The 144,179-nt window shown below is 39.4% G+C and overlaps 1 protein-coding gene across 1 annotated transcript; it reads left to right on the forward strand.

The window, feature by feature from the left end:
• Positions 1–26,919: 26,919 nt before the first annotated feature.
• brinp1 (bone morphogenetic protein/retinoic acid inducible neural-specific 1) lies at positions 26,920–106,794 on the forward strand (the record flags this gene model as incomplete). The annotated part of the gene is made up of 7 exons (XM_080047236.1): positions 26,920–27,137; positions 51,539–51,729; positions 60,326–60,495; positions 79,433–79,538; positions 93,285–93,521; positions 100,692–100,914; positions 105,654–106,794. 7 exons carry the CDS (start codon positions 26,920–26,922, stop codon positions 106,792–106,794), a joined length of 2,286 nt encoding a protein of 761 aa, XP_079903362.1.
• Between the last annotated feature and the right edge of the window lie 37,385 nt (positions 106,795–144,179).

Here is a 144,179-nt window from a genome sequence, read left to right on the forward strand (position 1 = left end):
TCTATACGCGCCCAATGCCCGAGACCACGCCGAAACAAAGGATTTTCTCCCCTTGAGCATGAAAAGGATCGCCAAATCGTCCGCAATCCAACATCGCCGACTGAGCCGCCACCAGCAGCATGAGCACTGGATACATACGCTCCTCCAGCAGCAGAAGTTGTTGGCTAGAGAACTAACACATCTCGGACCACACATACAGCTAAGAGGGGAGAGTCAGTTTTAGGTAAGTCCCGGCGTAGTCCGGCTAAGACCTCTCTAAACATAATATGATGGTATCTTATTTCTTTTTATTTTCTGTCTGTCCATCACTGACCACGAGGTAGCGGTCCGGTAGGCAGGGCTATAATGTGGCACAATTATGGCGATGCTGCGTGCATGGTCAGCATGTTACTGTGGGGGGCCGGTGGTGGTGGTGGTGTCCTTTTTTTCAGGATGTAGGCAATTTTGTTCTTCTCACTGATGTGACGTGGAGATACATTTAAAATAATCTGCTCCGAATGTCGAAGGGGCGCGTTGATAAGAGCACTACTACAAAAAACACCTCGAGTCTTCTAACCTTATAGACCCGTCATCCTCAAACAGCGTGCAAATGAGTTAATCTCCCGATTATGTGCACCCGACTGCATTCTCTCTTCACGTTGTGAGACAGCATCTTTCCCCGAGGTGATGCTGCAGAAGTGCGGATATGAAAGATCATAAAACATTGGGGGCAAAATTGTTATCTCAGATATTTAGGGTTCGCATATTACGCATATCTGTCGCTGCTTCCGCAATACCGGTCAGAATGAAGGGTGTTTTTTTGTGTGCAGGCCTACGGATCACTCTGCAGTCGTCAACAATATTTGTATTCGGGCTAATTCCGTTTGCAGTCCAGTCGTTGCTGCTTTTTCCACGTTGATCAATTCCTTTCGGACTCGGCATTATGTCCATTAACTAAAAGTGAGGGTCATCCCAGCTTGGATGTTGGATGTTTGGAATGAGTTGCGGTCATGCTTCCTGTACTAATATTTATTTTCTCTCTATTCGATTCCATGTTATGGATTTATAACTGCCTGTAATGAATTCTGTGAAAGCAGATAGTCCACTGGATCCTTGTGCGTGTGGACGTGCTACTCTGTGCTGTACGTGGCTCCGAGTGCATGATAGGGCGCGTGCATGAAAGCAAGCACGTAACTGCTTGTTTTGTTGTGTGTGTGTGTGTGTGTGTGTGTGTGTGTGTGTGTGTGTGTGTGTGTGTGTGTGTGTGTGTGTGTGTGTGTGTGTGTGTGTGTGTGTGAGAGAGAGTGTGAGTGTGAGTGAGTGAGTGTGTGTCATGTCTCCAGTGAGGCAAAGTTGCCGTTCCGTGCTCCCCTCAAGTTGCTTTGATTGCTGTTCCACTGACTAACTGTGAGGGGAGCTCATGCTCTTTTACACTAGGTGTCATTATGTGGCTAAAGGCGAGATAACTGTGTATGATACTGATACCACCTCTATGAAATTAGAGAAGTGGCTTCAGTTTGAAATTGGTCCGGATGCATTTATCTGCACTTCCATGGCTGCCACTGTAATCCCTGTTTTGTGTGTCCTTGTGTGTTCTTTGGAAATTGGGCCTAATCAGTTACGTTCATGTAGAATTGACACATGTAGCTAGACAATAAAGCACATTATGCATTAACGATTGCCATTTTTCAAAGCACAAGTCAGGAGCCTCTTTCCAATAAAATATGAATTTGCCACAGTGAACTCCAAGATCTAAATCTTAACTGAAACACTGTACACTGCATGGCTTATCCTTTAAAAGGAGCAAGTTGAAACACTATCTGTTTAGCACCTGGCTGTGAACACTCCTGCATATTGACTGTGCACTTTTAAGTTAAGCTTTAATGCATGCAATTAAGGTTATAATGACAGCAAGTCAATACACCCTGCGATATATTGTTCTGTCTGTCTTCCCTTCCAAATGTTCAGTGCAGAAAATTGCACAGGCAGCGGAAATTGCAGGGAAAAAAAGAAATTGGGGCCGCCTCATTCAGTATGCCTCATTCAATCTGGTGGCCTTTTCAATGGCAAAACGCTGGCAACATGTAATCATTTTCAGACGGGAAAGCATTCCACGTCACGTTGCCAAAATGAAAATGTCAGCAGTGGCTCAAAGCTATATTTGTGTCATGGCTTAAGATGACCTAATGTTGATGATGTTTGGCCAAGGACTGGGAAAGAGAACATTGAGCAGCAGAGGTCTTTTGACTATAGAGCTTGGCTGTGCAACTTACGGGTGAATAGTCTGCAAAAGCCTGTGGCTGTGATTCTTAAAAAGGCAAGGAGATAAACGCCCATGCACATACTGAGAAGGAACGGGTGATAGCATTCATGCATTCACCTTTAGCACACAGAGCCCCGCTCTACATGTGGCATCTTGGGTACAGATAAGGGGTGTTATTTGCAAACTGTCTTTGGTGGTGGACAGAGAACAGTACTTGTCTTGTACTGGCAGATCCCACCATCTCTCTCTCTCTCTCCCTCTTCTCTGTCTCTCGCCTTTTGTTCTTTCATTGGCACGGCATTGTTTTTTATGTTGGTTGCTGGCTGCAGCTGTAGTGGCCAGAAGGCAGCCTCCCAAGAGGTCTGAAAAACAATCTGTTTTTTTTATTTCATCGCAAACAAACAACAACAGGGGTCACATAATGACATGTGACAAAAAAAACTCTCACATAAATCCAGCTGAGCTCAGGGTATTTGGAAGAGGCAGATGAATCATTTGACCTCTTCCACTTGGGGCTGTCTGACCTTTTGCACGGCTGCGATTGGTCCCTCAACACCACATAAGTCTACCCATGCTTGCACATGTTCAACGAGAGTTCTAATAATTAAAGGGTTGGTAGCCTTTCACAAGTTACTTGTTACACCAGACAATCGTTAAGCCTTGATTATGGCCAGACATTTAGTTTTAGTTGTCTACAATGGCCTTTATAAAAAGCCCTTAATCTGAATATTCGTGCAGTGACAACAAGAACTATAGAAATACATTGGCTCATTGTCTGGGAAGGCCACCACAGTTTTTGTGCGTGGGAGCATTTTGAAATTCACAGTCCATCTTTTTTTTTTTTTGTTAGTTGTTGGAGCCACAAAACTTGGACTCAGTGTGTGAGGCCTCATGGGAGCTGAAAGCACGCTCTGACAATCCTCACAGCAGAGACCATTTTATTGTTAAAGAACTATTTAGGCATGCAATCCACACAGTTCTTCATCTGAATGTGGCGGCCCGCTATCCATTCTCTCTCTGTGTGTCCCCTCTTTTCTCTTCCTCTCTCCCCCTGCACAGTGGGAGACCACAGGCTGAATGCTGGCGAGTGAAAATAAGCACCGTTTTTATGACACAATCAAGAAATAAATTGCACATCAAAAGTTAACAAGCAAACAGAAACATTTATTATTTATCAGACAACTGTATTGGCACTTTCAGATCCCCAAAGCAAGGCCTGTCTTGGCTTGCCTTCTGACCGCTGATGAACCCGAATATAACATAACGTATTAATCATTACATTTGACGTTTATTTGTCAGAGCCGTAGTTATGGAGTTGAATAAAGGAATTGACTTTTTTGAAAATAAAGGAAAGAAAACAGTAGTACGATTAGCATGATTTAAATTTTGGAATATTTGTGAATTAAATCCTTTTTGTATTCTTCTCAAATATGCAAATGCAAATCTTGCACATTTGGTTAGCACACGCTGTGCAAACTCATGCATGTTGACCTAGCATTTGGTTGCTACCCGGTAGGACACAGTGGATAGAAAGATGCTAAATTTAGCCTCTCCTAACCCTGACCCCTGAGTCATTAAGCACTGCCAGGGAGTTCAGTTATTCCACCTTTAAAACTACGATAACTCTGACAACACATTAATAACTAAAGCCATTTATCTTGCCTGCCACAGACTTCTTTGCTGTTTTTTTTCCATTTTTTTATGAATGTTCTGCCCCATGTTACTGTGAGTAGAAGAATGAGAGAGAGAGAGATGTTTTGATTTGCTGTGGTCGTTCACATAGCTGAACAATGGCGCTCTGCACTGGCTGGCGATAACAACAAGAACCTTTAACTTCATTTGCTTCACTGTTGCCTCCCATGTTCCCTCCAGCGATATAATTTGATCCGCTCCCGTCTAGAAGTTGTGTCTGAGGGTATTTTAAACAAAATACAATCTTCTCAGTGGTAAAATATCTCAGGGCCCCAATTTGTATGGAGATGAAATGCAGCTGTGGTCGGGATTTGGGCGTTTGGCAATTTTGTTGTAGAGATATACACCTTTCCCACCTCCATCTATTTGTAAATTTCCGGGGGAAATGTGATGCTGTGCGAATTATATTCTATACATGATGTTTCATATTGATATGTCATACATGTTTTACAGTATGTTGGAAATATCTTCAATCATTGCCAATTTATGATTCTATACTACTGTTCACATTTTTCAATGTTTTTCAGTATTATCCACTAATGGCAAGTTAAGCACTATTAATGTATTGTTGAACTTGATTTCATACATATTTCTGTACTAACAATGGATCAGATGTATAATGTGGAAGGGGTTGCTAGGAGCACGCACACATAATTACCACCAACTCTATAGTCCCCTCCGCACCACAAGGCTCATTGTTTTGGTTTTCGTGTCCCAAACTTTTACTGTTTACGCCTTCACTTTTATGCCTCGCAGATTCATCGTCACAGCAGGTTGTTTGCAGAAAGACAAAAACATAACCCTTTGTATGGGAACCTGCCCAGCACTTAACCGCAGACAGACAAAGTGTGTGACTAACTGGTAAACACAGTGAAGCATTAACTGTTAATTAACTACTGGACTTCTTGCAGGATTTGTTGTAGACCAAAACAGAGCCATGTGAATGAATATATATATATATATATATATATATATATATATATATATATATATTAGAGGTGGGCATAGATTAATTTTTTTAATCTAGATTAATCTAGATTAATTTTGGAATTAATCTAGATTAATCTAGATTAAAATGGCTCATTTGAATTCATTCATAATATGTGTGTGCTCCCTAAATAATGACTCAAAGTAAGTCTTTGAGAACGTGTTTCTCAAGCCAGGTGGCGCATCAGACCAGGGGCTCATCTCCTGTTTCCAACATGCATCACAAACTGCTTGAGGAAGCTGTTCTACTATGATAATTGGTGATGAAAATAAATAATGTTCAACAAGATGTTACTTAGTAACGAGTAACCGGCATCGGACCTCTTTTTTCAGTAACAAGTAATCTAACGCGTTACTATCTCCAAACCAGTAATCAGATTAAAATTACTCATCAAAGTCACTGTGCGTTACTTTTTCTGTAATTTTCCTTAGTGAAACATTTTACATAACTGCACAAATGACTGCGATTGCGATTTTATGTAAATAAATGTGCACGCATGTGTCTCTAAACGCTCCAACTGCTCCAACCGCTCCTCTCGTCTTTTTGGTAGCGCCCCTCGTCTCTGTCATGCAGCGTGTGTGTGTGCGCCTGTGTCTGTGTGTGTGTGTATGTGTGCAGCAGCATTACGGCCGAACTGTGGCGCAAAACAAAGTTTCCCCCCCGATGAAATATAGCGTCTGCTATGGGGATATTTAGGATTCGGGTACGGTGACGTTGACGTTGAAGAGATAGAAGTGTTTAAAACTTGGAAACTTATAGTCACGTGGCGACCGGTGGCCACACACACCCACCCTGCGTTCCAATACCCGATTGTGTCGTGGGCAAGTGATGGAGAGAGAGAGCGGCGGGTGTGTGAGAGAATAAAGGCTCCTCAAGTGTCAACAACGGCCCCCGGCTATTATTATCTCCCCTGAGCCGAACAGGAGGTGGAATAAGAGATTAACGGCGATATTTTTTTTATCGCCGATAAGAGTCTTGCATTAACGCAGCACGTTAACGCCGATAACGGCCCACCACTAATATATATATATATATATATATATATATATATATATATATATATATATATATATATATATATATATATATATATATATTCTTCAGGTTGATACAAACACAACTCCAAATAAAGTGGTGCAAAAAAAAGGAATTACTTTTTTTAGGCTTAGGGATAGGCCACTGATGTGTCTTTGGTTTGATTCGAATAACGATGGTATCAATGGTTAGATTGGACCAAATATCAACTAGTTAACCCAATTCCTTGGTGAGGTGTGTTAGACTTCAACTTATATAACTTTATTGTCATTCAACTATACACCCACTGTGCACATTTGAACAAAATGTTGTGCCACGGTAGCCTGACTCCGCCCGCCTACCTACATACTTCCGCCCAAATTTCATTTTCCCTTCAGTAGTCAGTCTGGGGCTGCGGTGAATTCAGGTGTTTGAGCTCAGGAAAATTTCCGGCCGTCCAATCAGCGAACAGAGTGTGTGGCTGAGAACGATGACGTCGAAGTCGTGCTCCAGTTTCAGTTGAATGCAGCGACCAAACGTTATGCGATTGGTTGGCTGATCCAATAGTTTTAAACTTCAACAGACACCCGCCTCCAAGTGAGTGAACGTTTGCCAAATAGAGCAGTTCCAGACCTTCTGTACAAATGAAATGAAGTACAATGGTCTGGTAGCACCAGGCTAGTGCCACGGTTCACAATTTATAAATACTGCTCCTATCTAAAACAAGTACTACTGTACAACATAAATATAAAATAAATACAAATTCTACAAATATGTTGAAAATGATGATAACGGTGTAAAATTCACATAAAGAAATCAAGAATTATTGTGCTGAAAGGAATTCACAGCATTATATAAACTATTGCATCTCTGTTGGCATGCATACACACTATGTATAATCATTTACCCACTGAGTGCAGACTTTGAAGCATAATGTGGAAAAACAAACTCAAGGCGAGCAAGAAATTACTGCCAACGCTTTAAGTGTACAGTGTGAATCTTTATCCTTCATAATTGGTTTGGGTCATTATGGAGAGACGAGACTGTGATGGGGATTTAACATTTTAAGAAGATTGAGCCCATCTTAGAGAAGAACTGGGTTGGCACTTTTCTGTACAATTGTCAGTGTGCTGCAGCAGGGAGGATACATCTGAGCTATTAAGGGGAATGAGAGGCAAAAACATTGCTAAGAATGTGATCTTTTTGCTGGTCATGTTGGAATCACAATCTTGCCCCATAATGTGCAAGTTTATAAAACATGCAAATTTGAAACTAGGTGTCAAAAAGACTATCTTCACAAGACACAAACAGAACATTTGATTATTCTTTAATATATCGAATTGTCAATGCAAATTATTGAACCAAACAAATGCATAAAACAAAATAAAATAATTGAATATGATAAAATAAAAATGATGCTAATTTTGCGGTGACATGAATCCACAGTTCAAGCTTTTCATAGAAATGTAATCAAATATGTATCTGATCCTTATAAACAAATCAAAAGTATTAAGTATTTATATGACTCAGCTCTGTGTCTGCCAGTCTAAAAAAAGCCTCATTCTGAGATGTGAACAATCACGGGACGATAATCTTTCAGACAATTTTTAATTAGGCTTCTCACAGAGAAGGTGTTCATCTTTTCCAATCCTCTTTGTGCTGACAAGCAAACGGGAAGCCCTCCCCACTGGAGCATTTTAGGTACCACCAATTATTGCCTTAGAAAAGAGAAAACATTTGCTGAAACCTTTTTTTATATAGTCTGAGATTTATAATATGAAGCCTGGATGGAGATGAGGAGCTTTTGATTTTCAATGCATACAGCATGTGTCAGTTTAGAAGAATGTAACAGTGTAACAGCTGTTTGGGAGAGAAGGTAGATACATAGACTGACCCATGGCCGACACAATGCTGATGAGTCAATGTGCTGTTGACTCATGCCAGTGGCTCTCGGCATCAGTGACCTATATTGCTTAAGGCAGCAGAAAATGACTGAATATTCAAATGGGAGTGGAACACTATTGTGAGGTGTGGTACTGTACAAGCTTTCTCGTCGAGCTAAACTGCTAGGGATGGATGCATTAATGCAACACCCGTACCTTTCTTATGTAATCTTATTGCCAATAAATCGCTATTGGATCAGCATACATCTACTGATCTTTGTATATCAGTGGCAATTTGTGTCCTCCCTGGCTATCTAATTGGGAAATGAGGATGTGACACTCTGATTACAAGCTGTTGCCTTAAGTTATGTAAATTTCCTTTCCTTTATCACAAACTAGATTTTGTGACTACTATGAATACTGTTATTTAAATGACGTTGTGAAGCCCCTTTCAGGCATCCACCTTTTGTGTCAGCTTGATGGCAGTTTTATGTAACATCTGAATAAGGAGGCTGTCCTCCAAAAGGAACAACAGCATCCGTCATTATGAGTGTTTACCCGAAAGTGACAAAGCCCTCTAGAGACCTTAATAAGCACGACAGGAGCAAAGGTAAAAAGAGTATGACATGATCTTTCCCTAGTCTTAACCACTTTTTAATTGATTATCCATAAATAGAAAGGTCCCCCAACCTTAAGTCATTTTAACCCAAACCCTGATGTCCCTAATTAAGAAGTTTTTCCGCCTAAACCGCAGATCATAAAACTAATGACTAACATTATTGTTAAAGTCACCATCACCTCACATTTGGATGGCCAAAAGCCATAACTGTATAGAAAGACAGATAAAGACTGAAGAACATATTATATATCTGAAAAGGGATCAAGTCTCTTGCAAGGTTTAAGATTTTTAAAGGCTGATTTCCATGTATTTACATTGTCTTGCTCTGATAAACAGCACGTCTTGCATTTCAAAATGTGCTTATTTCACAAAATAAGGCGACCTAGCTCATAGCAGTAGTCAACATTAAAAACACAACGTTTGAATATCATCGCTGTCTTTTTATAACATGTTTGAAATGGTATGGAGTTCAGCATACATTGTACCTTAACCTTACATCAGATACTGAATGTATTTTGTGGGATCTATGTTGTAAAGTCCCTGGCAGTGAATGTCTTTTGTCAATGTACAATACGGAATTTAACATAGTCTGGTATATGTGAAGGACATTATAATCCCCTGCAGTGATGTGTTAACTTTCAAATGGAACCGCTAAAGCATCATTTGCAGGAGACAAGCTTGATTAGCGCTGCATTCTCTGTCGGCAGCCACTTCAGTGCTGCAAAAGGCCTTGTGTGCTTCAGAAGTAGCACATGGATGACCTGACGCAGCACTTTCACAGAAGGACCAACCTATAGATTTTTTTATGTACCTGACCTTGCCTGTGTCTGTGTATGTTTGACTGTGTGTGTGTGTGTGTGTGTGTGTGTGGGGGGTTGGGTGTCTCTTGTACTACGAGCATCTTTCTAGTGACAGAGACTGAAAATCTGCCATGACAGCAGACATGATTATTCATTAGAATTCTAAACATAGATACCTCACGTTCACTAAATGTCATTCCAACAATTCCTGATGAGTAAAACATTTGTACATTTGCATTCCCGGTGTGTGTGTGTGTGTGTGTGTGTGTGTGTGTGTGTGTGTGTGTGTGTGTGTGTGTGTGTGTGTGTGTGTGTGTTGTTTTACTGGCTAAGCACTGCCTCCTGTCACAGTAAGCCTGGAGAACATTGATTGACTGTAGATCCATGCATATTTGTGATTTGACGTCACCTTCAGGGCTGTAACGCTGTGGCAACTCTCATAACATTGTGTTCCGTCAACTGGTGTTTTTTTTATGTGGCCAGTTTTTTTTCTACTTGTCATTCATGTCATTATTGTTTTAAATTGTCTTTATTAATGAACAATTATTACGTTTTCATAATGACTCTTTGCAACTGATGCAGCCGTGCAAGGCTATAGTTAGATTTTTAGATGGCTACTTGCATTTTAATGGACAATTCACACCTGAGGGCTTTAATATTCTCCTGGACATTATTGTATATGAATTAGATTTGCCCCAGGATAAAGTACATGATTAAAAAAAGAATAAATAAAATATTACAGCACTTCAATAGCTGCACGTGTTGCTCTTATTGCTTGGCCTCTGAGTAAGCTTTAAGGTTTGATAAATGTTTGAAATTCGGGCTTTATTATTGTAGTACTGTGTGTGCATGCATGGCATGTAACGATTGGCTTAAATATTCCCCTGTTTGATGGCAACAATCAAAGTCTGATGTTTTAAATTCTTATTTTGGAATGTGTAAAAAGGGGACCACCTTGAGGGCCTCCACCTGCCTTGAAGTTATTAGAGCTGTTTGTGCTTTGAAAAAAATATGGAGTAATTATGAGACTGAAACTGTAATTAAGGTTGAGATATAGCCTATAGTTTCTAACACATGTTCCCTGATCACGTATGCTCAAAGACTGCAGCATTTCTTAGTTGAAAGGCAGTGAACTGTGGTTTAGCATCTCAAAAGAGCTAGAACTAAAACTGAACCCCTGCCAAATCCCAAGTGAAATGACCACTGAAGTTGAAACAAGCAGGCAGATGCTGACTGAGAGCCACTGTTGCAGAATGGCACCGTGCATCTTAGAAATCTACTGAAAAGCTACAGTCTACAATATTGATGACCGCGATGTAAAATACATAGCTGTAACCATTTATTTAATTCCCCATCAAAATGGGACACTTCACAGAAGCTCCTCTTTGAAAAATACCAAGCCTCATTCAAGGGCACTTAACAGCAAAGATACCAGCTGTGTTATTAAAAGTATTTTATTTTTTATTTTTAGTCCAGGACAAAAAAGGTCAATCTACAATTGGCTCATCATTTGCATGTTGGAGGGTTAGGTCATCTGTCAGCATGGTTCCTGAAAAGAGGATCAAGTATTGCATATGAAAGGGAACTGTGGCCAGAGACACTTGGTTGGACAAATGTATTGGACAGTTTGGGAATTGAAAAATGTGTGCAGGAATTTTATTAAGTCTTATTCATGTTGCTTAAGGATTACATTTTTGTTTTCCCTTGAAAACCCTGACTTTGTAGCCCTGCAACACCATTTACTTTTTATCACGGTAGTTTCCCTTCCACAGAGATACCCTAAATTATATCTGCATTCCAAAATTATTTGGATCTCCAAAAAGCACACAGCATGTGCCTGCTATCAGACCTTTGTCCGGTTTCATAACTAGAAATTGGCTTACATGAACATGGTGTCAGGCTGAAAGAATGAAGTGAAATTACAGTACATGCACTTGGCCCAGTTTTTTGGTCCTGGTTTAGCTCATCTAAACCCTCCGGATGAAGCTTTCTGACACATGTATATACATTATGTAATACGGTAACCTCATTATTTCATAGTAAACTGCTTGTGATGGTAATGCCTCATTCTCCACTGGTTGCTACCGACTCACCTAAACATTACAATTCTTCTATAGGCTATTACATGAGACTGCTTTGTTGCATCCTTGTAGCAGAGGCCTTTTATGCAATGCATTGTTGGACTCCTTTCACCTCTGCTTTCTGGTAAGGCTTTTGGATTTACCAATAAACAATGGTGGTGGATTGCCACCTGGCAACCTAGTGCGATTCCCTGGTGGAGGGTTGAGACCAGAAGTGGGATCTTTGCCTTTGTCATGCATCACTCTCTGTATCTTCTAACCCAATCAGAGCCTGGAGGCAAGACTTGTGCTGTCTGTTTATAATGGCAGCTTACCTGTTGGTTAGAGCTTGTAGTATAGTATAGTAAATTGGTGCCATTGTGCTCTGTCTGCAGCCGCCTTATGCGCGTTTACTGTGTGAGCCCCATTTCAAAGAGGACATGATTCGGGGGGCTGAATAAAAAGCTAAAAGTCAGTCAATTGGCCCTGAATTGCTCGAAACTTAACTGCAATATCAGCAGTACGGAAAAAGTGGCTGGCGTGGTCAACCTTTTTTTTCCTCGGCTTAGCTCAGCCCTTCGCATTGACATCAGGGCCAGGTGGATAGGGAGGAAGTGGAAAGAGAGAGGAAGGCAGTGTGCTCGATTTATCAGTAATTATGGGGGGCTTTTTTTCTCTGTCTCCTATCTATGTCTGCCCTGGGTAGCAGTAGCCATTCTTTAATCCTGACACCCAGAATCATGTAACACAAGGAAGGGCCTATTTGAAGTGGAGGGAAATTGGGGAGGGGGGGGGGGGGGGCGGGCTCTCTCCCCATCCTCATTTAGGGGAGTCAGGGGGTGACAGAGATGGGGAGCGAGGGAATACACCAGGGAGGAGAGAGGGGGAAAGGGGTTGACAAGACATGGAGTTTGAGGAAGTGTGAACAATTAGGAACTGTTTTTTTCAAAACTCAAGAGGTTTCTTTAGGGAGTGGAGTTAAGGGGGAACATCCAGGGAATTTTCAGTAGGCTTGTACATAGTATATAACAGTATATAGAAAAAGAAATACTTGCCAAAGGACATTTGTACTAATTTGGTTTCTGAGATGAACTACAACAACTGTAATGATGTGAAATTCAGTTGTAAAGAAGGTCTTTATGCTGTTGCTCCCCCTCTGGGCTTGCTTTGCACCGAGTCAAACACAATCAAGAAAATGTTGGGGTAATCATATTGTGCTTTGGGAGGACTGTGTATCAGTTAACATAAATCAGCTGATGGAGATGCAAGCAACGACAAAATGTTTTGTATCCTCACCTCCTTTGATTAGAGTTCAAGACTATTCCTGGAAGCCATAACAGAGTAAACACATCCAACATAAAAACTAAATAAAATGTCCAGACACAAGAATCTAGAACAATTAACAGTTCATTCCTTCTGTGTTCATTCAATCTTAATTGGGTGAAAACTGGATTCCCCTTCTGTGTCAATTCAAATGCACAAAATAATACATTCAATATTCTTTCCCCCTGAATTTGATTAATTCTGAAACACTTCAGCGGGTGACACACTTGTTGCCTTCTATCAAAATGGCAGAGGCCTTGGAAAACACACGTTGATTGAGTCTCTGAACATGAATAATTTGTCTTCTCAACCGTGTCCAGAGACGCCTGTGCTGTGCCAACCTGGCACCACATTCCATTATTAGCCTTTCTCCTAATTTGTGGAATAATATGAAAATCTGTGTAGTGCCGTGAGTATTTTGGATCAGTCTTATATGTTGTTCTTTTACACAGAGAAAAGAGACAGACACAGACGGATCGTAAGTGTTTGAACTATGAATAAAGAATCACAAATCAGCTCACATTGAGGCCTATTTGTTCCGCCGAAATGCCATTTTAGCACGGAAACCCCTAGAAAATCCGACAAGCATGAGCCTGAGCCAGACGGGGAGAAGATTTGTGTTCCAGTCAGATTTGTGTTTGAATCAAACTGCTGACAGTGTGCTGCTGACTGGGGGGAAGATGCACAGTTTTGCATTGTAAATTTAGATGCATCTCATATATGATTTAATCAACCCACTATATACTGGGATTTACTATGAACATTTTCTGTGCTATTTAATTCCCAACAAATGAATTATGTATGTAATGCTACAATAATGCGGTTGTTTCTGCACACTCTGATGATATAGTTACACCATTGCTTTGTTTGATTCTTGCCAGAGATTTGCTGGCTGCTAAATAATACGTTTTGCTGCATGGCTTCCTTGTGGTAAGCACTGTTGCCAGTAAAAGCTCTTTAATTTACCCTTAACCCAGAACTGCCTCTAAACTTCAAAAGACTATTGTTTATCTATTCTAAATACCTAAGTGCCCTTCGTGACCTATTTGGTTATCAGAATATGTTTTGGCTACTCTGAAATATGACACATTACCAACATGTTTGCCATTGATCTTGTTCATTGATCCTGTATTGCAGCTCACTCGACCACAAAAATACAGGTTGTGCTGTGTTTTGCCAATAGAACAGCATTGATCGAATCTTAGGGGACAAGGACCAGTACATATTTACATAAGCACATGTCCACACATGTCCACACACGCACGCACGCACACACACGCACACACACACGCACACACAAATGTACTCCCCAAAGACTTTTGTGCTGCCTTGCTGATGGAGCTGGCGTTGTTAGTTTTAATGATGGAGAGGCCAGTCCAGGTGAAGCTAGCCGGAGCAGTATCCTCGCTTGTTGTTTTTGCAGACTCAGCACACCAACATGACACCAATGTAGGGCAGGGAACAAGCAACGCGGCATAATCAAGTCACAGTGGTTAGCAGAAAATAAAATAGTGCAATGGTAGTAGCCTTTGACTGGATAACCGTCTGGCTACATTCAAAGAACATTGGGCCTCAAAACAGATCCCATTTGAAATAGACACGGATCGTGACATGAGATTATATTCTGCCAACATATATTACTGAGCTCAGGAGAGATTCCACAGAAAATGCTTGTACTTTGATGCTCTGATCCAATGTCCCTTTGTTCCAATGGTTCATCAGACAAGCCTTTTATCATTGTAATTGAGCTTAGCGAAAGTTTTAATCAAAAAGACTACTTCATTTTTAATTCCTCCACCTCTAGGCTACTCTTTCATTTATTACTCCTTCCAAGCCACACCCCTCGGCTGCATTCCTTTCATTCCCACCTCCCTCCATTTTTATATGAGTTTAAAATACAACAGGCAACCTCCTCTCAGTTCATCATCCAATCGAGTTAGCCTCATATTTACTCCCACTCTCTTACCCATATGGGAGCTAATCATGCATCAGTGTGCTCTTCATCAACCCATTCAAGTGCTTCTGAGGCCAACTGCTTCACAGTGCCTTAAGTGGCCTTTTAAGTACTTTAACAAAAAACAATAACAATCTAAAGTTGTTACAGATCCACATACACATCCCATAGAAACAATGATTTCACCAAGCACAAGCCTTGTCATGATAGATAAGGGATTACCAAAGTATGTGTGCTGTGGTGAAACAAAATCATGAATGTAAAGACAAAATATTTCACTGTTCTATCTAGATGACACGTACTCCAGGATGTGAACATTCATACCAATAGATGCACAGCTAAAAGACGAACATGGTTTTCTTTTGGTTTATGCGTTTGTTCACCTCCCTCAACCCTTTTTCTATCAAATCGTCTCTTCTGCTATCCTTAATTTTTCATGTTTTTTTAAGAACGTTGTTGAGTTTTGATCTGATAAATGGACAGCTATAACGATTGATCTATGCAGTTTGTGCAAACCAATCTCTTTTCACACTACCACCAGGGGCGCTAAAGTCTGGTAATTACAAATTCTGTATTTTACCAATTAACGTTTGATGTGTACGGTTCGTTTTTTATACCCCAGGAAGAAAGAGAGGATTCCTTATGCATATAATCTTATTGATGATTTGAATTAAACAAGGCATTTGCTTTCTTAATTGGTCCAGACACATTTAAAGACCTTAACCCCAGGTCTTCAGTGGCTCACACCACATGTTTATAATAATAATAATAATAATAATAATAATAATAATTGCTTGGATTTATATAGCGCCTTTCATGATACTCAAAGCGCTTTACAGGGTTCCAGACAATTTGTTCACACACAGTCATACCGGTGGTGGTAAACTACCATAGTAGCCACAGCTGCCCTGGGGCAGACTGACAGAAGCGAGGCTGCCATTCAGCGCCATCGGCCCCTCCGACCACCACCTCAAACATACAGCAGTCATACACATTCACACGAGGCAAGGTGGGTGAAGTGTCTTGCCCAGGGACACAACGACCATGACACAAGTGGCCGGGCTGGGATCGAACCGCCAACCCTAGGATCATTGGCCAACCAGCTTAACCACCTGAGCCACAGTCGCCCAATGTTTGTATAGTTTAAATGATTTTGTCAATTATTTAGCACTCATAGGCATGTTGTTATTGGCTATCATGCATTTTGTATTTACCCTGTGCTTATAGCTGCAGAAAACTTGAATCTCTGTATATAAGCACATCCATTCAACATCGCTTATGACTCTTTGAAAGAAAACAGGCCAAGGAAATGCTGGAGTATGGGAAATAAAAAATGCTTGCCTTGTGGCAAAAGCCCTTGAGCTGTGGCACACACAGAGGACAGCTAAGGGGAGGGATACAGCGACATTGGAAGACATTCAAAGACAAGAGGTCAAGAGCACTCTATTTTCAATCTGAACATGGGGAATGGGTGCAAGTTGGCTGTTATAAACCATATCAAGGGCACGTTTCTTTGCAAACGATAACCTCCCAAAAAGAGGAAACGAAATATGGTGCGGAAAAAAGAAAGAGCTTTTCTCAGCATAAATTCACAATCCTTTTAGTCATATCAGGCATGAAAATGTCTGCTCAGGATGCCTTTTCCGCATGTGGATCTACGTACTTTATGACTTATGTGAGTGCACTTGTGTATATGACCGAGCATCTCCCCAAGCAGTACCCTTTTAACTATGTATCTCCCCTAGGATACAATGAAGCCCTTTTTACTCAAAGGACTTATTAAACATCACTGAAAGTTATGACATGACAACATTCAACTTCAATGTTGTTGTTAACAAAAACAAATGATGAAAGCTTTGACATGTACTTTTTCCTTTTAGTTGCACTGAGATTCATCTCTCAGATTGATTGGTTCATCACATTTGCATCTGCACAGTCAAACGGTAACACACTCTCTCCAATGCATCCCTATGTGACTTACTTGTATTGTCCTTGGCACTGCAGGGTTATAGCTAAAATGCTCCCAGGGCTAAAAGACAGAAGCATCCAATTCATCTGGAGACTACGAGCAAATAAACCAAGCCATCCTTTAAGATTGACACTATATTGCTTCTGACACTGAGTGAGTTCATTCTAACTGTGACGGAGATCGAGCTTGGCACCGAACAAAACACCCGTAGAATATTGATATTCATGCACAAGCACTGACACGAGGCATACGCAATTCGGAGCACTTTTGCTGTGCAATGCTTAGTCTGCAAGGAATCGAGATGGGAGCTCCTTTTTTTATTTCCACCATCTGCTCTGCGCCTCTGCAGATTTAGCTGATTTATGGAACCCACCGAGTCTGCGCTTGCTCCTCTGTTTTTCTTCCATTTCCCAAATTTATGGCTTTGAATTAGGAACAATAGGAGCAGTGACCGTCGCCTTAACACCCCTATTCCTGGTGTGGCTGGAGAGCGAGGCGGTTGGTGGTCAGACACACACAGGGGGGAACTCTTGCCAATGTCTTGCGATTAGCAATTCGTCAAAGTGGGAATTGGAAAGTAAACATCAAATTGGGAAGAAAATTAGGTCAGTAAATTCAGGGATGGCATTGCATCAGAGGTGCACGGAGCAAACGTGGGGGGGAGAGAGGCAAAAGCGAACATAAATAACCCACTGCAGCTGGACTAAACCTCCATCTATGTAATGCCAACCGTCCAGTCTCTCGAGAGGGCAGCAGCTGTTGTGTATTTCTGTCAGAGAATAATCCCCCCCTCCCTAAAACATTTTATTTTTTTGCAAAAGTGGAAGGTTGCTGTGAAAAGGTTAGGTGAAGCAGCATTAACACTCAGAAAATGTGCTGGCGAAACATTTTCCTTTATCTTTCCCTTTTTTTGTACGTGTGATATGAAAACATCTGGCAGTAGAATTTGCTCAAGGATGACGGTCGTTAGGAGCGAAAGTGGGGAGGGAGGGAGTTTGAGACACAGTGTTCTGTTCCAGCATCATCCTGTGCGTATACGCTGATACAATCCAAGATGAGGAAACAAGAAACATTGCTTTTCCCCCTACCAGCGTTCTGCACTCCAGATACTGAAATGGGATGAGCAAACCGTGCCCTCACCTTGATCAGATGATACTTTCCCTACGCATATGTCTCAGAAATAAAATGCAGCTTTTTCACGATTCCAATTGCCGTCTCGCAGTTGCCTCGCAACAACACTTCATTACACCCTACCCCTGTGGCACCGATAGTGCGATTTGAATAAAATGTTACAGACACAAGCAATTATGACAGATCAGTCACAGAAGGGAGCAACGAGGAAGGTGGATCTGCTGTTTAATTCTGCTGGTAATTAGAGTATGGAAAAAAATCACACACAATTATTAATGGGGCCTGAGGTGAGCCTCACCACAGCTTAAGTGCCTGCTACAGTTCCTTTTTTTTCTTCTTTTTTTTTTTTACTGAATACACAGATTGTAGATGCAAGATAGAAAAACAAGTGTGTACATGCATGCAAACACTTCGGAGAAAAACAGGTATTTAAATGTAATACTTCTCTTACAATGTGCTCTCTAGGAGATAAACACGTTTAGTCTTTCCCTCCGAGACATCATTTTTCTCCCTGTCCATTCCGTCTTTGGTCTCAACCTTTTTGGGTCTTTTCAGTGGAAACTATATAGGTGATAACATCACTTGACATTTACATGCATGAGCAAAGAAAGAGCCGCAGTGTGAACAGTGTCATTTACATCCTCCCAGCAACCTCCCATTCAGGCTCTTATCCATGTCGGGGGATCCTCTGGGTGCATTTTAAGTGTGGGCAGCTAGGGGACTGAAATTCGCTCTGGCATTTTTGCCTTTAATCCCACATTTTTTTCAGTGGGAATTTTAAAAGTGGTAGCACACAAAATCTGTTAAGGTTGGAGCATTTACGCCCCCTTTTTTTATTTGCAAGCCTAATGACTTTTGGAGAGGGAGGTGAGAGACTACGTCTTCAAAACAAACACTGTGGCCCGGCGAGGTAAATCGAAAGGAATGCAGTCAGTGGTTTCTCATCAATAAAACCACAGAGTAATTAGAGAAAGCACTTGAAAGCCAATTTGCGAGTTGACAAATGCTCAATCTTCATCTGTAACGCAGCCACAGTGGCATAAAGCAGCAGTGGTGGATGGGGTGACAAACGGCTTGGCTGTGCTAGCTAGCATCTCATTCTCTTTGGTGAAAGACTCTGATGCTGGCTGAAGAGGTAGAATCTATCTTTCTTCATTCCCTTATCTATCAGCTTAAAAACACCTTCTCCTGGAATGACACAAACAACAGGAGCAAATCGCTAGCCTGCTGTGCTCTTTTTCACGTAATGTCTTTAAGAGACGTATGTTAATATACAGATAATCAATTTGGCTTTCACAATGTTAATATAAAGGTGAGCTCTGACGGTTGAAATAACAGATTGAAGGTAAAAATTGGCCTGGGGAAATATAAAAAGTAATAATTCAAGTGACACAATGTTTTATTTCCCTTGCTTCGGAAGGCCTCATGAAGCAAATACATTGTTTTTTTAAATATCGTGCTAAATTGAATCGGCCTTGTGTTAGCCAAAGTGCTTAATTTATCTAAATAACTTGCCCCAACAAGCTTATATCTTTACCATCCACAGTAGTGTTTGTTCTCAGGCTGTTACTATGAAAAGCTTATTAATTAGTTTGCTTTATGACTAAGACAGTCTCTCTTTAGGACCATCTCGTAAACCGCCTCCAACTTACTGCCTTTTCAACTGGGGGCAGCTATCAAACAAACCTTTGCAACACACACACACACACTCCTTTGCACTGCTTAACGCCACTGCTGCAACCAGCTCCCCTGTAGCGCTCCTTTAGTCTCCCCGGCTCGCATTGATCCTTCCCCCCTCCCAGAATAGATTTGGACACAATAATTCAGCGGCCAGGTAAATTGGAATAACTCTGACCATTAGGGAATTAGTTTGCTCTTTAAAATCAGCCATTGATCCCCCCGAGCTGAGCTGATTGGTTGCTGACCAACCAGATAATCTAATTATCAAACAGAGTGTGTTGCTTGCTCAGCCATGTTTTCTGAAGGTCACGGTGCCAATGCAGACCTTTTTAGAGAAACGGCAGGAACAAGGCGAGAGATTGTGTGTGTGTGTGTGTGTGTGTGTGTGTGTGTGTGTGTGTGTGTGTGTGTGTGTGTGTGTGTGTGTGTGTGTGTGTGTGTGTGTGTGTGTGTGTGTGTGTGTGTGTGGGGGGTGATCCAGTACAAACCAAGTTATAGCCATGGCCGGCCATCCAATCCCTCGGTCGCTTCCCAGCAATTGCAAGTGGCAGACCATTACCACACCTTTTTCCAGACACAGATGTGAGCTGTGCCATAATAGTACTCATTCAGGCGTCTCTGGTTTAGCATATTTAAATGCAACTCTGCTCTCTCTCTTTCTCTCTCTCTCTCTCTCTCTCCTCATTCTATCATTCCCTGGCATCAGTCCCACACACAACCTCTTGGTCCCATCGAGGTCACATTAATATGAACTGTGAAGTTAAACTATCCCAGAGGAGTATAACAATTCATGTTTAGGCTACCAGCCATCCATTACCTTAAGTCAAAGGTCTTACTCCCTCTATGCACTATATGGGAAATGATTGGGCTCTGAAACAGTCCCAACTATTCAGGGTTCAGTTCAGAGCTCCATCTGCTTATAGATACGGATGGATATATCTCTGAAGGGACATTGTATACATTTAATCCATACCATCTTATACAGTTCCATTGTCAAATCATGTAGGGAAATAAATATTACATACACTGGTGACCATGTGTCATGCACTAGCTATGGATAGTTATATAAAAATACAGTTAATCTGCTCTCATTCCCCCGAGTCTACCTGTCCCCCTGCAAAAGCCTCAACACTACAGTGATCTCTTGCCTCTGGGTTTTAGAATACATATAATGAGAACAAGCCTTCCCATTCTTATGAACTTCATAGAATAAAGAGGGACACTTAGGGCCACACACAGGGGAGAGAGAGAGAGAGAGAGGAATGGATTGGCAAAAGCTAGTGACGGGACCAGAATGGAGATTGAATCTCCTTGAATGAACCAGAATGGAGGAGGAGTTGCAGTATGAATAAGGCTGTTTAAAAAAGAGGATGGAGACAACAAGCCTCCCCTTGTCCTGTCTTGTGATTTCCTGAAGCAGACATCCTCCGCCCCCCCCCCCTTTTTTACCCTGCTTATTCAAGGGTAACATTATCCACTCTCTGTCTCTTCCTCTATCTGTTTCACTAATCCACCCTGAAAGTAACAGTAATCTGCAAAAAAAAAAAAAAAAAGCAGAAGATAAAGAATATTTTTGACATGCCACCGAACACATTTGTGGAATGCGTGTAAGATTTGTGATCTGTGTGTTTTATCTACTAGTGCAGGACACAAATCTCTGAGGATGGAAAAAGAGATGAAACATAAAATATATGTTGCCATAAGTCGAGTCCACAATGTTGGGTGCATTTTTTTTATGTTGAGTAATTAAACACAATTAGTTTTTTGTTTTTGGCAGTAAAAGTGATCGATTGGACCAGGCCTGCAAATATATAACCTTGATATCAAGCTGGTGCTGTCAATACATTTAACTAGTGAATAAAGTTCTGGTAATGGTGACTTTGTTTTAAATGAGATGTGCAATTATTATTACGAGAAATAATATTATGAAATTGACTTGGCATGTATTGGTGGGATACATCCCCTGGGAGAAGGTGGTTGTTTGCTCTGCTGCCTTTGCCATTTCATAATTTGTTTCACGGCAGCATACTCCGCATTGAGGTTGGCCAGTAAAGCCTAAATTAATTTAGTCGTCTCTCTAGGTAGTCAAACAAATAAAAGTAAAACATTACATTTCTGTTCATGGTTTTCTATTATTAAAAAGAAAAAAAAGTCTTCTCTGGGACTTGTATGTGTTTGATTGACTGCAGGTATTACACTGTAGACAACGGGTAAACAAAGTAAGATAAAAGTTGCACTAAAGCCTACATGTCATGGGCATACTATTTGTTTTGAGTGGTATTGAAGAGTGATGACCACACCAGCGTCTATCCAGACAGATGTGACATTTGCAGCTGCGTTTACATGCTGTCTAATGTGCTGCAGCAGAGCAGCTAATTAGCTATCCAGGCTGGAAACAGACGTTAGCAGTGCACTATTCCCCGGTGTATGTTTGTTTGGTCGCTCCTTCAACAAGCTAAGGTGCAGGACTAGGCATCTGTTAATGTTTGTATTGGATTTCAAGGAGACTTAAGCAGGAAACTAGCGTGGTGGTCGTTTTAGGACTGTGGCTCTTTTAGCAGGCCAACGTTACTGTTCCCGCAAGATTTTACCAGCTGCATCAAAATAATACCTGACTATCTTACTGAAATTTCTCTCTTTTGGTTTTTGCTTATTTATTTTTTAGAGGGGTACACAAATCAAGTTATTTTTCAGAGCAGAATAAGTATGCTGTAGCAGACGGCGAAATACAATTTAATTTCAGATGCACTTCAAGCATCCCTCTCAAGGAAGCCATTTCCTTTTTGACGACTTTATATCCACTTCAGTATAGATCAGAGAGGAGCAGGGCACCATGACTTCTTTCAATGCAGCACTGCTCTTCTTTCTCCAACCTTCTCTGACCTTGATGTAGGGGTGACACTGGCTACTAGCTCTTTATGTGTAACATAGGGACTCCTTGTCAAAACATACAGAACCTATAGTTCATTAGTGTAGTTTTTTGGAACGTGCATATAACATTGAATTCTTTTTGTGATTTTATTTTCAAAATGAACAGGGGACAAGTCTTTGCATTTGTAGTATATTTGCTGAACGTCAGAAGAAAGTGTCACCAAATCCACAAAAAAACATTTATGCCCGTTTGCTCAACTGAAATATAAAATTGCTGATTTTCTTAAAAGGGCACCCTGAATCCGAACATATCTTCCCAGAACATCAGCATAAAGGCTAGTTAGAGATTTGGTGGACAGTTTACACTTTGAGCTGCGTTTGCAGATGCAGTCACCAGCCGCAGCACCAGTAAGGGACTGGCTACAGTCGATGGCCCACTTCCAGTTTTTTTAAAACTGTCCCTGTGGTTCTCAGCCAAATAGTTTCGGCTCTCCTTGTGATGGCATTGAACCATTTCCTACATCGGACAACAGTTCTCATAGGATCAGAGCAACAATTAACAACCAAATGGTGTTATCTCTTCCCTATAGCTAATTTAACAGCAGCCCCCCTCAGTGGCTTATTTACAGTGCTGCATATTCTCTCTTGATGAGTCAGCACTTCTTGCATGTGAACATCAATTTATTCTCGGGATAAACTTTTATCTCTGGCGAATGCTCCCGCTTGTTCTCTGTAGCGTTCTATATTTAAACTGAAGAGTGCATGGGGTAGAGTCTGGTTCTTTTAAACAGAAAGCTATATTGTATCTGATTTCCAATTGCAGCCTATTTCCTGCTGGGCAGCTGGTGAACTACGCCACACGGCTCCAACCCTTAAAATACCATAAGTCCATCATCTCACCAAGTGTGCTTTGATTCGGTAAAGTGGGGCCCCTCAGATTGTGATGCGGGCATGCGGTATATTCATTTTGATCAATCTATCAGCCTTTCCTCCAATAATGACATGTTTTCTACAAAAACTCTTTCCTCACACTTTCACCATTTTCTTTATTTAAATATATATTTTTATGGCATTTTTATGCTTTATTGATAGTGTAGAGACAGAGTTGAAATGGGGCAGAGAGGGGAGTGACATGCAGAGAACGACCACGGGCTGGAATGGAACCCGGGTCCGCTGCTGGCCGAGGCCCATGGGGGGGACGCCCTACCAACTGAGAATTTTTTTTCTTTACTAGAAGATGTTTTCTTGATGTTTTTTTTAATTATCAAGACAAATGAGATTGTTGAAGGCTGCTATTAAAAACACATAACGAGAAGATGACACAACATACAGTACATGTCATTGTGAGAGGTAATTGGCCATGATGACTCACATTTGTCCAGTATTCTTCTTAATGGGCTATGTGTTGGATCAGAGTGGCTTTTATCTAGCAATAGATTTCGCAAAGCAAACAAGCAGAAAATAAGGCAATACATAAATACAATTCCATGGCAGTAGAAGACAATCGTGCCTTGATATAAGAATATAAACTCATAGAAAGAAGCACTGAAAATATATTCCTGTTATGTGGCCATTTTAATGTTAATGTACTCACACAGAGGGAGGTTTACGAGTTTCAGACAGTAATGATGCCTTAGGGGTTGGAAATGACTAAGCCTCTTGCAAAACTGATTTTCACAGTAGTGGAGCAATCAAGAGCTCACACAAACTAAGTTTAAGCTTAAGTTTCTGTTTGTATTTGTATAAGGGAAGATAAGACTTACGGGTCTCAGTAATGAATGTTATGTACACAAGATATTTTGAAGGGCATGTTAAGGTTGTATTTTTTATATTGTGACCACTTGCTTGGTACTGCTTCAAAGTACAAAACAATACTGTTAATTCTTCTACAAAGCCCTTACTGTATGTGAGGGGATATAGTCCTCTATCAATTACCTTTCCTTACCAAATTGTTAAGCAACGGTCTATCGCCATAACATGTTTTGACCATGTGCAACAGGTTAATCTGGGTATGCCAAAAACACATAATGCCATTTTTTTTTAAAAGAAACTGTTTTGTGGCACCACTGTAAACAAATGTACCATATTTGCTGCTACAGTATCAACATATCTGACATGGGCCAAGAGATCATTTATCCTTCTGAAAAAAATGTCTTCTTCTTTTAAAATATGCCACCAGTTGTGTTCGTGTGATTACCAAGCAAATTTAAAGTTCAGTTGTCCTGTCCTGCATATCTTGGTTGGTGGTTCACCCTAAAACCCTCCATAAAGTTACCTTTAATGGACTTGAAATAAAGTATTATGGACTGTATCAAGCTTAAGGGCCATTTCAAATTATTACATGAAAATAAAAATCTAAATGTACATCACATTAAACCAACGTGAAACAAAATCTTCAGAAGAACATGGCATGAAGTAAAAGGAATATGTGCAATGTGCAAGCTGGAAATCCAACATTCATTATCAAATAACAATAACTTGTATATTACAACATATTACATGCACACACAAATATGTGGTAACATACATACTGTATATCAATGAGAAACATTCACTTAACTGACAACAGACATCGCTAATCTGCTAAGGTTTATGTATGCTTTGAAAAAGAAGAATTGTTCTCTTGCTGTTTTCCTACCCATGATCATCACCATACATTGGGATATTGTTTTTGAACCCATTAAATTGGAGCCTGCGGCTAATTTGATTTTTCCAATTAATAATTTTTTGTTTCTATTTTAGACATCATTGACTGTGGCATAATAATTCAGCAAATTAAACAATCTGAACCAATTCTTATCATCTTTCATTCACTGACATGACTGTCATTTTCTAAATTTTCTTGTGAAAATTAAAAAAACTCACACCCCATCTTTGCACAAAGGCAAGTCATTATCAGTCCCTTCTCCGCCCTGCTGTGCATTGTTTTGTTTCTGACAGCCAAACTTAAATTGGTTTGAGGTAATTAGCCTAAAACAGGCCTGTTAAGTAAACTGTCGTATCCTGACATTGTCACCAAGTATCTGGATGATAGGGGGGGACTTGTTTTCCTCATGTCAAATATGTAATTATAGCTGAAATGCATTTTCTCAGCTGATAGATTATACTGCAAATATGGAGTATAATTATAATTGGTTACACAAGAAGAGATATTTCTCATTATTCCAGATTGTTTCTGGCCTTTGGGGCCAGTATAGGTGAAACATTGCTTAAATAATAGAATACAAAATTAATTTAAGACATCATAAGAAGCTGACAAACACAATTTTAACTGTGATGTGACAAGAGAACACTCCCTTTTTAAGTATGCCACAGTGCTTTCTTTAACTTTTGCAATCAAGTGGTTCATCATCTATTTAACAGGAACAGATTAGGCCCATTAAATTCTCCCTGCTCTTTTATGATTTGTTATTGTCTAATAAACCATGAAAGGGGGAAGAATTTTTGCATACAGTAGCACTTGAAAGCACGCTGTTGGGCGCTCCACGGCCAGGGGCCAAAGTTCTTAAATGCAATTACTGATGAAAATCGTTTCCTTATCAGTAAGTAAGAGACATAATTTCACTGCCAAGTGGATAATAATGTTCACAGTCAATGAACAATCAGGAAATGTATCATTTTAAAGTCCTGAAATGGTCAAACTGTTTAAGATTTCTTTTTCAGTCACTTCCATGAAGCCGGTGTGATTATGTTAAATGTTGTGCTTTTATGCAGCATAATGGAGTTGTGGCTTCTTATTGCATTAGGAAATAACTGGGAGATTATGCTGTATTGCATATTATATATTTGTATCAGCCATACTACTATATATCCTTAGCATGAGTTACTGTACATGTGCTGTATGTTGCCCATTAGGTGAATATTATCTGCTGCCTCCAGAGACAAAGAAACACCAGAAGTCTGGCTTTGTTTAGATGTTTTTATTTTTGGATGATCTGTTATAGAACACAGGGTCACGGTAAGCACTATAGTGCCAACTTTTTAATAGTAAGGGCAATAATACAATCGTATTTACCACCATTTGCAGCTTTAGTGGAACCAAATTGCCTGCCTATTTTGTGTTTGATGAAATGGCAACATTTTGTACCACATTACTTTTAACAATTCATGAAGTCGCGAGTCAATAGTTGAACGTTTCCTGCACCAGTAATTGACACCTCTGGGTAAAAGGGAGATGGTGTTCTTCCACATTAGTGGCTGGGTGTCATAACATATCACAGAGCAGTCTTCTAACCTTGTCAGAACTTATCATGACACCAATTAGCTTTAAAAAATAGGGGAAAAAAATGAAAACAGCCATGCACACAGCTGAGGATGTACTTCATGCTCATCTGCAAAAGGGTAACAGTCCTTGTATGAAGAGGCACAATCTGCGTGGCTAACTAAAAAAAAAAGAATTAAAGAAACTCCAGGGACGCATAAATGGTGAACAATATGAAAACGAGCAGACAATAAATACACATCATGTCGCAGTAAAGTGACAGTGACAAGGGCACTGTCTTATTTGTCCGGGACACCACAATTAACCTTGCACTATGACATATTCTTGTGCCGCTGAAATAGACTTTGTCATGTAACAGCTCTCCTTTTCTGTGTCTCCCTCCCCCCTCCCCCCTTTTCCCTGTTCTCTTCTCTCCCATCAGGTCTCCACATAATGGAGCGAGAATGAACAGAGAGCGGCTTAAAAAAAAGCATGAACTGGAGGTTTATTGAGGTCATCTGCTTCCTGTTTATATGGGACCATATAACAGTTCAGTCTTCCCGCCAGGACCCATTGGCCAGTGAGCAACATGTCACCAAGCAATATGACTGGCTCATCTCTGACCGTGGACCTTTCCACCACTCTCGGAGCTATCTGTCCTTTGTGGAAAGATTCCGCCAAGGATTTACGACCAGATATAAAATTTATAGGTGAGTTTTTTTTTTCGCTTTAGGGCCGGTTGTGTATTGATGTCACACAGGCTTTTCTAAGAGTCTATCTGTTTTATTTATTTTTCTATTAGGAGATTTAAGTTGCAAAAAGCAATTTTAACCTATCAAGTGTGCATTCTAGTTTTAATATTTACTCGTGGCCACTCTCAGCATGGTGGACTGTTTTTCTTATATTGAGAGACTTTCCTTGACCTTTGCTAATACTCAAGTTTAAAGTATTTTTTCTGGAACATGTTTACTTTCTAATCACCCACACAGGCTAACTTGCAGAATAAAATAATATATCATATAATGATAATATAGCTTAACTTTTCCACACTTATATTCATTCTCTCTCTCTCTCTCTCTCTCTCTCTCTCTCTCTCTCTCTCTCTCTCTCTCTCTCTCTCTCTCTCTCTCTCTCTTTAAGAGAAAAAAACACAGAACAAACTCAACAAACTAGAAAGTAAAAAAAGGATCATAACATGGAGAAAAAAAAGCCTACACATTTATGCACTGGTATTAGCTTGTTGACAATGGCTACTGTGTCTGCAGCTAATTCTATTATTGACTGATAGTAGTGGCAGGTGAAGTGTTGCTGATCGACTGGTAAACAAATGACAACAGTTTGATATCTTTACTAATTCAACCAATAACAGCTGTTCTCCATTCCATTTAATGTTGCGCTTACATGAAGCTGGGAGACATCATCTACTCGTTCAACATAACTTTATGCACCAAGCCTAGACACCTAGGTAACCCTCATGACTCATCGTAATGTGTAACATTGGTGGAGTGCCCATTCAACGGTAGGGACATGATACCATTAGGCGGCTGTGTAAAACACATTTACATTAGCTTTTATAAGTCAAAGAACCAGTTTCCTCTTGCCAAATTGGACACCCCTTACCACTTGACTGGCTATTGATTAACCAAAAAAATAATGTTGTGTATTTTTTTTTGGCTCATAGTATGACACATTAAAAGGTGTATAGATGATTTGCGACAAAATAAATAAATAAATACATAAAAGGGTTTAGGGCACAATGTAGTAAGTCACACTGAGCTACAAGGCCTTTCATTTAAGGCAATGGAAATAGTTATCAATCTTTTATGCTTACCCTAGCCCGAAACTGTGTCAGGATCATTTCAAACCTGAACCTTGTCTTCTGTTCTTGCAACCAAATTACATTACATTGACATTCTCACCCTTATAGTTTTCTTCTCAGTTTTGCATCACACATTTCCTCATACATGACATGGCTACACACTCTTCTTTCTCCGAATGATGTGCTTTGATTTGCTTGCAGTCTGCTTAGAAGTACAGAAAGACTGAGACCACAGAGTAAGACAGTCAACTTCCACGTTCCTTTTGACTGCTCTACCACGGCATTTGTTCTCTCTTCCTCTCCTACGTCTCTCTTGCGTCTCAACTTACCACACAGCCCACACAGGTCCCCACTGGCTTTGGTGCCTTTTTTTGTCATACATACAGTAAACAAGACATTTGCATAATGTGTAAGTTGACAGAGGCGGATGTTGCACAGAGGCAGAAACTTCTGAAGCCATTTTTTTTCCCCCACAGACGTCGTTGAGCCATAGAGTGCTTTCTGTGATGCTGCAGTGATTTATTAAAACAGAGAGTGTGTGTTTGCATGCCGGTTGGCTGCTTGGAAATGTTGCTGTGCCCAGGTGGCTCCTGTTGTTGTTTCTCCCTTCTTAACAAAGTATTATTGGCCTCAAATTCAGCCTTCAGCAGGAGATATCCCTTTCCTTATGATGAGACAGTTTAATCTTGCGTTTAGAGGTTGAAATGTATTTCTCGTTAAAAATTGAAATAACAGCAACAATCCGCATTCACAACCGTCACTTCTCTCACTGCGTTTGCCTTAAAACACATCCTGTGCTATATAGTGTACGGTAGACACTGTGCTATACAGCACTGTTAAATGTAGGACTGTGTACGTCGAGTACATTAAAGCTATAGTGTGTAACTTTTTTAGTATTAATTAATGTCGGTTTCATTCAAGCCATCGCCAAACAAGTTGATGCAAAGTTGATTGTGCCTATGAGCTGCACAAAATTAATGCACCCAATAAATGTGTCTGCTGTTGATTCTACTGCTAAGGAAAAAACAGGCTTACCTCATGTAGATACGTCGTCAGTATTGTTGTTATAACGCATCATTCATCGTGAGGGCAAGATAAGTTACGCTCTAGCTTTAACATTATGCTTTTGAGCATGGAATACATATTTTGTAAGAAAATCATAGACTTTATTTGAGGCAAGGGTGTGAAAAACTCCCCCCCCCCAGAGATCCAAGCGTTTCCCAAGGATTCTCCCACCGACCCTGGGTCCATGGTTAATTCCAATGCTTAGCACATCTTCAGCTAGAGAGGCTGAGAGAAAATCAGTGACATCAGCTGTGCAGAGATGGTGTTTGGTTGGAATGAAATCATACACAGGCCCCGGTGCTTCTTGGCACATGATTGCCCAGACGTGCTCTACTCCTAACCAGCAATGAGAACTGAATCGCTTTGTAAATTTCCCCGGGGACTTTTCTCTGCCTCGGCGATTTAGTGCTGGAAAGTGGTTGAATCAGATTTTGCAGAGAGACAAAAGCATCCATTCCTTTCGAGTTCTCTCTCTCTGTGTGTCTCTTATCGAGATAGATTACCTCGGAGGCACGCAGTGGGGACAATGCCAACCTGATCAGCCACAAACAAATCCGCCCCATCTTTAATAACATGGGCACCGCGCCTAATTCGAAGGATACACACAAATTTAGGAAGTGCCGGCCTCTTGTCTAGTATACTCTGGAAAAGGTCACAGTCGCTTGGAAGGGAAAGAGACATACCACAAGGCACCAATTATCCTCTTACTCTTGAAATGTGACTCTTATAGAAATGATTGGAGGATGCTATGTATAAATTATCATCAGCACTGAGCCACTTCTGACTGCAATCTTCAAACTGAATTCCTTTTATTCCCCCCTTGCTGTTAGCATATGCATAACCGTTCATTTTCTGTATGGTATTCATCAGTCACAAGAAAGCCACTTTTCTTTGCCGGCTGCGTTCTGCTCTTGTGTCGGTCCTGCAAGCTGAATAATGTTGCCTTGGTTAGTCGCGAAAATTCGATGGCCTGTTTTGCTCAAACTAGCATCACCGTTCGGTTGCTTGTACTCTATTATGGGGGTCGAATGTGTTTCAGATGATGCGTGTTCTCTCTTTGGTCTTTGTTCGTGGGCGCTCTATCTCAGGTTTTTCCGTGAGCCTGAGCGAAGAAAAAAGCAATATAAATGCAAATCTGGTCGCCATTAATGCATTTTAAAGGCCTTAAAAATCGGCATTGCACTGTAATCAAAGAAGCACAATGGGGCCTGTTATTTAGAATGAAAAAAATATTTATGAAAATGAATAGAATAGCCCCTGATTGATCAAGATTATCAAAGCCATGCTAAAGTGAATGCATGGAGAGGGTTCATAGAGCATGCTCTTGTATCAGGGCTCATCCAGGTTTCAAAACATATGGACAAAAGCCTACAATGACTAGTGTAAAAAAGAACACTTGGAAATACAATTCAAATGGAAAATGTTATCCATGGCAATAATAAAAACTCAACCATTTTTGTTCTTTAATTAAAAGGGTAAACACAATAATTGTTGTTGGGTCGATTTCATGCCTGAAAAGCTGGCAGAATAGGCTTAAATGTGTACAACCTTTAGGATGATAACATAATGTATAAACTAATTGGCAGTCACAGACTCATTTCAAAAGGGTAGTTTAACATAATTGCAAAAAACATTTCAATATATGTCACCATTCAATAGCACAGGCTCATTAAAAACGTTGGCTATTGCATGCAAATACATATATTAACAAAACAGGTACAGGACAGAGGTAACTCTCTCCTGTTACACATAAAGAATTTAATATTAGCTTCAATACCTCAGTTTATCTCCACTGGCCTAATAATCAGATGAGGTGATAGAAAGAGTAGATGCTTGATTTTTTATAAATATGTATCTTCTGACTTTAGAGCTATTTAAGTATGAATTTAAGTGAAAATTCAAGAGTTTACTTTACATTTTTATTCCATTTCATATTGTTTTTATATATGCTCAGCTTAAAAAAAAAAGAAGTGGGGTCGAAATTGTAAAGAGCTAAAGAGAACAGTTGGTCATTTTAGGTGGTACATTCACCTTCTTAGATACAAAGATGGATACAAATAGTATGTGCAGTGAATATAAAGCTACTGCTTATCCATGCATACAGTACATATTGAAAATAGGGGACATACTGTTGGTCTCACAAAATTAGACGGTATATCCTAATGTTTTTTTTTCTGTAAAATACCCCGTAAAATAATCATTGGAAAGCAAGTGACTGACTTTGTTCACTATATGCAAATGAGGTCAATGATTGCTTGGAAGTATTTATATCTTACGCGAATGAAGGCTCTAAATGAAATTCACACAGTGATTAGCGGACAGAGGCATTTCATGATTGTCTTTCAGTTTGTTTCCACTGTAAAGCACGTTTCCCTGTCATCTGTGTCTTTTGAGTTTTAAAATACGCAGTGTTTTCAACTATGATACCACAAAACATGACTCTCCATTGAATCTTTGATTACTGTCATAATTTGATATTTATCTGGATATTTAAAATGTACCGTATGTCCTCCAACTCGCTTCATAACCAAAAAGGTTTGACAGGCTTGATATGGTTATATTTAATGCAAGAACATCATGCATATCTGTAACGGAACATTTCCTTCATGATGCTAATTATTCCATGCTATAATCAGTAGTACACAGGCAACCACTTGGTTAGCACAAAACCTTCAATGAATAATCTGCACCTCTAATTTTCATGTGCAAACAACTTCTTTTATCCGGCGGCCACTAATTTAATCAAACAGATAGCCTTGTATTTTCAGACTCACTTCACCTTATCTGCCAAGCATAGCATTGCCTTTCACATTCATGCCATTTCTTAACATTATTAAATGAACAACATAAACAAAAAAAACATAAACATTTTGTTTAGCTCATGTGTTCAGTGTGTGTGTGTGTGTGTGTGTGTGTGTGTGTGTGTGTGTGACTGTCAGTGCTGATCTGGCCCCGTCTGTTTTAAAACAGGAACAAGGTGTAACATTTGTCCGACTCAGGTCTTGAATTAGTTTGGATGAGCCATCTGTAATTGGATAGAGGGAGGGAAGGCGGATTTGATGCAGTCGGCAGATTTGCAGAGAAGAGGCTGCAGCAATGTTTTATTCAGCAGGTTATAGCCAAAGGAAGAGGAGGAGGAGAGAGACAGACAGGCAGGAAGTCAGGGGGATGAAACAGACTGTAGGAAGAGGACAGACACATGCAGAGGTCTGATATGCCATTGGGCAGTGAGACAGGTGGTGCTAAAAATGTGTGATCAAGACAAAATGTATCTTAGTGCTAGAGACATGGATGAGGGTGAGTTCAGTATCTAAACAGGGAACCGGGAATCAGACAGGTAGGTTGGCAGTGAGGTCATCGTCAAGGTGAGAAAAGTGCACTTCTCTGCCGCAAACAACAAATGCCATTTATTATTAAAGTCGTCTCTGCACCTCAGCATAGCCGTGCTTAGAAAAAAATCAGGCTTATGATGTGTCAAAGTGTTTTCACTACGACCCGGAACTCAGACAAAGGTTCTGGGCACCACTAGAAAATTGCATTCTGTTTAAAAGTAATTTTTTAATCAAATGATGTCCTTATCTACTAACAGTTAGTGGGTGTCACAAACTTTTTTTAGCAGTGAGAGGGTGACATATTCTCCCACGTTGTGTTGGAGCTAGAATAGATGTCGAATAACAAAAAATCTTGATACTATGATATCCTGTATCAATCTGCAAAATAAACTAACTTTATTGCGCCGATTTAAAATTGACATTATCTGACTCACGCTAAACTTTGGCAGTTATTTACACCAAAGCAGTGACTTCACCAAAAGAAAATGTTGCTTTCTAATGTATGCAATGATTTTTTTTTCTGTTTAGTCTAGAATATTAGCTTTTTCCCAACAGCCCTTGAACACAGCACATGCAATCACACAAGTATTACCTGACCTGCTGACATGCATTCCTGTATTCTATGTTAATATGACATTTGCAATATATAAATTTGCTGTCAAATTCATATAGTTTCTATGCAGCAGTGTTGGAAATTTGGATTAGATGACTCATGAACATGCTGTCACCAAAGAGGATGTTGGCTGTCACGTCGCTCTCTGGCAGCAGACGCGAACCCCATATTAGCTGACTGCAGCAGTAACCACTTCCAACACTTGGATTTCGCCTCGGCCAATCAGGCGAGCTGAAATTCCAGCACAGCTTGTGACTGCTGTGCACCAATTACGTATTTTCTTTCTTTAAAAATTTTTTTTTTTATCACACCAGAGACCTGCACTGCGAGAGTGTTGTTTACCGCGGGGCACATGACAATATCACATATACGATGACTTGTACACAAGATCAAACGGCAGCGTTCGCACAAGCTGAAACATCTCACATTGGATTTACATTTTTATCTCTGCATCTAGCTCTCTTTCACACATGGGAACATAGACATAGACACAAATGAAGCAAACACAACGTTTAACCCGGAGCTACAGCGCTATTACAATCAATGGAGCGCTGCTGATACTTGCTGTTGATCTTGATCTGCATTTTTCCAGCTGCATAAGTTTGGGAGAATCAGGGGCTAATCTTGAGAGGGGAGGGAGTCCATGTCACTTCCCCTTTCCCTACCTTGTGGTAAAAAGCCCCCGCTGTGGGACGACAAAATTACTGGCAAGGAAGGGGACGGTAATTAGAGGAGAAACACAAGGCTAGAAGAAACTGTCAGGGTTAAGTACTGACTAATTCAATGCGTTGGATGCCTGTGCCACTCTCCCGTGAGAATGGCAATACAATATCACCACAAGCAGCAAGCTCTTTAGAGAGCGGACGCTGGGGCAGCCATGTTGCATAATTCCATTACTGTGATGTGTTGATCCAAGCTGCGAAATCATAGCCTACCAAATATTCCACTAAAGGGAGTCTTGCATTTAAAAGAAAAAAATATATATAAATCTGAAAGGGGCAATATAAATAATCATTATTAAAACTCTATCACATTGTACTGCAGACTGCTGGCCATGTATTATGCCATTCAGTGACTGCGATTAGCCAGTTTTTGAATTTCAATCCACCAAAGGAAATGTCAAGGATTCAAGAAAGTGATAACAATACTACTATTCTCTAGTTTATATTCTATCTTTTAAAGACTGTCAACCCATGCAGATGTTTTCATTTAAAAGGTTTTGAGGTTAAGGTGAAGTGGAGCTGAGGTTCGCAGACTCCATGTATTGAACAGAATCAAAGCTGTTGGTTGTGTCGCACTAACAAGTAAAACACAACCAACAGACGAGGATCAGGGACATGGCAATCAAGCATATAATTTACCAGCACCTTAACGTTCTGAGAAAAAGTTAAATCAAGCAAACTTTCTGAAAGCACCTTTTGTGGGCATACTGTGCAGAGGCTTTCAGATATAAAGTAAAATATTGTGTCATAAAAAAACCTAAATAATAACAATTATATGTCATGTAATATGTCATTTTATGAATAATTTGGTTTCAGTCAGACACTCTTGTGTCAAATAATTGACCATCAACAGAACACTTTGATATGGTTATATTTTTTTGGGGGGGGGGGGCTCTGATGTTTGAGGGAGCTCTGGGAAATCTGCTGAGAGAGCCAATCCCTCTAAATAAACACATACTGTACCAAAACATTCAATCTTTATTTAGGTCAATATTCTACCAACATGCCACAGAGGAGGTTTGGGGTGGTGGAGGGAGCTGCTGCAGCAAACAGCCCTGACATGAGTGTGATCATCAGAGTAAACAAAGATAGTGTTGGGTTTTAATATCCGGGCTGCATAGCTCCATGACTAGCCACATAGCTGTGAACGAGCCAGTCACTGTGAAGCATATCGCAAACAGTATGTGTGCGACTTCAGTGCGCTGCCTGAAGCAATTCAATGTTTATGTACTTGCATGATTCTTGCGATTATTATCCATATGTTGTAATGCAGGTTAAATTGCTTTTGATAAAATAATCCGCTAAATGAATGTTTTGTTATGTAACTTTAGCTAGTTGATGCATTTTAGATGCATACAAACTTAAATCATTATATATAAAAAGATGATAAGTCAATTTTCTCCCATAAACAAAAAGAGAGAAAACAATGCATGCACTCTGTGGGTTGAGATATTTACAAATTCCCAACTATTCTTTGAAGGCCTAAATATATATCGTCTCAGTGCATGTACCCAAAGTCAGCGCGGAGCAGCAGTCAGCTGAACACCTCGGCAGAGGTGTCCTTACTCTCTTGCTTCCCTGTTCTGCAGTCAGTGCACAGCTTTGATGCTTGGTGTAACCTACACAAACACAAAGAGGTTTATTCTCGGCCTCCCGCCGAACACCTGAGTCAGTTCACTTCCAGCAAAATGCTGAAAATCTTGGACATGTCAGTCTGTGACAGAGTCTACCGTACTGTAGGTATTCAGAAACATATTGAAGTAACTTGGCCAACATTACTTTCAATAGGGTGATGTTCTAACATTCTGGGAGCAGCAAACACTCTTGTTCCAACTTCTTTATTAAGATTACAACAGAATAAAAACTGTTGTGTCTGTTAACATTGCAGCTATTCAAACTCAGGTCGTAATTGAGCACAAGCAGTCAATTTGAATACAGGGTGGGAATAGAAAGGAATAACACATTGTAAACAGAAGGCTTGAAGACATGTTCTTCACAAATAATAATTCAATGTCATGGTGTCTCAGGTTGGAAAAACAATGCATTGTATAACATTTGTTTCAGTGTGCATACAGGGAGTTTCAGAAAGAGGTCACCGAGCTATAGCCAGCATGATATCCTCAGGACGGTTGTTCTGATCTCTATGGGATCTCACAGCAAAGGCCCGATAAGTGGGTTTAACAAGTAATGACATGTTTCTCATTTTCAGACTTGAAGCCGTGAAGCAGTAATCATTATATAGATGACTCCTGACTTGCCCATGCTTGTGTCCACTCTCACACCTCGGAAATTATATCTTAACAGCTAATGAATGAATTATAAAAGCACAGGAAAATACCCAGGAAATGTGCAAAACAAGACACTATACAGATGCCTCTTATTTACTTTTTCTTGAATACAATTTGTCCTTTAATCAAATTTAAATCCATTTGTAAATGTGTTACCTTGACATAACTAGCTATCAAAACCTTTCTCTCACGATCACACACTAAAGTTTGTCAGCGTAAACTGATTAAGTATTTGGTAATAGGTGTTGAAATGTCATGCTAGGCCTTGGGAGCAGCAGTGGACAAAACAATCTGAACTCTAAGTCTACTACTCTTTTCATCTTTAGCAACATGGCTTTATTGAATAATTATATTGTAATCTCAAGTAAGATAGTAATAAATACAAATAGAGACACACATGTCCTCTTTGGTTTTCTGCATACATTTTAATTGTGACTTAAGATTTTAATGAAAAGACCCCCAATTAACTGATACATGCATGCATCACATTGGTCTTTACGGCATTTGTGATATTAGGCAAACAGCCAACCACACACTGGAAAACGGCACCCTTTTTGTTTGGGATAGATAGATAGATAGATAGATAGATAGACAGATAGATAGATAGATAGATAGATAGATAGATAGATAGATAGATAGATAGATAGATAGATAGATAGATAGATAGATAGATAGATAGATAGATAGATAGATAGATAGATAGATAGATAGATAGATAGATAGATAGATAGATAGATAGATAGATAGATAGATGGATGGATAGATATGGATGGATGAATATCAATCGATAGATAGGTGGATGGATGGATGGATTGATGGAGAGATATATTTTTTTGGAGAGATATATTTATTCCGTCTCAAGGTTTCGTTCTGAGGGAACTGTCACTGTCCAAGGTGCGGAACTTTTCCCTCTGCACTCTTCACAGTGTGTGGTGCGATTGTTTACAAGTGAGAACAACAATTGTTTTGTTTTCATCTGATTTGATCTCTCAATGACATCAGTATCATGACTGTGCAGACGTCACATACTGTTGAATTACAGAGAGTGAATTAAATTGTCCGAAGCTTTTTTACTGATGAATATAAAGGATACAGGGATCATAATATTGATGGAGCTTTGGGATTTCATTTTACTCATTACACCAACAGCAAATCCAGTGCACAGAAGTCATCAACATAATGTGCTTTTATTTGGGGGTGTGACTGACAGTTATTATGGGGCAGATAGAGTTCAGAAGTAAATGGATGGGATACAATGAGCTGCATCTAGGGCACTGACAATAGCAGTCGTTTTTGTATTACTGCATGAATGCGTTGACCTTGGTCGGGGTTTATTTCATAATATGTACGTAGGGAGAACATTGTTAGTGTTTTCATTACAGGACTCAGAAGGTGATGGGGCGTTTCATCAACTGCGAACAATACAAAACACAGTATACAGGAGGGCTTTACACGCGAGATGGGGGAGCATATGGAAAGAAGATTAAATAATCCTGTAAATTGCGCTGGCTTTTTTCCACGAATGCAACATAAGCAGTATTTTCAAGGTGATCATTCAGCCATATGTTATTTTCCCGCGTAAAAAAATGTGTCCAATTATTTGTTGTGGAGGCTCATAATGATTTACATGAGATCTCTGCCCACACAGTCAGACTAGTTCATCAGCAGCAACTTCTCACATTACACAGTTAATTAGATTCAGACACATGCTCGTGTCACTCACCCGTGCATTGGCTTCCAGGCACCATGTCCCATCAAATTCTCGAGATTAAAGTGAATTAAGAGATTGTTTTTGATTAGATCCCATTTTCATTCCATTGCCTCATACAATTACAGCGTGCGCTAACAAAGCGATTGTGCCAGCAATCGCATCCCATTTAGTCAATCACGTTCCATTTGCTGATATGCTCCAATTAATGGTTTATAACTAAAATGCTTAATATGGAGTTAGATGGATAATCTTACATTTTTGCAGTAAAATAATCCCTTGAAGACTTGAGGAAAATTAAATTATTTTTGCTTAACACTTTCACTGGTTAAAAACTAATTTCTAACAAATAGCAAAATTAGTCAGTATACAAATGCTGTTTACTTCTGCTTTAACTTGACTTGATTTCTTCTGATGTCAGTCCATTTTCCGTAGACACTAAATTGAAGGATGATGCGGCCAAAAAGTATTTCAAATAATACTTACCAACAGCAGGACACAGTTACTGGAAAAGTAAATTCATTCACAGATTAATTTCTAAATTCTGGCAAGCATCTCCATTTCATTATCTCCACCTCTCCCTACCTCTGTTAAGACCGTACAACCGGCTTTTCTGAGCAAAGCAGAGGAGAAAATTAAATTAAATTTTGCCAGCTCACAAGAAAAGTCGGCAGACACAATCAAAAGTCTATCCAAACAGGGCCGCCATGCACAGAATAAGATTAAAGGCATATTTTTTTTTATATTTATGCGTGTTGATCTTGTAAATCACAATGACCTGTATCTAGCCTTGTCTACTCCAGATTCTCTCTCCTTTTGCCTATCCATTCCTCCCTTTCAATTGTACCAAAAGTGGTCATTATTGGCCAAATACCACCATTTCACACGGATGGACTCTGCAGGCATTAGTCATGTTGTGGGTCACAACAACTGAGGTTTTTGAAATATTTTAAAGGTTTTCTAGCAAAATAAGCAGCAATAGTCAAACGATCCAGCCCATGATAATGTTTTTGACTTTCACTTATACGATCTCGTATATAAGTACATGTTTAGATTGTAATCTACCTCTCTGATGGCTTTCTATTATTGGATATAGATAAACTATAATATATGAAACTATTTATATGCTAGAGTAGACAATGTTCACAGTATTATCATTTACTAGACAGACATGTGGGATTATTGATGGTAAATCTACGGGAATTTACTGTTAACACGTGCCTTAATTGATCTAAAACCCATTAGCTTGGGACGTTCACTTGGATATTTTTACATGGCCTCTCAGATGATGCTTTCTAGTTTTTATTTTTAACATTGTTTTAAAATAGCCCCTGCATCCCTGCATATTGTACACTGCTCTGTATATGAAAGCTAGCCCCTTCCAGTATTAAAGTGAAAATAAATAAAACAAGCACAAGCAAACAGTTCAGGCCGACCACAATAACATCCCACCTCTTTCTGTGCACTGGAGCATAGGATTAAGATTCATTTTATAGTATTTTGAATGGTTCTCGGTGGTTGGAATTCACACAGGATTTCAATTGTATCTCTGTCAGTTTGATTTATTACTGCCTCCTTATTACCATGAAAGGCCTGGATTTTTTTCTTTTATTTCATTCCGTTAAGATGCTGCATAATACTGTGGCAAGCAACACAGTAGAATAAGGATTCAGAGGACTCAGACTATGGGGGCTTTTCCCTGAGAAATAACAGTTAATACTGGCCCTGAAGAAACATGACATGCTAATCTGTGCAATGTGATACACTGGAAATGATGAGATTGCTTTTCAACCGAGATTTTCTGTTCATATATTGTCTTGCATTCACACTTTTCACATTGGCTACCAAAAGAAAACCCTGACTCAGCAAAGCCCTGTGACTTAAAACATGTGATGTTGAAGAAAACACTAGCGTATGTTTAGACCCAAATGATAAAATCCCTTTGATGTTTAGCAATCTTGTGTGGGGTTGCTGTTGTGCCCATTGACTGCTATTCACACCAGTTTAGAAACTACCTGATTAATCAGATGATTGTAATTTAGAATGGTGATGGGAGTTAGAGCACTGATGCAATTTTTCCTAGATTGCTATCTAACCATTTCCATGAAAAACTGTGACAGAAAAATGGCACCAAGCAGGAATGACATGGACACAGTTGTACAGGTTACTTAAATTAAAGTCACATAAATAATAACCCTCAATTTAACATATGTATTACGTAGGGCTGTCAAGCGATTAAAAAAATTCATCTAATTAATTACAGGCTCTGTGATTAATTAATCTAAATTAATCGCATACTTTTATGACACTTTTATACCTGTTTATAAACAGCTGTATAGCCTGCTCTCCTGCTCTCCGTCTCTCATAACTTCTGTCTCCACAACAGACAGCGCTGCACTGCCACAGATTCATTCACCATCGTCGTACTCATAGGCAAAAATATTGACACACACACACACACACGGGGCGGGTGTCCGTTTACGCGGGAGGCGAGACAGCTAGCAAACAAAATTGAGACACACACGGAGGAAGATTGAGAGATAGGCCTACTGTTTTGAACCTACATTGTTGCACGCACTAAATCAATAATGCACAGACACTGCGGAGAATAAAGTAAGATGTCTTCCTACCTTCATGCTTATTTTCCCGAAGCATCCCATAAACCGTCCATAGAGCCCTCGGCCCCGCCCTTTCCACTGCTTCTCTCTTTACTTTTCTCCCTTTCACCCGTGCGGGCCGCGTATGCAAGCTACAGGTGCAGCTCGGTGCAGCTGCGCACCACGTTTGCACCGGGTCAAAGTGCGATTAATCTGCGTTAATTTTTTTAATCTCGTTAATTTTTCTGTGATTAATTAATCGAAATTAACACGTTCATTTGACAGCCCTAGTATTAAGTCATTGTGAAAATGATTAGTTAAAATGCTATTAGCAAATACTTGGCAGGAACTGGTTAACATGAAAACAGGCTGAAGGAATGAAATTGAATGTTAACTCTGTTGTCAGTTATTCTGTGATTTGGTTTATGATCAGCGGTGGAAAACGGCACATATTCTGTAACAGTGTGCAAATGTCATGCTGGATATAGTTTGTATATGCATCTTAATGCCATCCACACATTAATGCCTACAGCAAGATAAGACATACGCTAAATGATAAATTAAATTTACAAAAATGTTATCAATCAATCAGTATTGTCCAGTCTCCACTAGGGACTGTCTCAAAGACCTCATGAAAGCTTACAAATGCAAAATATGACATATAAATACCATTCTATTATCAGTGCAGTGTGTTTGACCGCTTTAGCAAAGCATCTGCTGGCTGTCGGTTTTCTGTTTAGCTACTGATGGGATTTTTCAAACCAAAAAATTAGACTGTCTCATCCTCGAACAAGTCAAGGTAACATTGGTATAAATAAGTCCGTAGTTATCGACTCAGGACACAGTCAAAATCGGGTTAAAGTACTTCCAATTTATGTTCCTAAATAAACTCATAGACAAAGTCGGTCAAGCAGCAGCCAAAGCTCTGTCCTTGGATAGCAAAAGTGAGATCCCAAGTCCAACCCACCCTTTTTCCTGTCTTTATTTTTGCACAAGATTATTCAAGGGTAGTACGTTAAGTTAAGTTATCTGTGTGAGTCAATTTACACGAGGCACATTTAAATTTGTCTCTTTGCATCTCCCTTCTCAAGTTACCACACTTTGGAGCAGGTCAGAGCGCAGGGGCAGCCATAGAACAGCGCCCCTGGAGCACTATCAATAATAGAATTGCTTAGTATCGGCATCCACAAGCAGTATCTACTGTATATCGATATCCCTATCAACAATCTCCCAATGACACCCATCTGTCAATTGGGTTTTGTTTACCAGGTGGTTGCCCTCATGTGCTCATCCATTACTGGTATATTATACAAACTGCACACATGAAAAAAAGCAACCCGCGAAGCTGTAATTCATCGAAGCTCCTTGTTGGGAAGCCTCTGAAATGTGCCACACACATGTACATTCATAAACCCTGCTGGGTCCATATGGTGGTTTAGATGTAATAACATTTATTCTACATCCCTGAAAATGTATCATATCCAAGCAGTTGCGATCGTGCGGCAGTGTTTCTGTGTGGGAACAGCATGTACAGAATGAAAGGGAATAAGTCAATACTGTGTGGGAAGACAAAATCGCTTCACAAAGTCATTCATGGGGGAATTAGCATTATTGGATCAAAGTCTCCCCCATTCCTCGCAGCCTGCCAGCGTTTTCTGTTGAAGCCCTGGTGGTGCAGTCAGCTAAGGAGAGAACAGTGTGGCAAAGATTCAATCAGTAATGTCTATGGAATGTTTAATGGTCTTTAGTAAATAATGTACGATGCTATAATGGAAATAATCCATGAGTAGGATCATTTGCTAATTAATTTTAATACTATTATGCGCAAATGAGATCATCATTGTTAAGATGACCCCCCCCACCACCACCACCACCACCCCCCCCCCCCCCCCCCCACACACACACACACACTCCTTGTCTCTAATCATATACTCATATTGTCTTACCAGCCATTACTTTAAATTTGTATGTGTTTATTGTTCAATCTGTCAACAAAATAGGAGTTCTGTACATCTTTCCAGCAGACCAATTTTATGACTTTCTCACCTATTTGTCTGAAAGTCTTTAAAAATAAAAACATATAACAAAGTGCGCCTATGTAACACTCGGAGAGTAGTTGGAGAGCGCACTGCTTTTTCAATTGTTGTTCTTTTTTTAAAATTCTTTGTTTTGATGGATCATTATTTTTATGCTAATCGTAGAAACCGCTAATTAGCATAAGCATTTCTTCTGTGCCACAAAACGATGGAAAAAAGATTTTTTTCTGAATACAGACAATGTGGAAGTCAGTAATTGACCTTACAGAACTTGAAGCAGGCCTCTGAGAAATATTTTTTCTTTCTGGATATAGTGTTGCAGTCCTGCTAGCATGAAGCGTGCAGACTTTAGCTAAGTTGGAGCTGATTTAAGGGCAGGAATAAGATAGTCAGCTTATGTCTTCACTGCACTACTTTGATTGGTTGTTGGAAATGGACTGTTAGCCTCTGGAGTATTTTGTTTTGTGACAATGCATTGACTAGTAATTCAAAATGATGTTGTTTTGTATTGTATTCCTTTTCAACTAGCAATTGAACCACGACTGTACAAACAAGTAGTGAAACAAATGACAAAAGATGAAAGGGTTATCCTTCTTCAAAGCCTGAGAAATGGATGCCATGTCTGTTCCTCTCTCACATCAGTAGGAGCAGACAGCATCCGTAGAAAACACACACACACACACACACACACACACACAGTTTATTCAATGAAGTTTTGCATTTTGGCACCATAAAAACAACCGGAATCTTGAGGGGAAACAAATTAATCTGTTACATTTGTGGAAGATTTATTATTTTAAAATAAGGGCTTTGTTTTAGATACAGCCATTAGACACACAAAAAAAATTGTATGTGTATTTTTCATCCTGTCCATGTCCCTCTTGGAACTTTGCAGGTAGCCTGTTGCATTAAGTTTAAGGTCAATTATATACTGGACGTACATACAAACAGTGAATGGTGACAATCTAGTGAGCAAACCACACGTTTTTCTCTGATTTGATCCTTTTTGAATTACAAAACAGTGCCATTGCATTATGGGAAAGAATAGCAGAACCAAATACCGCTCCAGTCAATGATAAGAACTTCAGAGTATGGATAGCCCATTGGCTTTTGGAGGCTTTCAGTGGACACTAGAAGGAAAAGAACAACATAATGTAACTCTGAATTAAACATTTGGTGTGACTTGATAAATATTGTATCCTTGTATGTAGTGATACTTTCAGCATGATGAATATTGTATCTCTATTTATAAGTAAACACCTTGAGGCCAGAAATAAAGACATGTTCTTTTAGAGTATTTCTCTCTGCACTTTTTCAATGTTTTTACTTTAGCATGTGTGGCTTTTATGTGCCACACTCATCTTCAATTAGTCTCCTTGTCTCAGACCATTTCATTTCACAATCAAGATGTTGTTGATTTGAATTGGGATAGTTAAAGGAGAAGTAAGTGATATGGTCCTTTTAGCTAACTTCCTGTCAGTGACGGCAGTTAGCAATCCCTTCCCTTGTCCCTACATCACCATCACATGAACGAGCAGCCGTCTTCGTCAGATAGTGCCGCAATAGAGAGCAGCGTGTCATCGTTCACGGGCACAGAGACCCGCCTCTTTATGGCGCTCTGTCTCCTGATTGGATCAAACGAGCGGCATACTCATAATTTTAACAGTGACTGGCAGACCTGTGTTATGAACTGCGCACACTGTTTAAGTGATTGCTGTATGAATATAGAGTGATTTAACACAAGTATATTTACAAGAAATATCACACTTGTCCTTTAAATGTAAAAGATGTGACTTTGTTGCCCTACTCAGGTTATGCTACTCTATATTCAGCCACTATTGCTGTTTTATTACACTATCAAAGCAGCCTCAATAATACATTATTATTTTATAAATTATAAAATTATTCTTGTCTGCGATAGACAGGCTCACTATAAGTAATGCTACTACAACTAGAGTATGATGTAACTCGGTACAACATATGAAGAAAAACGGCAGGCACAGAAATTACAGCAGTGTTGAATCATCACCTCTGTGACACGGTCTGTGTAGTACATGAACATTATGAACAGAATGTATAGAACACAAAAGGGCTGATGCCTCCCGCTTCCCCATCCTCTGTATGTGTTGCTGGGGAGCTTATAACACTGTGTTCTTCTGAATGTAGAACGATACTCATTTCGCATTTCAAATATTTCTGAATTTTCGGAATGTTTTAAAGCATGCTCCAAATCAGTAGCTATGCAAGATGTTTGTCATTATAAAAATATGCCATTAGCTAATTTTGGTTTATATTATGTACATGTTGAAGCAGAAGATATAGAAGAAAATGTAAATACATTTGACGAAACATTAGGTTGTGCAACATTTAGTGCAATTGCCTTGCCTTGCCTTATGTATGTTTAATGCAGATGCAATAGTCCACCAAAGACTGTTTTTTTCTTTTTTGAACGCTGCCCTGATTTATTATTAACCACTCCATTGCTAAGTGTCTGCAGTAACTCAAGGAGGTGAGCACCAGGTACTTCAACTAAAAAGTAAACGTGGAAAAAAACAACTAAAACAATGGTAGAAGATTTATTTAAGCCTGCCTTTGTTCTCGCTTTATATTTTTGTACAGTGGGTGCATCCTTTAAATCTTCCTTGTAAAGTGCTAGAGCGCCACACTGTTGCCCTTAATGACAACATCTTGTGTGCTTCAAATAAAGTCGGGATGGTTTGATAACACTAGCATGTTTATAGCCAGGTGTAACATTTTTATTGGGTTGTTTCATCATAAATGGTTATTTGTGTGCCTCAAGTGAGAGCTGAGAAAAATGGCACAGGCGCCTGTCAGATGTTCATGTTAAGCTTTTTTTCATTTACCAAAGACTGACAAAGGTCAAGATGTAACCGAAACAACGTGCCTGACTGAATATGTATTTCATTGTCTTGTATTTCATGTGTTTCATTTGACTGTTGAGACTTTGATACAGTATGAAAGCAGGACAGAGGTAAACAAGAAGCCAAGTATGAAGTAAGTCGTGTGGTTTACTGACACTTTAGTATTTTTATTGTCTTATGCCTGATGTCATTTACGAGGCATCCAATAACATGCTTTCTCTGGGTCCTGCAGAGTCAGTTCTTGATTAATTTGAGATTTTCTTTCGGTAAACGGTGCCTCTGTTTCCTCTGTCACGCCACACTTCCACTCTGAATGTCTCTCATGCACTCTCAATATTATTATTATTATTTTAATTATTTAGGCTCCAGCAGCAGGATCAAAAAGGTACCCACGGTGACACAATGTAGGATGGTTGTTTCCTGTCCCTGCCAAAGCTTTAGGGAATATTTACCGGTTGTCTATCGAGCCCAGCTCTAATTGAAGCAGACAGCGTACTGCCTGGAAGATGTTGTGACATGCCAGAGCAACACTTTGCATACATTAGGGATACAGAGAGCACCTTATAAGTGATGCAAAGAATTAGTAAAGTAATTACTGTCTGAGCAGTTATACAGTCATACAAAATGTTAAAATCATTGTCATTGTAAAGGAATAGTGATTTCTCCAATGCTTTGTGAAGGATAATGCCCTTTCAAAGACATACTGTATATACTGTATAATACATTTGGGCTTTATAGAAAGAGTTATCCCACACTTCATTGTTTTGTATGTGGGAGTGGATAGTTTGCTGAGTGAGTAACAGTAATAATAACCTTTGTCATGGAGGATTAAAATATTCTCTGTAAAGATTTAAATGTACGGTAATGCTGCCCAGGATCGTATATATAAAAAAAAAAGGATACCAAAAAAAAAAAAAAACAGAAGAACACAATTCTGGGCTACCACAGCTGGTGTATCTGACGTCCTGCCGCAAATGGTGGGAGTATTCTTCCACGCAACAGCTGGCCACAGCAAAGGAGCTGGTTGCTATGCTGAAAAGTTTGGGAGTTTTTCTGCTAGCTTGTCGCCTTCAACTCTTGACATTGCAACTCCTTGTGGCTCGGCCCATCTTGTTTCACTCTCTTATATTTAGAACTGATGATCTGTTGACAGCAAATGGCAGCTTGCTTTTTTCTTCTGACACATTTTTGATGAACAGTCCTAGCCAACCCGAACACTTAATTAGAAAAAAACACATTGCATTTTCCCCCAGACTGCTTCACAATAAAAGCAACATCGTATTACCCAGTTGAGTGCTCTTAACGTCAAGCAGCAGCAGGATATGTTTGTGTATGTTTGCGTTAGCTGTAACGTGTTATGGTGGTGTCAGACAGACAGGCAGGCAAGCAGGACCCAAATGCAGATAGTTTCAAGTACGGGTCATTTATTGTCCAAAAATAGTGCAACTCAAAATGGCCAAAAGGCAAAAAGGCGAAAAAACACAGAAAACACAAGAGACGATACTCTCCAAACAACCATAGGGACAAACCATAATGCAAGGACAAAGAATAAATGAATGACAAGGGGTATATACTAGACATAACAAGACACACAGGTGTAACACATCAGGGCAGGGCCAGTAATCAAACAGGAGGGAAACTTGACTGGACATGCAATGTGTGTACAGAGTAGGAATGGCCGACCCAGCCACTAACAAGAGGTAAATACTGAATGTGAATACACTCAATAGCCTGTCGATAAAAATGCTATCAAGAAGTCAGATTTCAAAACATCTTATGGATTACAACTTTAATGGTTAGCAGCAATTATGACAAGCAACTTGAAAAAAAATGGCAAATACTATAGTTCAACTTGAGCAATGTTGCACCTGAAATCATTTGAACCAGAGTTTATTTATTTGAGCTGATTGGTCCTGCTGAATCCTGGCATCGTTTTACAGTCGATGCATCTGGGTGGTAAATGAAACGTTACCCCCCTCACTCCCCCCTACCGCCTCGTAATAGAAGCGGGACACTGGCAGGAACGTGTTAATGCATTCTGTTCAATTTTTAATTTGTTTTCACTCACTGCCATCTCAGTTATACGTTGCATTTTGCATCCAGTAGATCCTCAAAGGACAGCTTTCAAGTATGTTCATACTATGTAATATAGGCTCTAAGGACAGACAGTATCATAAACACAAGATGCGTACAGTTATATCAGTATTGCATGCAATAAATCAAATCAAGGCTTCTTTTACCACTGCTTTTTCATGTTTCATTTAAATATTGAACTTGCACTTCAGGAATCATTGTGACCAAAATAACAGTACATTTAATTGTGTGCTCTAAACATGATTTTCTTCAGGCTTTTTAAGGTCTAAAATATAAGCCGCTATTACATTTACTAGCGCAAATGCTCTCTGTTAAAAACACATCAGGATGAAAAAAAAAAAAAACATTCTCAAACTATATGAGATGAGGGAGATGGCTCTTTGATTACAATAATGTATTTCCTAGCAGCCACTATTCATGTTTACTTTAGTTCACTGTGCTGAGACAAGCCTTGGAAAGGAATCAGATAAAATGCTGGTCTCACTGGCACGGGGATTAACCGACTTTAGCTGATGGAAGGAAAGGGGGGGGGGGGGGGGGGACGCTAACGCTTTGTTCAAAATGCCAAAACGTTGCTTGTTAGAATGCATGTCTGGGATCAAAGACTGAACATCATCCTTGCAAAAAAATAACTCACCAGGAGGTTACTGCAATATAAGGCTCCAGAATGACATTCTTCAGCACAAATACAAGGGTGTCTGTGCTATTCACTATAGGTATTTATGAATGTATTCCATATTTATTGATGGCTATCCACGTTCACTTCATGTATCCTGTATTTTCTGCAGGTCACAGACACCCCCCGACCCAGGCAAACGTAATGTACGCACCCCCCGCCCCCTCCACGCGAGTTACTCGAAGGCCATAAAGCAATAATCACCTACGGCCCCATTTTCCCTCCTATGCAGCTGCAATGCCATTTATCTCCTCTTAACTTCCTCTGATAGGTCATTAAAGCAGTCTTGGAGCTGTGAAGTGAAGCACTGAATCATGTCGCAGGTTCCATCTGCTGGCATGCCTAATCTGGGGCAGAAGGGGCCCGCGTACGTATGGCTGCCATATAAAGTTTTATATAATAATTGGCAGTGACAGAGCCACGACGAGGATTCACTGGAAATGAATTGATATCTAAGAGGGGTTGAGGTAGCAGCAGAGAGGAATACAGCCAGAGAGAGAGAGAGAGAGAGAGAGAGGGCGAGAGAGCTGGGCCGAGAATGAAAAAGGCAGACATTTTTATACATCTGCTTGTGCAAAATGCGCATGCCTCTCGCAGCTCTCCTGGCTCCTTCAATGTTTGCTCCAGATTTCCGAAATAACAACACTGTGTTCTTATATAGGTAAGTCATGGGACAGGAGAGAGGAAGCTGAATCAGCATGTCCTATAGCTTGAGTGGTGAGCCCTGTCCCGCCAGATGGGAACTTGTTTCTTTTTGCGATGCTGAGGCATTTCAAAGTTCTCGGAAAACGAAGACTCCTGCAAATCTGTCACGAAGCATTTATTGAATATCTGGTTGACAAAGCATCACTCCATGATGTATGTGATTAGACAGAGGGAAGTTGAAGAAGAAGAAGCAGTGCGGGCATCCTCCTTTTAGTTATGAATGCCTGCATTGTCATCATATAAGCATTCTTCTTCTAAATACCTTTTGATTTTGCTAAGTGCGCACAGTCCACTGGCAGAAAGGAATTAAACTGGAAATGCTAATTTACAGTGCTGAATAGAACATTAAAAACTGCTGCCGTCAAGCCATGCTCAGGCAGACTGACAGATCGCTGACTCTGTGTCAGAGAATTCAAACCAAGGGTTCAATCTGAGGGCGACCCACCTATTCAGGACTCAATCATTACGGGGAGCCCTTGAGGGCCTGCGAATGAAAAGACTTGGAGGAAATCTTTGAATGAAGCTGTTGCAAAGCACTGTGCTGTAGCTTTTATTACCATTGCATACTATTTAAAAGTGCGATAATAGCACTGTTGGATCATAAAACCATATTTTATACAAACCTGTATAGGTTTTTCTTGTACAGTTTTGCTTAGTTTATATATTTTGTATTGTATTTATAAATCTCAACATTTGCTCGTTGCGTGAACTAACTCCTACAATGCGTAATTGCCTCTTGTCAGTTTCTTGGTTTGTTTAGTTTGAAATCAAGACGTGTCCAGGAGTTCTTGTGCACATTGTATATGTTCGCTCAGTGTGAGCATATACAGGATACCCAGAAGTATAAGGGAAAGTCTTACAAACATTATGTTTTTCAACAGAAACAACAGAAATCTTGATTGAAGACACTCTGAAGGAGTCATCTTTATATCTTCTATTGTCAAATGCAATATCCGTGTGTGTGTGTGTGTGTGTGTGTGTGTGTGTGTGTGTGTGTGTGTGTGTGGTTGCATTTTATATTCATGTGGATCTGTTTGTCAGTTGTTTTTCACATTGAATTTATATGCGTTTATTAAACAGAACCCGAATTTCAATTAGAGCAGGCTTTTAGGCTTACATTAAGAGGATTTTTTTTGTTGTTTACGCTTCATCCCATGGATCTTTTGCTGCACTTAAAAGTCACACACTTACTGTAATTGGGCTCATCATTCATACACTAAACTCTGCATCATTAGATGCATCTAAACTCAATCTAAATCTAATTCTGAGGAAATGCTTTCAAAACTTTCCGTTGGTAATTAGGAAATTACATTTCTTCCTGTCTATGGACAAAAAATAATTAGTTTTGTGTTCATCTCAGCAGTGTGCAGAGTGGGTACTCGTCTCATCTATACTGATGCAATCTGAGCGTGTGCATCTGATAATGTATGCATGCTCACACCTTTTAGGTTAAAAGTGTAAGCGCATGTCACACACCCACTACCTACGATGGATCAACATGCACCTACGCGTACGTTTTGATATTGGTGTTGAAACACGTCTGTGGTTGACAGAACATAAAAACAGGATGAAAATCACAGCTTGTGATTATATTTGCATTTAAAAGATAGCTTCAGTAGAGTGAACTAACACATCAGAAATGTGATTTTGCTGTGCCGTTTCCATCACACGCAAAAGTGATGAAATACATGTATGAACAGCTTGTTTTAAATAACACAATATCAAAACTAGAATGCATCTCTCTGGGCTGAAATTGACCACACAAAGAAATCTACTTATACAAATGCCTTATTGCAGACTTTCAGTTTCCTGGATCTGCTAGATAAGCATTAGCCAATGACACTTCTTTTGCATTTCATGCAGACAACCTGCTGTTTTTTCTCCTTGGGACTGGGTTGTTTGGTTTTTCTGTAACCCTCAGAGTAATAGAGATGCCTATAATGTCTGTTCTGTGGAAATGTGTTCCCGTCTCAGCGGGTACCGAAGCAAACATCGTGAACATCCACACAAATATTTTATAGCATCTTGTTAATATAAAGTGTATCTTTAACTGCAGTTGTATATACAACAAGGGTAGAATGATCCACAGTTTAGCAAGTGGTGCTATAATCACCCACCCCAACGGTTCTTGTTTGAGAATTATACAGAGCACTTTGAGCCATTAAAATTCAATCATACCAGATTGCAGATGAACATCACAAGACAGTGGTCAAAGTACTTTCAACAATTTTGCATGGTCAAACTCATTAAAGATGTGTTTTTTTGCTATTGTGCTTAACTATCTCATAGTCTTAACTTTAATCTGAAGTGCCAGATTTGGGAGCTGAAAAACTGCTTTTTATACTTACTTAAATACTCTTTTTATTGTCCTATTTATCAGGTTAGAGCACACTGTGCACTACACAATGTGCATTGTTTTAGCACAAATGCTTTAGGTGAGATGGAATCGGGCTAATTAATGTGGTGGCGCACTGTAATCAATACTTTTTTACTGTAATTGCTGATGGTGTGTGTGTAGTTTTGTAAATCATTTTGGTGTGAGCATTTTTCTTCTTCTTCTTCTTTTCTCTGCAGGGAATTTGCACGTTGGAAGGTGAGGAACACTGCCATCGAGAGAAGGGACCTGATCCGGAACCCTGTGCCTCTCATGCCCGAGTTCCAGCGCAGCGTTCGCTTGCTGGGCCGCAGACCCACCACTCAGCAGTTCATCGAAACCATCATTAAGAAATATGGAACCCACATTCTCATCTCGGCCACCCTGGGAGGTAAGAGAGAAACAGGTTCAATGCTTTCATTTGCGCTCACGTTCCATGCTTGATTACCGTAATACACTGTTTTATTTTTATTTTTTTGCGGTTCGCTTACATGCTCCACATGAATGATCTATGTGCAAGGTTGGGGTGACATGAGTTAGTCATTTGACACCAGGTATTAAAATGACTATCAGGGCTGCAAGATATGTAATTGTGTGTGTTTTCCCCAAATAAAGGCATGCGGAAATATGTCTGAGATATGTTCCTATGGTGTGTAAGAGCAGGTTGAATATTACTGTATAGAAACGCACGATAAACAGCATATCAATACATGCAGAATAGTAATTAGGCTACACTACCCCTTCTGGATATGCCTTTTCTATGGTATTTTTATTCATTTACACAAATTAATATTTTGCGCTATATTGATCATTATTAATCACAGATAACACAACACAAGACGGAGCCCTTTTAAACAAGTTAATGAATGGATTTTTCTTTATTTATTTTGATCAAATGAATTCAATGACCTGATATGATTACACTGTAAAGGCTTTGCAAGACCACGGCGTCCCGAGTTACTCATCTGCCTCGTTGCTACAATGTCAGAACAGCTCAGTGGAAACAGTTTGGGGTCAAGTTGTTCTCCAGGGTGTTAAAACAACTGAAAAAACTCTCCCACAGCAAAAAACTGCAGCTCCATCACTAGAGGGCAGGACAAAGCAGAGTGGATACATGTTCAAAAACTACATTACTCTTCTAAAGCGTACATCAAGCAAAGCCAAATGGACAAAAGAACAGCACTGACGAATGAGAAGTAGTTCACGACCCATTTCCTTTTGATGACATATTCAATCTACACATTGAGCATTTGGCCAAACAACACGCTTGAAGATTGGATAGTGCACGGAAGTCAACAATTGATTCAGGATTTCATTTGTAAACCTGACTGTAATTGAACACTTAGGACAATGAGATGGCTTTGTTAGAAGTTAATGTAACAAAATGTGCGAGGGCAACATTTACATATATAGTGAAAGCTGTATTTGGGTCTGTGGATGTGTGAGTTTTGTCCAGGGTTGGTGGTGACACAGATGCACAGGATTGACTCCACACTGACCAAAGAGAAGTCCAACTCTGTTCCGAACAGGTTATTTCATCTTGCCTGGCTTAAGTGGATTTCCCAGCAAGACAGTGATGCAACGTTTGCATCAAAGCCGTGGCGGTATTCTCACAATCCTTCATAGTGTGAAAGCAAGGTGTCTATAGTCGCCAGGTGGAGTCTGTCAAACTATCAAATATATAGAAGTTAGTTCGTTTTTTGTTGTTGTGTATCTAAAATATCACCTATATTGTGCATGTAGGAGATACATTGATATTGGGTGACACAAATATCTTCATGGGAAAAAAAGGTCAAAAGTGAAGTTGAGTGGGAGGAAGGTTCACTTTTTGCTCAAAAATAGCCTACTGATACACAGATGGTATTATACTGGAAGGTTAAAGAATGCATACAAAGTTTAACCTGGTACACATGGCCAGTATAGGCAAGTCAAAAATGCAAATTCACATGCCCAAAAATGCACAAGGTCAGATTTCAGTTGGAACAATGTGCGCTGACCTACAGCCACAACTTAAAGACACTTTAACACAGGCCTGTTCACTTCACCCACGCAACATTACATGAAATTATGCACATAATCAGTCAGTGGTTTTTACTCTACACATCTTCACAATGTGCTTTTCCCATTGTGCATTAGAGGGACCAAATGTGATATCAAGCGGCCAGTTTCTGGAGACTTGGAAATAAATTCCTCTCTGGAATCAGCTGCCTAAATGCAAAAGGATCCAACAACACAGCTTCAATTTCATTCACACCAGCCCAAATCCATTATGGTCATACATATGGTAATTGCATTTCTTAGGTAGATGCCAAATTTAAACTGAGGATAATCTCCTTCATAAGTACTTGTACTTATGGACCTTTCAGGCAATTGGGGGAGGATAATTATCATATGTATTGCTCTGATTTATCTTCAAGTGCAAGTTTATTAAAGAAGAGTGACATAAACACTAAGCACTTTCCAGGTAGCTTACATGTAAGGAGCGATTAAGAAACTAGGGTGAACAGCATTGCTCTTCTTATCACAGAGAATGTTTTCAAGGCTTTTTAAAAATACATTTGGGCAGAAATTAACCCCACCCAGAATCCTGCAACTATGCAAATACATTTCTAAATAAACATTTATTTTTCAATTCAGAGCGCTCAATTTAGAGGAGGGCTAATGTCTGCTAATGGGTGATATAAGTGTTTTGGATGTGCCTCCCAAAAATAAAAAGTTAAGCTTCTCCAGTGTCCCAAGTCCTAAATATAAATGGCTTCTCCCTGGAATCTCTTATCTTATCTTAAGCTCTGAGGGACGCACGGAGGCAGCTAACTGTGATAACTTTGCCAATTGCATTTCAGAGATATAATTAGTAAGATAATCTGCTCTTTTAACCAAAACCCTCTATTATATAATTGTAATCATGAAACATTGCCAAGTACTCGTTCCAGTCATGTAAAATTATGCTTTTTAATCTCACAATCAAGGGCCTTTTGAGAAATATTCATGATACTTTTGTCATGTTTCTTCCTGTCCTTAAAGTGACCCTGTAGAGACATATTGCTTCCAACATTGTGTAGTGATAATGGTAATTTTTTTTGCAAACATCTAGTGAACTTTATAGTATGGAGGAGCAGTTCTTATTTAATTTAAGTGAGGTAAGTTAAGTTCTTTTTGTCAAATATTTACATCAGTTTGTCTGTCCGCATTGATACTTTAACTAGAACAATTCGTTGAAGAAATCCAGAATTATTGTCTCCCTAAATATTGCAGACCCCTATCTGTCAAACTCAATTCTTTAATAATTTAGCTTAAAAGGTGCAGAGCAATATCAGGTGTGAAGGGTAATAGACGCAAATATCGTATGAACCACCCTGTAAGGTGATCAATGCTGAGACACTAATTTTTGGAAATTGGAAATACAATATTGGGTTGAAACATTATATGACGTTAGTGTGCCTGGGCTAGGTAGAATGCCCCTGCCACAGATACCCCTCAGGTGACTAAAATTAGACAATATAGTTGAAAGAAAGTGAGTCACACAGTATCATTTTCAACCGCAGCATCCTTCTTAATCTCATTGTTTAGCATCACCTTATATTTTTTCCGCTTTCTCCTCACATTTCTTGAATTTCATTAATAGCTTAACCTCTGCTTCCTCTCCTCTACCTCCGAGTTACCACCAAATTAGCTTTACCCTTGGGGCCATTTTGTTAGAAGCTACGGATCAGTGCACTCTTATCTCAATCTTGGGATTGTCCATTAAACAGCACAAGTTACATGAAGCAAAGCAAAAAAAATTGAAAATGCCCACGTGTACGAAGAAGAGGCTTATTCTCTCATTAGCCATGCACGTACACTCTGTGGTCTCAGGAGTATTTTTTTTTTACACTTGAGAGGAAAAGCTTCTTTAACTTTAAATGGAGTGGTCAAGTTTAAAGAGGCCCATTAGAGGTCCGTTCCTCTGTGCTGAATATAACGGGTTACAATGCATAACCACTGACCTGTCACCTCAAACCTTTATCTTACTTTGTTATAACTATCAAGACTTACTCTTAAACAAACATTTAAGAGAGGAGAATTTTCAGTCACTTTCTCACTACCGACTGACTGAAGATGTTTGGGACAATAATGATCAATAACTTGATGTTTTTCTGCTGTCTGAACATTTTAACTACTCCATTACCGCTCAAAGCTTTTTTGGAGTTTCCGGCATATGAGCATGCTTTTAAGGAGGCATCAAGGGGGATGTGTATTTTGAAGTGCTATATGACCCCGACTGCATCCTGGGAGCAGACTGTGTGTGAGAGACTTGGAATTTACACAGAGCAAAATATATCTGAAGCTTCAACTGTGAATTGCAGATTTGCATTTTGCTAAAGCTTTTGAGGGAGGTATTTCACCACATCTGTCATTCCCACTCACTCATGTGTTTTGACAATTAGTTTCCCCCATTTTAGTAAAAGCACTGCTGTTCCACTGTGTGAATTATTTCTAGAGAGGTCTCGAGCAATTTGAGTTGAGAGAGCGAAGAGATGCAAATCTTCACGAAAACAACTATGTTCCCAAGGCGCAAACGTGCAATTGAATTCACTTTATCTATAATCTTTGATTGAAGGCAATTGTCCTGCAATTTGCGCTAAAGTGGGCAAAGAGACACCTCACCAGCCTTTAAATTGGGACTAAGTTTTTTCTTTTCTGAACACCAAATGTTGTTGCTATGTGACAAATGCGTACAAGCTAATGATTAATTCATACAAATACATACATAGTTTACATAGTTAAACAGCACAATATGAGGCACACAAAGAGTAAAAACAGTAATGTGACTTGAAAATCAAATTTCAACCCCAATATAGTTAACACCAGATAACATTAACACACATATAATCTGCAGATAATACTATGTAAAATAAAAAAATAACTAGTGGCATAACTCCTGAGTGATGACTTTTTCATTTACATCCACGAGCTACCAAATACGATTCGACATGTATAAGGGACTGTCTCTCATATTTGAGGATGTGCTCCCCTACTCTCTAGTGAATACACAACCTACATATATGAGTGGATCAGAGACCTTTTTAGTGCAGCAGTCTAGTGCACTCAGCACTGGAGAGGTAGAAGTATTTTATTGAAATGACTTGTATAGTCACTGAAGCCTAGGGCTAAAGTCCACATGCGGAACACTGGCTTTGCCCTGGGTTTTAGTGGAAGTCTACTGGGCCAAAGCTGTCAAAAATACCTCTTGCTACATCATACTTGTAGCTTTTTCTATGCTAGTTGTTGTGTTGTATAGAAAACATAAACAGTACGGGGTCTAATTGGGCATTGAGAGCGTGGCTATCTCAAAGCAACAGCCCCGCTTCCAGAATATCTCTTTCATAAAGCATGGACAATCTAGTTACAGAATAGTTGAGTACAGAATTAGTTTATGTTATTGCTCTATGCAGTTATTTTATGCTTATTTTAGAAAGTCTATCTACTTCTTTAAAAGTTTTTTTTTATCAGAGTAATCAGTGTCCATGTATTTATGGATAATCGATAAAAAAAAGTTTGATACAAGTTTCCAAAGAAGTGCCAGAGATTGATTTTACTGCTCTCAAAAAATACACATACTGTAAACAGCTTACGACACATATTTTGAGTTTAATAAAATCTGCTTTTTTCATATCTAAAAGAAGCCTATCACATTTCACCTGAAGGCCACAATTTGAATGCATGACAAAATGAAGCAAGACAAGTTCTAATGACTGTGTTTGTATCTGTGTCTGTACTCTCTGACTATATATGGTTTATGAACGTCTTTGAAAAACAAAAAAAAAACAAAAAACAATATTAACATCCATTGGCTTCTTTCCTTTGCACATTAAACAGCTGTATAGTTTAATGTTCTCCATAAAGTGACCCATATTTGTACCATTAACATCAAATGGGCCGCTCCAGGCCATTCCATTACATTAAAACCCCACTTGCACTCTTGGCCCTCATCGGCATCCCCTCGCATGAACACATAAAAACGGAAGAAAAAAACTAAACGTGTGCACACCTCTAAATATACAGATTTTTAAGGTGAAGTACATTGTTTTTAAACACCTCTCAGCTGTAAACACATAAGCTCTGCGGGAACTGATTAATTCTGGCACGGTGCCAGTGAGGGGGCCCCGGAATAATGTAACACAACGTATTACTTACAGGAAGGTGCACACAGATTAATTTTTAAGGCCAGGGAGGAGGTAATGTTTTTTTTTTGCCTGACCAGCAGCAATAACCACAAAATATTTATGCACAGAAGACCTCCTTTTATGCCACGCTAAGTTGCAATGGAGATTAAAGAAAATGGGGGGGGGGCAGATCAGCGGCTTAATGTGGGACCATTATTCTTGTGCAGCAGTGGAAGTCAAGTGTGTGTAAGTAACTTTGCCAACGCCCGGGGGAGAGAGAGAGAGAGGGAGAGAGAGAGAGAGAGAGAGAGAGAGAGAGAGGGAATGGTAGCGTCAGAGAATGGGGCCTCATCCCCTTTTAGTGCTTGTACTCTAACCAGGCATGAGACATTGGCCCTGACTGCTACAAACCCCCTAGTCACGGTCACCACAAGTTAAGTGACCAACTCCAATGCATTGCCGGGGGCCAGATAACCCTTCACTTCACTGGGAAAAACCTGAACATATGTGACATCATGCTCTTGAACGAGCTGAAGGCATACGGTCTGCCATTTGAACGGTAATCTTCGAAATGCGATGTCGTGTTGTGAGTTTTGCGGGCGGAAACTGGGGGGGATTTGGTTCGGGTGTCTGCTGCTTGTTTGCTGTTTATGCGTCTGTTTTTTTCAGCGTGTAGGAGTGCAAGATGAAAAGATGATGTGTGTAGACGGAGCAGCTCAACCTTCATTGTGTGTCAACAAGCAAAGATATGACATGCAAATAAGCGAGATTGTCTGGGTCTCTGTAAATATTTGGACCCAGTTACCGCTCCAAGCGTACACGTTCATGCCTTTTGTGGTACACAGACACTTACTGAAAGGTCAGTGGTTCCGTTTAAATACCACACCCCCCCACTGTTTTCCTGTGGCCATTCAAACGTGGCATATAGTAGTAGAGTATTGTTATTCTTGGCATAGGACAAGGACTCTCTAGGATAAGAGACATGCTGGTTTTTCAGTGTGCATAATCTTTTTTATATTCACAGTAGTTGTGACCTTATTACAGCGGCAGTGATTTAAAAATTCACATCACACTAGAGGAGGGAGCTTGACCTCTTTAACTCGGGCAAATGAGTAAGGTTTTCCAGTCGACCCAAATCCGCATTTGAACTATGTAAGAAATGTCACCAACGCCCACAAAAATGGCTCATCATGACTGGGCTTAACTCTGTTATGTAGTTGTGTCAGCAAGAAGATACATCAAATTCTTAAAATCAGACACTGTCAACATTTCAATTATTTTCATAGCTGTTCTGGGTGTTGTGTGCATATTGTTATTGATGTACGAGATGTTAAAGGTGTAATTCTGGAGAAGGCATGTTGACAAAATCACTTTGTCAAAAACCGTGAATATCTCCTCACGATCCACGATTCCACCTGTCCATACTGTGTCAATACACAGCCTAGGCTCTGTAAACGGGTATTTAAACAAAGATGGCCCGTCATAGCTAGCAACTTACCAGTTTACAGAGCCTAGGCTGTGTATTACCACTGGAATACAGCACACAATACAGACAGGTAGTGTATCTTAAGGAGAGATACATTTTTTTAGAAAGCAAAACTATATTCTCCAGAATCCATGACTGCACCTTTAACTTTGCTACGTGTGGTTTCCTCTGTGGTTCAAAATCCTGTTTTGATAAGAAGAGGATAGAAGAAAACAAACGTAAATCTGTTGTGAGTGTGGGGGATGGAAATAAATAGTTTAGCAACTCTTCAGGCAGTGTGTTAGTATCACCAGACGGGGTCAGTAATTTGATTTAACCATGAACACGAGTATGTTTAGTCAGTCGGAGGTGTGTGTGGGGGGGAGGGAGGGTGAATCAGTGGAACTGTGTTAATCCGGGAACATGTCCCATAATGCCACAGTACAGATTAACATACATAAGTGGCTCCACATGGTTACCACACCAGCTGCAGCAAGTCCTTCTCTTGTATTTTACTAGTTTTCTAGGCACCAATTAAATCCCTGGAATTGGTTAGTGTTATTTTCTACTTGTCTTTTTATTAAAAAAAAATCTTATCCTCCCTGGTTTGGCTGAAAAAAATAAAACAATTATGATACCGGGATGTGTTATATATTTGTTCTCCACAGGATACAATTCCTGTGGTATTTGTGGGGGGTGAACATTCTATATGACTAGACCTCTAATGGAAATAATGACATCCCAATGGGGGTACATCCAGGGACATGTCTGGGGAGGGTGCCAGCTGGGGATAATAAAGCAGGGAATACGGGAGACTGTTCCTGGAAAACTAGGGCATCTGGTTTCTCAAGCTAAAACTGCTTTGCCTTGATATTCAGAACCTCAGATTTATCCCTCCCTGTTTTAACAGCTCCGTTGGCCGCCCAGATATAAGACTGTATCGGACAATTGAAGATATCTTCAGTGCACTCACATTATCCATGCTATATGTTAATATATTTTATTAAGATATATTTCTTCAATTAAAAATGTAAATACTCGCTCTTTTGCTTCAATGCTTCAAGAACCTTAACATCCCCCCTTCCCCTATTTCAATTATTTTCAAAGCTGTAACCCCCTTTGTGTTGTGTGCAGAGTGTTATTGATGTAAGAGACATTAAAGGTGGAGTCAGCCATTCTTGTGAATTCATATTGACATTTGACAAATTCACTTTTTGTCAAAAACCCGTGAATATCTCCTCATGATCTATACTACCTGTCCGTACTGTGTGTTGCTGAAAGACATCCAGTGTAAATACACAGCACACCAACATGTCCAAAGCATTAAACACAGTATAATCCTAAATCACATTTCCTTTGCCCTGTGCTACCTGTAGGAGAGGAGGCGTTGACAATGTACCTGGCCAAAAACAAGCTGGACAGGAAGCTTGTCAACGCTACTCAGAACGTGGAAGCCCTCCATCAGCTGGCCTCGTCCTACTTCATCGACCGCGACGGCACCATGAGGAAACTGCATGAGATCCAAATCTCCACCAATGCCATCAAGGTAGGGGGGTGCACATTGAACATACACATGCAAACACATATTTCATACAGGAAATGTCACTACCGCTGTGCGATGAAACGTTGGATGGCAGATACCAGATGCCACAACTGAAGAAAAAAAGAACATATATAATACGTATAAGTGCGTGTCACAAGTATTATAGAAAATCCTATACATTGTACATGATAGCTGAACAGTGAGGAAAGAAAAATTGCAAAGGTTGTTCTATTCAATTCTTCCGTTATACAGTAACACTTGGCCTGTGCCCTGAAGTATGTTTGTGTGCACACCTGTAAAAGGAAACAATTACTGTGTTGTGGATAAAGAGTTGACAATAAACCACGACTACATGAACTCCACTGTACACCACACACAATAACACAAGTTGCAGGAACGGAAAAATAAGAAGCAGTGCAGTAAATTGAGAATTTTTATTTTCTTTTCAATTTCAAAAGGAGTCGGTGGGAGAGAACAAATAAAAGAACGCACTTTTGAAGACTGACTTCGGAGGAGCTTTATGTTTATATGGAAACAGAGTTAGTAAAAACACAGCTGCAGGTAGTACTTGCCAAAGTCATATTGTACATTGGACACTTAGAAAGTTAGCTGCTGTTAATGACAAGCCAATGGGGATAATAATGAATTCTTCTTCCGTTGGTTTTCATGGGTCTGCATACACAATTCTTAGCAGACAGCAGATTGCAGATGATAAAATAGACTATGCCACAGATACATTGAAATCCCATACACACAGCTGCAAAAGAAAAAAGTTAAATCAATTATTATTATGGTCATTTATGAGCTGAATATAATTTTGACATGCAGTTAAACATATATGTTGTCTGTAATTTGACACAGCTGATCTGGGGTCTGGGAGTTTTGTATATATTTGAGATGATGCAGGAAAATATTGTTTATTTCAACACTTTTCTTTTTTACACTATTCAGCATTCAGCAGCATCATGCATGCAGTTTAAATAGTACGGCAATAGTGCTACTCATGTCTCATCTGAGCTAAAGATTAATGGGTTATTGCATTCATCCATATCTGCATGTAAGATGGTTGCAGTTTTTTTTAAACTTTTCATTTGAATGAATTCAGCTGTCTAGGGGCGAGCAACATTAATTTGAAAAGTTTCACTTATTTGAAAAAGACACATTTTCAAAGCAAAGTGCAGTCACATAACTCTTAATCCATTGTAGCTAGCTCATTTAAATAATGCATACTCAGCACTGGGATGTTGCAGTTGTAACCAGACAAACGTCTATGCACATCAAACTGCTCTGTTATCGTATAGGTATTGTAACCCAACAACTGCTAGTTTTTCTTTTTGCAGTGCAGAGCAGCAGGAGCGTATAGGCCTCCTCAAGGCTTATTGGACACACACACAGACTACAGAGATCCATGAAAACTAATTAAAAAAGTTATCTCTCCGCTCTACATCCCCAAACATCCCCAGGACTGCCCATTCCTGCCAATCCTCACTCCATGTCTTTATCCCAGGTTACTTGGATGCAACAACTGCAAGACTGATGCCCCTTTCTTGCCAGTGGGCCAAGCAGAAGTGTAGCACAAATAAACATGCATTTTAAATTGCAATTACCAAAAGAATAACACCACTTATTTAATGTTTTAACTACATTTGAGAGTGATTAGAGACAAAAGCAAGTGTGTGCAGTATGAGTGAGGCAAACCTGTTTCACTCAGTAGGCATGAATGCATCTGTGAACGAAAAGTGCAAGTGGGCTGAAAAATATGGCATAGCATTAACATAAACATTACATAGTGGCTTTAACCGGAATTGTAAATGCATAACATGCGGCATTGATAGAGCTTTCATAGAGCCAGTTGATTTTATTGCTTACGATTTATATGCAGTCTAACATGAAATATATTTTGATAGACAGTTTACAGCCGTATTTTTATTTTCATTACTCAATTAATTTTCATATGTCTTGAGTATTGCTTACGTGGTAAAATAATACATTTTATTTTCTCTTGAACGATTTAATGGCATGTTCCTGGTATTGTCTTGGGATGGTGTGAACCCTTACTCCAGCTCCTCGATACACCCACAAATGCTTCAACTCCCCGCCTTCGTTCAAGGAGCACCGTTCTAGTTTTTTGTTGTTGTGAGTGACAAGTGGATTAAGAGACTCTGGCAGATGAGAGCCCAGGTAACAGGGAGTCAACCATGACGAAATTAAGCGGACCTGACAGTCGCTGCTGAGTCAGTTTCTCAAGAAAAAGGAAGGCAGGGGACAAGAAAGAGTAGCCCCACTTTACACACAAATGTATGCACACATGCACGCACACACACACACACACACACACACACGCACACACACACACACACACACACACACACACACACACACACACACACACACTGTTATCGCAGACCGGAGTGGACTACATTTATGCTGATTAAGACTGATGCACCTGTTGCATATGTCAAAAGGTTGGAGTTTGTCTGAGTGTAGAAAAAGGCAAGATTATGATTGGATATGGAGTGGTTTAGTGAGTTAGTTAATGGGAAACCAAACGTGCATGATGAACATATTTCACCTATCAAGTATCGCATCCCATTAGAGTTAGTGATGACTTGTTTGAAACTCACAATAGAAAGTCTCTTGTTCTTCTATTAGGAAAAAAAGTGCAGCCTAATAGGCTAACTCTATCAAGTAAGGCAAACATGGATGTGTATACATAAGGCATTAAGTACGTAGTGTACAGCAGCAATGGCTTAGCACTTTTTGTTTTGTTTAGTTTGCTCCAGTAATGTACCTTGGAAGCGCTGGGATTAAGAATAAACAAAGGGTACTGTTATAGAAGGTTTTATCACAACAGTCTGTGTTGTGTACAGTTGAATGAACAGTTTTAGATAGATAGCTAGATAGATACATATATAGAAAGATGGACCGATAGGGTAACACTTTATTTGAAGGCGTATACATAACACTGTCATAAGACTGTCATTACAATGTAATGGCACCTGTCATGCACATTATGAATGGTTATGACTGTTTTAATAAAGTGTCATTCGGTAAATTATGTCACGTTTAATGCCACATTGACATTGTATGAGGTGTCTTTTTTATGACAACATGACATAAGCTAAGACAAAATAACTTGTCGATGTCTTTGTAATGACAACCTGACATAAGCTAAGACATAATAACTTGTCTGTGTCTTTGTAATGACAACCTGACATTAATGAAGACAAAATATCTTGGTTATGTCGACTTGACATTAACCAATAACATGACCAGTCATAAACATGTAATAGTAGACTTAATAATCAAATGTAAAGAAACTATTTTGATGTATGTTGTAAGATTACATTAAACTGTCATATGTGGAAGTTTTTGATATTGACTGTCATGAAACCTTTATTACACTGTCATGACTGATTCTGTTGGCCTGAAGTAAAGTGAAACAATTTGGACAGTTCATTAACATGTCATGAAGTGTTATTACACTGTCTAATGCCTTTATAACAGGCTCATGAATGATTCTGTTGGCCTAAAGTAAAGTGAAATCATTTGGACAGTTCATTAACATGTCATGAAGCGTTATTACACTGTCTAATGCCTTTATAACATGCTCATGAATGATTATTTTGGCCTCAGGTAAAGTGAAACAATTTGTACATTTCATTAACATGTCAATAAGTGTTATTACACTGTCTAATTTTGACATTGGCTGTCATGAGACCTTTATTATACTGTCATGAAGTATTGACTTAGTATATACCTCAAAGTGAAACAATTTGGACTTTTCAGTAAATATTATTACACTTAATTATACACACAACAGTGTTAACTGCAGTAGTATCCCCTTTATAGATGTAACATGAAGCATGTCAGTATTACATGTGGAAAATACCTTAACAAAAGCAATATAAGTCAAGACAGTCTGTTTTATTTGCTAAACAAAAAATATATACATACACTTAAAACAGAAATAAGAACTACTTTAAAATCAAATGCACTTTCCAGTCCTTAAATGAACAATCCAAAGAATAAAACAGTGTTTTTAAAATAAATAATATATGTTATAATGGCTGCTAAAAATCACCAGGAAGAGATCAGCTTAAACACAAAAGGAGGGCAAATGACATTCAAACGTTGTGGGCCTGTTAGCTTCAGCATATAACTAGTGCAAAATTGTAAGTGAATACGGTTCTTAAACAGGCAATAAAAGATAAATTAAATAAAAGAGACTGTGTAGGCCTACTGCCCTGGCAGTGCGTAGTATGGAGCATGACAGCCAGCTAACATTTAAAAGCCCAATAAAGAATAAAAGACACAAGGCTTGACTTTTCTTGTTTCTTCGTTAATCTTGTATTGGTAGGTTTTTCTTTGTAAAACTGTAACATAGACATGAAAAAATAAATCAATATACACACAGTACCAGACCTATACAGACAGTAGACAATACACAGTAAGTAGTATATGGTAAGTATACACACAGCTATGCTATTCCTATTTAAGTATTAAACAACACATGACTGTAAAAACACAGCTTATCATGTATGACAAAGTATAGTGAGCTAGCAAACAATTAGCTTCTGTAGTAGTCTACCTGCTAGCTAACAGAGCCACATGTGCAATCAAATAAACATACAAGTAGCTTACTTTACATTCTTACACCTGAAAGCTTATGTTAACATTACAAACTATCAACACTTACAGACAAATAGTCTCCAAGGCAAAGGCATAATAAAGAAATACTCAGCAGCATGTATAGGCTATGATGTTCCTGTAGACTGCATACAACTGTGAATATGAAGTGTTAATATTTAAATTTTATCTTGGTTTTTGTGTCAGAGTGAGCCCTCACGTGTTGCATACAGGATCTAGCGCCAAATCTCCGGTAGTAGCCTAGTTTACATTTTTTTCACAGTTGTATGCAGTCTACAGGGACATCATAGCCTATGATGTCCCTGTAGACTGCATACAACGTTTAAATGTTAGCTGGCTGTCATGCTCCATACTACGCACTGCCAGGGCAGTAGGCCTACACAGTCTCTTTTATTGTATTTATCTTTTATTGCCTGTTTAAGAATTGTTTCACTTTACTTCAGGCCAACAGAATCATTCATGACAGTGTAATACAGGTCTCATGACAGTCAATATCAAAACCTTCCACATATGACAGTTTAATGTAATCTTACAATATAAATCAAAATAGTCTCTTTACATTTGATTATTAAGCCTACTATTACATGTTTATTTTATTGGTTAAGTCAAGTCGACATAACCAAGATATTTTGTCTTCATTAATGTCAGGTTGTCATTAGTCTCGCAAAGCCAGACCAAACTACAGCAAGTAGTATGGTCTGGAAGCACTCCGTTTAGAGCCGTCTATTCGGGGGGAAACTGGGCTGGCCTGTTTTTATTTTTTTAAACCAATCACAATCATCTACGGCGGGGCTAACCCCGGGAAGCAGCCAATGGAGGCGTAGCGTTGTTTGCCGACGCCAGCGCTTAATAGACGCTGGCGGAAGTGGTCAAGCCAGACTAGGTTGTCATTACAAAGACACGGACAAGTTATTTTGTCTTAGCTTATGTCAGGTTGTCATTACAAAGACATCTCATACAATGTCAATGTGGCATTAAACGTGACATAATTTACCGAATGACACTTTATGACAACATTCATAACCATTCATAATGTTCATGACAGGTGTCATGACAGTCTTATGACAGTGTTATGTATATGCCTTCAAATAAAGTGTTACCATATATGGATAGATAGATAGATAGATAGATAGATAGATAGATAGATAGATAGATAGATAGATAGATAGATAGATAGATAGATAGATAGATAGATAGATAGATAGATTAATTAATGTTCTTGTTGCAGTTGCAAAACATAGTATAATCAAAAAATCAAAACTTCATCACAAATGTGTGGTACGCTGTGAAGAGTGTATGTAGTGATGTCCAACATCCTTCTCTTGTTTTTCTCAGTTTCTTAGAGTGACTATGTTCAGATTCTGCTGCCTCAACATATGGCTACAAAGAAACTTGCATTTGCTTAAGCAGACCGGTAGAAGATATGCAACATCTTGTTGCACACATTAAATGATCTTAGCCTCCCAAGGAAGAGTCTGCTCTATCCCTTTCTGTAGTCAGCCTCCATGTTACATCTCGTGTCCAGTCTGTTTGACCAATCTGAATGTTCTATAGGTTCATTTTGTGTATCTGCGGTGTGATTTATAATTGAGATTGTTCTTGATTTCTTTGCCACATTTTTCCATTCAGAGTTGACTCACACTCAGCTCTTAACAGAAGACTAAATTACAAAAACATATTTACAAAATGACTTGGCATTCTCACAACTTGTCTCCCACCAATCAACACCAAAACATTCCAACAAAACCTACAATTTGTGCTAAATTGAAAATGTTGTTTTCTCATTTATTTAACATAATTGAATCTACAGCTATCAACATCAAAATCTGCTTCCATCACTTCAACTTTTGTGCATCTTCACACTATTGACTTTTTTATTTTTTACCACTTACAACCATACACCTTCTTAGGGATTAATACTGTCAGAAAATATTTGAAATCTCTATACAATTTGAATACAGTAAAATATTGTGGTTCAGGCGTTTTAATATTGCGTAATATAACTGTGAAGGATACGGTAAACAAGGACAAGTCAACACCATTGATTTACATTTGTTTAAGTGTTTACAGAAATTCTCACACACAAATACATATTTATTGTTATTTTTCCAACATTACATATACATACTATAGGAAATTAATATGTCAGGGTTCAGTATTCAGTAGAAAGGGCTATGCATCCTTAAAAATCATCTGGTACTGTCACATAATCAATGCTAAGTGTCTGAGGATGAGTCCTTACTAATTATATCATCTCAAATATTTGTCTTGTTTATAGCATAGGGGAGAACGGGGTAATATGTCACGGATAGGTTGTCACAATCGTTATATCTCGGAACCAGAAGGTGCTGCCTGTTAAATTTTGGTATGTAAATATCCACAACTGTGATCAGAGGTCACCTACATAGTCTTCCTTGGAGTTAGACTGCTGAATTTGAGGTGAGAGGACTGTTAGTGTTTTTCATGTCAAATTGAAAATATTTAGCTCCTCAGTATTTTTCTTCTAGGCTTTTACACAATGGGTTTATAACAAAACACTTGTTACCCGAAACAAGTGTGAAGGGTAAGCTATAGTTTAGATTGTTTTTAGCAAGCTAATTAGTTGTCAGATGGTTGTTGGCCGTGATGCTAACAAGAAATTCTAGTTGGGGTTGGTCGTCACATTTTTTGGGGGGTTGGTTGTCACATGTTATCCAAAGGGTGCAGCCAGGAAAGGAACCCAATAACAAAATAAAATGTCAAGCTGTATCCTCACTGACACCCCAGAGAAGGAGAGAATAGAGCAGGAAAGGCAGCTTGCATGCAAAAGAGAAAAAGGGCAACAAAGTCAAAATGACCCAGTGCATCCCAAACTAGACCAGTTGCCAAGGCTACTGCACCCCAGTGCACTCCACCCCAGCGGGGGGAGAAGAAACAGAAGAGAAAGAGACAGGAGGAGGAATCTTCATCAGATGAAGAGGATAGTTTGTGTTTGGTTTGTATGGAAACGTTCTCTCCAGCACCCGTTCAGAGGAGGTAAGGGAGAAGTGTTGTATGTGCAACCAGTGGGCACACAATCTCTGCTTAGTTAGTGAGCAGACCCTACATTTGCCATCACTGTAACTCAGATAGTGAATGTGTGTATCCTAGTTGAGTAGGCTATTATTGTTAGACCTATTTGTTTTGTTCTTTATGTTGTTACATACAGTAGGTTGGTCTTAATATGGATTTCGTTTTTGTTTAGTCCTTGCTCATTTTGTGTTAAGATGCATACAGTTATGTAGGCCTATTTTTCAACTTGACAATGAAATTAAACTTTAAAATTCAGTTCTGCTTTCTTGCCTTCTTTTTAAGATTTTTCCCATTAAGATAACATTGTGACAAACAACCCCATAGTGTGTGACAACCGACCCCTTGATGGGGTTGGTTGTCACAATGTGTTAGAGTGTCTTTGATGGTAAATTTCTTCTTTATTACAATAAGTTAGAAAAAGTGAGGGGTTCACATTTCAAGCCAACACCTTAAGCTTCAATTTAATGTAGGAATGACAATTGAAAGATGTTTAGGTGATGAGGAAGTCTCACTAGAGTAAAAAGTGTGCCTACTTACCCCGGTCTCCCCTACCCCTTTCCTTTCATATTGTGCTTTCATGAGGCATATTTCTAGATACATGTGTGATGTCAGCATTCATAGCTGATTCAGAGTATGGACGTTGGTAGCTATTTAATGTTTTTAATACACCAATGACTCTCTATGTGCTTGAACACAATATCAGGGTGCAAACATGCATTGGTATGATTAACACGTATCTGCAATGCTCAGGCATAATGGTAACGTGGGAAAGAGGGTGAAAAGGGGACACATACATTGTTTCGCACTAGATTATCAGAGAATAAAGGAGGTGCAGCCTTCAGTAATGGCCAATCATCACATTACCTCTTCTCATCTGGTTTTAAAAGGAGCTGACAGTTTCCTAATAGGCTGGGAGTACAGTCCAGGCAGGGCACCTTCTCTCCAAGTCTGCTGTCCTCTCTATACTGTACTTTGCATTGAATAAAACATGGGAGCCTTCTACAAAGTAATTCTTTTGATGGCGATGGATGGTTTCAAGGGACACGTAAACGCATGCATAATTGTGCAGCATGTTAGCATGAAAATAGATATACCTTATATTACAGGCACTGCATTACAGTAATGCACATGCTGATCATTATGTCTTCAGATAGCAGCATCAATTGCAATTCAAATATATATATATATATATATATTACCGAAATTACCAAGAGTTTCATGTAAAATTTCATGTCAAAATGAGAGTTGAAAAAGCTTAAAAAAGCAGCAGATTATGCGCATCACATTCTGTGAATTTATAAAATACGGTCTTTTTAAATACTTCTTAGAAAATAAATAACTGTCTAAATGAAAAACCCTCTAAGGCTGAACCTACATTCTTGCATCCACTGCAGTATGTATAAATAATAATAGCATAAATTGGAGTTCTCCAGTCAAATCCCCCCAGCAGACAGACAGCGATAAGAATGTGCAAAGGAAGCAAAGTCCAGCACAAGGCAGGGATCTATAAACACAGAGAACAAGGGCTTTGCTCCTCCAATATTGATTCAGAATGGCTGTGAGACCTGCTTTGGAGTGCAAACTTACAATCAGGCTGAGAAACATGTGTCAATAGAGCACTACTGTATGTTTGAGACATTTCCTGTCTGCAAGTAAGCAGATTGAAAGTCAGGTGCACTTTGGTCCACTGAGTTTTTTCTTTGTGAGGCAGTCGTAACTTTTGCCTCTGAGGGAGGTCATTTCATTCATTTATTCATGATTGGGTCATGTGCATAGAGTTCACACACCCATAATGATCACTTAAAACAAAATTATATGACTATAACATTCAGTACCTGTGGTTGATAATAATATCAATCAAAAAAATAAAAACAAGGATAGTGTTAAACAAAAATTTAGGAAACACTGTACAATATTTATTATACCATTCTGCTTTTCTTTTACTTTTTCTCCCAAGTGTTAAACAGAGGAGAGCCTTATTTTATGTAGTATTTCTCTATACCCTCAAATTAATAAGCAAATGTATGCATGTACCATACAGAACTACTGATGCAATGAATAAAACTGCTGACCCTTGGATTTAAGATAATTTTCTGGCACTAAATACATTGAAGTATGTATGTTCTCTCCCGTCACAGATAGCTTTCCAGAAATGTCCATTATCAGCCTGAGGCAAAAATCTGTTAAGTTTGTACATGTTGCAGTGGTGGCTTATATACTCAAGTACTTTACTTGATAGGGGTACGAACTGGTCAACCTGTTTGAACTGTAGAGAACATTTCAATTATTGATTGAACAAAATTAAAGTTTTTAGTGTCTGACTTCACTAAGTTAATTTAGCCATACCACAAAAACAGGTACAGCACCATTTACACATTGCCATATTAAAATGTCATAAATATTGGATGGAAGAAAAAAACAAATTTAAATGGTTATAGGCTAGATTTTATCAGGAAATTGGCCTGTAGTAGTTTTACATTTCACCAATCACAATTGCATTAGATTTGGAGCAGAAATCAGGCTCTAATTTGGAGAAAGCTACATGTTGTGCAGATGGTACCCCCCTCCCTTCAACAAAACTTCCCAAATGGATGACTACCAACTTTTGTTTGGCTATTTACGTAATGTGACATCAACTGTTTTCTATGATGGATAGCACCTTAGAACCAAAACAAAACCAAATGTATTATGCTCCTCTAATGAATTAAGCCATAATGTGGCCACTATTATAATATATATATATATAAATATACTGTATACCGTTTATGGCAAGCCTGTAACCAAAGATCACTATACACTGTACAATCACACAGTTTGCCTTTGCATTTTACAACTTTTTCAATTGCACACACAGAGTTTACACTCAAAACATTATTTTTTTTAAAAGTTCAATTGAAATCACATTTTGTCATCCAGAGTTTTTTAGCTGTTTGATTGCTCACTCAACAAACTCAAGACAAGACGTGTGTTCATGTATTGTGAGATAAAAAGGAGGCTCTAGCAGGAATACCAATGCGGTTGTTATTCCAAAGGCTCTTGTGCTGTTTAGCATACTGCTGTCTGGCTCGGCGTGACCGTCTGTTCCGCCTATGATGGAACACTGACATTACTGCTTTATGCAAGATGTGATTGGCCCACTGCCATCTAGGTAGGTGGAAACTGGAACAGTGTATTCCGGCAAATTCATCCAAGAAACATACATTTCTCCGTTTTGGTTACTGATTTATTTTTGTCAAAGGAGGACACAATCAATGGATGATTTTACCGATCATTTATGCTTTAGCAGACAAAATCAATATGATTCAGTTGGACTTTAAATGCGGATGTAAATAATTGTGTATGTGCAGTATATCCAAGCATAATTGTTGCTGTGCATGACATTTTCAAACATTATTTGATTAAGTGTGTCATCATCAGACTACTAATGAGGCGGCAGAGCAGCATGCAAACATCAGGGCAGTCAGCAGGACATATAACAATCAGTCGTTGATGACATCAGACATCTGTGCAGGTGCTAATGCAAACCTTTCAGCATTAGAAACCCAGTCATAATTGCATATATGAAAATAAATTTTTTTTGGGGGGATTGACGGCTACAATTCACGCTCACGGTGCAAGTTGCAATGGTCCGAATACTTAAAACACATTATAGTGCCATAAAGGACATGTAAAATTGTCCCGAAGGAGCACACATTTCTTAGGTAAAACAAAATAAAATACACAATTCACAAGACTAGAAATCAAAAGCTGTATTAACCAGTGTTAACCATGAGATATGCTTCAAACGGCAAATAATAGCTTTCCTCCTTTGTGTGTGTGTGTGTGTCTTTTGTGTAGACGACACACACTTAGGATAGGATACGTGCATAGTGGCTGGGTGAATTTATCAAACCTTCCATCCTTGATGCCCCGTTCTGTCTCCCTGAGCCTTTGCACTGCTTAAGAGGGCTCAGCTACATGTGAACGTTAATCAAAACCAAGACGTTGTCCCCACTGCTGGCGCTCTCAGCAGAATCTCAGCCTTGTTATTTACCTGGTACCCACCATACCTAGAAAAACATTGGCTAAAACAAATGCTATTCAGTGTTTGTCCCCTTGTGCATTGAGAAAAACACCCAAAACTCAGCTGTGCAATGGAGACCACATACAAGTTCAAAAAACAAAGGTTGAAGAACAAATGCAAATATGACATAAAAGTAACATGTTTTTTCCTTCCCTCCTGTGAAACATGAAAACACTCACATGATACAGCAATGGGAGCATGCAAGCATACATGTACACACATAACAGAAAAAAACAAAACAAACACAAGCAAACATTAGACCCACAGTACGAGCGTGCCTGGGGTTACGGTGTAATGAGATCCTACGGTATGGGAAATCCCCGCTTGCACATCATGTATCTCCATAAAAATGGAAAACAAAAATCCCAGAATCTATTTAACCTTGATGTATTATGATTATTTGTTTTACTGATTCCTAAATCAAAATTCAAATCTTTCTTGTGCCAAAAACACAAAAGCAGTCTAGCAAAATCATGCCTGGCTGATTGCTGTGAAAAAAAGACATGCGGTTGTTTGTTTTCGTTTGGCTGAACCAGATTTGCTGCAAGCTAGGACTCCAGTGGCGAGGGAGGTTCGTTTTGGAATGAAAACATAGATACCCAACGGAGTGTTTTAATGGAAACAAACTGGTGTGTATGTGTGCATAGGTGCTTGCGTGCTATCACCAGTGTATGAGTGTGCATGCGGCTGAGCGGCCGACTGTGGCGTGTGTGCTGTATAATAATTCATGGATGAAGCCTGCGAGTATGCATTCACACCGGGGAGTGTGCTTACTGCATCCCTCACAAGGTCACCTATCTACAGTTACTCTGGGCTGATTTACACAGGGGTTCGATATGCATATTTCCTGAAGATGCTGCAGTGCTGTGCGGAGGTAGTAGTGTGTGGCAGCCTCAACCACACTACTTCTCATCATAGCACAATCCAATCTTGTGAGTTGAGGGGGTATTTTATAACGTGTATACAATATGACCCAGATTTGTCAACTGCAGAAGCCAAGTTTGGAGCCTTTTTATATCTAATTTGCATTTGCCACAAGCTAGCGTTACAGATTTTATTTGCTTGAGTTACGCACTTGAGGGTGCCACGCTTCTGATTAGAAAAGCCCCAAAGTTGAGCATTCTCTCGGTATCGTTTAAAACAAATGAGTCAAAAGTGGCTTTTACACGCATGTTTTGTGTTTTACAAATAATTCTAATTCAAATATGTATACAACAAATGCTGTAGATAAACCAGAGACATTTATTATTGGAGCAATGAGGATGAAACCCTAGGCATTCTAATGTGTCTTGAGGTAAATAGTTAGCCACTTGTACTACGATCTGTGTTATGCAGAAGAATTGCCCTCTGAGGTCTCACTACCAGTCTGGGAGAATCACTGAGCAGTGTGTCTCTTCATTTCTAGGTATCCAGAAATAGCAAGTCATTAAGAGAATGGCAGGTGACGGGCATATTAGGAAAGGCTCAGCAGAGGCAATGCGTAATGAAGACAGTTCAACCTTACAGTATTCTTCCGTGTCTCACTCACCCATCTTATTTTCTTCATCCTTTGTTTTCCTTATCTTACAAAGCTTCAAACTTCCCTTTTGATTCCCCCTCTGTCTTTCAAGTTGAAAATGCAACTATGGGGACACAGTATAATGTGAGATTGAGCTTTCGGAGAAGTATACCCCTCTCAGTATGATGTAAGGCTCAGAAGTGAGGCCACACTGCTCCCTTGACAAGTTGCGTGAATTATAGAAATAATGAGAGCTTCATATGCTGTGATAATTTTAATGAACTTGCTGAAAAGTGGTTTTATTATTGCTTAACTGAACCGTCGCTTAACATCCAAGGGTGATATCTAAAACATCCGATTTCCACTCTTCCATTTCTCGCAGTGCTGCAAAGCTAATTAAAAGCTAATGCTGATACAGCCTATAGAGATGGAGAGCCTTATTTCAGTTTTAACAATATATTGTATTTATATATTATTCATTATGAGTTATTTAATTGAAAATAAAATGAGTGTCTGTGTTTGCTGTATTTTCTATTGATTCATGGGGATACGGTTATAAGCACATGCAAAACTCTCAAGGCTCTATAACATGTGAAGGATGCACCATTAGAACAATTGATATTGATTAAAACCATATATTTGATTGAAAATGACCTAATTCTCAATCAGCCCTATTGGGCACAAGTCGGTGGAATGATATTTATTTTGCAATTGATGCTCTGAGAAGTCATGCCTAACAATTCCCATTGGTCCGTGATAATGTGAGTCTGTTTCGCAGTTATTCTTTGTAAAACATATTTGCATTGCTTATAATGCAATAATAGCCTTCACTGTCTAAAGTTAACCTCAGCTTCTCATGTTGCCTGCGGAAAGTCGGTGTATTTAAAAAGCGATAAATTGTAAACTCCATGAACTTAATTAGATTTTTAATTGGTGCTTTAACTGCAGGTGCACTGAAAACTTCAAGCATACAAGTAAAAAGAGCTGTGTGCTCAAAATACATGAACAGTGCTGGCGTCATGTATAAGAAAAAAAACAGTATACAGGACATAGTGTTTGTTGTCTGCTGCAGGTGCCTAATTAAGCACATCACTTTCCATTCAAATAGTGCCAAACACTTCCATTCGAATGTAAGTATATTAATGCAGAGTGGATTGCTTGAGATTTAAACATGTAAGCAAAAAGTGTCAAATATGCTTGAGTTCCAAATATTTGGCCGGCGAATGTAGCAGCTGATTATGCATGTAATTGACAGATTCATGCTGAAATAGGATTCATTTTTTTATATGAAAAAAAAAGTGTCAGCACAAACACCTAGTATTTGCCTACGAACGCCTGATGTACTGCAGCTGCATTGTACGTTCCACACCAGGTTGAATTTTACATTTTGAAAAGCAAACAACTTTGCACAGACAGGAGGGGGGGGGGACTTAGTTTTCAACATTGGGGGCTTTGGGAATTGTGCATTTGGTTGCCGACGGAAAATCCAGAAAAAAAGTATATTAATTTGAAAAAAAAAAAAACTTTAGGATCTCATGTGCATCCTTTCTTATTTACTTGCCTAGATGATTTTTTCTTGATGACAGATGACAATTAGAGAAGATGTTCCAGAACCATGCTTTCTGACTCTGGGCTGTGATATAGTCTGGGCCCTGTGGGATTCCACTGTTGTGTTCTGCTTAATAATCCAAATCCTCTAAATCCCCCTCGGCCCATTTCAGTCCTTTGATTGCTCCTTGTATTTTTATGATGTTATACTCCCTTTTTCATAATCTGGTGCACAGCTCTCTTATGGTGTGTGCTGGAGAGAAAGGAAATGAGACGGCCTAACAAGGCTTCATATACTGCCCTACTAAAGTCCCCCAGATTACAAGGGTCAGTCTTTAATCTATGAAGCCCATGTATGTCTGCTCCCAGTTTATATTTAAAAAAAAATACCATTGACAGTATGGTAAACTGGCTGTGGCAAACTGTGCTCATCTTTATGCACATCCGTTAGATTGTGTGCCAGTGTGTTTGGGATTTGTGTGTAAGTAATAATGTAAATGTGCTGGAGCTAGCGCATGCATATATCCTCATTTGCCACATGGGAACATGTCTGCCGGCGACAGAGGACAGATATTCACTTTGCTCTGTCACCATGGATCATGCAGCACAACCTTTTTGCAGGAAGTAATTCATTCTGCGATAAGCAAAACAAAAAGGGAGGGAAAAAGAGTCCTGTCAGCAGCCATCAAGATGGTCGAGGGTGATAGGCAAGTCTAGCTCTGTAATCAATCTACACATGCACTCTACGCAAGGCCATGGGGTGCATTTCAAAGTCCATTGCTTGGATGAATGAAGAAGGGTGCATGCATGGAACGTGTGGACCTGATAAAAATGTGAAAGGCAATAAACTGACTGTCAAGAAATGGTTTAATTAAACCAGGAAACATATTTGTTAAGTATGTACCCATCTATCAAGCTAATGAGACTGACATAGGCCTTCTATAGTGTGAGGGCATTAAATATTATTTTTTTTATCAGCGACAGAAGATAGGTTTCTTAATTTTGACATGAAGATGGCGTTTATACAAATGTGTTCTAACTGATGGGAAATATCGTGCACTGGTTTGGTGTGGGTTGTTTGTGTACCGTCCATATAAGTTAGTGATATTTTAAATCAAAGCTGAACATAATGTGATTTTTTAAAAAGGTTAAGTTTAATTTTCACCCAAGAACAACAGCCTCCAGACACTACAGTATTTGTTCAATACCATAACATACCATATCGGACTCATTGCATCATGCCATGAAGTTAACTTTTTACATGAGGGCCTTACATTAGTAACTTGTTTTCTTATTACCTTCTTCACCTATATTGTGTCATTTAGTTTGCATTATCAATTCAGGGTGAGAATGAGAGTTGTAATGTTTCATAGAAACATGAAATCAACTGGCTATACTTAAACAACTGTGTGGTGTATTAGTTCAGTGTGTAGGAAAGTATCTTTCACATGGCAAACATTATTAAGGAGACTTGGTTGTCAATACATTACACTGACCTTAACACATATTATTTTCTTATTAACATCAGCATACTGTTGTGAATTTGTTTTCTCCTTCACTCTACAATGCAGTTGCTAGGTTATGAACTTTGTGTTCCTATTGCTATTGTGAATGTCAATCCAATGCAAAAGTAACATAATGTAGTATCCCGATAGTACTAATTTACCATACTGAGATTAGATGCCATGTATATTCAGCAGACACTCTTTGACTTTAAAATAGTTCTAAATCATACAGTAGCCCTAAAAGCAAATCATGTTACAGCAGTGTGATGTGAATGCCCTCTATCCTAATACGTTGAGGAGCAAAACCGTCCAATAACACGTTTGTACAGTCCATCCCTGACACACTCTCCATGATTTAGCATTTTCCCCCTCAACAGCCTGATGCCAAGGGTAAGATATACATCTGTTTAATTTCTTGCTTGTCAGCGCGCCATCTGGTGCACTATCAACATTAAAGACAGGAAAAATGGTACCGCACTGTCAATCACAGACACACTCCCGCAGAATGCACAAGTTACTGAGGCCATAGTAAACAACTTACTAACACATTGGCAATTTATGTTTACCCATCAGAGTTGTGTTTTTGTCATGCTAAGTATGACTACAGATGCCAAATGCAGTCTTAAGCAACTTATAATGATTGGTTTCGAGTTCAAGTTGCTAGTGAGGCATTGGAGTGTCAAAGAATGCTTTTAGCTGTTGATTTACAGACATTATATCGAAACATCAGGCCTTTCTGAATCTGCCAAAGTGCCAATGCCCTTGCTTTAAAATGTTTTCAGAACAACTTCTTTAGAAAAATTAGTATGACTCTATGGTGGTACTGATTTAAATTTGGTTTTCTTTTCTACTACAATTGCCTTTGTAATCCATTCCATTTTCCCTCCCATTGGTAAGATGTTTTGATCTAATTTAAAAAGAATCAACATTAACAATTTATCACATCTACTTAACTATCTGAAATAGGGCGCTCATTGTAACAAACCCACAACAAATTATCACCTGTCCCTAATGGCATTTTTAATTTAAATTTTTCATTGCTCAACAAAAACAAAAACAACACTTGAGGTGTTACGTTTTATTTTGTCTCTCCCTTAATCTCCTCTGCTGAGAAAGATCTCACTTGGCTTCCTGGAACCTTGTAAGAGTAGTAGTAGGAGCCACGGGAGAATCTTAATGAGCAAAGGCAACTGAAAAGAGGAGAGATGTAACTTTTTCTTTTCAAGAGCAAACCTCTTCAAGGTCTCGGATGTGGGAAGATAGGCCTATATATTTTAAAGCAGCCTCTTCACATCTGAATAGTGTCATTATTTCCTTTGACAGTGTTCTGGGGGCGGGCACCAAGAACCACTGTTATAGCCGCAGCGCTATTGTTTGGAACAGGACAAGGGCCGTAATCTCTTTCTTTCTTTTCTTTCTTCTTTCTTTCTTTGTATCCGTAACGTGCCAAGGTGTTGTCTAAAATGCAATTAAACCTTTTTTTGAGCACTTAGTCATTTATCACTCACATCATTGGCTAGTGGGGAAAATGCTGAGATGATCAAATTAATGTTTCTTGTTTGAGAACAAGAACATTATGTCACAATACATTATGTCACTGTAAAACGATTTATTTTGTCTGCACCTCGCAGGGTGTTAAATATACTGGTGTGAACTCGGTGCGCTTACCACCTGTGAGTCGAAGACAATTTACAAAAAAAAAAAGCCTAATGACTGTTACATTACCCACTGACAGCATTAATGAACAGGTGTTAACATCTTTCTACCTGTAAACGCTGTTAATGGCTGGTGGGTCTTGTGATCCCTAGCTTTGCACATGTTGTCTTAAAGTGTTGAATGGAGCACACAGTTAAAGGAGTCAGCGTTTATGGAGAATGCTTGTTGTCTGTTAAAAATATGTGAATATCTCCTCACGATCCGCTACCTGTCCATACTGTGTGTGCTGGAAAACAAAATCCAGTTTCATAACACAGCATAGGCTCTGTAAATGGGCATCTTGCTATATGCATTATGTTTACTTACCCTTTGTTTACATGTCAGGTATGTACTGATTTTGACAAAAAGTGAGTTCGACAACAAGGCAAGGCAAGTTTATTTATATAGCACAATTCAGACACAAGGCCATTCAAAGTGCTTTACATTATACACATTAGAAAAACGAATGAATAGAAATAAAACATTTAAAAGCGAATGAATAGAAATAGAACATTTAAATAAAAATAAAAATTACATGTTAAAATGGAAACAGAACAGTCTTCAGACAAGCATTCTCCACAATTGCTGACTACACCTTTAAGACGCAGACATACTTTACTAATTGTGTGTCCGCGTGCTTGTACAGTTGTGCGGACTAGGAAAGTAGTGTCATTCATTCTGGACACAAAGGGCCGTGCATGTCTTGTGCTCCAGAATAATACTAGAACATTCACAGTCTACCAAATTTTGTTCAGGTCCATCGCAGACATAGGCAGATCACGATTTTTACATCACAAGTAGCAAAGCGGAGATCCCACAGACACACATAAGCTGAAAGTATGAATTGGCCTTCAGGGGAACACACACTCCACAAATCCATATGCTTGTTTTTCAAATGTGTGTTTCATTTTATTCTTAATTTCATTGCAGGTGACAGAGACACGGACGGGGCCACTGGGATGCAGTAGCTATGACAATCTGGACTCAGTTAGCTCAATCCTTCTGCAGAGCCCTGAGAGCAAGCTTCATCTGCAAGGTAAACAAAGCCGACATATCACTGTTTTTTCACGTGTTGCTCTCTGATGTCCAACATCACAGAGCCAGCCACCATTTTGGTTAGAACCTTTTTTTTTGAGAATTGAATGTCAGTGCCTTTTTTAATTGGGACTTGGATAGATTTGCTCCTGAATCCCCTCTGGGGATTGTTAAACGATTCTCTGGTGTTATAGATGTCTGCTCGTGTTGTAACGTGACTATGTTCCTTAAGTGTTACTGAAACTTTGTTCAAAGGCTTGCCTCAATACAAATCAGTTACTTGGACTGTTCAGACATGAGAAATAAGCACTCTCTATATTCAGCTACAGTTAAAAAAAACAGCTAGCAAAAGTATTGTTATACCTAGAAATCTCAGAAATGTTCTCAAGGATTTCAAAAATGCAACCATCACATGAATGAGCTACTTTCATTTGGCTACTTTGCTCAATATTGTAAAATTAGTCTTCACACACGTCAGTCACGGATCATACATCAGTGAACGCAAATATATAATAAATATTCATGGTTGCGTTCTTTGAAGTGAAAATAGATCCTCAGAATTTGATACAACTAATAATTAGCCTTAGAAAAGGATTCGCTTTCAATGACAGTCACACTGGGTGAAAAAGGAATGATGAAAGACTATGTAACCGTGGTCAAGTGTTTGAACAAAGTGATCGGTTCTTTGATTTGTTTGAGTTTACGCCAGTTATTAAAAACCAGTTTGAGAATCACAGCGTCTTACTATCAGAATTAAAGCGACAACCCCCCCCCCAGGTCCCCCCCCCACACACACACAGCTTTTCTGTCTTTTTTTCTAGAGGGATCATTACTCATCCTCTAAAATCAAAGAAATAAGTGGTTTGTCAAAAGAAACACTTTTAAGTCCTCCACTTCCACTTACTCAAAGGACTCCGTAGGTATTGGGAAAAGCTGTATTGTCATGCGCCAAATGTATTAGCCTTGTGCTTTGAAGACTGTTTTGTTACCCAATTGACAGATGACAGGCCTTGGATGGATTATTTCCTTCGGCTTGATAAAAAAAAATCCTAAAGAATGAAATAGTTTTCTCGATTGATTTTGGGCTTAGAGTTCTGTATTAGTCCAAAAATATATTTGTGTGTGTGTGTGTGTGTGTGTGTGTGTGTGTGTGTGTGTGTGTGTGTGTGTGTGTGTGTGTGTGTTTGTTTGTTTGTGCGCATGCATACGTTTGTTTGTATTTTATGTGTGGGTGTAAGGTAATATACAAGGTGCTGGATGTTGCTCCTGAAAACATGTTCTTTAAGAACAATTAGTGTTTTCGGCCTTTAATTAGAAAGACAGCTGATAGTGTAACTTCCTTCAACAATCACAGTGCTCTTCATAATGCTCTTCAAAGTGATTGCACTTCACACAGCCCATGGAGGAGGCACTGTCAATGGAGAGCTGTAATAAGGTCTGTGCTGTTAAAACATATTTATAATGAGATCCAATCATTTAATTCACCCTTCAGTTTTCCGTCCATCACACACACACACCAGTGTTAGTGTCAAACTTAGCTTCATCCCTGTGTTGACCAAATATGTCTCTCAGATCAAGCCAGCCATGTACAATCATAAAGAATGTGTCCACCTGCACATTTCATATTGGTGGAATTTAAACCTTTTCTTGCACCTGAGTCCTATGTAAGTGCAAATGCTTCTAATTGTCTCCTGTTGTTCCTAGGCAATTCAGTCGGTTTCAACGTAGCGTTATATTGTTTACTCTGTTGGAAAGTGCACTATAAAGCCATTTCATACTGCATCAGCAGTGTGTTCTCCTCTTGAAATATATGCACTTAAATTAAGATACAATGAGGCATGTCCATAGGCCATTTTTCTCTCTGTGTCAACAAACACAAAGCAGATGACAGAGACACACAGAGGTGGCCTTTACTTTGATATGTGTATCAGTACTCCCAGCATCTAACAAGAATTGAAGAAATCACAACAACATGGAGTTGAAAGTTTTCGATCATGAAATATCGGTGGGGGTATGTGCTCTGTTTGTGCAACTTTTAAATGAAGTATTGATGAACAAATGGGTGTATTGAGTAAAGCATTTCATTCCTTTTAATTAAAATAAATAATAACAATAAATATATATATATTTATTTTCCTAGAATAGAACACATTAACTAAAGTCATTTTTCATTTTAATGTATGTATTAGCATTGACCTCGGTTGATATGGCAGTGCTGAATTGGCAGCCAGGGGTATTGACAGATACTTTCTTGTCATTCAGGTAGATTTCTTGCGTGTTGCAAGGTTTTATGAAGTTGGTTGCTATGGCTGTGTGGATGTTCAGTTGGGCATGGCTAGGTAGTTGCTAGGTTGTAGTTGTTGTGACATTTCCAAATAGTTGTTTGCGCTGCCACCAAGGCGGAGCTTTAAAATTGCTGCAAAGGCCAATTCCTGCATCGTTAGTTGGTTTCTACCGTCTTTCTCTATGGTTGCTATGGTTTTGTTTAGCAATTCTGAGAGTGGGAAAAGGCACCATCTCAGCAACATGTGTTTATATGTTGTGTTTCCCTTTCGCTCTGTGCACTTAGAATGCTTGGGTGTTAAGGAAATTGCAAGTGGAAATGTTGAGCCATTTGGAACAACTTGTGGACCTTGCAATGGTCCCAAAAGCAGCCTGATCTTCTTTTATTCATAACAAAACCTAACACACAAACACAGTTAGATTCCATGACAGATTTACTGTATCCCATGGCTGGTCTTCACAGTCAGTGCCCCAAAACGGAACAGCTTTTGACAGCATTGTCCTCTTCTTTGATAACACGCCATGAATGGACATCACAAGCTATCCCCGAGGGCTGCTCTTATAAGCACTAGCAGCTCTCGGCACATCTAGCTACACACACCATGTGTCTCATTTTCAAATGCCTATTGACCTTTTACCAGGCAATTAGCTAAAATGCTAACATTTGGCATTTAAACTGTGGGGAGGAGTCAAATCTGGCCAATTTGGAATATCACAGATCACTGGCATCACTATCCAATATGCAAAAAAAATTGACATCATTATTACATTTGGGACAAAGGGTGAGGTTTAAATAAAAAACTATCTCCCACCTAATACCATGTTGAAGGTTGAGGTTTCATTTCAGATTACCGTACCTGATACGCATTGAATCTTTCACCTGGCAAAATTGACATGTATGTATGCCAGTTATATGGGCTTGCATTATTGCAGTGGTTCTCAATTATTTTCTGTCATGCCCCCCCTAGGGGACAGAATTTTTTTCGCGCCCCCCCCCCCCCCCCCCCCAAATTGAAATACTGTTGAGAACCTGCTAATATTTATTTATTTATCTGTACAAACCCACTGTATAAGTTTCTGGCACGAGCATTCTGCATACAATCACCTTATTATCAAATTAGATGTTAGATTATAAAATTAGCTGAGATAACTTCTGCAGCAACTTAAACAAAATGTGAAGTTCAGTTCATTTAAACAAGACTACTCAGTCTGTGTGAATCTCAGGACAGAGAAACAAGAGCAAATGATTAACTGAGGTTTGCATTTCATTCAAAAATGTTTTTAAACTGTAAACTTTTTTTATTATTATAGGCCAATATGCCGTCCGTGATGTGATAACCTATAATTCATTAATGTTATTATTAGTCTACTAACTTGATTTCTTTTTAAATAGCCTACAGAGACACTTGGAGACATGTGGACATTCATTTACTACAAATCGCGGCCTTTCGCGCGGTTATGACCATACACAAGCACACATCGCGCTTGCTTTTTTTTGGTCAGTTGGAAATCAAGGCCACCCGCGCCCCCCTGACAACTCACGGCCCACCATTTGAGAAGCACTGCATTATTGTATTTCTTAATATTCTTTCTTATATTTACTGCTTGAATGTTTTTTCTACATATTTTGAATTGTAGTCAATGTAGTAATTAATGTTTAGTGCTTCTTTCTATAAGATGTAGACATTTTGTGGTTAGAGGCCTTGAATTATTCTGTGAACTCCAGTTATATTTTCATTCATATTTCCATGTGAGCTCACATATTTTCATCACCCGTGGTACACACCAAATATATCTTCTTTCCTGTGAAAAACATCTATCTCCACAATTTACATTTAAAATGAATGAAAATAGAGTCAGTCAAAGTAACATCAAAATAGTCTGAAAATCCTAAAGAACAATCAATTTTAAAGTGACATGATTATTTTTAGTTTAAGGATTATTAATTCATTTTTTGAGACACGTTGACCTGCCCTGAAGTTGAGGAACAGTCAGCCACACCTTTCCCCGAGGCTGCCAGGTAGCCCCGTACGCTGACAAGCCAACTGTCTTCTCTGCTTTCTATACTGACAGCGAATGAGAAAGTCCTTTTGAAACAGCTGTCAAAATCACTACCAGTAGGGGAATGAACAGATTAGTAATTCTACTTTTAGAAGGTATAATTGCAGTATCATACACACCTATTTTCTGTTTGTTTGATGCAGTTGGCATGTCAGAATGATGTGCATGATCTCTCCCACCTTACTGGGACCATTTCTGGTGAGCCAAGATAAGCCGTGTCAAGTACATTTTGTCTGTCTTTTCTCTACTTTTTTCTATATCATTTTGTGTGTTTCTGAAGTTCATCTTCTGGAAAACTTTTCACCTTGTTGCTTTATCTTTCCCTTGCACAGCCTATTGCTCTCTGCAAACTTTTTTTTCTCTATCATGCTCTCTTTCATTGTTTTTCTTATGTTTATTTCTTCATTTCATGTTTTTCATTCGGCTGTCAAATGTTTAGCAAAAACCCTATATGTAGTATAATGCCGCTGCACCGTCTCCTTCTTTTGGAATTGAATTAACTTGTTAAGAACCTTAATCTAGACTAGCTATTTTAATTGCTTATGAATTAAATACGGGGATCATATTAGTATGCAGCACCATGCGGGCTACAACAAGGATTCAGTAATAGAAAACCCACTCCATTTTTATTCTGCTAATTCAACTTTTAATCATGCCTTTTCCTTGCCCACTTTCATATGTTCAATCCAAACCTCAGCATTGTATCTACCTTGAGGCATAAGTGTAACTGGAAAGGTATGAAAATACACACAAGAAAATCATTACAAACCTGTTACCAAATATTTTTTTAACTGCTTTTCTGGGGAGGGATTTGCTTTGGTGGAATTATCTTTGGCATGGTTCGAGACAGCATTCTGGCTTAAATTAAGAGGCGAAAAAAAGAAGAAAAAAAAGAAAGTTAATTAAATTGTGGTCAAATCTCTCCTGGAGACACTGTAGGCTGTCTTTCCAATATAACATCTTTTTCGAAAGGTAATGTTTATTTTTTATGTTTCACTCTCTCTCCTTCACACCCCTGTGGCTGGCTCCTTGTGAGCTGGTAGGTCTGTCAGCCACAGATAACACAATGTGTGTATGACACTCCCTGGATATTACCTTTGCCTTCACTTAGATTTAGATTAGAATGCAGTTGTGGACTCTGACATCAAGGAAGCTCTACTATCAAAGTATTGTTTTGGGCAAATTTTGTCCAATTTCTTCCGCCAACAATCATCAGAATTAGAAATGGCACTGGAACATGTTTTTTTTTTCACTTTAGATTTCATGCATGACTCAGATCCATGAAAAACTTTGAATTGCAAATTGAAATGTGAGGTTTCTGTTTTACATTTTGGTATTTCTGGTGGCCTGAGTGCACTTTACACACACACAGCTTCATTGACAGCTAAATACGGTACACAGGGACAGAAGGATATTTTATTAGCCAAGACTATTTTTGGACATGCGAGAGTAAATCATTGATCCTGACCCAGCTTACCCTGTCACCCACATGACCCACATGAATTTGTTCTTTGTTTTTTTTGTCCTCTCTCCGGGCAAAAGCTGAGAACACCGATTACATTAGTTTTTGGCTGGATTCTCACTTTCTGCCTCCACTGAGAACTAGAAATAGAAATAGCTTATTGTGGGGTGAGAACTAAACGAAAGAGGGAATTACCATATGGCAGTTTTACGGTCAGGGTTTTCACTGCTAACTTCAAGGGGACATATTATGAATTATGAAGTATTTCAGTGCTTGTGCACATACATAATATGGGTGTATGGAGCCTAGCAACCCTCAAACGCTGAAATAAGACAACCAAGTCAGGTCCTTCTCTGCTATATAGGTTTACTAGCATCAAGCTGATCTGATTTGTTGCCAGTTTGAACATCACAACTGGTGCTCTCCTTAACAGTACGGCCCCCCAGGGTTCACACTCAACCGTTGCCAAGGAAGCACACAGTAAAACTCGCACTGGCACACCCTGCAACACTGTGGTGTGGGGCCTGAGCACTAAGCAGCGCCTCATTATCATCTAATACTGAGGGAAAGTCAGAATTTCCAGAAAGATTGCATTACCTTGAGCGTCATTTTCAAGTGGAGCTTAACTCAGTTATTTTGATTCCATGGCCGCATGCCAGCAGAGTAGATGCGCCAGACCAGAAACAAGGCTATCTGTGTTTGGAGTTGGTTATCGGTTCATACTCAAGCTATGTGGGAGTTGACCAAACAGAGCAGATTGGACTTTTATGGAAGGAGAGCCTTAAGAAGACAGACACTAAAATGGAGCAAGTAAGACAGATGGTAAAAAAGGTAGAATATAAGTGAGGAAGAAATAGGCAGTTTTTTTTAAACAATAACACTCTTAGTATGTTTCAGGTGGTAGGGAGACAATATAGTCCCATTTATTTTAGGGGGCCAAGCCCCAGAAGGGCCTGGGACCTATCTTAGTGTCCTCATCAGATGTGGTGGGATTGGTAAAATAGCAAAAACAGCAGGGGCTTTCAGTGCAATATTGTCAAACGATTGGAATATTATTGTGGGAATATAATATCCAATTCAAATAGCAAATTGGTTATTTTTTTTAACTGGGCCAAAGAAAGATAAACTACCTGGAACCTTCACAGGTAATTTGCTCGCAAGCACCCAATCACCTCCAGTATGGCTTTCATACATTAGCAACACAACAAAAGCAAAGACATTTGCTTTCTTTCAATCCCCACACCATGCTAACTAAGTCTTTTCTCTGTGTCTAGTTCCCTCAACAGCCTATCTATGAAGAACCATGAGCCTATCTTGGAAGATTTATGAATATGTTAGAATAGCCTGAGCCAACAGTTTTCAAAGTGGTGAAGTGAAAATAAATTAAACTGGCCCTGTAGGCAAGCCGTGCGGAGAGTGATGAATTAGATACTCATTGCTCTGTAGCGCGATGCCTGTCGCTCCGTTCAAGTGAAAACACCGAATACATTATGGATGGAAACAAACAAACATACGAATCAATTAAGTTGTTTTTGATGACAGACTTTTTGGAGAATTGATTTGGAGACTAAAGTATATCAGTAAACACAATGTCCTCGGTTACCAGAGAATGATTAACTTCAGGGAAATCTTTGGTGCAAACGGTGGAGAGCCAATGTTGAACAAACATGACAATAAACACAACATTTTTCGGCTTCGGCTTCGGCTTCGGCTTTGCTTTTTTTTCTCTCTCCGGCTCAGTTACACTCTCTCTTGCTCTGCATCTTAGTTTATAGACAATTATGGAACACTGTGATCTGAATCCTGGACACACTCCGAAAACCCGTAAAAATGTATTACTGTGATCGTTCTAATCACACAGATACAACGTTTTGACTTAAAAATCATGGGCTAACTTTGTCTTTTTCTTACGAATTTTCAAATGCCCAGGCACTGGACAATGGCAACTGCTTTCTTTTGAGAAAGCATGTGTCCTGTTGGTCAGAGAAATGATAACTCAGGATCAATTCCTTCATGATGGATGGCTGCACACAGTTTCTCACTTCCCTCTAACATGCTGAAACCCCAGTACCTGATGAAATCTTTCCATGTTGACCTGCAGGTCAGCTTTCAATTGAAAGTGGTCAATCAAGAGTGAGTTTCCATTTGGGCCAGCATGACCATAAATCTCCTTTCCCCCCCTCCACTCACACTGGCCAGCTGCAGGCTGCCATTTTAGCATGTGGCATGGTTTTACACTCTGTTTTCTCTCCCTATGACAGACTGAGTTTCATCACTTGATTTTTTTTGTAGCTAGAAATGTAGTGTATAACTAAAATAACATAGAAATATTTAGAATATTAAAATGTAATATATTTACCCTTTAAAGTACATTATTTACAGTATACTTGCAAACTGTAATACAATATACAGTATAAGACAAAACAATGTATTCAGATTATAAGAAGCACGTACAATCAAAATGTGTTTATGTTACCAATACAAGGTTTAATATTTAAATGACAAAACTGGCAACCCACAGGAGTTCTAGCCTGTGTACTGACTGGCTCTGAATTGTGGGTTACTATACAGCAGTTTGTTTTTGAATCAGCAGATTGTTCATTTAGAGCAAAATGTGCAAAGCAAATGTGTGCCTCCCAATGCAAATAGATAAGCATTTTGTACTGTATTTAAGGATGTTTGATGTGAATTCTGTGATGAATGTGGGCTTTTTATCTGAGACGTTTGCCATCACATCTTTGACACTTTGAGGACAGTGGTATCCTTTAGAGCTGAAATGGAAATGTCAGAGCTTGTCATACGCCTCTCCTCCCCCTCTCAAGGGTTCTTGTAAAACATGCGATTTTCCGCATGCAAAGGTTGTGTACGTGGGCTCGTACATGAGTCTATGTGCCTATGTGAGTGAGTGAGAGTGTGTGTGTGTGTGTGTGTGTGTGTGTGTGTGTGTGTGTGTGTGTGTGTGTGTGTTTGAAGTACAGTGAAGTACAATTTCTCAACAGACGAGCCCCTACTGCTACTGCTGGGCAGGGACACATGGCAGGACGTGACAGAACAGCTTGAACAGTACAACTGTTGTGCACTTGCAGCCAAGTGCAAAACCGCATCACACATCTAGACACACACTATTCCCCTTTGTTTGAGAGGATTTTACCTATTCAAAACAAAATTACTACATTCAACTTGCATACGGTAATACTTTCAGACCATTATTCCTAAAACAAAAAAACAAAAAAAGCTACCTTACTTTTGCCCAACTGTGACCTTGTGTACAGGAAAGAAAAGTAATCACTTTCCTCAACTTGTGTATTTGTGTCCGGTGTACTGCACAACTGGCAATAAATCAGCACCATGGAGAGCTCATCTACCTCTCCACAGTCCAGCAATTGCTCCAACATGCAATTTCAGCAAATTTCCCTTTTCAGGAGTAAGGAGCAGAAAGCCATGAATGCCAAGACCATAGTTATATATATATATGTAATTTATGCTTTATGCTTTGATTACTGCACTTGCATCCCTCCATGCTTTTTTGTGTTAACAATAGGGATAAGTGGATTTCTTCAAGGCTATATCGAGATATTGTGTGAAACACATTGTATTCTGCAAGCCTTTTCTGGTCCACATAGATAGAGTGGTGCATATCACATTATGCGTATACAGTCACTTGTATGTTAAGATGTTCTAGGAAATGGGATTGTCTGTTATCATGCTGGTTCTAATGAATGCAATATAATGCCTAAGCATCAACGTACCAAGAAAGACCACAAAACCTCGACGGAAGGAGACCAAGAATATATATTTGAGCTGCACTTGGACACGAAAAGATATTTCATAAGGAAATACTAAATAAATTGTCGAACAATTATTCCGAATACAAAAGGAGATTGTACAGCAAATTTTTGAGGCAACATTCCTATTTGATAACACAGACTTCTGCTGCCTGATGCGAGTGCGCTGAGAACACTTATGATAATCTACGATAATCTACTCAGCACAGACACTGCAACACATTATCCCTTTGAATGCTAAGTACACTTCATTCTGAACTTTAAAGAATGCTAACATATTCTGGGAGCGGAGTATAGCTCCAGTGGAACATGTTATCCTCTGCCAGGCCCAACACACACACACACACACACACACACACACACACACACACACACACACACACACACACACACACACACACACACTGTCAGAGACTTAAAGCGCTTTATGTAAGGAAATGAAGAGTGGATAAATAGCTACTTTAACTGCACCTTTACCTAGAGGAGATCTCGTGTGAAATCGGCGAACGCAGCAAATCTTCAAACTATATGCCCCCTCTGTTTTAAGTGTCCGGGGATCAGAAGGGCACTCGAGGCATGCCTGCACTGAAGTGAAATGGGCATTCTTCCAGTTCAGAGGTCTTCGGTTTTGTATCATAGCTGCGACGGTAACCTCCAATAGTAATTTAATGGCCCCCATTGAAGTTATGCACTTTATTGCACCAGTGGATTAAGTAATGATTATTTTGCGAAATTGCGGCCACACAATGGTCAATTAATCTTTAATGAAACTGTAACTTATGAGGCGGACCGTGGCATTGCAATAAGCAGGCAACTGCTTGCCAAGGCTTTTACAAGCCTCAGTTGTGGCCTACACACTCCCCATCTATCACCATGTAAAAATAGAGCACTCCAGTAAGGGACATAATGAAAAGGCAAAAGTTGCATTTGCAGACTCTCCATTTTTTAGCATTCAGGGACTGTTTTGTGGGCCTATATCCTCCAATTTACGTGCAGGAAATGTACAAGCCTCTGATGTATGTATTGAGCTTAACCGCCATTTTGAGTAGCTATTTATTTAGAGCAAGTCAGGCATAGGGGTTGCAGGGAATTATGTGCACTGACAGAGCATGACGTCGGAGGTTATCAAATGGCTTGCACGGGAATTCCAAAATGCACCCATTCATTTCATGGGCAGCTCTTTTAATGATGCTGCTAAGTCTTACTCCCTTCTCCAATCTGTAGTGTTTTCCTCAACAAATACCTGCCTCGGAGCCAAATTAACTGTAGCTTTATAGCCCAATCGTTCTCAATGTGTTCCACATGTTACCGTACTAACACAGCAATGCATTGGAACGTCACAAAGATAGATGTTTTTACTCCGATTAGTTTCTCGTTTCATTTTTAGGCCCGAGGGCTCCAAGTTCTCTTACTCATTCCCCAACTACTACACTAACAGATGTTGATGGATTTGCTTCCATTTCATGACATGATGTCTACACCGGGGTGCTTAGGACAAGACATGAGATTTCCAATCCTTGAGTACGTGCTCGATGGTAGAAAAAGGTGGAGGAGAGGTGAAGAAACCGGAATGAGGAGAGTGATTGATTTGAGTGAATGAGAGCCAGAGGAAGACGGGGGGATGAGTCAAGGGGGGCCTGTGCATGAGTGTCGTGGGAGTAGGAGTGAGTTTAATGAAGTACGGCAGAAGAGATGTGTACAGAGAGAGAGTTAGAGGGAGAGAGAGAGAGAGCGATGGAAAGAGGAGGGACAGGTACATCAAGAGGACAAGGGAGTGGAAAACAAGATATTGCACGACTGATAGTGCTGAGCCGAGCATCTGCAAACTCCCACTTTGATATCGGAAAAAGAAAACGTGTGTGTGTGTGTGTGTGTGTGTGTGTGTGTGTGTGTGTGTGTGTGTGTGTGTGTCTGTGTGTGTGTGTGTGTGTGTGTGTGTGTGTGTGTGTGTGTGTGTGTGTGTGTGTGTGTGTGTGTGTGTGTGTGTGTGTGTGTGTGTGTGTGTGTGTGTGTGTGTGTGTGTGTCTGTGTGTGTGTGAGTGAGTGTGAGCGTTTATGGCAGGGTTAGGGGGGTAGTATGAGGTATGCTTTAGACGGAAGAGGGAAAGAGGGAGGGCCGAGGCACTTGGTGTTATTGTGCACCCGGCCGCTGGCACCAGCACTGTCAGTGAGCAGCGTTGATCCGTGAACTTGCCATCTGGATTCTCCCACAAATCACATTAAAGTTTCAAGCCCAGGAATACATCAAGCTAAATGAATATTGGATCCGGGGCCGCAGACAGGCCTGATGGAGAAAAAGCCCCCCGTGCAACCCAACTCTTTTGTGGTCAGACATGATCCATCTATCCCCTTTACTCTCTCTCTCTCTCTCTCTCCATCCATCCCTCCCTCCCATCCCCTCCCCTCCTTCTGTTCCCTTCATCACTGATGGGTAGTAGTGGCTGCGATGAGGTGTTCGAGGAGATGGGAACATACTACCGCGCATTACAAGGAAAGGTTATTTGGTGGAAAGAGTGGGGGAGAGAGTATTTGCATAGTTGAAAGTGTTATTGTGTTGCATAAATGCAGGGATGATAATCATAATTTGGCTCTCATATTTTAACTGAGAGCTTGATTATACACAAATATGAATGCAGCTATTTGCGTCGGTAGCTAATGGATAGCAACTAAGCTACTGCATGAAATTGCGCAACAAGTTACTTTCTTCAAAGACTGTCACCATGGCGATGATTGTATAAGTTGTCCTATGTGTCAGAGCCTCTAATATTGCCACATAGAAAGACCATCAATAGCCTTTAGTCTACCCACGTGTTTTAGTTGAGTGCATATTGTGGGTGAAACATAATGAGCTTTATTTGCCACATGCACATAATAAGAAAAATCATTTCAGTCTGACTTCAACCTTGGATATGATTCATATGTACGGTATGAAAGTATATGCCTTCCCTTTCTTTTCTGCTACATTATGAATTGATTGTGCATAAATGGATTCCTCTTTTCACCCCAAAGATGAAAAATAACACACGGAACCATTCGTCATTCAATAACATGCTATGTTATGGTTCCTGGTTGCATATTTTGTGCTGAAGCGCTGTTTGTGCTCAAGTAAAACCTATTAAAAAAAGCATTGCCTTACCAAGATGCTGTTTCATACAAGGACGGGGGAAAAAATCTATTTAGTTTCTTTCCAATCCAGTGGCTTGTAGAGCTAAGGATTTATTTTCCCCGGGTCTGGACGGAAGAGAAAGGCATTACTGTTAGCTGTCCAAGTTTCAGCTCTTTGAGTTCCTCAGGGTGAGATATGGTTTGGCTCGGATTCAAAAAAACATTATAAATACCTTGTGGGTGGTGGAAGTGTACAGGTACTTTCAGCTTCATCCCTACATTGGCCTAAAGATTAAAAAAAAAAAACGTCCAGACATTCCCATTAGTGTATACTAGGTAGAATGCTTTAATGTCTAATATGTACACCACAACAAAAAAATAAATAAATAGGTACTCTACACAGTAAAGCATTTGACCTTTGCTGGCAATGGCATTCAGCTAATTTTTGCCTAATTATTTAAGTAATGTATGTAAGCACACTTAGCCAAATGTAGGCCACTTAGATTAATAACAGTTAAAGTTCCCAATGCAGATGGACTTGATTATTATTACTGATGAATTAGTGGTAGAACAGGATTTCACTGTTGTGTTTGGTTGAGGCGGGGGGAAAAAACGACTTTGTATGGGAGTGCAACTGGTTATTTTCATTATGGATTCAAGTGCAGACTATTTTCTTGATTAACCAACTGATTGTTTGGTTGAGCACACCTTCACAGGGAGGCTGTCTCATTTTTCCATTACAGTTCTTACTATAAACACAAGTATACATTTAATTAGAAAATAATGAAAAATGTTATTCACCTCACTGCCTTTTTTTGTTTTTCTGCATATTTTTTCTGATATTTTTATCAGATGTTGTTTTGAAAATTATAGTTTATTGTTCCCTGCGTGATAATTATTCCGCTTCATTGATTTCCATCACAAAGGAAATTGATTGAGGATTGGAATGAGTTATGTTTCTTGAATTGTACTTGTGTATCATATAAGATAATAGAGAATTAGAAACGCATTATGGTTCACTAAAAAAACATCCCATGTGTCTCTGTTTCAGGTCTTCAGGTCATTTTCCCGGAATACCTGCAGGAGAAATTTGTCCAGTCAGCTCTCAGCTACATTATGTGCAATGGAGAGGGGGAGTACATGTGCCATGACAACCAGTGCATCTGCCAGTGCGCTGACGAGTACCCACAATGCAACTGTCCCATCACCGACATCCAGATCATGGAGAACACCCTTTTGGGAATGTCTGAGTCCTGGGCCTCCTCTTATAAAGACTTTGAGAGCTCTGGTAAGCTGGAACAACACTTTTTATTTTACCATGAAAATGATTAAAAATAGCATCATGTGTTGTCCAATATTGCAATGACGATTAAACTATCTAGTTACACTTTCTTGTGAATTGAAAAACTGCTGTCATATATCCTGATGTGCATATCAATAATGGGCACACATATTGAGGATCATTTAACAACACATTTTGTATTATTGTAGCTCAGTCCTTCCCTGTTCACTGCCAAATCTACATGTTTTACTGAGACGTATTCACTGTATAAAGTAGTGTGGAACTTTCTTAGTGATGTGCAAAACAGTAAATGTGCAAAGGTCAAGATGCATTTGCAAAACATTCATCCATCCATCCATCCTTTTATTCTGATACCAAATACTGGCCCTGCGTTCCCAATCGCATACTTTCTACTATTTAGTATGGTAGAAAAAAGATTTAGGATGTCCCGATTCTTGTGGCCAGATTTAGGATGGTTAGAAAGACCCAGATGTCTACTACATCCGGCCAAGATTTTTTGTGTTGAAAAGTGCATCCTATTTGGGTGATTCTGACCCATAATACAGTGCGAATCTGAAGTGAGGTCACATCGACGGAGCCTCCATATGAAAACAAACAGGGATACGACGGATATTAAAGCAAGAGGCAAGATCAAGGTGCAATGTTATGATTAAATGAATAAGTAAAAGTATGTCCCAATAGTATGCTTACTGCATCCTAACTAGATTATTGTTATAGTTGGATGTAGTATGGAGAATAGAAAAAAGAAAGAGTATGCAATTCGGAACGCAGGGTTGGTTTAGAGACCTGTGGTAAACATTAATTTCCTTCAGGCATCAAAGTGGTCTGCCCTTAACCTCAGACAAGTGTTACATAGGGTCAGTAGATCAGAACATGGGTCATATTTCAAATGCACTGACAAATATCTTGTTTTGTTACTCTGGTATAGAAAGTTGATGTTTAAAAGGAATGAATGACAGTGGGAAAAACTTTTTGTCAAATGCTTGAATAGAATATTTTCTCCCGTATATATTTCTCCTAAGAAACCAAAAGCAACCACAAAGGGTGGCTGTAGAATATTGGACACAGTGAAGGGAAAAAAGCACAGCGTGTGCCTAGTTTTAACATTGCAAGGTCCTATGTTTATCTATTATGTATATGGTATAAAAGTGTCCCAATAAAACCTTCCAGCAACAGATAAATATATTAATGTACCATAGAAAAAAAAAGTTAATATAAGTCATGGAGGTCACGGTGTAGTACGTCAGGGAGTGGGTGCTTAAAAAGGAAGGACATGTTATAGAGGCCATACAATGCCATTCACACATTCAACAAAATAAGAGAAAAATTATTTAAAAAAATAAAATATTGAATTTGACATAATCCAGTCAAATGGTTGCCACGCTGTTCAAAATCCACGGACATTCAATATTTGTAAAAAAAGATCCCTCATACCAACAAGTTAAAACCACATTTGTTACTAAGTGAATGCAATCAGTACCGAAATCAATGTGCTATGGAAGAACCAAACTGATATTTTAAGTTTATTTCTTTTGTGTCTGCGTTATGTGTTGAATCAGAAGTCGAAAAACACATTTTCACCTCATTCATTTGGCATTTTAGTATAATTAAAGTAAAATAGTAAGCAAATTAGATAAATCCTGTCAAGACACATTTATTTTTCTCATGAAGATTATGCACAGTGCCTCTTCTACAAAAATACTTCTTCTGGGAGAAACCTTTGGCCTTGTCAGTTGCCTTTAAAAGAAAGAAAAACAGGAGATCTGATTAGGCCCGACTGATAATACCATCTTCTACTCCCACAGATAATCTATTTTCCACTACCAACATGTCTGCCCTTGTGCATCTGTCCAGAAAAAATACCACATCACACAGATTTCACATATATAGTTTATAAACTATATTCTCCCACTGTACGCTATTGATTGACTGATCCTCTGGAATAAATTATGTTGTCAGATGTCAAATTGATTTCATAAAGGTTTGGAATACATTTGATCCAAAGTCGACTAGTTGTTACATTCATTTTTAAATGCCTTTTGCGCCACATACATTTCAAAGGCAACTAAAGGCTGGGAAATATTATGATATGATGAAATATTTGCGATTGTATGTCTGGTACCCAACAATTGAGATGTGCGGACACAAAGGTAAAGGGTTTTTACATTGTGATGGGGCCAGTAACCTGGTTGGCTCATATTGTAGCTTTTATTTTGAAATGTAAAGACTGTGGCACCTCTTCCTCATCACGTCTGGCAATAACAGGGTTCTGTAACATCCCCTAAATCCATCCCTGAGAAAAAAAGCAGGCGCATCCTAATTTTCTTCCTCAGCCCAAAGCCTAGAACCGAGCTACCCTTGCTTACATGTTTAATGTTGAACCACCACTGGCAAAGCAGCAATACAAAGGGTAGAATCACTTAGAGCACAAAATACTTGTCCCCTCCATGAAGTTTAAACAACTAATAAATAAAGATGTGTGCTATTTAGGAGACCTGCACTCAGCAGAGTCAGATCTTTGTTCACATTAGGAGGAATTGTTAAAGCCTGGAGCAGAATGTCTTTCCTTACTACAGTCGTTTAGCAGTAGTGGTTTCAGAAAGACTCGCACTTCTCACTTCATGGCAGGGTCACTCCCTCTCCACTCGGTGGATGTGAAAAAATGTCCAACCAACCCTTAGTCGTTGGAGAAGAGGTCAGCTCCTCAACCTCTGCCTAAAGACAGAGCGAAAGGCTACCCGACTTCCCATCTCTCTCACACAGACAGTGAGGAGATGCGTAGTTCAACTTCTACAACATATTCTGCCTCGTGTTCCTCTCAGACACTGATATATGACACACTGTTAAATCACCTGGAGAGGTCTAGGGCGCAGTGTGCTCACGGCCGACTACTGAACCCCCTCTGCCAAACGCCCTTTTCTAAGATTGCTGGCTAGCTAGGCAAGCACAGCTAACATAGTTTATTTGGCGCCTGCAGATACAATATGTCTGCCATCTAAACTTGTGGGCAACAGAAGCACCGAAGTAAATTAGCTTTGAGACGCTAAGTCTTCAAAGAGAACAGTAGGAGTGACCAATTCCCTCCAAACTGCAACAATCCAAACACTGAACAGCAGGGCCCCTTTCAACAAAGTAAACCAACTTTTTTTCCCAACCATAGCTCATCGAATAGGATCGCAGGGTCTCAGCATGTCAGGCCGCAGCATGTCAGGGGATACCATCGGGATGTTTTTTTCAATGCAACTAGGCATGGCATTAGCGTAGCACACAGCTAAGCACAGGAAAGATTAAGTTGTAAATGCACATGTATGGCTTTACTTAGTATCCTCTTTTCTTACCTGTCACGTGTTCCCTTTAGGCTACAGAACACACTAAGACGCCTCAAATAGGCTTTTACACGGGGACACACCCTGAGCAGAAAGTCAAGGCTCGCTTCATGTAGTCTTTTGTTAAAGGCCTGTATGTTCATGCAGCACACGTTCCCATGTGTGTGCATGCTGAACATACACACACACACACACACACACAGGGCCGACGGACTGGGTAGAAAAGTGATACAGTCGTGGGGGGGCCCAAGGCAGAGGGGGGCCCATCATTTTTTTTTTTTTTTTTTTTTTTTTTTTTTTTTAACAAGCTAAATGTGTGGCCCCGATCTTTGAAGGCCCTGAACAATGCCATTCCAAAAAAAGAAATAATTGACTGGCTCGTGATAGGCCCCTGACCCTTGCAAGGAGATCAGGGGCCTGCGCATGACTAAGCCATGTATGCGGGAGAGTAAGCAGGAGCAAGCCAACATTGAATTGAACTGGTGGCGAAAATAAACGCAGCAATGTTTCTATGGGGATATTTAGCTGTACAGAAATAAGTGCTGGCAAAGCTAGGACAGTTTAAGACTCCACATCACTGTGGCAACACAACCTATCTATCAGCTCAGACAGCGCAAAGAAAAGTCTGATGAATACATGAGAGTGATGGCCCCTGCAAGTTTCAGTAAGTTTAAAGAAGTGCCACACTGTTACTGCCTTTGAAATGCATTTCGACATTTTAAGGGGAAAACACATTGTATTTATTATTTCAACTATTGAGTTATTTGTAGAACAGCATGCTAGTGTAGGCCAACAAGATTGATTTTCTGAATTTTCAATGCTGCTTTATTTTTATGTTTTAAATTGGGAAAGACATGTTCCAAAACAACCTGTATTTAAAAAGAAATCAAGCAAGTAGGCTAATAATAACCATTAATTAATTATAGGCTATCGCATCACAGTAGGCCTATTGTCCACAATAATCACAGCCCCCCATCCATAAAGGAACTTTAAAAAGTTTAATTTGCACTTGATGTGCCTACACAAGTGTATGGTCTATTATTTGTATTTAGTGTGTCTGCATAGTATTGCACAAAAACAGTAGAAGTTTTCTTTAATTGTGTTTTGTACTGTCTGTAAAATTATACTTGCACATAGCAAACAAAATTGCACGTCTGTATTCAAATAAACAGTTTTTTATTTCTATAGTGCGCATTGGCATCTTTGAGCAAAATACCCCCAAAATTTTCGCCGCGCCGCTTTGCGCCGCGCCTCCTGTGACCCTACCCAGTGACCACTTTGACTAAGACATATTATGGGGGAAACACCGGTAAAAGTAATGATTTCGTCATTCATCAGATGAAATATTGTGGAGTTGTCTGGCTCAGAGAGACATGTGTATTGTAAGACCGCTTTTCAGGGGGCCCATCAGGACTTTTTGTATAGGGGCCCAGAATTTGGTGCTACGTCCCTGCACACACACACACACACACACACACATACTTTACGTTTATGTTTAGTGTGCTTCTTCTTCTTTTGGGTAATCATGCTGGTCTTTTTATATAAGAGTGAGGGTGCTAACTTATTTTATGTACAAATCCATATCCTACGACCTCATTAGTTATAGCAATTAATTAAATTATTAATCAAACTTTCCAAATGAATAGTTCAGTACATTTTATGAGACTAAATTAGATGATTAGGTATTAATTTTTCCTCTTCAAGGGCTAATGTCCCGTTATAAATTCAATGTATGTTAAATTATGTTATTCAGTAAAACACATTATATTGGCTATTTCTTGATAGTCAGAAGTCATTGTATACCCTCTAATTACTCTTCATGCATTTACTGTATTATTTTAAGGCCCTTCGTACAGTACGTCCCTACAATTTAGGCTACAATTGAGAGAGCAGTAATCTCCAGATATGATGCTGGGTGACTTGAGATAAGAGTCATTCCAGGGACTATGCCGTCTATTTGGAAGAGGTATCAAGTAAAAGATCCTCGGTGGCTTTAAAGCTTATGTGAAAGGACTTGGCAACAGTTGCACTAGCATGAGGGGATGACTTGATAGAGGATTTCCTTTGATGAGGCAATCAGAAAAATTTGAATATTAGGGGTAGTGGAGACATCCAGGATTTCTAGGAAAAGAGTAAGGGAGGTATACCTGACATGCCTGAAACCTGGGTGGAGGAATATGGCAAGTTCAAAACAGGGGAGGAGACAGTGTCTGGCCTCTTTGAAGAAAAGGGGGAGCAGGGAGCTCTGACATGCCTGGGAGGAGAGTGGAGTAAATTCTGACATTTCTCGGCTCGTGCTGAAAAAGAGTTTGCAACTCTGTGGTTAATGCTGTTAAACTGTCTGCAAGAGGGTTGTGGGAGGGCACTGGCTTACTGTACATATCTCTGCACGTCTTGAATACGGGGATGTGTTCTTTAAGAGTTGAGATGTCTTTCTGAAAATCTTTTTATCAGTTTGTTGTCTTTTCCTTCTTCAGGTGTTTTTAGGGTGTTAAATATTAGCTGCATTAGATTGACTGTAGCTTTACATTATCTTTGTGAATGCTAAAATTGCCCAGGAGATATTTTAGGCATTTAACTCGTCACTTTATAATAATGTGCTTAACTTTATCTTCAGAGATAATAATGCAGCATTTTGACTCAATACTGACACACCGGACAAGTATTTCCTAGTCCTTCTGTGTATTTGCTACTAGACTTTTTAGTAACATCCTCATGTCTATTGTTGCTACAAATTGGAGCTGATGTTAAAAACAAGGGTCAGAGAGCCGAGCTCACAAATTGTCTGTGGAGGAGGCAAGCAAGAATTTTTAGAGGCAGTAAGAGAAACATGAGGACAATCATCAACACTGTTGGGAACAAATGTGTTTGGGCCGTGCTCTTAAGCAAGTATGTGGGAGTGCAAAGTAAAAGGATAGTTGTTTATTTCACTGAGGGTTTCAATTCTCTACAAGCGCTCACAACTGAAGTCATCCAAAAAACCCAAAGACGTCTTACCACATATTAACATGCAGAATACGGTGAGAATTCAAAGTACTCTCTGTCAGTTGCCACATTCGAAAATATGAAAACTGGCATTCTTCTCTAAGTTCCCTTTAATAAATCAAGATATTTAGCGTCCCTTCTTAATTATGCTTTCGCAGTGTTCCACAGGTGGGAATTGAAATTTTGATTAATTATATGACAGAGTCTCCTCCATATGCAACACATTAATACATAAATTGAAGCATCTGGACACCACTAAACTTTCCCTAACTTTGTTTAATAAATGTAACTTTTGCTCAAGTTTATATTTACAGTTCAGTAAGGTATTAATCAGATCTAAAACACAAGTCAGCTTGATAATAAAACAAACACATACATGAACGATACACTACAAAAAGTACTCATTTGTATCTACATATACCAGCGCTATACCCTATGCATTTATGCATTTATGCATTTTTTTTATCACCCCTTCTCCCTATCTCAGTGCCTTCCAAGTGTAGAATACTGGTTAAAGGTGCTCCAAGGAACTTTCAGTTTGTGTTAGCTACCGGCCCCTTGGACAAAAGCAGTAGGGTTTATACTACGCCAGCCGTGGTTCCTGGGTGAGCGTATTTATGACAAAGGCATTAAGAAAAACTATATAAAAATAGCATTCTTTGCATTGATGGTCTCGTTTGATGTAATTTATGATAATCAGAGGAAAAACAAAACTGTTTCAGAAATGTAAAGATATGTATTCTTTTTTTCACGTTTCCCCTTATTCCGTCACACCAACCACTCTCTATCTCTCCCTCTGACCATCTGCCCATTCTCTCCATCCATCTTTTATTCTGCCACCCAGATGAGTTCAAGTCGTTCCTGAAGAGGCTGCCCTCCACTCACTTCCTGCCCATCAGCAGTGTGCATCTCCTGTGGGGCAGTGACTGGGACCTGCAGGCTCGCTACAGGCTCCTCCAGAGCTCCCTGGAGGTCCAGAGGCTCAAGATCCAGCGCACCGCCCGCAAGCTCTTTGGCCTGAGCATCCGCTGCCACCACAACCCAAACCACCAGATGCCTAGGGAGAGGTGGGTAGAAAACATGACCTTTTCAACATCATGATCAGGGATTGGATGGAGGGTGGGGTGGGGTGGGGGGGTTCACTCAGCAACCTAAACCGAAAAGTTTTTTTTTTTGGGTGGATATGTACTTTTCCCTCAACAACACAAACAAGCAGATGAGAAAAAAAAATTCCAGCACAGAGGGGGAATTTCTCATCTGTGACTGATGATGTAGGTTTTTTTATTTTTTTTCTTGGATTGTTGCTTCTTGAGGCATTGCACCACGTCAGGAATGCCATCCATTATATATCTCAACTCGCGGTCCTGTTGTTTCTGTCCATCAAGTCAACTTAGTGCTGAGGCTTGCACATGCTCAAAGCACTCTTGCTCACTCTCGTATTTCTACATAGCAGATTTGAAAAAAAGAAAATGTAGCTGTGGGAGTTTTCTTGGTAGGTCATTGCACACATCTGTCACCACCTATACTGCGGTCACATCTTAAAAGAGCCTCGGTCTGGATGTGCCACCGTGTCAGCACCGCCTGAACCGCCAGGAATTTCCAAATGCGCTCTAGCAAATATCAGAAAACACCATGCAAAATATGCAACGTTCCCAGTTGCCACATGAAACACCCCTACAGCTGTTCTGCGTTGGGGATGTCACTGTGTAAATGGCAACGGAATCCCTAAAATATTAATTTAAGTGGTCTGAAAATGAGCAGTTGTCAACCCTCTCTGACAGAAAAAGGAGCACACCCACACTTGCATGTGAGAGTTGGCAAAGGTTTGTTTCTGAAGTGTTATCAAAGAGCCGCAGTATGCGCTTCCTCTTCCGTGGAGCACGCATCAAGAGTTCCTGATGGCACTGGAAAGAAGAGCGCTGTGTTTACTTGCCTGCTTGTGTGACACAGCTTTGCATCAGATGGAGGACTTATTTGTTTTCGTCACCTCTGTGTGCGTATTCCGGCGCCTTGCACACATGCGTCAGTGGAGCATACGTGGTCTATCTCTCACACAGTGGTTCTACACTATACGCAACACTGTTATATTTTCATTTTCATATAAACTGAAAATCATTTTGTTTTTTTCTTTATCCCAACCAAGCCACCATCTCCCTGTTTTTTCTAATGAAATCTGTTTATAGTTCTTTCTTTCTCTCTCTCTCTCTCTCTCTCTCTCTCTCTCTCTCTCTCTCTTTTTTTTTTTTGTGTTTTTCTTTTTTACCAATCCATGTACATTCAGTGGTCCATCTGTCCTTTCCTTTTTCACCAATTCAAGAAAGCTACCCCATTTACCCATGAGGGTTCTCCAAAACCTCCCCTCTCCTCTGGGCAGCCTATAACAGCTGATCAGACAATGGGGGAATCGAGGCAAAGCTGAATGCCCATAAAGTATCGGCCCAAGTGTTTTGAAAGTGTGTGCCTGCCAACCACCTCAGGGAGGCCCTCCAGCACATCTTCAACCTGTCTGTGAGACCGCAGAGGGTGCTGATGATGATGTGAAAAACATCTTGCCCGGCACCAGTGGCCGAGAATGGGCATACTATAGGTTCTAAATGACAGCAGGCCGGAGGCAGTTTAGATCGCGTCCAGCTCATACAGCAGGGTCCTAAAATGGTAGAGTGATGCTGTTATCCACCTGTTACTCCGTGCATAATCTCTCTTGCAAAGGCCCGGTGACAATGTTCATTGACTTTCTTCAGTGGTTTGAACTCCATCCGTGGTTCTCTACAGGGAGAATTTTCGTAATGCAGATGTGGATGCCCCAGTGGTGGCCTGGATCACATGATTACCCCACTGTCTTCTGGGTAACTGCAGATCAGATCAACAATTTGGAAACACAATGGTTCATCAGGGGACTGTACCAACGTGCGTGTATCAGCTTCTAAATCTGAGACTTAAGTTACATTCAGATCATGCTAGCTTCAGAGGTTCCCTAAAAACGTGGGACATGGGAGCCATTCCTATAAAATCACCAAAGACTGAGCCAAGTATTTAAGAGAATTTAGAGATAATCGAGTACTGCTGTTCAAGGAAATCATCCCTATGTTTATTAACACCAATGAGGGAACTGTTTAAGTAGCATATGTAGCCTAAATACTAATAATACAATTCATAACTTCATTACATTAAGGTACCTACCTAGTATTTGGTACTTTGTAAGAAGGCTGTGGCTGTACCACGGCGCTCCAGGTGGTTAAAGCAGTTTGCAATGAGCTGAAAAATAAAAAAACAACAACAGCAAAATAGTTATCATACAGAATATGCATAGCTAAGTTAAAAATAGAGGTTCTGTTAATTCAGTTAATGTAGTCTGACAATACAGCACAGTAGAGTGATGCATTCCCAATGAACCCGCTCCTCTTTAGCTTCATTTTATCTAATAATTCTTACATGCAGCCTTGAGGCATCCATATTAAGCTTATGCCAGTCCTATTATGCTTTTGCCTTAATTAAATTATGCATTCACAATAGGGGGAAGGGGAAGTTACTTAACTAATTGTGATTATTGTGATGTTAACTTATATTATCAAGTTCATTTGGAAAAGCTAATCCAAAAGAAGGATTTAAAAGGTTGCCCCTTCACCATTGCATATTACAAAAGGTCAGCCATAAACGCATTTACATCAGCAAATGAAAAACAGGGATTGGATGCATTGTTGGCTGGCCATTATTACAGTTGTACATCACCACCTTATCATTTTTTGTCTTCTATTTTTACCTCTACCATCTATTTTTTACCACAGGGCATCCATTCATCACAAGCCTCGTACATTCCTGTTGTGAACTCTCTGTGCAATAACTGTGTGTAAAACTTAATAGCCAAACTATATTGGGTTTGCGCTGGCATTTCCTGTAATGACGATAGCGACTTGCTTCAAGTAGAATGAACATAGCCGTTTGTCTTTGGTGTAAATGATTAATAGTGACAGATATGAAGTAGCACCACTCTCAGCCAAAAACATTTGCATCCAAGCCATGCATTGGCTTTATTTATTCATGTTCAAAGTCAAGCGTGTTTACATATATGAATGCATCCTCCAGATAATTAGTAACTTTGCTTTGATTTCTAAAAATGTTGACCCTGCTTTTTAATTTCCTTTCATTTTTTTTTCAATAATTTTTTTGATACTACAGTTATCCAGTCATGTGAAATTATCAGGGGTATTGTTTTCAGCCCCAGATAGGTTATGATGGGACATTTAACATAATGTGAGCGCAGCTGCTCTGCTTGGCTGTGGTGGTTAAAGCTGTGGCTCTGGATGGTTGTTGCCCGGGACTATGGCTCTATTTGTGGTCGTATGGTGCTTTAAATGTGGCTATGGTAGCTGTGCTGTTTACTGCTCCTTAGAAAGCAATTGCTAAGCCACACATGATTCTTGCCTCTATACTTATGTTAGATATGAGAGATTTGTTATAATCCACAGGGGTGCAAGAATACAGTAACTTCAACACAACGCTCAGCCAGCACAACCATGTCAGTTCACTGCACAAGTACACCCCCTGTATTACCGTCACTCATTAAAAGCAGATGTGTCACAGCCATGTTCTTTACATACTGTGAAGTATTGCAAGGAATTATTTCTGAAATAAAATATCCACTTTGACATTTCCAATAGCATTGACTCTTTTGTGTGCCACATCAGTTGGTCCTTTTCTTCCTGTTTTTCTATAATCATATTCCATATATTCCTGTTCACATGTTTTCCTCCTCTCTTTTCTTTTCTTTGCTGCAACAAAAGAGGAAGCAACGATGTACTGCACACCCTCTGAATACTGGGCCTGTTTGATGCCCCATTACAAACACAAAGTGCGCTCCCATTCATAACAGCAAGACACTGTGTTTCCATTAAATTTCCTATGGCAAAGCTAAGATGACCCATTGCTTTAGATTGAAACAAATAAGGCAAAAAATGAAACAAGCTACGCGATTCACTCAAATAGCTTATTGAATGAGGCAGTAATATGATAGAACATATTTAGTTCAGTATTTCAGACGGGATATTTCCACAGTTATTGCAAATAAATTCAAAGGAGGGGGGAGGAGGGGGCGAGGGCATTACTACTGTGTCCAATACTACAGTGCTGGAAAAATGACAAAGAGAGATGCCTGAGGTGAAAGGAAGAGACACGATAAGAATAGCAAGTGTAATGCCTTCCACCTGAGGGAACTAGTGTAACCTTCCCCCTCTTAAAGTGAAAGAATTATCCTATTCACTGACAGGATGGTTTTTATGTATACATTGCAAGTATTTAATTGATTTATCTGTGTGTTTTTAATACCTTCCAGCCATTGGTGTCCAATTAACTTTAGTATATTTAAGTCAATTTGCCATGACTTGAACTTTACTAGAGATGGGTACAGAAATCCACCTCAAGTTAACTTCCTGATGGCTTTAAATTCAGTGTGTCAGTCAGTGTATGCTACCGCACCTATAAGTGAATGGAGTCTTATGGTATGGTTAATTCAAATATGATTAACTGTGTATGCTTTTTCGGTTTGTGTGGATGGAGGGGGCTTTTTCTGCATTGCACAGTGCGATCCTCTATTGTATGACAATCAAACCTCGAACCTGGCACCTATTTAACCCGTCCCGCAAGTTTTAAGTCACTGCAAGTTGATTGTCGCAATGAACAAGTCGAAATAAAGCAAATGGTGTAATGAAAAAAAAAAAAAAAGAAACCACAGTATACTACATGACAATTCATCCACAGGAATGTATTGTACTCAATTTGACTTTGACTTTTAATGCTTTTCTGTCTCTAGGTCTGTGATGCAGTGGCTCAACAGGGTTCAGTCCTTCCTCTACTGCAACGAGAACGGCTTCTGGGGCTCTTTCCTGGAGAGCCAGAGGACATGCGTGTGCCACACGGGCGCCACCCTGTGCCAGCGACCCATCCCATGTGTCATCGGTGGCAACAACAGCTGTGCCATGTGCAGCCTGGCAAACATCTCCCAGTGTGGCTCCTGCAACAAGGGCTACAAGTTGTACCGTGGCCGCTGCGAACCCCAGAACGTGGACTCAGAGCGTAGCGAGCAGTTCATCAGTTTTGAAACCGATCTGGACTTCCAGGACCTGGAACTCAAATACCTGTTGCAGAAGATGGACTCGCGACTGTACATCCACACCACCTTCATCAGCAACGAGATCCGCCTGGAGACCTTCTTTGACCCTCGGTGGCGTAAGCGCATGTCCCTGACTCTCAAGAGCAACAAGAACAGGATGGACTACCTCCACATGATAATCGGCCTGTCCATGAAGATCTGCCAGATGAAAAACAGCAGCATTGACCCCATGTTCTTTGTGTATGTCAACCCGTTCAGCGGTAGCCACTCAGAAGGCTGGAGCATGCCCTTCGGGGAACACGGTTACCCGCGTTGGGAGAAAGTACGTCTGCAGAACTCCCAGTGCTTCAACTGGACTCTGCTGCTGGGCAACCGGTGGAAGACTTTCTTTGAGACGGTGCACATCTACCTGCGCAGCCGTGCTAAGATCCCGACTGGTCTACGCAACGACACAGGACAGGGTCCGGTGGATCTGGCAGACCCCAGCAAGCGGCAGATCTACATCAAAATCTCTGATATCCAAGTGTTCGGCTACAGCCTGCGCTTTAATGCCGACCTGCTCCGTAGTGCCGTGCAGCAGGTGAACCAGTCGTACACGCAAGGAACTCAGTTCTACTCATCCTCGTCTGTTATGCTCCTGTTACTGGACATAAGGGATCGGATTAACCGCCTTGCCCCTCCATCTGCGCCCGGGAAACCCCAGTTGGACCTCTTCTCTTGTATGCTTAAGCATAGGCTCAAGCTCAACAACAGCGAAATGATTCGAGTAAATCATGCCTTGGACATGTACAGCACAGAGATACTAAAACAATCAGATCACCTGACTGCTAAACTCTGTTGAACCTGGTGATATTACACATAAGGACGGCATACAGAAACAGCCAACAAATGAACTACGAGGGGATATTAATCTCGATTTAGTTTTCTCTTTTTTTCATTTTCTGGACATTTTCTGCCTTTTGATGTAATATTAACTTTGTAAACATAATTCTTAAAGAGAAAAAGGAAAACGGCAGTGATGAAAAGCATTTAAGGCAGATAAGGAGGATTTAATGGAACCACTATAAGGACTGTATCATATTTGTCCCAGCATGTCTGTCATTCCCTTAAAAAAAATAAAAAAAATAAAAAATAAAGATATAAAAAGTGTGAGAGAGAAAATGAAAATATTAAATCTATGTACTGATAAAAAAGAGGCCTTGATTTTACTCCGAGGGATCAAAGGTTATATCTGAAACTGCCATTCTTTACTGAGAAAAACATTTTTAAAAGATTAATGACGTACCACAAGGGCAGACCAGATATCCTTTTATTTCAGCTAATGTGCAAAATATTTCAGACATAATGGACAGTTTACTATTCAAAAAAAAATGTTTATACATTTTAAGGATTAATTAGCCCTAGTGAGTTAGCAGTCAACACATTACTTGTAAAATCTTTATTACATTTCAAACCCACAGCGAATCTGCATTGCTCTTTGTGAGTGAGGCACTCTGTCATTGTTCTGACACATAAGGCACACAGCAGGGCAGTAATGGATAGTCATGTCAAACAACAAAAAGCCAGCTGTTTATATATACATATATATGTGGGTGAATGTGTGTGTATGTGTGCGTGCGCAGGTGTTTGTACACTTTTCTTTTGGCTTGATGCTTATTGCTGTTCGTTAATTGAATGTGTCATTTGAGATTGACTCCGGCCTACGCTAAATCTTGCATTTGCGGAGCGCTTCTCCCCGTGTTTGAAAATTCAAGATGTGTTTTTCACAAGGCAGTACCTCCTGGTGCGTGAGTGCAATATTGTGGTCTGAAAATTTAACAATCAATGCTATTTTGTACAGCTTTGCAAAATGTACATGTTGTAACTGCTGATTTGTGGAGCTTTACAGCACCAAGAGCAAAATGTAAACATTCATCGTTCAGGCACATTTGCTAGACAACTTAAAGCCATACACTTCCCTGAGGTAAACATACAGTAAAAAAAATTTAAATAAAGTTCATTCCCGTACTTGCTCCATAATATAAAAAGAAAATCCATTTGTAAGTTTTTGATTTTATCCTCTCAGTTTTTAAATAAGAGCACAGCAGAAAAGCAGATGACAAGAGAAGACATGTTATGTTGGATACCAATCGTGTTTGTAAAGCCATTGTAAAGCCAGGAGAAAAAAAAGAAATGGATATATTAAAGCTTAAAATACACATTTTTTGGCAGTGTTTTAATCTGTAAGCTTTTTATGACCATGCGTAAAAAAAAAGAAAAAAAAATCCAGATATGACATTTAACTTTGTTTTGCATGTTGCTGGAAACATCGGCTTTGCAACTGCACCTTTGTTTAACACTCTCGATCATCAAAGTGAAAAATGTAACACTACCTATGTATCATTGGCCACACTTTATTTGGCAAATCCAATGCTGACACATCACTGTTGTGTTGACTTTTTGTATGTTCAGTCCATCAGGCATATGTTCGTTAAGAACGACAAAGGCAAGGTCACCCATGTCATAGAACCTAGCTGTTCTGGCCATACATGGGTTTGAACTTGAAAAATAGGAGACTTCGTATTTGCTGCCAAGGCACTCCAATTTCTGTAAAATATGTCCGCCCAGTTGCAAGCTTTTAGAATAACGTCGTATAACTCATGCTTTTGCATTGTTTTTTTTTTTTATAAATTTATTGTTTCATGATGTCCGTTCTCTTGATGTAGCTACATTTAAGTTGCCTTGTTGTTGTTTTGGTTTAGTTTTATGTACTGTTAAAGAAAATGGTTGTTGTTCTTTACATTGTGATGAGACTTGTCTTATGAGGTCAGCTGTAAGCAAAGGTATGAAATATATCTGGTAACAAACCACGGTGGGTTTGTGACTTAAATGTGGCCGGGAAGGAACAAAAGGAAACTGGAAAAAACAGGTTTGGAGTTTGTCGACCAATCCAACACCTTTTGAAACCAGTGATCACAGTCCGGGGCAATGATTCACAAAAGAAAAAGCAGTGGCCTGGGAACAAAAACTGTTTCAGATTGGTATGGACATAGTTTTGTCAACTGCAGATTTTACTGCATCCAAAATCAAAACATGTAGGTTTGTCTCTAGATATGCATTCTTGTCATGATATAAAGTATATCGAGTACAGAATCACGTCTGGCTTTGTGTGCTGATGATAATCCTCATGTTTTTTTTTCTTTTTTCTCTTGTCAGTCTTTTTGTGAAGAACTGTTAACTGCTTTGAGAGGTGCTTTAGAAAAATAACAACTTACTACTGTAAGTAACTGTAATGTACCACTACCAATCCAATTAGTTCCAGGTGATTCAGTAGTCTGAAAAATAGTTTTTTTTTCCAATGGATGGGTTAGCGCAAATGCGGTGGCCACTTCGGGATAACTAAGGCTCAGATTGTCATACTCAGCTGTATGTCGTTCCAATTAATCTCAGAGTGTACAATACTTTCTTACCAGTCTCAGTCTTTGTCAGGTTAATAGCTCATTATCCCCAACAGTGTTTTTCTGGGAGTAAGCAGTTACTCTGTTAGTCTGCACTTCTATTGTTTCCAATTTGCATAGAATTGCCACATTGAGAGAGAGAGAGAGAGCGATAGAGAGAGAGAGAGAGAGAGAGAGAGAGAGCGATAGAGAGAGAGAGAAAGAAAGAAAAGGGGAACCTGGTCCGGTGGATATCAGTAAAATGTACTGTATCGTGACCAGCGCATCTGCTCGGGGCGCAGCTGGTAACTGCTATGCTATCTCAAAGCACCATAGTTTGTCAGGCTCAGTTATCACCATCACTTTGGAGCTTGTTAGCATGCTAATGTTAACATGGTAGACTTTACACTTTGAGATTTGCATGTTTACAGTACCTCCCTAATAGATTAGCTTAAACTGATGTAGAGCTGATCTGACATTCTGAGCGCTAACAGGCCTGAGATGGCCACACGCCTGTAATCAATAGAGAAGCAGTACATAGGGGATTTGATTGTTCAGCATCAACATTGGATTATTAAAAATATATTATTATTATTATTATTATTATTATTATTATTATTATTATTATTATTATTATTATTATTATTATTATTATTATTATTATTATTATTATTATTATTAAGTGCCTGGTATCTATCCCTTTAACACGCTTAGAGCTGGAGAAAAAAAAACGATTAGAACGGAAGAGAGGGACTGAATTAGCTGCAGAATTTACGACCATAAATGTTCAAATATATACTTTTCATCTCCTCCTGAGACTATGCCTTTAAGGAGCTTTGTGCATGTGGGGAAAAACAACCACCAGTCTGAGACAGAGGATGACTTTGGAAGTAACGGTGGATATTTTTTGGTCCCCAGTTGTACAGTATATCTGTAAATATTAAAATCTGTTATGGTAACACTGCTCTGCTACAGTAACAATATAATAAAAAAAGTATTAACAGTATTGAAAGGGAATACAAAGACTACGTCATTAAAGCCCTCCACTGGAGTACATTGGCACAAGTACATATACAAAGTACCCATGTCTTATGTATCGAATTGGATTCATGAGAATTTATGACTGTTTTTATATTGTCAAAAACATACTGTACATTACAATTTAGTTTTGAGCCACTGCAAGGTCCATAAAACAAGCACATTTACTCGTATGGCATTATGCTACCACAGTGTTGCTTACATGTATCCATGGATTTGTCTGAAGATTTTTACACCTAATATCTTGCCTATGTACTTTTTTGCTGTTCTGTTGAGATCATTATATCAGCTTATTTCAAATGAATGTTTCATATAATAATCTATTTCTCATTAAAAGGCTATATTTAATAAGAAGAGCAAGGCTTGTTTTGTACAATTTTCCTTTATAGGATCGACTACAAGTATTCCGCACAAAATGCTGCAGTATACACACTGCAGAACACAATATATATCAGTTTTGTGAGCCAGCTAATTTTAGTGTTGTGGCATGTTCAAAGCATTGCCAAAATACTCTCTCTTAACTACAGCCTTTGGTTCTATAGAGGCTTTTCAGCGAGAGCATTATCCTGTCTCTGAAGCTTGCTGATAAGAAAGATTCCTTCCTCGGCCAAACAGTTCTTTTCCATGGCGTCACATTTTATTGTTTGCTGAATGCGCTGAAAGAAAATAATAGCCGTGCTCAAGGATTCACATCCGGTAAGGTGAAGGCATTCATCACCAGCAGATTTGTGTTTATTATGCTGTCATACAGAGCCAGCAGTGCTGTCCATCTATTCATCCACTTAATCATACCCTGCTTTTTGTCTTTGCAGCACTTCAATAGCTAAAGGCTATGTGTGCTGGTACAAGCATCAGAGCAGAATGTTCTCAGTCTGTAACATGTTCACAATAAAATATGTCCCCTTGACATGTGAGGGATACGTCAGCGGCTACCTGACAGCTTCAGCAACAACCTGAAGGCGTTGACGGGTGAATTCATATTACTGAACTGGTTTTTCATTATGACTTTGGTGGCCAGTTTATGAAAAAGGGTATCATTTTGACATATACTGTATGTTCCGAAAAACAACAATAACAAGTTTTACATACATTTCAAGTGTATTATCAATGATAACAAACCTTTCAGTTATTTCAGTGATGCTCAGAGGACACCTGAGATATGAAGCTTGGTAAAGAAGGAGGAAACAAGTCTATTAAAGCTGGGGTATATGATTTCTGATCGGTCAAAGTTAACATGAGCTGTACACTTTGACCAATCAGAGCGAGGCTCCGATTCTCTGTTCTTATTGGCTGTTGGGACTGTACATTCACTTTGGCACGACGTTGTTGGTGTAGAGCGTATCAGGGAAGGACCATAGGGGAGGGACCAAAGAGAACAAGTGGAGCAGTTTAGGTATTTAGATTCGAATCTCTATCCCAACTGCTATTTTCTCCCCAAATCATATACCCCAGCATTAATTATGAATCTGTAAGGATTAAGGTGCGTTCACACCTAAAGGGATCCTCGCAGTGAAAATCGGCATATTTACATAGGAAATCATTGGTTTAGGCGTGATGAAGCGTTTGATGCGATGTAGCGCCGCGATGAACCCGTTTGCTTTGCGGGAAGATGGTGCTGTATGACAGCCGGTCGGGGTTCTTCAAAGGGAGCAGGTGTGGAGAGATTGGGCGAGGATAATGGGCTTTCTGGTTAACTCAGTGAATATGCTGTGCAGCTGTGCTTTAGCCGATAAACCAAGTTGACTACTCTCGTCTACCTGACGAGAGTAGCCTTGCAAGCCTGACTGAAACCCTGACAGCTCCGAGATTGCTCGACTTGCATGTGCCGTCGGAAGTAACGTCTTTATTGCGGATGAAGTTTGTTTTCTGGTATTATTTTGAAGGCATATTAGAAACATGCTGTACAGTTATTTGTAGATGGGCTACACATACTACAACCGATTGGATACAGAACACAACAAAACCAAGAGAAGTAAACACAAAGCGAAGGGTATTTATCAAAACAACAAGAAAAAAGATAAAAATCTTCATATTTTTTACATTCATTAGACCAGCCTACAAGGGATACATCCTTTACAATCAAAATAAAAGGAGGTTAAGTAATTATCCATTGGTACAATGAATATGATGTTATGTTATAGTAGCCTATTTGTACAAATAGCCTAAATATGAGTGATTTCCGTAGTAAGAAATGAATATTACGTTGTTGATGAAGTAGATGTAATAAAATGTGATGTGTGACATGGATGTAGTGCCTAAATGTAGACCATTTGCAATTGTACATGGTGCAAGCAGCAATTTAAATTCCTGTACGATTTAGATCAATGGCAATTATAGGCTATTATTTAATCGTAATGGTTTAAGATGTAGGCTAGGCTACTTCACTAGACTACACAAGAACCTCAGTCTTGCCCCTGCTCTGCTCGCTGCTGACCTGTTGTTTCTGCCATCGGTGTATAGGTGTGTGTGCGAAGGGTGAATGTTGTAAGAAATGTAAAGAGCTTTGGGGCTGGGAAAATCGGCTTAAAACGGCTATATACAGGTTCAATATTTTCTGTAATGTACTGATAAACATTAGACTTTCATATATTTTAGATTCATTACACACAACTGAAGTAGTTCAAGCCTTTTATTGTTTTAATATTGATGATTTTGGCAAAAAAGTAAAGAAAAACCAAAAATCCCTATCTCAAAAAATTAGCATATTTCATCTGATCAATAAAAGAAAAGTGTTTTTATTACAAAAAAGTCAACCTTCAAATAATTATGTTCAGTTATGCACTCAATACTTGGTCGGGAATCCTTTCGCAGAAATGACTGCTTCAATGCGGCGTGGCATGGAGGCAATCAGCCTGTGGCACTGCTGAGGTGTTATGGAGGCCCAGGATGCTTCGATAGCGGCCTTAAGCTCATCCACAGTGTTGGGTCTGGTGTCTCTCAACTTCCTCTTCACAATATCCCACAGATTCTCTATGGGGTTCAGGTCAGGAGAGTTGGCAGGCCAATCGAGCACAGTAATACCATGGTCAGTAAACCATTTACCAGTGGTTTTGGCACTGTGAGCAGGTGCCAGGTCTTGTTGAAAAATTAAATCTTCATCTCCATAAAGCTTTTCAGCAGATGGAAGCATGAAGTGCTCCAAAATCTCCTGATAGCTAGCTGCATTGACCCTGCCTTTGATAAAACACAGTGGACCAACACCAGCAGCTGACATGGCACCCCAGACCATCACTGACTGTGGGTACTTGACACTGGACTTCAGGCATTTTGGCATTTCCTTCTCCCCAGTCTTCCTCCAGACTCTGGCACCTTGATTTCCGAATGACATGCAAAATTTGCTTTCATCCGAAAAAAGTACTTTGGACCACTGAGCAACAGTCCAGTGCTGCTTCTCTGTAGCCCAGGTCAGGCGCTTCTGCCGCTGTTTCTGGTTCAAAAGTGGCTTGACCTGGGGAATGCGGCACCTGTAGCCCATTTCCTGCACACGCCTGTGCACGGTGGCTCTGGATGTTTCTACTCCAGACTCAGTCCACTGCTTCCGCAGGTCCCCCAAGGTCTGGAATCGGCCCTTCTCCACAATCCTCCTCAGGGTCCAGTCACCTCTTCTGGTTGTGCAGCGTTTTCTGCCACACTTTTTCCTTCCCACAGACTTCCCACTGAGGTGCCTTGATACAGCACTCTGGGAACAGCCTATTTGCTCAGAAATTTCTTTCTGTGTCTTACCCTCTTGCTTGAGGGTGTCAATGATGGCCTTCTGGACAGCAGTCAGGTCGGCAGTCTTACCCATGATTGCGGTTTTGAGTAATGAACCAGGCTGGGAGTTTTTAAAAGCCTCAGGAATCTTTTGCAGGTGTTTAGAGTTAATTAGTTGATTCAGATGATTAGGTTAAGAGCTCGTTTAGAGTACCTTTTCATGATATGCTAATTTTTTGAGATAGGAATTTGGGGTTTTCATGAGCTGTATGCCAAAATCATCAGTATTAACACAACAAAAGACCTGAAATATTTCAGTTGGTGTGCAATGAATCTAAAATATATGAAAGTTCAATTATTATCATTACATTATGGAAAATAATCAACTTTATCACAATATGCTAATTATATGAGAAGGACCTGTAAGTGAAGTCCATTTACCGTTGACCATTTACCATGCTGGATGTAGGGGTCTCCGGAGGACACTATGAACCAAACATGACGGCCAAATCCGTGTGGACTTTCACAACAAGTACAGCAAAGCACCGGTGTTTATCTCCACCAGCCATGGCCCCCTGTCACAGGTAGGGGAATTTCTGCCTTTATTTTGTGCCGCTGCGCACGTAATGCTGGTGTAAATGTGTTTTGTATGTTGCTGCCTTGCTTTTAATTGTGCAGCGTGGATCTATATCTAATGCTGGTTTAATGCTAGGCTATTTGTGCCGTTCAGTTTCTGTTTGTGTCTTTTGGCACAGTTGTTGGTTGTATTGTGGTGTATTGTGCCGACATGCATCAGCACTTCACCAACATTTTAAAAGTGATGCATTGCTGTAGATTACGCTACCCAACGGTATAACCCAGTTTTGTACAAAGCACTTAAATGCAACATTCAATTTGCTGATTTAAACATTTACTATAGCAAAGTTTTGATTGAATTAGTAGATTCACGGTTTTGGTATTTCTACATAAGTGCAAGGATCGAAATACTTTCAACATTGAAAATAAACCATACTGCTAGCTTTCTAAGATATTTTGTTGGCATTATTATGCTTTATTGATAGTGTAGAGACAGAGTTGAAATGGGGAAGAGAGGGGAGTGAAATGCAGAGAACGACCGCGGGCTGGAATCGAACCCGAGTCCGCTGCTGGCCGAGGCCCATGGGGGGGACGCCTTACCAACTGAGTTAAAGGCGCCCCCAATACTGCTAGCTTTCTAACAAACCCTTCCTGCTTAGACAATCGGACATTTTCACACTGGGGAGCAGATTCAGGAGTTGTGCGTCTCAGCATCCCCATTGACCTCTGCGATCTATAGTTATCCGACAACAGTTTGTCTAAATTCCTGCCTTTTTACAGAAATAGGATTTTGGCTCAACCCTCAACTGCAGCTCCCAATGTAGAAAGTTGGACATGCTCCCTCACTGGCTTACCACCTGTCAACTCTGCCAGTTGTGTTAGTTGAAATGCCTGGCCAAGCCAAAGGAGCCTCTGCCGGGAATTGAACCCGCCATGGTGGTCCACCTGGACAAATCTTCTGCCAGGTCTTTCAGGGCTATGAAGCCATGTTTGTCTGTGTGGGCATCCTAGTTTTTTGCACAAGCCGTTTATGAAAATGCATGCATGCATGAAATACTCAAAATGTATCTAAGAATATATGATTATCAACTGTCATAGTTAAAATTATTTAACAAAAAACATTGTCAACAGGAAATAGTGTAATAAAACATGCAAAATGGTATGATAAATACTTTTTCAATTACACTTTATTATAAAATAATTACACTATATTTTTACTGTGTGCAGTGCACTGTTTTTTTGTTCATCTGCACTGCAACACTTTCTGTGACGATTTAAAAACTATGACTTTCAAGTGAACATTACAGTATTCTTAAAGGGAGATACATTTGATTTGTTAAGCATAAATGATTCATAGTGCCCCAGAGATCCTTTATTTACAGAGAAAAGGGGTTCTGTCATCCCAGGCTGGTATTTGAACTATGAGATAGGTTTTTACAAAAAAGTTACTGAGGGAAAAGCTTTGAAGATAGTTTGAAAAACGCAATAGGAGCAATGTATTTACCAGCGTGTGCATGCTTTTATGTAGATTATCTGTACTTTAACTAATATACAAAAATACAATGCAAAAGATGGTTGAATGCCATGTGAAGGGTGCCCCTTAATTGAATGGCTGAATGAAGCTAATGTTATCCAGGCATCTCAAGCGAGACACAAATGTGTAGTAAAACTCACCAATTGTTTCTCACGGTTGAGCACAGGGAAACCCTAAATGTTGCACTGACTTTGAGCTTGGTGTTTATGGTAATTGGACTCATGTTATAGGGCCATCCATTGTCAGTCATAAGGTTTTGCGAATAAATGGTGGAAACAATTTACATTTTTAGGAATTGCTACTACCCAATGCCCCTTGTCATCAAAGTGCTGTGGTCACTCTCCAGTGTTTCTAGAAATATATGAACGGAAGTGTATCTGACCAATAGAGTAGCAGCAGACCTGCACCGTACAGAATCCGCACAATTTATTGCTGCAAATAGCGCGGTCCATACATTCACATTGAATTTGTTTGTTTGGATCCATATTATTATTATTATTATTATTATTATTATTATTATTATTATTATTATTATTATTATTATTATTATTATTATTATTATTATTATTATTATTGTTATTGTTATTATTATTAGTAGTATTATTATTATTATTGTTATTATTATTGTTAGTGTTATTATTATTATTATTATTTGTTGTTGTTGTTGCAATTCAAATTGTAAGGTCTTTGTCATATTTTGAGATGATAAACATTTGGTACGGCAGTCTTTGGTTTGAGAGCCCACATTCCGTTGACGTCAAGTCACAAAAGCATATCACCCAAATGACTTACTGTTATAATACTGTACGTTATCCAAGTTGTGAGGTGTGTCACTCTCTCTGCTTGCAGTCGAAAATGAAATGCATGAGAAGACAGAGTGGTGGAGAACCTTGACATCTCCTGTATACAAAGAGAGGACCCCAATCATAAAAAGCTGTATTTCTATTCAGAGTTATTGCTACGAACATAAAAATGCTCTTGGAAAAGTTGGAGTGTTATTTCCTCTCTGCAATGAATAGAAACCTATTACCAGGTTTGCAGTTCTTTGAATGCCCCAACATCACAATTTCCAAAGAATGTTCTATCATTCAGAAATTGATTACAGTGCAAGGAAATGTGTTCGGTTGTGGGTGCTTGTGGAAAATATCAATCTTTGTCACAATGGTTCACAACATAATATTTGTGTGAGCTCACTGTTGTGTTTAGGCTTATTAAATGTAACACATTTCACATCATTAAAACTGTTTTGCATGGTTAGGGTAGGGGCAGATCAAAGCAATAGTCAAATGTGATACACCAAACAATTTTGATACTGATGAAGGCACTTTCTTCTTCTTCATTTTTATTATCAGTGACTTCAGTGCTCGTAAATATTGTGTCCGACCCCTCAGGTATAAGATTCCTTGTCACTTCAGACATGAATTGCTTTGTACATGAAAAGAGGCCATTGTAACAGTATCGCACCAGATCTGGTCTCCGCCTGAAATATCAGTGTTTCTGATGTATACAATGAAGACTTTTGTCTTCCCCAGCCATTGTGTTTGATCCCTGTGACGTGAACTCTAATTGTAACTGCTCTACCAACAACACTAACCTGCTCCACACTCGCACGCACCAGCACTCATGAAGTGGAAACTTTTATACATCCGCCTAAAGCTGCGTAAAAAATAATTTCCTGAGCTATATTGCAGTCTCACTTCATAACCTCATGATAATTGCTTCAGTACTGAGACAGAGCTACAGATGTAATCCCCCCCTTTAATCTTGGAGTTTATCAGTGCTCATAAAGACCATCATTAGTTTCTTGACATGATGGTGTTTTCTAAACCTGACCACCTCTCCTTATCTCCATGTGTTCCTGCAAAATGATTTATTTTAACATTCTGTCATGACACATTTGATTTCTTAATGTCATTAAGTCCAAAAATAATTGACTCTAATCAGACATTAAATTATCAATTTACCTAATGAGGTCTCTGGTCTTGCTAAAAATGCACACCTATTCCGTTTGGTGCCCGCCAGCCATATCCTCTCAGTGAGAGCAGGGCTCGATGGACACGTTCGTCATTAGTGCATGCTGCTAAACCCATATTTTACCTGTGCAAACCCGGAGCTCCCTGCTAAATTCAATTAAGAGGTGTAATATTGGTTAGAATCTTTGCAGGTGGTAACTGAAACCAAACCACTGCCTTATAATGACTAAATCATTACAAGCGTTTGGGATCATATACATTTCAAGAGGTTGTATCCATAATACTACTCACCCTAAACGTTCCTCTCTTTTTTTATGGATGGTTTTGCAACATCAGCATAGTGCTGTGTGTTTTGAAATTGAAGCTGACAGCTAACTTTAAGTATAGGGCTTTATGTTAGGACGCAGCCAGTGAACTGTCAAGAGTCTGACAGTTACTCATTGTTGTGGCAGTTTCTGAATTAAAGTAAAAAATCGCACCAAAAGACTTTCCAAAGTTGTTATCTCTCTCTTGCGAGAGGGAAGGAAGAAACCATCAACGGAGCTTCAGGCTGAAATAGTCCATTTTACTTTTCTCAGGAAATCATGTATAATACATGGTGGTGTGACAGAGGTGGTGTGTGCTCTCATACGTGAGCAAGTGGTTTGCATAGAAAGACTGTAACAATTCACTTCTAGTTCGTCAGTTCCAAGCTATATCCTGATACATGGTTGTGCTGTACCGTGCTAATGTGCCTCAAAATAGCGAAATATGGAGCTTTTTGAGAAATATGAGCTCATGATCAGATACACAATTACTAATTAAAACCAAAATCAACTTTATTTGTATGTTGACACATAAAGTATAAGGCATTTGACTTGACGTTTGATGAACAGTTGGAGTGGAGAGAAGTCCAGATAGATACCAATATAGAAGGCTCGCAGCTATAAAGACATATTTTAATTTTGCAACAATAACATGGGAATAATGTAGTGATGATCTTTTGTGGTGCATGGTTCTTTTTGATAATGTATCTGTTTTCTTAGTAGTTTACAAATGTTTTCTCTGTTTAAAAATGGATTTTGAGCTTAAAGAATTGTTAAAAAGGCCCCCCTAAATATTAAACATATTCAGAATTATATTTCATAAATGTACTGTATGTCCATATGGATTAATTAACCCAGCTTGGCTTGTGCACAAATTGTGTAACACTTAGATGATTTCCTGTGCATTCCATTACTTATTTATTGTTAGTATTTTACAATCCCTTTCGTTAGGGTGTATCTGCTCTCAGCTCTCAACTCATCTTGCCTTAACTTTTCAGCTAGCAAAGTACTAATCAGTCATAATGCATGAATTAAATAAAATAAAGAAAATTAGTGACACCACATTGTGTGCTTCCATTCAATAGCCTCCCACATCTTATAATGAGCCATTGCACCTACAATTGGAAATGCTTTCATTGTGAATATATTCATGCAAATTAAAGTGCACATTGATTATTCTTTACACACATTATCATACTTAAATAAGTGTCTTGAATACATAATTTTGCGGTGTAGTGACTGAAGCGTCATAGCCAACACCTAGCAGTGTCCAAGACAGGAACTGGAAGACTAAAGGAAACATATGTTTTCTATTAGACATTACATCCATTAGAGGTTTGGCAGGGAATCAATGTCCGGTGACTCATTTATATCAGAACCATGTGGCAAAAACATATGTCTTAAGGTTGAAAAAAAACTATCAAATACCCGTATATGTATAGTACTTCACAATGAATTTCACAAAGGAAGTTCCTTTTTGAATAAATATTTCATGTATTCCGTCTGGTTCATGGGAACAAAAATAAATAAATGTGAAAACAGAAGAACAAAAGAGAAACATATTTCTTAAAGTTTGCAAACCCCAAAGCCTCCAGACATCAGGAAAGCAGACTACAATGATAAAAAAGTGGAACAATGAAAATAACTACAATATTATATAACAATAATGCATACATGGGGGAAACAATCCAGCCTCAGTTACTCCTAAATAACTGTCAAATAAATAATGCCCATTAACAAGGGACAGGTGAACGTATCGTTTTGTTTGTGCTTTCCTACTGGCAAAAAAAACAGCTGACAGAAATAAATACACTTGTTAGTGTACACTTTCTCCTTGCAAGGAATTAGACACAACCTGGCAGGTAGCTCTCCTGATAATTGAAGACACTACACCGCAAACACCTCAAGGCTGTTGTTATTCTGGAATGTGGTTAACAGCTGTGGATGACAGAAATGTGTGAGCGCTGATTTTAAAAGCACTCTACAGAGTGAAGTTGGTGACACGCCACATAACAGCATAACGTTGTTCTGCTCAGAGGCAGAGGAAAATAACTTGAAGAACCTTATTCACCTTTTGTGCGGGTTGAAACTAGTGATATGATGATCGGTCATGATATTATGATGTGTTTGATACTACTGCGGTATTATATATGACTGTCCTCAGGCGCAGGGCAAAATCACAAATTTGCTTTAAAAAAAAAAATCATGAACTAGGCAGTCAAAGCAACCTTTTTTAAAATGCAAAATAGCACAGCAACACAATAAGGCAGGGACTTACACAGCAATTCTGTAAACAATACAAAGTCAAAACAATAAAACAAGTAATTTGATAATTCAGAAAATAAATTCTGAGTAACCAGAACTAGTGTTTGAATAAATCATTTTCAAAAACCTTTTGATCTGTTTATTATTTTCTTCATTTTCAATCCACAATTGTCTTTCTATGTGCAGACCAAATTGCCACAAACCAGAAAAGTAGTATTGAACACTGCACTACACATACACTCAACAAAAATATAAACACAACACTTTTGTTTTTGCTCCCATTTTTCATGAGATGGACTTAAAGATCTAAAATTCATTCCAGATACACAATTGTACCATTTCTCTCAACCATTGTTCACAAATCTGTCTAAATGTGATAGTGAGCACTTCTGCTTTGCTGAGATAATCCATCCCACCTCACAGGTGTGCCACATCAAGATGCTGATCTGACATCATGATTAGTGCACAGGGTGCCTTAGACTGTCCACAATAAAAGGCCACTCTGAAATGTGCATTTTTTTGCTTTATTGGGGGTCTGGGGACTCACAACCAGTCAGTATCTGGTGTGACCACCATTTGCCTCATGCAGTGCAACACATCTTCTTCGCATAGAGTTTATCAGATTGTCAATTGTGGCCTGTGGAATGTTGGTCCACTCCTCTTCAATGGCTGTGCGAAGTTGCTGGAGACGGCTTATGGTGGAGAAATGAACATTCAATGCACGAGCAACAGATCTGGTTGACATTCCTGCTGTCAGCATGCCAATTGCACGCTCCCTTAATGCTTGTGGCATCTATGGCATTTTGCTGTGAGACAAAACTGCACATTTCAGGGTGGCCTTTTATTGTGGACAGTCTAAGGCACACCTGTGCACTAATCATGATGTCAGATCAGCATCTTGATGTGGCACACCTGTGAGGTGGGATGGATTATCTCAGCAAAGCAGAAGTGCTCACTATCACACATTTAGACAGATTTGTGAACAATGTTTGAGAGAAATGGTACAATTGTGTATCTGGAATGAATTTTAGATCTTTAAGTCCATCTCATGAAAAATGGGAGCAAAAACAAAAGTGTTGCGTTTATATTTTTGTTGAGTGTAATTAGGAAATGCCTAATAAGTATTAAGTAAGTGTCAATGATAAGTTATTAACGGCCAGTTAATGCTTCATTAGCTAATGCTTAGTTAAGCATAAACTAAGTTAAGCATAAACTAAGCATTACATTTAATTAATGCTTAGTTTATGTTTATTAAGCATTACTAAGTATTTTGTAACAGTTAGATGATGCTTATTAATCTTAAATTAAGCATTAACTAACAGTTAATTTGTCTACCCTTATTGTAAAGTATTACCCCAAATTATATAAGTAGATAGCGTTATAATTTCCTAGATTAGTGTTGTTTACTATTTTATGCCTGTTGCCGAACAAAAAGATCTATAGCATAACCTTTATAAGCAAGACGAAAATACATCTATGCAAGCCCTATAGTCTGTATAGTGTTATGGTACTTTTTCCACTATGTAACTGGCTATACTATGCTGTAATTCTGTAACTTCTGTTTAATCTACAGCATATATTTCATGGGTGCTTGGGAAGGTGACACCACATGTACAACTCAGCCAGCCAGTTACTCAGAAGTTAACGCGCCAGAACTGCCATACAGTTTTAGCAGGGGAGTAATTAAGTTGACTCAAACTATTCCGAGTTTTCAGCCCATATAGGAACAAAGTCGCAAGCATGAAAGAATCCTGCTAACCTGAATGATCACCTTCCAGCTGTTAATGAGCGCGACACATAAAGCTTCCGGTTCTGCACTAATGACACGTTTGATGTTCGAGCAGATTGGTAATTGGGGTTGATGAAACGAACGTACTGATAATTGGATATGTTGATGGCGTGATGTGTCTTTTAATGTTTTGAATTCAGAACATTTTCTTAATATATTTAAATTCTTAAAGTTAAAGATCATAATTTGTTTTTTAGACTTTATTTTTTTGGCCTGTAAATTGGATTCATCTCCTTACTTTATATGTTTGTTTGTTTGTTTATGTATTTATTTATGTATTTATTTGTTTGTTTGTTTTATCTATTTACAAAAGTGAAATAAAGTAAAACAAATGCTAGGGTTTCTACATTAAACATAACATTAATTTTTCCTAATAAAACTCCCATCTTTATAGCCTCACAAGCCGTATGGTCCAATCAGATGTGGAGGCCTAGCACAGCAGGAACATGAACTGTAACGGTGGTGATGGAATTTGAAAGCTTCTATTCTATGGAAAGAGAAGATTGTCCCAGCCTTTTTTTTAACTCGGCGGTTCAATCTATTAACACCTCACAGGTAGAAAAGAAATAAATGAAACACATACAGTTTCCAGTATCACTGCCTTGCAGCACAGCGTTGATAAGAAATCATTAAGGTCTGACTCATACTGGAAGTCGCATAAAAGCAGGAAAAACTCAGATTATGTGTTAAGGATGACATAGTTTCCAACCCTCCAGTTTATCTTTGCACCTTTTTATAATCGTCTCCTTTTTACTGTAACAGTACACTTGAGTTGGAGAGCGAAAAGAGACAATGACTATCATTGTGAAAATTACTTGAGCATTTAATTTCTTTTAGTGGGTATCAGGGTGATTGGATTAAAACAGGGACAAAACGTGGACTGTCAATTTTGTTTAACATTTTGCCACTCCCCAACGTATATGTATTCTTGAGTTTGTTCATTAATATGGGTCCTTTCAGTTTCACTGCCCTAGTTTCGCTGTCTGATTGACAGAATGGGGAAATTTATTTACATAGTGATGACCGACAGTGTCACCTTTACCATTTAGTTATTTGCCTGAAGCTGCTGGCGGCTGTTTTGTCTCTGAGGCCTCAGAATATAGTCTAGCATTCAGAGGGAGTCTGGCATCACACCCTCATCTTTTGTGCACACTAACAAACTAGCTCTCCAGCCTGCTTGATCTAGACAGGCACCGGCGAGATTGATGGCTGTGACTTGAAAGCTGTATTTCAGAAACTGCCTACTCTCCCCTGACAATATTCTATAAACTGCTTCCTCTGGTAAAGCTGGTGGCTCCCTCTCCATCTGTCTCTGTCAGAGGGGAGACACACACACACACACATACACGCGCACGCACGCACACACACACACACACACACACACGCACACACACGCAATATGATTGCTGTTTCAAAACACAAGCCAGGAACACCTTTCGAGCTATCCTCCCCTAATTTCTAGGGACTGTAGTAGAATGGAGTAAGATGTTCAGACTACATTCATATGAATCCATCTATATTAGTATCAGAATGGGTAGGGTCAGAGACAAGGAACCAGCTATTGTCTACTGGAGGGGTCACTGTGCTACTTTTATTAAGGACCTGCTTCTGTTTTAGGGACAGTCTCCTCCTGGGTGTTGGTTGGGAGCTCTGAGAGCTAAATGCCCAATTAACCTTGCCTGGCCCAGGCACATTTTTACACATTTAAATGGTTCCCAAATGGCAAAAGGTAATTAATAAATTTTAATGGGACGGCATGCTCACCTCATTGTTGAAAGGTGTCGAGTTCACCCGACACTAATCAATGGGATTACCTTTGGCCTTATTTTGCATGCGACCGAGAGGAATCTTTAGCAAAACAAATGATGATTTGTAGGACAAGCAATTAGTCTGAGCCGATATATCACATTAGTCAGCCTTTGCGAGACAACGTGATTTTGTCTAAGTCACTTTGCCACTAACAGATATAAATGAAGAATATATTTGACTACTTAAAAACATCTCATGAGATAGGTTTAAGGGATTTTCATGTTTATTCAATTACACAAAATGCAGAGAATTGCTCTACGAAGATGCATCACATAGGACTGTAAAACCACTACTTTTGTAAATGTATTGGTATATTGTTTTGATGGCCATCAACTCTCAGGTAATATCATTCACAGGTGTTCAGTGCTTCTCTGCGGTTTCTTTACTATCCAGGTGCAATCGCCGAGTTTGTTTGAGTCGCAGATTGTTTAATCTCAGAAGGAGCATGGATGAGATCGACACAGCTGTGGTCATTGTTACAGAATTAACAACACATTAATCAAAAATATTGCTTTGATTAACTTGATGAATGCAAAAGTTAATGGCTCCTAGCAACGTTAACCACTTTGATATGGAGACAAACTGGCTAACATGAGCAATGTTGTCAGACTGAATAATGAATAGAAAAGACAGTTATACCATTTTGTTATTTTGTTGGGTATTGACTTTAAGACAGGTTATTAATTAACAAGTAGCATCTGTTAGAATGGTGATGTGCTAACCCATGCAAAAGGAACATTACCTGAGATCTATCAGACAGTTTTTTTATTAGTTTATTTCTTTGCAACTTATTCCAAATTATGCTAAACTATTTTATATGATGATAAAATCACCTTGTTTGCTCGCAGTTCTTAATTGAATCTAGTAAATACAAATGAGTGAATTGTGAATTCATTGAATTGCTATATTTGTTAAGAGTTCATTTAACAGTCGACCCCACAGGTTGTACTGTAGCTTTGGTTTGACATGTTGCTTTGTCTTTGGGTAATGTCTCTCTTGTTTAAATATTAAGAAGTCATTTGAAATACAGTAGAAGTCTTGTTATGCCATGCATGTTGCTGTGGTTGTTTCTCTCACATTCAAGTAAACAAGCTCTGGTTGCAATAATTTCATCAGCTCCTCCAGACTGTTGCGGCTATTAAAGCGCTCTGGTTGAAGCATAGCTACAGTAAATGGCTTTGGGATTAGTCTGTTACCTTCATGCTGTACTCCATAGTTAACAAGCCAGTCGCCTGGCAACCGCAGACATGTGCATTTGTTTTGGTGCTATGTAGTTATGTCTTTGGGCTGTGTTGCAGTATTTATGAGGCCTTCATTTGCATTATATAGAATCCCAAATTACCACATGACCCTTTTCATTCACAAGAGCTTGTTAGGCCTGAAGGATAGTCAAGGTTGTGATGATACAAATGACTGTTACAAGCTACCATTTAGAGATTATGTCAATAAGTGTAATTTTTTTTAAAATGTGAAGCTCCTTTGACAGATTCAATAGTTTCAATGATAACACATTGTCTTCAATACTGTAACCCTGTAACCTTCATATGTTACACATTAAGCAATAATGCTACATGACAAATCCACCACATTGAACCACTTCCCCAGACACGCCTCTCTTAATCTCTCAGTGTACAATACTTGCACTGTTGGAAGCAACAAAATGTTTCATAATTCAACGTACGCAAAGTGTACTTTACAGCTAGTCGCAGTGGCATAGAGAGGCCAGCTGGCTATCCCCCCCATGGGAGAGCACACAGTTCTGCCATCTGCCACCAAAATGTAGCTGGTCTAATATGGGCCTATTGCCGCTGCAGTAACGGCCAGGAACCAATGCTGCTGCCAATCAGTGATAGGGTGAATTATTACACTGCTGACGAGAAGAGAAGCAGAAGATACGGACTATGCTGCATTTTTCTGTACATGTGAGATCAGATATGTTGCACAATGTCTGACAACTCTACATTGCTTTTTAGCCTCATCTATATCATTGTTTTGGTTTTCATCCCACCATAGGTCCTGTATGGTGGAGTCGAAGCCCCCTGAGGAACTTGGTGATTTGTGATATTTGGCCATATTAATAAAGCTTGACTTGAATTAAGAACCTCTTGTAAACCCCTGTATGAGCTGATCATACTGTATGTGGTGTGTCTCTGTTAGCACATGTTGATGCTTTTGGTCCGATGGAGGCTAAAACAATAAGCATAGTAAGTATGTATACATTGTAAAAGTCTCCATAAGGCTGAATTGTTGCAACCTTATTTCCACATTTAATTAATTAAAACAAATCTGATATTTTAGAAATGCTAAACTATACTTTTAATAATATATAATATATATGCAGACAGCACATTCATGCAGAGGTTTCTGCTAATCAAATCAATATTCTTTAAGTACCATATAGTGTTATAGCGTACCCTGCGTTCCAATCACTATAATTTATCTTTTAAGATAATTTTTTGGCAATTCTTTATTTTTATTTATAGGCCTACACATTTCAAAGAGATTACACATTACATTTTGGTAAATATTTCTTTGCAGTAGAATCAACAACTGAAACATTTCTTGGGCGCATCTTGGGAGTTCCTGCACCAGTGTCTGGAGGGGGTTACACCAGTTTGTAAACACTGCCATACTGACAGAGAGTTTTGTGGAGCTGATAGGCTTAATCAACTTTGTGTCAGCTTGTTTGGCGATGGCTTGACTGTAACCAACATTCAGTTATATGAAAAAGTTATGCACAGTAAAATGCTGAAATGCACCTTGTCTACTTTATTCACACATTATCCTGTACATGGCTCTCCATTTAACAAATACATGAGAAAACCTTTAGAATTCACCCCCACAACTCGTGGCGATACACACTAATAAAGACTGGCGAAGTCAATTCAACACTGTCAAGGCTGATGAGCAAAGTAGGGCATGGATTCATCCAGATTTACATCGGATTTGTTACCATGGAAAGATGAGCGTGACCCATTCACTGTTCAAATTGATGAGTTGATTTGCGCAAGCCATGTTGCCCACCCCAGGACAGGAAAGCCATTAAATACAGTGACCTTGTGTCTTTCAATGTGACAACTATACACTGACGAATAGGACTGAATATTTCACCAGTTTAATCTTGCCTCTTTCAGTCACCCTCTGCCGGGCCCGTGCCACATCTCTTACTTTTTCTACACACTTTTCTCCATCCTTCCCATCCATCTCACATTTTTTTTAATCCTTTGCGCCACTCTTTCTCCCTGTGCAACCAACCCTCGCTCAATCTGTTTTGATCCAATTCTTAACAGCCGTGTGCACTTCTGTAAGTAAGAGTGAATCACCCAGGGGGCTCTCATCAAAGGGCTGCCAGGAAGACAAAGAGTCTGGGCAGCCCTGTGTTAACTGCCAATGTCCTTAAAGGGGGCTCGCTGGCAATGCCACCTTTGATCAGTCCACCATGACTGTATTTTCCCACAGCTCTGGGACTGCTAGATAGCTTTATGTGTCAGACCAAGGCAGTCGAACCAATGCTGTCAGTTTAAGTAGCCTATTATCAAAACACCTATTGCACTAAGTCACTATTGTTTTTGTTTTTTGGAGCATTACTTTAGTGTTATCTATTAGCACTTTGGTTTCCGAATAGGAAATCTGGATTAAAATGAGTTAATCCAGATTATCCATTTAGCGGATAGAAGAGGATTTCCATTTGTGAACAATATCAATAGACAAATAGTATTTTCTTTCATATTTTTTTTCTATTTCTAACACTAACACAATTAACTGCATATCACAGGGAATTCAGGGAATAATTTTTTTACCCTGCTGTGATTTAAAAACATTTTGGACGACACAAACTGGCATTGACGTCTCTATGGGGGATGTTGGGATGTACAGTGGTTGGAGTGGAGGGTCCCCTGTGCTTCATGCAGAGTAGTCGTATAGGATGAGGTTTTTGATGTGGCAAGGTCGGGGCCGGAGTTGAGGCCACCTGCTGTCAAGGCACAAGGGCAAGGGCAAACCTCGCAGAGCTGAGCCAGTGCAGTGTCATTCAAGCTGTGCACCAAACGCAACGACCCACTATCCCTCCTCGCTTGCTTTTTCTTGCCTACCCCCCCCCCCCCAACTTCCTTCTTGCTGCCCCATCCCTCGAAGGACGAGCAGAGGGTGGGAACAGTGCTGTGTCCCTCCCCTCCATCTGGTGCCGCATGCCTCTGTCAGGATGTCAGCCTGCACATGGTAATGAAGGGTGTCATCAAGGTTACTGCAGGCTGGAGAGTTGCCTGCTCCTCCTCCTCCTCCTCCTATCTCTCCCATTGTATCCAACCATACTACTCTCTAGTAGCACACATTGGATGTCTGTGTAAGGCGCCAGTTGTTAGTCCTTTTATTTTCTGAGAGAGAGAGGGAAGTTCATTTCAGTTAGCTGTTGGGCCATGTGATCCATCCACTTTCAAGCAATGGACCAGTGACACACCTTAAACTAGGCCTTAACTAGCAATATGGCATGCTGTTGATTCAGAATACAAGGCAGGAGTTAATTACATAAACTGTGTGCACAATTAGTAGGCAAGTTGTATTTTGGAGGATTAATTTTATTATTGAACAACAATGCAGTGCTCTCGGTCAATCCAAAATGTTAATGAACCTAAACCTGAATGTTTACGAAAGTAAAAGTGAGGTTTTGTCTTTCTTACGAGAATATATATATGTTTTGCTATTATTAGGCAACTATTAGTATATACTATATTAGTATGCAGAATTATTATGCAACTAAATAAAAAAAATTAAATTTTCCCATCTCACTTGTTTATTTTCATCTGTTAAAGTGAGAATAATAAAACTCAAAATTTACAAATAAAAATGTACGACATGTCAACAAAAAAAAAATCAGTGACCAATATAGCCACCCTTCTTTTCAATAACTGTCACAAGCCTTCCATTCATGGATTCTGTCAGTTTCTTGTTCTGTTGACGATCAACTTTTTGTGCAGCAGCAACCACAGCCTCCCAGACACTGTTCCGAGAGGTGTACTGATTTCCTTCACTGTAAATATCCCGTTTAAGCAGGGCCCACAGGTTCTCAATAGGGTTTAAGTCATTTAAAAATCATGGTCTTCTTGAAAGATGCAGACTTTTTCCTGTACCACTGCTTGAAGAAAGTATCTTCTAGAAACTGGCAGTAGGTTTGGGAGTTGATTTTGAGGCCATCTTCAACCCGAAAAGGTCCAACTAGCTCATCTTTTATAATACCAGCCCATACCAGTATCCCACCTCCACCTTGCTGGCGTCTGAGTCGAAGTGGAGCTCTGTGTCCGTTTCTGATCCAGCCACGGGCCCAACCATCTGGTCCATCAAGAGTCACTCTCATCTCATCAGTCCATAAAACCTTTGAAAAATCTGTCTTCAGATATTTCTTGGCCCAGTCTTGACGTTTCAACTTGATTACTAACATAAGTAAACGTTAATAGAAAAGTGTATTACCTGTATTTGATATCATTAGGTATTGCTTTAAGAGAAGCAATTAGTTACATGGTAAATGTGCAGTAATCATAAGAAGATAAATTGCAGTAAAACATGTAGTATTGTATGGTGGACTATGTACTATATGCTGGGGCAAACATCCTGTATTACAGGTTTGAAGAGGCAGCGGCCACTGGAACATAATTCATTTAAAAAATAATTTATGGTCATCAATTCATACACATGGAACATTTAATCATAAAGGTGCAAGAATGGACATCAAAGCATAGTGCACATACGACATATTCATCAAGCAATACCTAAAGTATGTGTATTTGCATTATTATGATAACTGAGCTACTAAATATTTCATGTCTTATTCATGCCGTTAAGAATGGCAATGATCATTATCCAAACATTAGCTTTTAATCACTCCATCATGTTGGGAACCCTTCCACTCACATGATAAATTGCCTCTCCCTTGGACTGATCTATAATGTGTTATTAATGATTGCATAATTAAAACTGGGGGGCCTCTCACTGAGAACTGCTCATCCTATCACCTGAGTTATCTCATGCAGAATGTTATTCGAATGCAAAATACAGATTTTGTTCTCAAGATAAATCACCATCTTTACAATTAATTTACCTGTTTAAAAAAAAAGATCCAAGATCTATTCCAAAAACAGTTCAAATACTTGACGATACTCTTGAAGATTATGGAGAATGTGTCTGATCTAGCATTAAAGCTACTTAATGGGAAATGTACTGTCAGCATTTACAACATCTAACTAACATTAGCATTTAATTAAACCCAGAGGAGTCTGAAGCATGCTCAATATTTACTTTTATTTTAATATTAACTTTAACTTATCTCTCATGTGTCTGGCCACTGAGTAAGATGCCATTTGTGGCATTGCTGGGCTCTGGAGTTCGGTGACATTAATTTTCCTTGTGTCACCGCTGATGTATGGGGCTTCTGAATGAACATGGTGGGGAGGCCATGCTAACCTTGTGGGAGAAACTGTTAGGGGTCAAACCTTCCCCTTCTCAGAGTTTGTGCTGAGGAATACAAAATGCACAAAAACACAGGGGAAACTCTGCAACCCATACTGGGTTTTTTTTTGCCCTGGGAGAATTCAATGTTTTTTAACGTTAACTATAAAGTCCGTTTTCTGTCACTTTTGACAAAAAACCTGAATAACTGCAGCTGAAACATCAAATAAACCCATTCATCTTTTTTTACCAGTTATGAACTCAGTCAGTTTATTGCATTTAAACAAAGTAATATCTTATATGGAAAAAAATATGCAGTACCTGCATTAAGATTTTTAATTTTTTTTAAATCCTGTCGACTACATTGAAGTTTCGGCCCTCTGGCTCCTGAAAGAATCGGATAATAGGTCTGAATAATTTCCCTGTTTCTTTTATGCTGGTGAATAAAAGGGTTTTATGTGTTATCTCTTTGTGCTATCTGCCTTGTCCCCCGCTGCCTAGGGAATCAGGATACAATACAGAATAAAAGAAAAGAGGATCATTCTCAATTGCTCACTACAGATCCCTGGAATGAGGGCACGACACTGTCCCCACCAATGTCTTTGTGCGGTTTAATGTCTCTGTGAAGCAGGATCGACTCGCCATCCACACACCTGAAATAGTGCTCTTGTGAGAGGGGAGGGGTGTTGGTGGGGAGGTGTGGGACAAGGTGGGCTCTGACCGTCGCTGCTAAGCCTTGTCAGACAGCACAGGGAATACACCTCTGGCAAGCTTTTAAAGAACCATTACTGTCATTGGGAGCGGTCTGACACACGCTATGAATGGGACTACAGAGGGAAATAACTTCACAACCATAGCTTTATAGCGCAGAGACACAGATATTGCTCTAATGGTGCCAGAAAGTACTGTGTGCCGTGTCAGTAATCTCCTAGCAGATGAAACAAGAAAAAAAGAAAGCTATTGCTTTTCACGGAAAATCCAGATTAAAGATGTACATAGTAGATTTCATACCTTATGTAACTATTTAACACTTTGACTAAGGTAAGAGTAAAACCCTTGTGACATTCTGCTAACATCCTCTGCTGTATGTTTTAGCCCCTGAGGCATTTTTGCACACAAACTTGTTCCTGTGCATTCATGACTGAATTATTTAAGACATTAGTTAAGTCTTCTATACTTTGTATTTCATTTACCTCACCTAAAACAAGAACCAGACCTTTTATGTGTAACAGACACACCTTTTTATATTCATAAATGTGCTCCTTACTCACCCTGTTTAATAAGTATATTTTATCATATGGCCTTAAATAGTGTAAAATATTTTAATAGTGAACATCATTTAAATTATTATTCAATTGTTTCATTTGACGATTTACAGTATCTGAATACAATGCGCTTCTGTGCGACTGTCAACATGCAGACCATGAGCTCTCCACAGCCTTCCAGTGCCAACTCGTCCATCTGTCCAGTCCAGAATGCAGCTTTCTACTGCTATGGTTCATAATGTGCACATTATTAGACCATAAATAAATGATATCAACGGGTAGCAATTATCATGTCTATATGTCCTCAGGCTGTATGAGCTACTGAGTTTTTTACATAAGGGTCACATCCGTGATCTTGTCATATGGTATCACTTTCAGTAATGAGTTATGTAGAGAAAGACTTCAGGGTCACTGCTTTATTGATGTATTGGGATTTGATTCTCCAACATTACCAACCGTGGCTCTTGCGTTCCTTATTCCAATTTGCTTACAAAATAATATACCCTTTCCGATATTATCCAGTTCAGCTATGTCAAGGGTTTAACCTACACTTTTACTCCCACTCTGGACACATTAGCTCCTTCCAAACTTAAAAGCCTCAAGTTTAAATATCAACTTTGGCTCACTTACATTTGGGATTGTATTTATTGAGGAATATTTTTTTCAAAATCAGACCACAACGGATTGACATGACACTCATCTTGAAAGACTAGGGAATCCCATAAAAACACACCACATGCGATCTCAAGAACTCATGTTAACTTCCCATTATTCACAACTAATTTCCCAACATATAAAATACACAAATGCCAATTTTACGGATAAAGTGAGAATAACAATTTTATGTTAGTGCTGTTTGAGGAATATGGAATAACAAGAGCACCTCAGGTCAGAGGAAAAATAGTAATGGGGGGTAAAAGTCCTGTCTGGCTTTTACATCCCTGGCCTAATGGACTGTATTGACCACATTAATAAAACAGGATATGTGTTTCTAATGTCCTTTCCATGGTGCATTAGGCTTCGCTTGGACTGTGGTTATATGTGTTTGTCTGTCTGGCAGCTGGGTGCAAGCAAAGATCTGAATCCAAAACTCATTTGCTCTCTTACAGAATGCAGTCGAAAAAAATAAGCTCATCTTCTCGACATGCCATTTATTATTGCAAGTTCAGAGCTATGTAGATGATGTGTTTGTTAGTAACATTTAAGACAAAACATTCACACCAAAAATACAACATTTTCACATGGATGGATCTGCAACTGTGTTTCTTTTATTGGGCTTATTAGTTTTTCCAATCATGGCATGGTCATAACATGCCTTTGATTAGGATTTTCTGATTCATTACAATAAAGAACTAACTCTTTGCGCTCTCTCTGAAGTGTGTCTTCAAACAACTGCAGGCAAACTTCTGTCTTCTTTTTGGCCACTGTTTAAGTGATAGACACATCACAGGTTCAAGCAATGCTCTCATAGAATTTATACCATGCTGTTTGAACTTGCTAAGTTGCTTTTCTTACAATCCCTAAAGTTTAACATTTATATGACTCCCCATGGCCTTGCACTTTCATGAATCTTTTGAAACTAGCTATTTTCTGTGTCCAGAAGCGCTCCCCAATGTCTTCCGACCTTTCCACATCAACTAAACTCCACACCAACACATTCACCATGCTCCTCATTCCCTCCTTTGCTTAGGAGCCTATATGAACAAGCCATCCACCTAAGCACGGCCAGATTGTCTTTTGTGCCCCTTAGCTATTGCTTTCCAGCCTCTCTCCATGTTATTTTTTCTTATTTTGTTTGTTTGCCTCGGCTGATTGGTGTCCCTGTTGCTTATCTCTGCTTCAGATCAACATTCTAAGTGAAGCTCATTGTAACTTTACCTGCTGTGTCTCTGAGTCCAATATCTACTACCACTGCCACAAGGTAAGGTGATTATCCAATGATGAAAAATAACAAGCTCTGGTATACACATGGCAAGTACACACAGTTAGTAGAAAAGTACAAAAGAAGACATTTTAACTTTCTAAACCAGTCGACTACAAACTCAATGTTGCGTGCAGTCCCTTTTCACCCTTGAACAAGCATTGTAGAGTTAGAGATTCATGGCTTTGCTTATTCAAATTATCCAAACCTGGTGGAGCCCCTGGCAGCCATTATCTACCAACAGGATTTTGATTAACTGGACATGAATACACCATTATCTAGAGTTACTGTTTGGGGCTTCTAAACATCAGCCCCCTAATTAAAAAGAATAATGCAGTGCACAGCATGTCCAAACCAATCTGCGTCTTGCTTGGCTATCGTGGGGAAAAAAATTGAAAAAAATGAGAAGTCAAACACTTTAACTTCATGCATAAAACATCATAAAGGCAGAGTGATTAATTGTGTTTTGTTGTGTATGTAAGGGGTTGAGCAGACAAAAAACATGCAGTGGTTTGAATCTTATTCAAGTTGAGGCTGATTTTACTCTATTTTTAAAAACAGGTTGAGGATGATACAGGGTGACCTTATGTGACACTTGCTATGGTAGGAGATTCCTGAGCTGAAGTGTTGCGCCGCTTCCACTAGTATTGGGTTGGGCATCACCTTATCTTTTACGCAAACAGTTTGCAATGCACCCGTCATCTCTGTACTTACTTATCACTTGCCACTGCACATCCCGCCCTCACACTGTGTGTGTAAAAATTAAGAAAAACAGCACAGGTCCGTTGGGAATCGCTAGTCTAAGACACTGATTTTAGATATACAGTAACATAAGCATCCACTGAAGTATCTTTTCTTTATAAAAGTCTAGTGTACAAGAGTCCGTCCATAACTTTAGGACGGGTTTACCGCTAAAATCCCATTAATCAAAGGCAGTCAAATCACTAGGAGTTAAGAACAATCAGGTCGTTAAAACACTTTCCAGGAACCCATTTAATTAGCTTCACAAAATACATTTTGAAACTGTGGAAAGAAAGACAGCTAATCACACATAACTCAGCTTATGGCAGGCTTGAGGCAGGAGCTGTTTTAAAGAAAAAGCCAGCATATACAGTGCATAGTATTTTCCCCTGGGAGATGTCAGGCCAGAAGAAAGAAATGAGACACAGTCAAAGAATGCTGGCTGTGCAGGAGACAATGCCTGTCATTTGACGCAACTGGTACAAACACGTCTGTGAAGCATTTTCAGTAAAACCTATTGTGGTATTCACCTGCAGAGTCAATATTTCAGCTACACCTCGCTATGGCAACTTACATTTTTACCATCAACTTTGTAATGCTGGGAGAATGGGTTGTAAAGACCTATTTTTTGTTTTCTTAAAGTTTTCCCTGTGCATTGTGACAAGTATGAGACCAGCTACAAATGCCACCTGACGGGGCAAGATGATACTTTTCTGAGAAGTCAGCAGTAAAAGATGCGGGGAAGATGCCTATTCTGTCCACCTGCACTAACACAGTCTTAGCAGATTTAAAGCGACTAGGTAAAGTGTATGGATCTTAATCAAGAGTATCAGACTGTTCTTATGGGGTGAGGTAGGAACGGTCATTTCTCTGTTGTGCATGAGAAAGTACATAGTCACACAACACGGGTTTAACTGTGATTTTGTTTTCTTCTTATTTGGTCACTTTTGTCCATAAAGACCCAGCATTCTGAAACGTGTGTTAGAGACGCTGGCAGCAGTTGTTACCGTTGTGTTTGAAAGGAGTGCATGGGTTAAGATTCAGGGTTGGTTTAGTTATTAATACCTCACTTAAAATATTAACTAACCTACATGTCTTTCGATTTTGTCAAAAGTATAAAGTCAGTCATATTAAGGACATGATGTAGTTCATTAGTTTAAATTATGTATGTCCATGTTCTTTAATCTACAGTTCCCTTTAGCAATATTGCACAGCCGTGTTAAAGTATCCAGTACTCAGAAGGAGAAAAAATCGTACTGGGATTGCTTCAAAATGTTCCCATAATGCAAATATTTGCCTCAAGATTCATACAAGAAAACCGGCTTCCAAGAATAACTGTTGAGAAACATCATTCAACATGCCATATAATGTATAATTTAGCTTCAAATGATAAAAAATGCCAGGGAACCAGGGAAATTGGTTCCTATACGATCTTGAACTTATACAAAAACTAGATGAAGCAACGTTGCAAACATTCTTTCTCAGTCCGACTGTGATGAGGTCAGCCAATTACATGTAAGGATCTCCCTTTGAAGGTTACCCTTTGAGGATGATTTATTTGACTTTGACATCAATCTGGAGCCCTTCTTCAGGATGTTAATGCAATAGACCATCGATATCACCCACACGGCTTCAAAGAGACTCAATATCTCTTGAAATCTTAGTTTTATCTTTTTTTTTGTTATAGCTGCTTCGCTCAGGTGCTGTTGAATTATGTGAATGTATGGGGTGTGCACAAAGATAGTAAGCTGCCTGCATCCTGACATTTAGTGCTAACTGATAAGATACAGAATAAATCATTTACCACTTTGTGTTTTCCTAAAAAAAATTAAAAATAAAGCAGCTGACCTGCTTCAGAGGGATAGTTTAACTTCGTAGTGTTTTCCCATCATATCTATGTTGTGTAGTTCTGTCCTCACTCTCGTTGCTTTCCTGAGCACACTACTGTATATCCCTTGTTCCGATTTATCCACATTTTAAAAGCAGGGCCCTTCAGCAGCAAAGGTTCTCAGCTGACTCCCATCCTAGATATCAATTTGTTTTGGCCTGCCACAGGCCGCAACATAATTTGACATAACAGAGTCTTATCTCTTCCACTGGTCTGTGAATATGTTGACCTTTCATTATAAAGCTGCTATGAATCCAGTTCATCACAATGGCTTAAGGATTGGCTACAGGGGGGGTTGAAGTGGATTGGTTTGAGACGTCTGCAGCAGGAAGCACTCTTCTAAATGCTGGCATGTTTAAAAAAGTGCCCCAGAGCTCCAAAGCAAAGACTCTCGCCCTCAATTAGATTGATTCAGAAGCCTGTGGCTGCAAGCTCGGCTGGAACACAATTGGTCTAATTTCTCTTTGATTTGAGAATGTCTAAAGCAATCTCACAAGTGCCTACAGATGCCTGGCTCTTTATGCTCTTTGCATTGCGAACAGGTCTACTTTAATCCATCCTGCTTTATCATTCAGAATGCATACAGGGAATCACCCTCTATATTGACTCAAGGCATTCGTTTATTTTAGTTTTTCATTTGATAAAAACACACAGCAGTGTAATGAATTTTAAAGAAAGCTATAAAAAAAGAGAAAAAGAGCATACCTTGAGTTAATTATGCTGCACTCGCAAGCTTTTATTTGGGAAGATATAATTCCGTCAATACATTTAGACCCATTCAACATCAGGAGGGGGTGCAAATGGCAAAATTCGATGTTTAATTATTGCAATTTCTTCCTTCTGTTGGGAAGCTTGTTGAGCGAGACTTACGACGACATGGACGTGTGTCCCAAGAACGATCCCGACAACACCAGGAACATTTGTGGTATCCATTAATACTGTGGTTAGTTTGTAACCTACACACATCTGATGAAAATAAAATCAATTATGTTTGTGAAACATCACTTCTACGCCTGAGAAAAGCAAACCCATTCGAGTTAAAGATCAGTCCCAAACTTTGTCCCCGCATAATCCAATCTGCAGCACTTCACTAAATCCCTGCTATTTAGAATGCGTTGAACTTCTATATCAGCAAGAAAAAAATACCAAGATGCATTCTGCTGAAAAGCTCTTCACCTTCGGTGCTGTCTTTTGGGCAAGGATGCTTCGTGAATAGCTTTTATCTATTCAAGGATTTCACTTGAATATCGAGGGCACGGAAAATGTCACCACTTTTCCAAACGTCCTTAAAGATTCAGACAGGACAAAACCCCTTATTCGTCTGAGCGGTCAGACAAAAGGCTCAAACATTTTCCCGTCAACTAAAATAGTTTGAGAAGGCCAATATTTTTGATTGTAAGTTTACAAGGATATAGAGAGCCAAGCAAATGTGTGGAACAAGCAGAAACAAGATGTAGTGCCCATGGCAAAAGTACATCGATTGGTCTGCTTTATGCCCCGCTGGGTTACCGTCAAACCTCAGTGAAGCAAAGTTGATACACTATCTCCCTGTCACTAACCCCTTAATTGTGTCCAGAACCATTGACAAATGTACTGCTATCCACTTGTTTTGTATCCAGCCAACTCTTACATTGGACAGAAACATTTACTATAGATTGTGTTTTTGGTGTCAAAGCATCTGGTTCAATATGGTGAGAAATGATTTTAAAGCCAATAAAAAAAGTGAAAGCCGAGACGATCAATGCTACTTACCGATGGGGGAAGCATTAGGGAATAGAACCAGCAGGTGGATAATTGAGTAATAGTGGGGCACGACATGCATAAGTAGCAGCAGTAGCAGTAGGAAGTGAGCAGTGTGTTTGACATCTTAAATAACCAGCCCCATTGGCGATGACAGTATGCACACTCAGCAGATCCCAGACGTGGCACCGTGAGGTCGACAACGGATATGTTATTTATTCAGATCCTCTCATGCTTTTCCCGACGACCAGATGCGGCCAGCGGGGAGAGAGGCACACACCGGACATTTTTATTTGCCTGGTATACAGGAGATGACAGTGTTGTTAATATTTATGGGAGGATATCCAGGGCCCTATGTTGAAATGGGGGTAGACTTAAGAAGAAAAAAAAACTGAAGAAAATGACAAATTGTGGTTTTAAACCTTGTTAGTGGAAACATGGAGTAGCTACATGGCTCATTTGCCTCAGAAAATAGATCGAAATAAGTTACAGTGTATGGCAGATATAAGCTCATTGGTGCTTAACTTTAATCTCTCTTCAATAAATGGCCTGTTAGCATGGATTTCCATGCGCATATAATGGGTTCTTATCCCTGGGGTTGCTTACCGTACTGTATAGTGCTGTTACAAAAAAAAACCTGTTCACTTTTTGAACTGACCTTACAGGATTTGACTTTGATGACACAGTGACTCTCCCTGCATTGTCTCAGCTACTGCATTCTATAAACAGATAGTGGCTCAAATGGGATTTTCTCCTCGGGCGCAGTAGCAATAATCCACTTTGTAACATTGCCTAACGTGACAGGCACATTTCTCAATTTCACTTAAGTGGTGGTGAGTCGACACTTTTCTAGGTTTGAGTTTCAAATCCGAGCACGCCCCCGCACACACATGTATGTACGGTATGTATGTTTATGACAACGTTTAAGTCCACAAACAGTGGTGGCAGGCTTATTAACATTTGACTACTCTCAAACACTGCCCAGCCGTCTGTAGTATCCAGGAGTATAGGCCCTCAACACAGTGGATGGTCAGACATAGAACACAAGCCATGAAGAGAAAAACATGTCATCAATCATAGAAGCTTAGGGCCACAAAGTCAACAACACAGTCACGTCATTCATCTCTTGCTCTTTCATCCCTTCTGTCTTTGTCTATCTGTCCGTGATTCTACCCCTCCCTTCCATCCATTTGTCTCACACCTATCCTTCCGTCCTCGCTTCATACCCGCCAACCCCCCCATCAATCACTCTCTCACTCCATGCTTTTACTGTAGCCATAGCCTTAATCCCATTTTCCCTTCATCCACTTCTCCTTCCCCCCCATTTGTTCCGTCTGACTTGGGAGTCTCTGACCATGACAGCTTTGTCCAAATGTTTACTGTTGCTAGGAAACATGAACATCCTCAGACAGAGTGCATTGATTTTTTATTTTTTTTGCTTTTGATTTTTCCTCTTCTTCTCTTTGAGTGCAGTCTAGTTGATCAGCAAGCAGGGCCAGGGGTTTCTTTAATTTCTTTTTTTGCCAAGGCAATGACTAGCCTACTAATACGAGCGGCCATTAACAAAGTTGTGTAATGATTTCAATTCCAGAGAAATGCTAATTAGATTAACACTTTACTATCATGCAAGGACCAGACATTATTACTTGCCTGCGTAGTTCAGCAATTTACATAATTTGGGAATTGTGTAATTTTGGTCTTCAGACTAATTGCAAAGTGGAAAGCTCTAGTCATTTTCATTGACCCGATAAAAGCTAAAACTCTTTATCCTTGTTCAATATTAAACTGGGTTCATGAACACCACAGGCGCAGTAAACAATACTCCTCCTCATCTCTCCTGACAGATTGCAATATCTTCATGGTCAGTGAAATGAGAGGTTAGATGCATTAGATTGTATTCCATGATGGAGTGCTGGTGTTTCCAATGTTGGGCAGTTCAAACCCTGACCAAGGCCTTCCCCCTGGGTCTTCAAACATGTGGTCGAAACAAGGAATATGATAAAATCAAATAAAAGACAGAGCGGAGGAGGTGTAATCCATGTGTGGATAGCAGGGCCAACAACACCTGCAGCTTCAGAAAATAATGGCTCTGAGAAAATCACCGTAGTTTTTTCAGCAGTGGAACAGTTTAATCACATTTTTCATATGATAGGGTAAGTATTAGAGGGAGGGTGGGAAGAGGAAAATGTCTCAAGGACAAAAGCATGATGCATGCTTTGCAGTGTGATGACTGCAGATAGGACCTATCTCCTGGATATATTTTATTGCTTTTATATTTGCTCCTGTCCTTGGGTTCTTCATGAATTGGAATTTGTTTCCTTAGAGTGGATTTCTCGCCTGCACACAGAAAAATAAGCACATTGAAATGCCAGGGAAGGTGCTTGCCTCTAAAGGCTTTTCAAAAGACAAAGGCTGCCAACGGAAATCTTGTTACTTAACAAAGGGTATTTTTTTGATTAATGAAGTATAAACATTTAAGTTTGCATTCCAACTAGAATGTAATGTTAATTTGATAAGAAGTAATAATGCTTTATTTTTATTTTTTTAAGATATTTTTGGGGCATTTTTATGCTTTATTGACAGTGCAGAGAGACAGAGGTGAAATGGGGCAGAGAGGGGAGTGACATGCAGAGAACGACCGCGGGTGGGTATCGAACCCGGGTCTGCTGCTGGGCCCGGCCCGGGAGGGGGACGCCTTACCAACTGAGCTAAAGGCGCCCCCCATAATGCTTTATTTTCTATTAATTTAACATTTACATCTCCAGCAACAGGCACATTAGCACTGAGTACCCCTGCCACATTTACCAGTCTTATGTGTAGACACTTATTATTTGCATTGTGTACTTTGTGCACTATGAAGGGCTTTAAACAGAAATACAAAAAATATCCATTCAAACTAACGGTACAATGAAAGAAACAACGCTTCTTTGCTGTCCTGTCACAGTTGTTTACCGTTGTTAATATTGCCGATATATGTGTTTGTGTAATGTTTGTCATCAAATTGCAGGTTTTTAGCGCTGTCAAAAGTTTGACCATAGAATAAAAATACTAAGAATTTTCATTACTGAATTCATTCAGTTGAGATATATGTTAAGATGATCGTTCTGACCAAATGACAAAAACCAGTCCAAAACATTTTAAATACATCTTTTTTTTTTTTTTTCTTTTTTTTTTACAATTTTGAGTGTTGCTTTACATCCTATCTGTCGCTATCGAAGACAACAACTGTATAAACGGACACAGTTTTAGAAATCAGTCGTCCAGCCACCAATGAGGGATTTCAAATACAGTAAGAGTTAGAGGTTGGCATCCACAACCATCTGCAATTTGACTTTCTGCCATAAATCGCGGACCAGCAGGTGTTTAAGGACTGACGCTGCACTTCTTGATAGATTTACACAAACGGACTGATTAACCAAGATGAAGGTGCTGCGACTCATGCCAGCTGCCTCCCCCTTGGGTTATGTAGGGGGCGATGGCAAGGAAACCGTGGGGTGCCGTCACTTTGGCCGTGACAGGGAGCTTGCAGTGACCTGATGGTTTGCCCCCATTGTCAGCGGCAACCGACCAACAGACCTCACCGGGGATGGGGACTGCTCTAGGTGTGTGTGTGTGTGTGTGTGCGCGTGTGTGTGCGTGCGTGTGTGTGTGTGTGTGTGTGGCTTTATCGTTTACTCTTTCCGAGACAGCATGATGAATGGATATCCGAGTGAGTGGATAAATTCTTTGGCCCTTTTGGATTTGTTGTGGCCAGGTTCTGTCTTTTTGCAACAAATAGTTTCAATAAATAATCATTTCTCTTGATAAAAAATCTTAAGGCCGAGGGAGAATTATAAAGTATTTGCATTTCACGGTGGTTGATCATGACCAAGTTGTAAGCAGAGCTTCAAAATGACATCAGGAGTAAAAGACAAAAAACTAATTAAGCAATTCATTCAATCTGAATTTAAACTGAATTTAAACTCAAACAGGCTGTTCATCATCTGATCAAAAAGTCCATTGCCTTAAAAACTCAAAATCCGTGCCAAAATGTAGTTACGATCAACCACCGCGAAATGCAAAAACTTTGCAATTCTCCCTTGGCCTTAAGATTTTGTTCAAGAGTGTATGTCGAGGAGACAATACAGATACAACCGCTGCGTTTCAATTGTCGTTCAACATGGCCTCCTTCACTTTCCCTAGACACTTGCTCTCGGGGGAATCCCCACCGCCATCATAAGTGTCGTTCCAATTGTCTGGAAACTGAAGTGAACTTGGTGAGATAGACCCTCGGAGGGCTGAGTGATCGAGAGAACATAGATGGTCACTCCGAGGTGGATGTCACCCACAGTGCATTGCAGATCTTCTGCTTCTTCTTCTACTTTTATTTTCCGGTAGACTGTTTGCCTTTTAGGGACATTGCGGCCACCCACGGGAAATATATATAGGCTATATATTTTCCAAAACACCTCAATAAGCCTATCCTATTTCCATAGGAACAATTCAGTGAATGCATTGCAGTTTACACATTGCCACTTTAACGCCGACGGCTGGCAGTTAGTAGGGCTATCTAAAACAGATGTTTTTGGTTGAAACTAACAGAAACTAAGAAAAATATGTCCAACCAAACAATTTACAAGTGTAAGTGACACTGTATTGATAATCTGAGTAATCATGTGGAAATTCAATGTTTGTCATGCTGGAAATGGCTTTATGCAATATACTTTAGCAGAATGTTATAATTTTCAATTATTTGCATTCAGAACTACTTATGTAACTGATGGTCCATTGCGACCTCAAGGGCAAGTGGGTTCCATTTAAATCCCCCGCTCCTCCCCGGCCAGTCTCCCTCCGAGCTCCAAGTTCCCTCCGTGCGACATATACTGTTACGTCTTACCAAGGGCTGAGGGTAAGTGAACGAGGAAATGGAACTACTAATGCAACACAGCGAACGTGTCTTTCCTGTTACTCCTGGTTGCCAAGTTGTTTTCCTATGATAGGTAGTGTGAGTGTATGCAAGATCAAAATGTGCTCATGTCACCTGCTTTTCAATTAACACTTGAGGGTGGGTGTAATCGTACCTTGGAAAACCAATCGGTATGTCTTCTATGAAAAAGAAAAACATTTCTAAAGCTGTGGAAATGTCCTTCAGTATGCTATTCAACCACTGGCACATGAGTACAGAATGAATACAAACATTGTTGGGATCATTTTCTGTACCTGCATTACTGATTTGAGTTTTATTAGCCACCGCATCGTCAACAAAAGGACCGGGCCTCCTTTTTATTTGGTGCAGCATATGAACTAGACATGCAGACAAATTTGTCTTACAAGGTTAAATACTTTCCTTTTTCAGTTGAATGACTGAAAAATATGAACAGTTTTTGAAAAATGTGTTTACTTAAACCTTCCATTCAAATAAGATAATTATACATTTCTGACCTTTTAAAATCTGTCAATTAACGTCAGTACACACGGCAATATATTCATTCTGTAAATGGACATATTTACAGAATAGCTTTCAAACGATTATTACAAACCCTCCCTCCCAAAACTGAAAGTGATTTGGCCCGGGATTGAAACATTGTTCCGACATTAACTGCATTTACAATGGGGGGCGACAACCTCTAGCATTGCACTGGATGACCAAGGTCAGTGTGCTGTTTCGTTCACTCCTGCCACATCACATCCATCTTTTCCGCTGCGCGCCACAAATGAACTCTCGCCGCCCGCGCTCCATTACAATATTACAGCACATTTATTAGAGAGCTCGGGTTATTTCCTCTAATACTGACAAAGAATTTACCCCTCAGGTCTTAATGACGATTGCAGAGCCTTTCATATCATGGTTCCACA

The sequence above is a fragment of the Ammodytes marinus genome, assembly GCF_949987685.1.
Source record: "Ammodytes marinus genome assembly, chromosome: 18".
In the NCBI taxonomy this organism is placed as follows: domain Eukaryota; kingdom Metazoa; phylum Chordata; class Actinopteri; order Uranoscopiformes; family Ammodytidae; genus Ammodytes; species Ammodytes marinus.